Source organism: Schistocerca americana, chromosome 2 (assembly GCF_021461395.2).
Source record: "Schistocerca americana isolate TAMUIC-IGC-003095 chromosome 2, iqSchAmer2.1, whole genome shotgun sequence".
Lineage (NCBI taxonomy): Eukaryota > Metazoa > Arthropoda > Insecta > Orthoptera > Acrididae > Schistocerca > Schistocerca americana.
Genome location: NC_060120.1, coordinates 451,150,723 through 451,294,901, shown reverse-complemented (window position 1 = coordinate 451,294,901; position 144,179 = coordinate 451,150,723). Strand labels below are relative to the sequence as shown.

Genomic DNA, 144,179 nt, shown 5'->3' with positions numbered 1-144,179 from the left:
CTGCTTGCACTATGGGAACCTCATCCGATCGTCACAGGTGAGGTTCGCACACTGATGACGAATCATTTCTGTCTAAGCCGTTGCTGCACAGCTAATTGAACTCGGAGACATGGAATGCGCAATGCAAACGATACAACAGTGTTAGAAAGTCACTGTGTTCTTTGGAAACACGCGCATCTATTCTACAAAATCTTCGAAACAATTACATCAAACATGGTGTATGTTCTGCTGTACTCTACTATATCATAACACTAGATGGGTGGCAAATTAAAATTTGATCAGCATATCGAAAGACTGTTAAAAAAAATTAACGCAGCTATCTTACCAATTATAAGTATCTTCAGTTGTCTTGATCTTAAAACAAAAATTGTAGCATATGACACATAATTCATCTACAACTACATTTACATCTACATGACTACTTTGCAGTTCACGCTTAAGTGCCACCTTCAGACCATTTTCCTACCGTTCCACTCTCTAACAGCGCATGGGCAAAATGAACAATTACATCTATCCGTACGATATCTGATTTCTCTATTTTATTACATGATCATTTCTCCCTATCTAGGTTGACCACAGAAATACACTACTGGCCATTAAAATTGCTATACCACGAAGATGACGTGCTACAGGTTCGAAATTTAACCGACAGGAAGAAGATGCTGTGATATGCAAATGATTAGCTTTTCAGAGCACTCACACAAGGTTGACGCCGGTGGTGACACCTACAACGTGCTGACATGAGGAAAGTTTCCAACCGATTTCTCATACACAAACAACAGTTGACCGGCGTTGCCTGGTGAAACGTTGTTGTGATGCCTCGTGTAAGGAGGAAAAATGCGTACTATCACGTTTCCGTCTTTGATAAAGGTCGGATTGTAGCCTACTGCGATTACGGTTTATCGTATCGCAACATTGCTGCTCGCTTTGGTCAAGATTCAATGACTGTTAGCAGAATATGGAATCGGTGGGTTCAGGAGGGTAATACGGAACGCCGTGCTGGATCCCAACGGCCTCGTATCACTAGCAGTCGAGATGAGAGGTCTCTTATCCGCATGGCTGTAACGGGTCGTGCAGCCACGTCTCGATCCCTGAGTCAACAGATGGGGACGTTTGCAAGACAACAACCATCTGCACGAACAGTTGGAAGCGTGTATTCGTCATCGCCATACTGGCGTATCACCCGGTGTGATGGTATGGGGTGCCATTGGTTACACGTCTCGGTCACCTCTTGTTCGCATTGACGGCACTTCGAACAGTGGACATTACATTTCAGATGTGTTACGACCCTTGGTATACCCTTCATTCGGTCCCTGCGAAATCCTACATTTCAGCAGGATAATGCACGACCGCATGTTGCAGGTCCTGTACGGACCTTTCTGGATACAGAAAATGTTCGACTGCTGTCCTGGCCAGCACATTCTCCAGATGTCTCATCAACTGAAAACGTGTGGCCAATGGTGGCCGAGCAACTGGATCGTCGCAATACGCCAGTCACTACTCTTGATGAACTGTGGTATCGTGTTGAAGCTGCATGGGCAGCTGTACCTGTACACTCCATCCAAGCTCTGTTTGACTTAATGCCCAGGCGTATCAAGGCGGTTATTACGGCCAGAGGTAGTTGTTCTGGGTACTGATTTCTCAGGACCTATGCACCCAAATTGAGTGAAAATGTAATCACATGTCAAGTCTAGTATAATATATTGTCCAATGAATACCCGTTTATCATCTGCATTTCTTCTTGGTGTAGCAATTTTAATGGCCAGTAGTGTACTTAAAAGCGTTAGAGCCTATAACTTTACCGCTCTGTAGCGGCGTTGAATGACGTTCCGGGTGTGGTTTCCTATTCAAAATATTGATGTACTCACATCCCTCTACAAGACCTAGAAGTTCGTAACAGGAATTCCCGAACACATGTATAAATTCTGATAGACACAAACTAAAAATCATTCTGATCTGAATAGACTATGACGAAGTCAAAGTTCGACGTTACGACCACCACTTGGCACAAGTTCTCAATCTAAGTTCCTCAGAAGAATACCAGTGCAAGGACAGCGAGTCCGGGGAAAGCCAGTGTCGGAGGAGGCGAAGGTTCCAAATCTGACAGCTGGCTGCTCGGTGTGGTTGCTGTGGAGTGATCTTCCCTCGTCGCTGCTGGAGCGGCGTCATGGCTTGGTGTAGATCCACAGGCTGGACTCAGTGGGACGGAGTATATGGGCGTGGCCAGCGTAAGATCGGCGAGAGCTCCATTGGATGTGGCCCTGGGCAGCCAGTGTAAGTCTGGAGCATGAGCCTAGGCTGCCTGCCGACGGTCTGACGGTGCCTTAAATATCTGTCTAGCAGAAGGATATCCACAGAGCGCTCGGTGAGCACGTAACCCACGGATGTCACACGTTACACAGACCAAATGTGTCATATTGTTAAAAGAAAGGAAGTGTTAGCTGTCCATAGGGCATTAAAAAACTGAAAAATTATTTTTTGGGTCACAAAATTATAGTTCATTCGCATCACAATGATTAGAGTTATCTGCAAAATGTAAACTATATGACAGCAAAGTAACTGGCGGGCATTACTTCTCCAACAATTTGATTGCACCATTACACGCATAAAAAGAAAGGAAAATTTAATTGCCAGTGCTCTGCCAAGACAACGATTGGGAAGGGAGGGGGAAGGAGAAGTGGCGGTGGTTGATTCGGGGGAAGAGACCAAACAGCGATGTCATCGATCCCATCGAATTAGGGAAGGATGGGGAAGGAAGTCGTCGTCCCCTTTCAAAGGAACCATCCCGGCATTTGCCTGAAGCGATTTAGGGAAATCACGGAAAACCTAAATCAGGAAGGCCGGACGTGGGTCTGGACTGTCGTCCTCCCGAATGCGAGTTCAGTGTGCCACCTCGCATGGTAAGGAGGGGGGTGAATTTGAAAACAGCGTAGGAGAATGTGGGAAAAGTTTAGAATAATGTATCTAGAAGGCATTAAAGAGGAGAAGGACATAAGCAGTATTTGCAATGACATAAGGAGAAACCAAAATCATGATCAAAACTTTAAATTTTTTCGATTGTTTTTATAGATGTATTTGTACTATGTGGTACTACACGCCATTCCTGACTCGTATTCCGAAATGTAAAATCCAAAACAAGGCGTCGATGTGACTAAGAATAAAATGCTGTAATATGACATTTATGACAGTTTCCAGAACACAGTCAAATATCCTATCATTATTATTCGTACATGGAAACATGGCCGGCCGGGGTGGCCGAGCGGTTCTAGGCGCTACTGTCTGGAACCGCGCGACCGCTACGGTCGCAGGTTCGAATCCTGCCTCGGGCGTGGATGTGTGTGATGTCCTTATTTTAGTTAGGTTTAAGTAGTTCTAAGTTATAGGGGACTGATGACCTTAGAAGTTAAGTAAAAAAAAATGGTTCAAATGGCTCTGAGCACTATGGGACTCAACATCTGAGGTCATCAGTCCCCTAGAACTTAGAACTACGTAAACCTAACTAACCTAAGGACATCACACACATCCATGCCCGAGGCAGGATTCGAACCTGCGACCGTACCAGTCACGCGGTTCCGGACTGAAGTGCCTAGAACTGCACGGCCACCGCGGCCGGCAGAAGTTAAGTCCCACAGCGCTCAGAGCCATTTGAACCATTTGAAACATGTGCTTGGTGAAATTTGAACAATATTACATACTCTAAACACACTTTTCGGTACTGTGAAGAACAGCGTGATTGTGTTTGGGTTCGTGCCACTGTGCTCGATGCAGTGCCCAAGCGCGGATCGGGGCAGATTGCTTTTGATTGGTTGGCACGAGGAGAACTGACAACAAAGTCTTGGTTCGCTAGAATGGTATGGCATCGCTTCCGAAATGCTTACAGAATAAGGAGGGGGTTCTCCTTCGAAAACAACGCCGCTCAGTGCGCTCGCCTACCGATGTGATCGGCAGAGCTGCCGAAAGATACAGAACAGGCCCCTGGCAACGAACCTCCGGGTCCAGAGAATGGGCACATGTGACTTCAACACAGACCAACCCGACCGTTACTTTACATCATCGTTAAGCTGTCCTCGTTGTGCCAACCTCACTCCAAGCATCTTCACATCCAAGTCCCTCCCCACCATCATCAGGGATCAGCCCTCATGCGAGCTCCATCTGGTCAAAGATAACCACTCCTGGAATGTTACATGAGGTACTGAAACGTCCCCTTAGACAAATTATGAATGACTGTGCTGGTAAACTTCTACGTTATTTGATTTTCAAACAGTTGAGCAAAACTCAAAGTGCTCAAACAGTTTTCTCTTTACTTATTCTGATCATCACTAAACTGAAACACAATATTTTTAAAGCAACGCAATCTGACTTTCAAAATCCCTACAAAAGAATGGCCCTGACTAACAGTAACCTATACCTTTCACGAATCACTTACCTCGCAAAAATCTTCGTTACTCGAACTACTGCAATACAGCGAGCGCCAATACTGCCAGCTAAATAAAAAGATTCTAACTACTGAAGGCCCTAACTAATGATAGGCATAGTTAGCAAACGAAAGATTTTGATATATATATATATATATATATATATATATATATATATATATATATATATCAATTCATGAGTCCCATCTTTACAAATTTCCAGATCGTCCGCTTATAGTAACCTCTCAAAACTCTTGCCTCTCTCTCTCCACATCCATCACTGCTGGCGGCTCACCTCCAACTGCCCAACGCTGCGCGCTGTTCACATCCAACTGCCCAACAAGCAAATATTCCAACAATGCCAACCAGCCACAGACTGGACACAGCACAGTCAGTGATTTTCATACAGAGCGCTACTTACCAACATAAAAACCTAAACAGCCTACTTACAGTATCTAAATGCGGCGCAGCTCAGTGAGTTTGATGGACTTGAACAAAGATGCCACTTGAAAGTGTTTCAGGGTCTCACAACATCAAAAGAGTTCTGTTTAGTGGAAAACACGCTGACACAAGAAATCGCAACACCAATAAACATTTAATGTAGAGTAATGAAATTTCGGGAATTCATTTGTTACCTAACAGGTAAGCGCGAGATAAGTCATTGCAAATATGAAATGCTGGTACTTCAACAACTGGTATAACTGCCGGAATGGTAAATGCAAGCGTGTGAGCGTGCATGTGTTGTGGTATGTAAGTGCTGGATGTTAGTTTTTGGGATGGAGCTCCACGCCTGTTGCACTAGGTTCGTCAATACAGGGATGGTTAATGCTGGCTGCGGATGATGCTGTAGTAGTCGTCCGATGATGTCCTATATGTGCTCAGTTGGAGACAGACCTTGTGATTGAGCAGGCGGAGTCAACATGTGGACATTCTGTAGAGCATGTTGGGTGACAACAGCGGTATATGTGGACGACAGTTATATTGTTGGAATCCACCCCCTGGAAAGTTGTTCATGAATGGCAGCACAACAAGTCGAAGCACCAGACTAACGTACAAATTCGCAATCAGGGTGCTTGGGATAACCATTTCTGCTGTCATACGAAATCGCACCCCCTGACCATAACTAGAGGTGTAGGTCCAGAGTGCCCAGCACTGCGTGTGTGTGTGTGTGTGTGTGTGTGTGTGTGTGTGTGACAGGTTGATTGCAGGCCCACAACTGACCTCCTTCTCACAAACATGCGGCCTATGCTGGCACCGAGGCAGAATCAGCTGTCGCCAGAAATCATAACAGACTTTCACCCTGCCCTCCAATGAGCTCTCGCTTCACAGCAGTGAAATCGTAAACCGCGGTGGTTTTGGATCAGTGGAATGCACATTACAAGGCCTGTGGCTCGGAGCTGTCCTTCAAGTAACCCATTTGCAACAGTTGGTTGTGCACTGTGGTGCCATCTGCTGCTCAGATTGCTGCTGCCGATGCAGTACGATGCGCCGGAGCCACGCATCGTACAATGCGCCAGAGCCATACGCCAAACACGATGGTCTTCCTTCTCAGTAGTGCCACACGGCCGTCTGAAGCCCAGTATTCCTGCGACCATACATTCTCGTGACCACCTCTGCAGCAATCATGCAGTGGCTACATTCCTGCCTAGTTTTTCTGCAGTATAACAGGAGGAACGTTAGCTTCTCGTAGCCCTGTCACACGACCTCCTCGTTCAGACTCAGTGGGATTTTGACAAAGGCGTCTCTGTCGCCTTAAAAGGCATTCTTGACTAACATCAGCTCACCGTGTTCAATCTCAGAGGTAACTAACCCTCACAGCCGTTACAGTGTGTACTTAAACCATACCTGATGGGACACACGCACCTCCCTCCAATATTTAAATAATTAAATATTATGAGTTTGGATTAACCAATGCGGAGATAGGACATCACGGGAACAACTGAAATAGCGCATCGCTTCACTGCAATTTGCATTTATTGTAACACTTGACAACAGACCAAGAAAATGTCGCGTGTTACACTTGACAGATAATAGCACTAGAACAATAATAAACATCTGATTCAGTTTTCTGCACTTACTTAAGGTTCCACAGGGGAACACACTTTAAGTTCTCCCATAAATATAAATATGCGCGTAGGCGCCTTAAAAAACTGGTTATCAAACAGTCCCTTATAACATCAAGGCAGGCACACTCCCTGTAAAGAGAACATAATTAGCAAGTTTACACGTTGACTAGAACATTAACATGAATAACAGGAAAGTACACCATCCACAACACTTTACGGTGACAGTTAACCTCCACTACGTTCCTTTCTTTACAATACGGCATTAAGTACAGCTCAATAGTAATAAAAAAATTTGGATTCCACACACACACACACACACACACACACACACACACACACACACACACATAAATAAATAAACAAATAAATAAATAAATATATATATATATATATGTACACCTTAACTGAACCGCGCGGCTGCTACGGTCGCAGGTTCGAATCCTGCCTCGGGCATGGATGTGTGTGATGTTGGTTGTTTTTGGGGGGAAGGAGACCAGACAGCGAGGTCATCGGTCTCATCGGATTAGGGAAGGACGGGGAAGGAAGTCGGCCGTGCCCTTTGAAAGGAACCATCCCGGCATTTGCCTGGAGCGATTTAGGGAAATCACGGAAAACCTAAATCAGGATGGCCGGACGCGGGATTGAACCGTCGTCCTTCCGAATGCGAGTCCAGTGTGCTAACCACTGCGCCACCTCGCTCGGTGTGTGTGATGTCCCTAGGTTAGTTAGGTTTAAGTAGTTCTAAGTTCTAGGGGAATGATGACCACAGATGTTAAGTCCCATAGTGCTCAGAGCCATTTGAACACCTTAACTTGCTACCTCATTTGCGTGGCTTCAATAACAGAGCCTAATCTGTTAACTAATATATATATATATATATATATATATATATATATATATATATATATATATATATACGCGCATATGCACAATTAAAAACTGGTGGAAAACAATAAATCGGAAATTGGCAAATCTATATTCAAAGGAGCCGCACTCCATCTAGCACCCCACAAATGGCAACTTAATGGCTACCTGGAGTAACAAATTGAGAATAGCATGCTTATAGATTGACTAGAATAACGGAATAAATAACACATACACGGGTTCTGACGGCCGACAAACTGCGCTGGGCTATTGAGCAGTGACTAATTTAAAATAGCCACAACATACGCTAACGAGGTTAGCGGCGTATTTAAAGACAAGCGTCGAGGAAGGACCCTGCTCAGAAGGTAATCAAAACTAGCAGGATTTCCTTACACGGCAGACGTGCCAACACATCCGTTCATACCCCAGAATCAACTAGCGCAACGTAAATCATTGACGCATTTCAGATAATACTTGTTAACAGGTTAGGCTCTGTTAATGAAGCCACGCAAATGACGTAGCAAGTTAAGGCCTACAATTCTACTTTTCCATTTAACACGCATCGTGACGAGGAAAAGGAAGGATCCAGCTAATTATTTGAAAGTCACTACTTGGATCCAGTACTTGACGATACGCTCAAAATCAACAGACAAAGGTGGAGAGTCAAGTTTACACTCGCTGAAAGCACACGCAGAACACGAACATAAGGTGAACCGCTCCTTGTTCAGTTATTCACACACCGACGAAACAAATAATCTTCGCCGAATTACTGTAGACTCTGGAATGCCCAGTTGCTTGCAAATAACGCAAAATAATGGTCGAAACGTCTAGCTTTAAGTCCGTCCGACGACATCCGTAGGATAGGAGTTTCAATGGACAACCAGGCCTCATCCCCTTTGATCCATCTGCGACCAAGAGAGTAACATCGGCTGCTGTCACGGCCTTAACGATGCATCCCACGTGACACGAGTCACGCCAAACATCAACAAAACGGCGTGGCCTCCTCTATGCTTCCAGACGTCCGCAATTACAGCTCCTCCTCCAGACCGACGCTCTCTCGCAAACACGGCAGGCAGCCAACCGCAGCAACGCCACAGCGCCCTCTGTAAACAACAGAGAGCGAAGTGGGAAGTTCAAAAGGAACGCGCTACAGACAAGGAGGAAACGCAGAGAACCAACCGCGACATTTCGTCACGGTTCACCTGATTTGTAACCTCTTATGCGACTGCCACGAAATATGAATAGCCATCATCTTTCAGGTGTATAAGCACACTTAACAACTTTCATTTATGTCGCACAACTCCTTCTTGGTGCTGCGATTTTTTCCGGCAATATAGTTGTCAGAAGTACACACGTATGAAAAATGATATTAAACAAACTGGAAAAGAAAGAAACGAGTCGCTGAGAACGTACGTCTCGCAAATGCATTTATAGGAGGCGCACTGTGGCACTGTGTGGCGTCCCCTTGAGGTGCGTGACAGAGGGAGGGAAGTGGGCTTGAGCGATAATGTTGTGGCGACTCAAGCGGAAAATAGTTTACCTTTTTTCACAAAGAAAAGAAGTTATGGATACACTCGATCATTAGTTAACTGAGTGTATTTGATACCAGAGGCAGCCATCATTTTACACGGTTATTCGCTCTCTGATTAACGGACAATATAAGGAACAAGGTAAGTACACGTTTTGTATCATGTCAGAACTAGTTCAATAATTTGTAGGAAGGAGAGTTAGAGTGTAACTAGCGAGAGTAGATCATTAATATTTGTGACACTTATTTACTTGATTATAAATTTATTCTTTGTTATATGTTTCACACGGAGGATGCAATAATTTTAGGTTTTGAGTGTCCATGCACTAATGGTAGGAGGCTAAATTTCAGCAACAAGATTATACAGGTTCTCGTGTAATAATCTCACACAAAACCATTTCTCACTTGCTCTTTTCTTCCCCCCTAGTAGTTGAGGAAGTTTAGCATTATGGAGGAATCCATGTTGATTCCTTCCACTAACACACAAGACTGATCCGTTGCAGCTATCAAGCCTCTTTTTGTACTCTAAAGAATCAAGATGGCGGCACTCTGGTGAGTTAGCATCACGCAGCAGCTGTTGCTTGAGTTATTCGTTAACTGAAACTACATGGCAGTGACTGGCACGCAGTACAGCGAAGCATACTCTTTATTTGGATTGCAAATGCTGTGACACTCTCTCCCATTATATAAGGGATGAAGTTAACATATGCTACTGGTGGCATTTAACTGATGCTAGGAGCGCGAGGCAGCACTAGAAGCCTGCCATGTACGTGCGAGTAGAGTGGGCGACTGATTCGTGAAATAACACATAGTGATTCAACACTGCTGCTTCCACGTAATAATGCACGCACAAGTTAAATATAAAGCTGGTTGTTACTAAAACCATATTAAGCTGAAATAAAGAGTTGTTTTCTGTGTGTAGGTGAAGATTTAGAATTTTTTTAAACGTTTCGCACAAGAGTATTTGTTTTCGTAAACTCTCCCACTGCAAAGTATCCAAAAAGGACACATACAGGGTGTGTCAAAAATGTATACACACTTTGAACTGTCATAGACAATTTATTTCCCGTTCTACAAGGTTAAATATCTGTGAGAAAGTAATATTATCAGTGGCAAGGAAGTAACTGCAACATGGCGGACGTGCGTTTGAACTTTGAAGCGCGGAAGCAGATAATTAAGTGGTACTGGAAGTTTGAGAATGTAGCTGCGGTTCGAAGACAGTGGAGAAGTGAGTACGGTACAGAACCACCTTCAAGGTTAACAATTACACATCTACGAGACAAATTCGAAATTCATGGAAAAGTGTGTGATGTGCATAAAGGTCGATCAGGGCGACCTCGTACAGCTACAAGTGATAATTCCACAACTGCAGTCTGGAACTGTTTCAGCGTTCGCCTCAAAAATCTTCAAGGCAAGCGGCACGTGAGAGTAATGTAAGTGCTAGTAGTGTGCTACGCATTCTGAAGAGAGGAAGTTTCGTTGTGTACATTCCAAGGCTGGTGCAACAGCAAAGTGACGACGATCCAGAACGAAGGTTAGAATTTTGTGAATGGGTTCAGGAGATGGTGAGACGTGAATCGGGATTTATGGGTAGAATAATTTGGTCGGATGAAGCCCAATTCAAACTCAATGGCACTGTCAATGGGCACAATTGTGTGTATTGGCCTGAAGATAATCCTCACATTACAGTTGAAATGGCTGTGAATTTGCCTGGTGTAAATGTGTGGCGTTCTTTGTCTGCAAGGGGACTCATTGGGCCTTTCCGCTTTGAAGGTACTGTTACTGGAGAAACGTACCTAACAATGCTTGCTGACTCCATATTCCCAGCCATTCGTGCATTATATGGTAATGATGAGTTTTATTTCCAACAAGATGGCGCCCCGCCGCACTATCACAGGGATGTACGAGCATACCTGGATCACAATGTGCCAGGCCAGTGGATAGGACGCAGGGAACCAATCGAGTTTCCTGCACGCTCTCCAGACCTCACACCACTGGATTTCTTCTTATGGGGCACAGTAAAAGATGAGGTGTACAAATGTAAACCACGTAACCTGGACACACTTTGGAATGAGATTCAGGCGGTGTGCGCAGAAATCTCATTGGACGCTTCGTACGATGTATGGAATCAGTGGTGACTCGTACTCAGAAATGTATTGATGCTGAAGGCCACCAGTTTGAACATTCATCACATTTGCAAAGTACATTTATTTTTCCAATTGGACTTTAAGCTTTCCATTTCCAGAAATTTAACATTGTACAACGGGAAATAAATTTTCTATGACGCTTCAAAGTGTGTATATATTTTTTGACGCACCCTGTATTTACGATGATCAACCTGCATGGGAAGTGGGTAGCTGGGTGCCCTTCAAAGGTAGTCTGCAGTATCACGGGCTTACGCCTTACCCACATAACTTCCAAGTTATACAGACAGCCCCCTTCCTTACTGACGTCACTTGTGGGCTGCCATGTTACTTATGGCTACCAGATGGCGACCGAAGCGCCTGCAGAGGTCGCTGGCCCCAGGAACCTCTTTCCTACGCCAACGCATGTACTTAGACCGGCTCATGGGCCCTCAGCAAGCAGTTCATAGCTTCCTGGGCTAGGTACCCAATGCTTACGCATTTCTGCAATAAAAATCTCACTTTAAGCCGCCGCGACGACGACGCCAATCTTCGTGTTAGTCTTTGTGCGAGTAGTATGAATTCTGGACTTTGATTTCGTTTGCGATACATTGAATTTGACTGTCTTTTAGTCATACTGGAACCTTAATATCAGACTGTCCTTGGGGACTTCAAATGAGTTGAAATTAACAGCAACTCAGCTTGGGACTGTCCTGTAGGTACTTACGTATTCCTCCAGCATGGTGCTTTGTGTAACTACTAGTTAGTAACATTTTCGAAGTGGGTTTGATTTCATTCTAATGCTGCTTTATCACCGTCCTTCGGCCGCCGTAACTATTTAGTGATTAGTTTCAGTTCAGAACTCTTTGTCTATTTACTAGTCCACTCTAGAAAAGAAAAGCGACACACGGAGAAGGAATTATCCGAATTGAAATCGATAGATGTGATGTACATGTACAGACAAACAATTTGGCTACAATTTCAGAAAAGTTGGAACATTTATTCAAAAGAAAGACTTTCAGAAACTGCGAAAGTCAAAATCGTGTTTGTCCACCTCTGGCCCTTCTGCAAGCAGTTATTCGGCTTGGCATTAATTGACAGAGCTGTTGAATGTCCCCCTGACAGATGTCGTGCCAAATTCACTCCAATTGGCGTGCCAGAAGCTCGTTGGAGGGCCCTGCCGAATGATGCTCCAAACGTTCTTAACTGTGGAGAGGTCTGGTGACCTTGCAGGCCAAGGTAGGATTTCGCAAGCACAAAGACAAGCAGTAGAGAATTTCGCCATGTACGGGCGGACATTACCTTTATGAAATGCGCGCTCAGGAAGGCTTGCCATGAAGGAACGGTGCGTAGAACATCGTCGACGAACCGCTGTGCTGTAGAAGTGCCGCGGATGACAACCAGAGGGTTCCTGCCATGGAAATAAATGGCACGCCGGAACATCCTCGAGGTTGTCAGGCCATAGGGCGGGCGGCAGGTTGGTATCTCACCACTGTCTGGGGCGTTTCCAGACAAGTCTCCGCTGGTCATGGGGCTCAGTTCGAAGCAGGATTCGTCAATGAAGACAATGCTACTCCAGCCACTGTGATTCCAGGCCGAAGACGTGTCTGGAGGCGCCTCAGACAGCGGTGTGATACCAAACTTATTGTCGCCTGCAATAAGGCCTGACAACCAGGAGACTTGGTTTGAGTTGTAGTTTCTTTTCATAGCAGGACCCCTTTGGTTCTCATCCATGCCACCCTTACAACTCAGCGGTACGTTGACGATATTCTATGCCCCGTTTTGTTGCCCTTCGTGGCAAGCCATCCTGAGCTTATATTTCAGCAAGATAACGCCTGCCCGAATACGGCGAGAGTTTCTACTGCTTGCATTCGTGCTTACCAAAGCCTACCTTGGACAGCAGGGTCGCCAGCACAGGATTTTGACCATCTAATGCGCCATTTGAATGGAATTTGGCACGATACCTCTCAGGAGGATATCCAAGAACTCTATCAGTCAAAGGAAGCCGAATAATTGCTTGACTTGTTTCCGAGAAGCGAGATTGTATTCTCTTATTTCAAATGAATTTAGTGTACGTTGTATAATTGGGCCTTTACTTTTTTTAACCACCTACGGTGGATACTTTATAGTAGAAACTAGGTAGTTGAATGTATGGCAACCCTCGTTTCTTACCCACATGAGTAGCAGTATACTGCTAACACTTAGCTCAGACTCAAGTTCCAGTAGCTGCTGTGGCAGTGCTATGGAAAAGTTGAACGACAGCAGGTCCGAAAAGTCGGGAAGACATCCTGTGGACAGTGACTGCTGTATTAGGCAACAGCGCGTCGCGAAACACGTGAGACTCCTTGTCAGCATTGGATCACAGTTATTCGCCAGAAACGATAAACAGTTTTGATGCAATGTTAAACTTTAGATCCCTGTTCCCCAGTAGTACTTCTGCGGTATGTTAAGGATCCGCAAGTAGCCGCAGTGGTGTCCAATTGAAAGACTTGCATCAGGTCATTGTTGTTGTAACCTCCCAACAAAATAAAATAATATGAATAATATTCACATTTAATGTAAACTCCCAACAGAAAAGTTCCTAAACCTCTCAACAGTAAAATATAATTATTTATATCATTCACATTCAGCGTAACCTCCCAATAAACAAATTCTGTAACCTACCAATAATACAATGTGACTAACTTCCAGATAAAAGAATGTGACTCATAGATAACCTTTCAATAATTGACTGTCAATTTAACTTGGTAAATTTTGGACGTCAGCAGTGCTGCGTCATGGCCCTGAAAGATCATACTGAATAAATTGAAAATTCTTACCTCAGTCTAGTCGCCGGATAACGCATATATATCTGCTCCTATATGAAACTAAGCTTTTCTGGCACAGCCCAGTGCAATGCTGGCCGATAGATTTGTCATGTATAAAAAGAAACAACTGATTTTTCTTTACAATAATCGGGATGACCATGGATTGGAGAAATTAGTGAATTCTTTAAATTGGGATGAATGATTGTCAAAAGTTACTTTTTGTGAGAAAGATTATTATTAACAGATTTTTTTTTTTACACATTTAGATGGGACTTGATATAAGAATACTACATATGCGCGACGCTGCTTTTACCTTATACTACAACGCTCAGGCTCCGCCATCGCTCCACACGACCGGCGCAGCCAACTTCACTCTCCAGACTGCTAGCTACTGCTACTAACACACAGTTCCTACTGCAGTCAACACTGCTCTTTGGTCTGAGATTCTCTTATAGCTTACATATCGCAGCCAGCGCGTGAGCAATCCATCGAAAATACATCTGCTCGAGTGTGCTAGCAACAAATTCTTTAGTCATGGACCTCTTACATTGTTGTTGTTGTTGTGGTCTTCAGTCCTGAGACTGGTTTGATGCAGCTCTCCATGCTACTCTATCCTGTGCAAGCTTCTTCATCTCCCAGTACTTACTGCAACCTACATCCTTCTGAATCTGCTTAGTGTATTCATCACATGACCAAAGGTCTTGTTCCTCCTGCCACCGAACGTCACTAATTCCCACTATATCTAACTTTAACCTGTCCATTTCCCTTTTCAGATTTTCTAACCTACCTGCCCGATTAAGGGATCTGACATTCCACGCTCCGATCCGTAGAACGCCAGTTTTCTTTCTCCTGATAACGACGTCCTCTTGAGTAGTCCCCGCTCGGAGATCCGAATGGGGGACTATTTTACCGCCAGAATATTTTACCCAAGAGGACGCCATCATCATTTAACCATACATTAAAGCTGCATGCCCTCGGGAAAAATTTCGGCCGTAGTTTCCCATTGAGCAACACTAAATTGTTATTAGGCAGTGAATTCTTCCTCTTTCCTAGGATGAAGAAACCATTGCGCGACAGGCATTTGCATAAAGACGACGAGCTTATTTCCGTGGTTTAACATTTGCTGAATAGCTAAAATACAGAGTTCTAATACCAAGGTCTCCATCACGTCATCCATCATTGGGAAAAATGCGTCTCATTGAATGGTGAAAGTGTAGAGGAAGGCCAACATCGCCATTGACATTGATGGTCGCCGCTTGAAATTTTTTTCGAGGTGATAATTAAAACATTATGTCGAACCATCACGTAGCATGTCTCCGAAGTAACAACGCTGCACAGCGAACTGTCACCACCGCTTCGTCGCCGTTGTATAAAATGTATTTACTCATTTACTTCTAGAAGATCTACGCTTTTCCAAGTCAGATGAACAGGGTATAAGAGCATCACATTATCCAGGTAACATTCTGTTTGTAAAGAAGTTGGCATGAGGAGACTATTGCGTAAGTAACCCAGATAACGAGTGTGACATAGTCCACCGTCTTAAAGCGGGACAGAAAGAGGAAGCAGCCGGGACATGATGTGTACGTGTATGTATGTGTGTCTATGTGTACTCGTGCTTACGTGTCTAGACAGCCACAGCCAACATAACTGATGCCGACTGCTCCGTATTTACTGCATTCCCCAACTGCCCTTTCAGTAACGTCAGTTTCTCCTACGTACCCTGAGACAGACACTCAGGTGTAAGGCGTAACGTCGAAATTTCTTCCTGTCTGCTATAACAAATTATGGCTGTTTGCCTGCTGTTGGTACTATTGGTAAAAAATGGAGTCGCGTGCTAAATCACACTAGAGATAAGAGACGTTACACAATGAAAAACTGTAGCTACGAGTACATGGCTTATTCCGAGCCTTACGAATCCAATATAATATAGCACAATACTGGCGATTCGTGGCAGGAATTCCCACAGAAGAAACGCTGAAACAGAATGGTGATAAGAGACCATCATCATCATCATCATCATCGTCATTATCAAAAACAGCAGGAGTGTCATCATCATCGTCATCATGAGCCACTTGACACCCACTGGTGGATCAAGACATCCTCCAGATTTCTCCATTTATTAACGTCTTGGGCGATGTATATCAGTCCTGTTCCGCCATGTCTCTAACGCCATCTTTCAAGCTTCCGTTACGTCACCGTCCCAGTCTTTTCCTATGTTTCTGGCCTCCAGCAAGAAACTTCTGCGCTTCATGTTCCATCTGTTCGCCTTGCTCATGTCCTGTACACCTCCATTTAATTTTCTTAACAGTTTTAGCTATGTCTTTTAGTCGAGTCCGTCCCCAGATTCACTTGTTTGTTTTCCCGCCTTTTCTGGAAATGCTCAACTCGCATCTCTCTCTGCTAATCGCTATTTTTGTATGTGTTTTGGTTTAAAAATCCATACCTCAGACAAATTTGAAGCTTCGTTTTGCAAATTTTATTTAGTTTACGAACAGCTCTCCAGATAATTTTTACTCTTCTTTTTATTTATATCCCACATTCAATCATTGTCTTCGGTTGTCCCAAACACAAAAACTTATCAACTGGTTCTGCGATCGGATTTTTTTTTAAATTTGTGGTAAGGTAATGGGACCAAACTGCTGAGGTCATCGCTCCCTAAGCTTACGCACTGCTTAATCTAACTTTAACTTACGCTACAGACAACACACACACACCCATGCCCGAGGGAGGACTCGAACCTCCGATGGAAGGAGCCGCGCGGACCGTGACAAGACGCCCCAGACCACGCGGCTACCCCGCGTCTGCGATTCGAATTTGTACCACTTTTCTGTTTATCTTTCAGTTGGACATTATTTTAATAGTATTATTGTTGATCAGTCGTACTTTCAAGCTTACATTATAAAGTTATTACATTAATTGTCGAAGTTTATCTGTACAAGAGGCAAAGTGAACAATGTCATCAGCAAAACGAAGGGGTTCCCTTGTCACTATCGTCGATTGTGTTATCATTCTCCCCGCTGAAAAAGGGAAATGCAACGGTTGTTTTGAATGTGACCGACCATCATAGTAAGATTAACGACTTATTAGATCCACGAACATATAGGAAACTAAGTAAAGACCACACTGATAAAGTTCTTAGAACTGTTACGCGATTGATAAAGGAGTACTCTGTCGAACAGAGCATTCAGAAAAGTCTGTTCAATTCAGCTGCGTTCGCACAAAGACTTTATGGATTGCTGAAGGTGCACAAAGAACTAGTTCCTCTAAGGCGATAGTGAATTCAATTGGTTCGTCCACCTATTCGACTGCTAAGTTCTTGACAACATTATTATGACCGTATGTGGGCCGATCGGATTCGTATATCAAGTATTCGGCATATTTTATCAGTAAATTAAATGACGTAGTTGTACAGCCGGAGGACATATTAGTCAGTTTTAATGTGGTGTCGCTATTCACTATGCTTTCACTCAATGAAGTATTGCAACAGCTGAATCATGTTTTTCCTCCCGATGTTGCAGAACTGTTTAAATATTACCTCAAAACCATTTATTTCAAAGCGAACGAAGGGTTTAATGAACAGACGGATGGTGTCGCTATGGGGAGCCCCTTAAGCCCGATTATAGGGAACTTCTTTACGGAAAAATTCGAGCAGGAGGCATTGGATACTGCGAACAAGAAACCTAATATTTGCTTCCGTTACGTGGATGATAAGTTTGTTTTGTGGCGGCATGGCAGGGAGGAACTGGATCGCTTTGACAAACCTCAGAACGGAATCTATCCGAAGATTCAGTTTACCATGGAGGAAGAGGCAGGCGGAAGATTAAATTTTCTTTTGACGTGCTAGTTTTCAAGAAAGAAGATGGTAGCTTGGCCTACACGGTTTACCGAAAACCCGCGCACACAGACCGGTACGTACACCGGGATTCGAACCACTACCCACAACGAAAGCGAGCTGTCATGAAAACGTTGGCGGATAGAGCAAGAAAAATTTGAGGACCAGAGGGAATTAAAACATCTTACCACCGCATTACTAAAGAATGTTTCTTGGTTCGCTGAAGTGAAAAGAGCGTTAAGACCAGCGCGTAGAAATCATAGTCATGCTCAAGCGCCGGTGAAATCGAACGTTTTCCTGCCATACGTGAAGGACGTGACCGACCGCATAGGAAAAATCTTGAGGAAGCGGAATATCACGGTAATGTACACACCCACACTAAAATCGGCCAAGTGCGTTAGCCAACCGCTGGAAAATGCTGACATTTATAGGATTCCGTGTAGTTGTGGGGAGGTGTACGTAGGTACTTCAAAAAGAAAAAAGAAAAAAAAGCAACGACTCGAAGAGCACAGGGGAAGTTGCAGAAGAGGGGAGTCTGACACATCAGCTGTAACGGAACCTGCTTTACAGCCAGGAGGCCACAACGTTCATTTTGACCGGACCCAAGTATAGGCAGCCACAAACGGATACCTCGAAAGGCTATACAGAGGCCATTGAGATTGTGAAGCACCCCAGGAATTTTAATAGGAAGGAGGAGGGCGTGAAACTGAATGAAATTTGGATTCCGGTGCTGAAGAAGATGTGTAACAGTCTTCCACCATGGAATAAGAGTAAAAGCGGACGACGGCAGTCGACAATGGCCATTTGCGCTCGCGTATTCAAAGTATGTGACGTCACGCCATTTCGCGGAAGCGGAATATTGCTGTAGTCAGTAGCGAGCCAAGGTGTGTGAATCGGACATTGAACAAAGGTACGATTCCCCTTGAAAATGTTCTCCGCAGATGGGGGCGAAACGCCGGGTTTTGAAGTGAAATTCCTTAGACCACGGCATAATAGCCCGGAATATTTTATTAATTATGTTGTATTTTGGAACTAGTTGGAATGGCTATAAATGCAGATAAAGCGTTTCTAACATTGACTCTGGCACTGTGTTTAAAGTAGAACGAAACAAGACGCTTGGCCAGGGTACTGTTTAAAATGAGAGAGAAATATACATACGAAAATATGTTAATGGAGTTGCTAGACTCAGATCTTGATGATTACATCAACTTTTTGCGGATGGACAGTGAAATGTTTGATAACTTCTTTAGAGTTACTTGGCCACCACATTGAAAAAGAAAACGCAGGTATATGAAAAATTCTTCTTGATCCTCTAACAAAGTTCACAGAATTACCAAAGAATTTTGCCAAGAGCAAAAAAATTACATTTAAATATGCCTCACAAGAAGGAAAGAGAAGCATGGCTGTATAACGTCTTTTAACGAGCTTCTTTATACTGCCTGTGAGTGTTGCAGGAAATTAATCATTGGACTCACAATGATGCGTCGACTGGGGCCAATGGATTAATTGATTCCTTTAGGACTGCTAAATTTATGATTGCTCTTTTTGTGAGCGGATTTTTATCGAGTAACTTCTTATTGTTAAGCAGATATCTGCGAACAGACGGTCTGGAATTGTCAGTTGCAGCAAAGCATTCTCAGATGCTTGAAGAGTAACTGCTGGAAGTAAAAAAAAAAATGCAAATGGTCCTTTTAAGAAACTTTTTCTAAAGTAAAAATAATATGTGAGAAACATAAGCTTCCAGTAATTAGTTCCAGGGAAAATAAACGACAAGTTTATATTATCAAATTTGTACCTGCTGCCAATTTCGTGGGTTGTATTAGTGATGAAATTACTAGTAGGTTTTTAATCCACGAAGCTATTCTATCTTCCTTTTCCTGTTTTGTATGTCTCGGGAAACCTCAATGGTTTCGATAAGTTTTATGAGGATGACCTTCTTGAGATCGGTGCTTTCATTTGCACTGAACAATTACATGGTGAATGTTTGTTATGGAAAAGAAGAATGAGTGAATTTACAAATATTGAATTATCTGTTATGGAAACATTAAACAGAAATAAGAAAGAGACGTTTCCGAACATGCATGAGCTTTTAAGAATACCTCAAGTAACACCTGTCACACCGGGGAGGAACTGCTGCACTTTAAGGAGATTAAAGACGTATTTGAGAAAAGCAACGAGGCAAGATAGACTTACTACTCCGGCACTCGTAAATGTGTATTTTAATTTTGAAATAAATGTTGATCAAGGTTTTGATATATTAGCCTAAAAGAGTAGCCTTACTAATATTATTTTGCACTTTTTATATCTTGTTCAGTTCAGTTTTTAACGTCACCGTATTTTGCTGTATTGACACTGAATTTGCTGTAACATTTAATAATGAACGTCTTGTACAGACATTTACTTTTCAGTCTTCAAAATATCATTTACATGTTTTAAGCTACCTTTAGCCGATAATAGGTGGACCTTTTGATTGACAGGGTAACTATCATGACGCCTTGTTGATGTTAGTATTACCACTGTGCCCATTTGTTGGTGTGCTGTTTAGTCTCATTTACCTTTTAAAATTTTCCTCTAGATGGTGCTAGCTCGCTGAGTGTTAATACTCAACATTCCAATCTGTGTATACATCTGTAGTTATCGAATTTTGAAAGTAATTTTAGTACAAAATTGACGGTCGATAATTTTGCTACTGTATTTATGTGTGCTGACACCGTGCTCCACAATATTTGTTTACATTCTGTTATTTCGTAATTTTGTTAACTATTTTTGTTTAACATCGTTTTGTGTTATTTTTTCTTCGAGTTAGTGAGTCCTGTGTGTTCATTTTGTTTGCTTTCGTATGTTTTTTTTTTTAAAGAATGAGTCCAATCCAAGTTAAGTAGAGAACTTAGACGATAAAATTCACGAACTACTTGAAAATATTAGGAATAAAGTATTTTAATGAATGTAGCAGCAGTTCGGGAAGTTACTGTGATGTTCTTGCTGACATTTTAAATGAGTAAAGGTTTCCTTATGCACAAATGTTATATAACACGTAAGTACTTACTTGAGGCAGTCTGCAGTGCACTCTCCAAATATTATGTTTATTGTCTCTCTAAAAAGTAATAATAATTACATTTTTCTTATGTCATGTTACGCAGAAAATTATCTAAATTTTATGGAGATCCTTCTTAATTAATAAGAAATTGCGACAAAATTTTATGAATCAATAGCTGCTCCTGCAGTAAAATGTAGCAGGAATTACAAGTTGCAAACGATAAGAGAGCAACGTTCAGAAATCTTACTGCTTGAGACAGTGAAAGATGTACAGAATGTAAACACTCAGAAAGAGTGATGTTGGAGAAAAACATCAAGAAAAAAAAGGAATTGTATCAGCCATTACAAGAATTACTATACACTAAAGTGACAGAGAAGTGTAGGCAGGTCATAAAAGTGGTTAGTACCGTAACACATGTGTTTGTGTGTAATTAGAACTTACAATTATTATTATTTCGTGCGCTACATGCAGCCTACACACTCTATAGAAAGTATTTTATTTCTAATGCATTTAGTCTTGCCTAGACCACGAACCTACTATGCTGTCATAGTAGGAGGAGAGGTGATACTCCTACGTGGCGCGTCCCAGGTGGCGGATAGGGAAGTCCTCACCGGTTTACTGGCGGACTTGAGTGAAATAAAATAGCTCTCGCGGACCAAACACACCCTCTGCGGTTAACAACCGGAGTTGTAAATCGGAGCTTGCTCCAACTAAGGTTGACAACCTTCGACAGTCAAAAATGGAAAGGTCTTTTAGGAAAAAAATTCCACCGTCCTGCTCAAAAAGGCAGGAAAAGGCTACATCGGATTCGGTGGGTAGTCAACTAGAAGAAAGCAACGAATCGGAGCGTTTGCAACCATCCAAATGCACACTAAAACACAAAAAGAAGATTAAACATGAGCAAATAAATTATATAGCAACACACAACATAAACTCACTACTTCAGACCGGAAAACTCAAGGAGCTCACAGATGAACTAAATAAACAAAAAATTTTAATAACAGGGATCCAAGAAATGAGAAACACCACAGAGGACCCATTCGAATCACAAGGATACAGAATTTATAATGGGAAACCAGGACCGAAAGCAATGAACAATGTCCCCAGTTTGGAACAGGGTTTTGGCTCTGAGCACTATGGGACTCAACTGCTGAGGTCATTAGTCCCCTAGAACTTAGAACTAGTTAAACCTAACTAACCTAAGGACAACACAAACATCCATGCCCGAGGCAGGATTCGAACCTGCGACCGTAGCGGTCTTGCGGTTCCAGACTGCAGCGCCTTTAACCGCACGGCCACTTCGCCCGGCTAGGAACAGGGTTTTAATAAACATAAAAATAATAGATTCAGTAACGGATTTCCAAGCAGTATCACCAAGAATTGCGACTCTAAGCTTTAAAACAATGAATAAAACCTATACAATAACAAATGCTCATGCCCCAACAAATGAAAAAAAATTGTCTAACAAAAACAAAGGAAGAGGTAGATAAATTTTGGGACCTTCTAGAACAAACTGTGAACAGAGTAAATAAAAAGAATGTAAAAATCTTATTGGGAGATTTCAATGCTCAGTTGGGAAAAGAAAGGAAATATAAAGATATAATTGGAAAATGGAGTCCACATAAATTTACAAACAAAAACGGTCAAAGACTTGTAGAACTCTGCAGAGAACACAACCTTATATCTAAATCAACATACTTTAAGAGGAAGCCAAGTAAACTTAAAACATGGAAACATCCAGACTGGAGGAAGGGCGAGTGGCAGCCGACCGTGTCTGTATGGACAAAAATTTTCATAAGGAGATCCACAATGTTAAAGTACTGAGAGGAGTAGACACAGGCTCAGACCATTATGTGGTTAAAATTAAAATCAAATTCACACCGTTAAAGAAGAGGACCGGAAAAACAAATAAAATAAAAAGGAGGTTTGACCCACATCAGCTAATTAAAAATAATAAGTACCAACAAATAACACAAACCATCAAATTAACAGATGATCTAGAACAACTAGTGCCTAATCTTAAAAAAGAAGCAGAGAATCTAGCTCCCTTGAACCCACGAAGGAAACATGCATGGTGGACATCAGAATGTGACAAATTCCATGAAGATAGACACCAAGCATGGTTAAAGTTTCAAACACATAAAACTGAAGAAAATGCCATCAACCTAAAAAATGAAAGAAAAAAATTCACTCAAAATATTAGAAGAATCAAGGGAGGATTTCATAAAGATATTATAAAGTCTATAGAAGGTAATTATCATAAAACCAACTCCAGGAACTACTACAAAATCTTTGGGAAACAACTACAACAATATGAGGCCCCTACACTAATACTGAAAGATGAAGATGGAAGAATGACACACAGTAACAAGGAAAATGCAGAAATCATGGCAAAAGCATTTTACAAACTTCTGAATTGCGAGGAACCCGAAGAACCCTTACAAATCAACATAAATACCCCAATAAAAACCAAACCTAACAAACTAGACCCTCCAACTTTCCAAGAAGTAGAAGAAATTCTTAAAGAACAAAAAAATTATAAGGCATGTGGAGAAGATCAGGTTTTTGTTGAAATGTGGAAATATGCAAGTGACACAGTCAAGACCTCCTTAAACATGGCTCTAACAAAAATTTGGGTAACAGAACAATTTCCTGAACATTGGACCACAGCTATCATCCACCCACTACACAAAAAGGGAGATAAGAGCAAACCCAGACAACTACAGAGGAATCTCTCTCCTAGATTGCACATATAAAATCCTATCCAAGATCCTATATGAAAGAATCAAGGAGCAATTAGAACAGGAGTTAGGGGAATATCAGGGAGGCTTCAGACCATGGAGAAGCTGTGCAGAGCAGATAATTAGTTTAAAATTGATTATGGCATACTACAAGAAACGGAACAAACCTCTGGCAATAACATTTGTAGATTTTAAGAAGGCATATGACTGTCTCCACAGACCTTCAGGATTAAAAATTTTAAGAAATCTAGGACTCCATCCAAAACTAATTAAAATAATACAACTCACTCTAACCAACACCAAATCAAAAGTGAAGTTTAGAGGAGAAATTTCGGAACCATTCCTCATAAAAACAGGCTTAAGACAAGGTGGCTGCCTATCACCATTACTTTTCAACTGTGCACTGGAATACATAATGAGAGAATGGTACAAGGACAATCCAAAGAGGATAAGAATTGGAAGTGCAAAAGATGATATTAGCTTAAACTGCTTGGGATTCGCTGATGATCTTGCTCTCCTAGCCAACACCGTTCAAGAAGCCAGGCAACAAGTGAAATCACTACAAGAAATAGCAGAGAAAGTAGGCCTTAGAATATCATTTGAAAAAACGGGGATTATGCTAACTGATCCACCACATGCAAACCAAATTACAATAGGAGAACAGGAAATCAAAATTGTTGATAAATTTAAATATTTGGGCGAAATAATAACATACAATCTAAATGAGAAGCCATCATGGCAAAATAGAATAAAAAAACTGAACTATGCAAATTACATTACCAAAACTACATACAACAAAAAAAGCCTATCTATAGATGCAAAATTAAAACACTATAAAACAGTTACACAACCAGAAATAACGTATGCAGCTGAAACTATCTTCAAAACAACTAATACAGCAGAAATTGACAGAATACTAAAAATAGAAAGAAGAATAATAAGGACATGTATAAATAAACAGTATAAAATAAATGGACATTGGAGAATAGCATCAAATGAAACAGTATATAAGAAAATAGAACCAGTCATGAGCACAATCAGGAAGAAACGCATCTCATTCTTTGGACATCTGATGAGAACTCCAGAAAACAGAATTAGTAAAAACATAATACAAAAATTGTGGAATAGCAAGAGCGACATTAAATGGATCACAGAAATTAAGGAAGATATAAAAGAACTTCAAATTACAGTAGATGACCTAAAAAACAAGACAGAGAAAACCAGAATACTGCAAGACCTGCAAACCAGACTACAAATGAAAATCAATAAAAGGAGTGCAGGAAGAGTTGTCTCAGATGAAGAAAGAAAGAAGATATCTGAAAGAATGAAGAAATATTGGGCAGACAGAAGAGCAAAACACCTTTCATATAAGAATAGCCTCTAATAATTATATTATCTAAATATATTAAGTTATTGTCGAACCAAATTGTATCCATGTGTAACAACTTGTTTAGAACTTTGTATTTTTGACTACAGTAGTCCAATGAAGGCCATAAAATAAATAATAATAAAAAAATAATAAAAGTCTTGCCTAGAAAAGGCATATCAACCAGTCAATGGAAAAGCTGAGAAATTAAATCAATGACGGTAAGCGTTTAAGAAACAACTTCTCTGTCAGCAGAGCATTGTTCCAACGATGTGGGTTCCTAACTCTGCCGCGCGAGTTTACGTAAGTCAGACACAAGTGGACATTTCTAGTATTAACGTAACCGAAAAGTAAAAATGTCCTCAACATGAAAAACTCTTGAGATTTCTTTAACATTTCACTTTCTCTACTCCGCAGTCAGAAGTAGATATGATCAAATACACAGCCAGCTGGTTTGGATGCTGATAATGGAAAAACAAGGTCATCACCATGATGTGGTTACTAGAGAAGAAGCTGCTGATTACTAGACTTTGTGCCAAAATCCTCTGTTAAATTCCAGACCTCCTTAAAGTGCTTGCTGCGTTCTTTTCACCTCAGAACATAATTAAAGATCAGTTTGGTGTTAATGTGTGCGGCTTGTATTTATACCATTGTTTAATCAACATTCCTGACTAGCATCTAAAGGTTTAGTCTCAGAGCTTGCCTTTACTTGCATACTCTCATGAATATAGTAGCTGGATATTCAGCCAAAATATCGTAAAAAGATATCATCCGGCTGCAAAGCCGAAACCTCACGGAAAATATTTCAACATTTTATTTGATAATTGTTCTCACTGTCCACTGGAAATGCCAAAGATTCGGGTAATTTTAATGAAACGTCATTGTTTACAATGTAATTATAAGTCTTTAGAGTCACCTGTGGAGATCAGAACGCATAGAAGTAGTTACTTACTGTCAGATGACATGGAAACGCTAGCGCATCCTTAGTACCTAAATGTTAACATCACCAACGAAAAATTATTAGAAATTGTTGTCTAATTTAAATTAATTTTAGCACTGTTTCGGTGCCCATAACGAACTGTCACTCTGACGTCTTGCTGTGGATCGTCCACTGGTGTGGAACTCCCCGGGACATTAAAACAGTGTATTGAACCGGAACTCGAATGTACTACTGGTCAGTAGCAATTACGTATTCCGGTTTTGTTCGAACAAGCTGATACCTCAGCGTGTGTGGTGGGGCGGGATGTGAAGTGAGTTAGAGAAGATTTTCTGTTGGTAGGAGAGGAGTGGATGGGGGGAACTACGTCTGTTACATTTCCCGTAAACATGTAGCTCTAATGTACGGTTTTATGATGATGGCATCCTCGTAGGTAAAATATAACATAGTTCCCCATTCGTATGTCCGGTCGGGAACTATCCATGAAAATGCTGTTATCAGGGAAAATAAATCTGGCGTTTCAAGGGTCGAGGTGTGGGGTGTTAGACCCCTTTTTAAGGTAGATGTGTTAGAGAAGGCAAAAAGAGGAAAAGATAGGTTGAAGTGAGTATAATGGAGAATAGTGAAGAGCAGTGGCACGAAAAACGGGCTTTTTGTTCAGGTGTGTACAAGGTTATCAACACAAAATCAAGTAAAAGAAATACAGGAGAAGATCTAATAACGAATAAGAAAACAGTAGTTCGGGAGAGCAGTGTAATGAGCGCATTAACGTTGCCAAGATAGACAAAAAGCCATTTCCCACCACAATAGTGCAAGTTTATATGCCTTTTAAATCCGCTGACAATAAGGAGATTGAAAGGATGTATGATGAGATAAAAGAAATGACTGAGACAGCGAACGGAGGCGAAAATTTGATTACGATGGATGACTGGAATTCAGTAGCAGGAAAACGTCGGGGGGAAGAAATAGTAAGAGAACTTGGACTGGGGAAAAGGATGGAAGAGGAAAACGCCTAGTAGAATTTTGCACAAAGAATAATTTAATCATTGCAATGAATTGGTTTAAGAGTCATGAAAGAAAGTTGTACACCTGCAAGACACTTGGAGATATCGGAAGGTTCATATAATGCAATGGAAACTAAAGCCTTTGCTGCTGTTTATGCTTCTGCTAATATTCGTTCTATTTATGATGTTTTTACACGAGTACATTCGAAGACTGGAACCAGCAAGGGCGAGAGAAAATTTGACAGACAATTTGAGGAAACTACATTTGTTTATTTTTATTTTATATGTCCGTGTGTCTTAATTTTTCACGTGTGCTTTCACACTAATTATGTTGAATAGCAACACCAGGAGTAATTTTACTTATATCGCCTGTCTCACTCACTCATGTATCGAAATAATCAATTCCACTCCCAAATAGTGATTCGAGGAATGAAAAAATCAATAAATTTTTTTGTAGGTGTTACATACCTTCAGTTTCTTCTTGACTTTCTTGGTGTACATCGTGTCATCCAGGAAGCTTTGCAGAGGTACTCGAATTTTAGTCCTGTTGCTGATTGTTTTTTGAGCATACCAGTTACTTTGTACGGAATGTTTTCATCATGCTTCTTTTGATCAGATATCTTACGTTTTGTTGGTACTGGAAACGGAAATTTTCTGTTCGTTTTGGTGTTTACCGAATAGACAGTAAATCTGGCCGTATAGTCCATCGTGTTGTTGCGAATAATTTACGTAGTCTACATTCAGCAGATGCTACAAATTAACCCTAAGGCCATTGGAAGAAGGGAGATTGAACTTTTAGCTTCCCTGCGACATCGGGAAAGGGGTGCAATCCGATTTTCATGCAGGTGGGGAAAAGTGACTGAACCAGCCGGCCATTCACCCAAAGCCATTTAGCGAAACCATAGAAAAGGTAAATGAGGATTACTTGACTGGGTTTGAACCCTGCTACTCCCAAAGAGAGCCCAATGTCTTAGGCAGTGCTCCACTTTTGGCAAGGCGTTTCATCACTAGAGAAGGGTGCGAAGTCGCCAGCGCTTGTGCATATCTGTCTAGGCCGTGGCTGACGGGCTGTGATCCCGGTTATTTATGGCGACGACTTAAGGAATAATGTTCAACGGAAGAGAACAGACCCTTGCAAATCATTTCTAGAGATTAGACACGAGCGCGCCACTTTGCTCTGCCACTGGATGTTGGTCTTCAGTTCTGGCTCCCCACTGTTCAGTTCATCTTGCAAGCTCAGAGGCTCATCGCATCATGGCGTCCGAAGGTATGCTCGTCAGTCGGATTTTAAACATTATCAGGTTGTAACTCACCTAAATTGCTAAATTTGCAAGGTTAATCGACTGTGCAACCTAAAATAAGATTCTTTCCTCTGGAATATGCAAGAAGGAACTGTCCGTCCAGTTGCAGCAAAACAAGAGTAGTAAGGCTGTAATCTAATGGAGCTGGTCGCAATGAAGACTTCGTCAAACGGGTAGAGCAGTAAAAGGGAAAATAAAGATTTCAGTTGGCTACATCATAACCTGTTTTGCAGATTGATCATAAGGTGACGATATTTACATAACAAATCATTTTCATTGGTCCCTAATGTGTACATAGGATTTTGTCTCATGGTACAGTATATTTTGTGTATAGTGGTTCAAATGGCTCTGAGCACTATGGGATTTAATATCTGAGGTCGTCAGTCCCCTAGAACTTATAACTACTTAAATCTAACTAACCTAAGGACATCACACACATCCATGCCCGAGACAGGATTCGAACCTGCGACCGTAGCAGTCACGCGATTCCAGACTGAAGCGCCTAGAACCGCTCGGCCAGCGCGGCCGGCCTGGTATATAATGTTTAACGTTTTATCACGAGTCATCAATGTGTTTGTTTCAACCTGTTCTTCACCGTTCGTCTCTGCATATCTGTTACAGTAACAAACACTGAGATGACAAAAGTCAAGCGATACCTGCTAACATCGTGGCGGACCTCCTTTCACCCAACTTTGTGCAGCAGCTTGAAGTTGCGTGGACTCAACAAGTCGTTGGGAGTTTCCTGCAGAAATACTGAGCCATACTGCCTTTATAGCTGTTCATAATTCCAAAAGTGTTGCCGGTGCAGGATTTGGTGCACAAACTAGCCTCTCGATTACGTCCCAAAAATATTCGATGGGATTCATGATGGGCTATATGGGTGACAAATCATTCGCTCGGGGGGTCTGTCCAGAATGTTCTTCAAACCAATCGCGAGCAATTGTGGCGCATTGTCATCTATAAAAATTCCTTCGTTGTGTGGGAACATGAAGGCCATGAACGGCTGTAAATGGTCCCCAAGTAGGCGAAAATAGCCATTTCCAGTCAATGATCGGTTCAGTTGGACCATAGGTCCCAGTCCATTCCATGTAAAAACAGCCCACATCATTATGGAGCGGCGACCAGCTTGCACAGTGCCTTGTCGACAACTTGGAGTCTGCGCCACACTCGAACCATACCATTAGCCCTTACCATCGGAATCGGGACTCATCTGACGAGGCCACGGTTTTCCATTCGTGTAGCGTCCAACCGATGTGGTCACGATTAGCTGGCAGTTCTGACGTTAATCTGCTGTTGCCTTGTTTAGCTGTGTACAGACGAAATTTTGCTGGGTGTTTGATTATAACTCTCCTACCTTCTAGATTTTGACATCAGCCCTCTGGCTTTCAGTCTTCCCTTTGATTTTAGTATCTTTTAAGATGTTTCATAATTACTGCTGTTTCTTTCATTGTTGTTGTTGTTGTTGTGGTCTTCAGTCCTGAGACTGGTTTGATGCAGCTCTCTATGCTACTCTATCCTGTGCAAGCTTCTTCATCTCCCAGTACCTACTGCAACCTACATCCTTCTGAATCTGCTTAGTGTATTCATCTCTTGGTCTCCCTCTACGATTTTTACCCTCCACGCTGCCCTCCAATGCTAAATTTGTGATCCCTTGATGCCTCAAAACATGTCCTACCAACCGATCCCTTCTTCTAGTCAAGTTGTGCCACAAACTTCTCTTCTCCCCAATCCTATTCAATACCTCCTCATTTCTTTCATAGGGAAATGATTCCTTGTTCCATCACACTCTGACCCCATCGCTGGAGCATACATCCCTTCCAGTTCAGCCGTTTAGTCCTATTCTGTGAAAATGCACAATATCTTTTGTACAGAACACATATTTTTAAGTGTCTATTATCCATCTACTCTTTCTTCTGACAAATAGCATCAGTTTTTTCTACGACTTTCTCTTGTACAACCTGTTTAGATGTCAGTCTCATTCACTGTGACTTTGTTTCTTGTCTCTCTTGTTGAATTTACTAAAATAACTGCACTGCTAGCTTTTCATCTGATCTCTACATTCCAGAATTTTCTTCTTTCATTGATAAGTTCGTGTATTTCGAAGGGTACCCGTGACGTTTAATTACAGATGTATGTGTCTATTCATACTTGAGTAGGAGGTTCAGTGCTGTTCCCAAAGAAAAACGCACTGTTTCAATCCTGAATGTCTTATTTCTGAAAGGTATTCGTGAAAGAAATGTGCAGTAAAATGACCAATTTAAGAAAAATACTTTCTCATACTTCATGCATAGTTACATTTGTCAGTGGTCTGAAATTAAACTCGTGATTACATTTCACACAATTATTGTGACTCAGCACAATTTTAAGCAAAATCGGTTTTCTGCTGGGGCGATACTGCCATTAGAATTCCATCAGTGACGATACTCTCGGGCGTCGGTAGTAACAACATACGTTTGCGCTGTTTACTGCCGTTAACATGTCAATAAGGTCGTAGTGAAATGAACACGAAATATGTTCAATTGTTGGTATACTCATTTTTTCATTTGCCCATAGAAGTGATACTGTTTTCAAGCAAAACCTCATTTTGAGCCACTGAAAAATTTTAAAAAAGGGTAGTTTTGTATAATGAGTCATGGAAACCATTGTGTGGATGAGAAGTAAACGTTTCTTGTTGAATTTTCACCTTATGATTAAATCATACCTTGCTCTTACTTCCTAATTCGAACAACTGGGAGTAATTCCATTGGCATTTGTCTGTAAATATTGTTGAGGGAAAAGCTTTTTTATTCATTACGGTGCATGTCCAGTTCACTGTGAAAAAATACTGACGACGTCCAAGCTGCAAATAGCACATCCATAGCATAAATAGTTTTCGCTTGTTATTGCATATGAGTAAGAATGGTTTTTCTAGATGAAATGGAAGTAATCTGAAATGCAAAATATCAATACGATATAAAAGAGAGACGCCTATAGTGTACCAACTTACCAAGTACCGGCACACTAAAGTAAACAGAAATGTGAATTATGCTGTAAGAGAACAGTAACCAAACAAAATATTTGTGGTAGTTTTTATCGTTGTTTTCTTAACTTGTTTTATAGGAGCAATTCAATTATTCCGGCGAACACGAGTTATCTTTTTACGGTATTTCCTTGCACCACAATAAACATCTGTGACAATGGAGTGCGCATACGTAGTTTAGTTAATACGTCTCCTCTGGAGCGCAGAGTAGTAACATCTTGTATAATTATGTAATAGGGATTGTAGAACGTATGTTAGATAAGCGGTAACTGTGGCGTACTCACAGTAAATGAACACTCAGTGTTGGCATCCCTGATGGTCGTGTATTTTCAAAGAAATGCAATTATAAGAGTGAACAATGACAGAAGACGCAATGTTGCACATTTTTAAAAGAAGCTCATGACCCCTTGAGCAGGTGTACGGTTTACCTGACAGTGTGACTCACTAATCAATTTGTATTTGCTGTGTACAACGGAGTCATATTGACAGTGAAAAACGTGTGCTGATGTATTCGATTTGCTGCTGTCCCTAGCAGTAAAGTCGTATTATGCTCATTTTGCGACTGAAAATTTACATAGGAAGAGTGAAGATACCAGAATTTCATCCTGCTGAAACGTACTGTTTTATTACATGTACTTGGCACAACACATTGATTTATTTGTTTGTCCTTTGACAATTTGTTGTATGAATTTTGTGCAGCAGAAAGTCGTGAACTTCGAATAGTATTCATCGTTGTACAAATATTGGTACCAGAAGTACTGTGTTAAAGCAGCGCTGCTTCAGTAAAGAACGGGAACAATAATAATGGCCTGAGTGTTATTCCCCATCGGTCTTAAAAACTACTTATGCGACAAACGCATGAATACAGCACTCCCATCCGGATACTTCTCTGATTTGTCTTTATCTGACATCATTAACAACTAAGACAGTAAATATTTGTTATATCGTTGACAATTTTGAGACAAAACAGTTTCCTGTAAATATGTATCCAATTTCCAGCCGCGTATACAGTTATATCTTTTTATACACGATTGTCAAAGGCATCCAAATAACTTACAGAGGTGATTATTAATTGAGAAACAAACGTATAAAATGTATCATTTGAAATTAAAGCTTTCGTAAATTCCACTATTGAGTTCAGTTCATATTTTGGTTCTCTCAGTACAGACAAATATTTATCATTTTGACATTTTAGCACGGGGGAGAGTGCTATCATTAATGCTAACGGCAATTTAGTGTGTTTTGATTGTTTCAACTTTGGATTTTATTCATCTCTCTAATACAAAAATCTAATCGTGTATGGTCCAGCGTCTTTCATAGCCAAGGTTAGTCATCGCTTTGGCCTTCTTTTAGGAAATGTTACACCTGGATAACATTTCACTCCAGGAGTAGAAAGCGCCTACGATTCATAATGTTGAAGGTGTCTAGGCACTCCCATAGAAATGTCTTTCTGTCACAGAGGAAGCTTATTGTACAGAAGCCTGCATATATGACCTCCTTAAAATGAATCAGTAAAATTACTGCAGTCATATTTCTGCAGTCTCGTATTTGCATAGTCTAAAAATGATATGTGGGCTATAGAGAGTCTTTCGACAAAGTATAATATGAAAAGAGTTAATTGTCGACTATTAATTAGCCGTCAACATAATTTCGTAATAATGTGTGTTAAAATGAACTCAATTTTTTATTTATTTGTTGTATTTATTTATCTTCTAGCTGTCTAACTATTTAACAAATCACATTGTTATTTAATACCTTTACAAATTAAGTATTCATTTGTTATGGTTACATTCAAGTCTCGGTTCATCTTACTCTTAGTTAATTACCTATTATCACTCCAAATGAAAGAAATACATAAACATTGTTATTATTAGCTTTTCTTTTTTGTATGTTATAACACTTTAATGCTGATGATTTTAATAATTGACAGTCGTATTTCGCTAGTAGTAAGTTTTATGGTGTCCATCATTGGAAGTAAATAAATAATAGGTCTAGGGATTAACACTGTGGACAAATAACCAATTATAAAAGTGAGTGAAGGCGATTTCTTCCTTCGGCATCAGCTGCTGGTGCACAGGTGCTGAGGCAATCACGTAATGCATTTTCTGTTGCTCGAAGCCTTCACATCTTGAAATTTAGTTATTACTGTCTGTCTCTTGAAAAATATTTTGCCATATAGACATATATTTCTGGCTGTCAGACAGGGTTCGTGATACTGCGTATTGGGCACTGTCCTTTAAGCCATCGTCATTTGCTCAGTCGCGCTACCGCACCACTTCGTACGCATTGCCCCCAAATTTTAACTGTTCGCCACTTCCTGCTGGAATACCCTTTTTTTAACAATTTACGCTCCAGCTTGGGTTTGCCGTCTGATTTATCAGCCGTTTTAGTGAATGACGCGGGGGTTGTCGACAGCCTTTTACTTTTTATCAGCCGAAGCAATGTGGCGAAGGCCATTTAATTTTTAGTTTTGGACCTCCATTTTTATATCTTTTTTTAGCCCTTTCTCTACGTGCCTGTTTTTAGCTGTCTCCTGTTCTGTCCATTGGGACTGACGTATAGTTGTTTCCCTCCTCTCTGTGTTCGTATTCTATAGTTTTGACTTGGGCGCGTATGAACCCAGTTGTTTTTGCGCCCTAAAACAAAACAAAACAAAAAAGTGAGCGAGTTTGACTCTCAGTTGCGAAAGATAGGCTTCGAAAATTAATAAGGTTTAAACTTGCTATTGTATGAAGCTGTGAAATTTTTAACCTTGAATTCCATGTTATCTTAGGAATGAGTGGTTGAATCTTTGCAAAGTTTTGTGCTCTCGTCGTCTGAGAGGTTTTCCAGGATCGGTATCGTTTATCACGTATCTCTTAGGATAGAGTAGTTACAAAATATGTGGCCGAGACAGACATACAAGAGAGGTATTCCTTCCGTGATTCTACTCTTCGGTAACTTGGCAAAAGTTTCGTTCTCTATGGTTCGGGAATATTCTTTGATCCAGAAAGACTTATATGGGGAACTTTTATTGCTGCTTCTGTTAAATCCGCGTTCTTAGAAAGCGTCATTATCAGACACAGCCGAGAAAAAGTTAACGGGTGAAATTATTGAGCTGAACTAAGTAACAGGCCAGGAGTTCTATTTGCTGAGCGTGCTCTTGAAGCAGGCCACAGTAGTACACAATCGCAACTTTAATTCCTAGCAGCCTAAGTGAAATCTATGGTCAAGTAACGAAGGATCAGCAGGTGCCTTACAAGCTTCCGAGAGCGGTTCTTAAATTCACCAAAATTTCGAAAGATTTCCTGTCCAATGGTCAGAGCGGCTTTTAACTATGTAGACCAGTACATTTAACCCGTCTTTCAATTACCAAGCCGTGCTCCAAGAGGTATAAAACAGATGTCTACTTTGGCCGCTGCTAACCCAACGTCAACGTTACCAGAACATTTCGGTACCATCCCGTACAATTCGGTGGTCCGCTTGTCGTGCAGTACGATGCCGTGCAATACGGAAGTGCAGCAGATTCACATAACTGGCTAACATAAAGAGCCCATTGCGACTGGCACGCCACCCGCCATAGGCGTTCTGTTAACGCCACTTCTTTCTGGCGACGTCAGTACTTTTTGATTTAACTGGCACAATTTTAAACTGTAATAAGTAATTCTGCCCTATACTGCAACGCTCTTCTTCTTCCCGGTAGCGTTTTTCAACGACAGGGGATCCTTATCCGCATCTGGCTTTAATGCGCTACTTTACTCAACCAAACCTGCCCTCTCTGCTTATAACCTTTTCTGTCTATAACGAATGAATTGTTTCATTCGGACTTATAAATTTAGCTCCTAGGCTGGTTCGGGATCTTGCTGAAACCATAAAAACAATGCTCATGTTGTCAGTTTTCCTCAGTTTTCTTTCTCAGCTAATTTAAAGAGTTTAGCTGTTTTAGAGTATTTTAAATTATTTAAATTCCAAAGCATGTGCCATCTCCCTCAGCTAAACAGCAGTCAGCCCGTTCCAGCTTCTCCAAAATGTTTATAGAAGAGAGCTGATTCGTTCCCTTCAACGTCAAGCAAGGGAGATTAAATTAACACACAGGCTACAGAGAAAGATAGACAGTGAAACGTTATGCAACATCTGCACAAGGACATCAAGGCCTACCAGCGCACACCTTCTTTACAGCCTGGCAACCATAACATCCAGATGTTTGTCAGGCTGTCGTCTGTCAGTGAGTTAACTGTGAGACCTTGAAGTGAAATAGCAGCTGAGACAACGTACAGTAATAGAACTCCTTCGTATCTATTTTCTTCTAGAGTCGGTTTCCCTCAGACTGTGATAATAGCATTATACTAATCAGTTTTTAATAGTGTCCTGAACTTCGGTAGCCATTTGTTCTTGAGACTGATGATTATGTCGAAGTGTATATCATATAATCGGCGCTAATATAGGAATTAACTGGCTGTGTAACTGCATAAGCTCTAGCACACAATAGTCAAACTATAGTGATATAGGTTTTACAGCGGCAAGACAAGCCATCGTGTACGACATTGCAGACATATGTTGCGACCGAGGGAGTTGGGGTCACTTTATGTGCAGGAGGCCGAGCATGGAGTGTGGAAGGGTGGTCCAAACTACGCACAGATGCATTAGTGACACAGGGGTACATGTAATAACGTGTGTTTGCCTACATAAGTAACAGAATTATAAGGTTGTCTCTGTCAGTCTGAGCATGGAGTGTGGAAGAGTGGTCACACTACGCACAGATGCTTTAGTGACATCGGGGTATCTGTAATAACGTGTGTTTGTCTAGAAGAGTAACAGAGTTATAAGGTTGTCTCAGTGTGTCAGACTGCGATCGGGCATCAGCGCGAGCTGCAAGGAATTGCTTCTGAGCCCCGCCAGTGAGCTGTGACATCGGAGCTGCAGGTCAATGAGCGGCAGCCGTGTTGTGGAGGCGGCAGTGTGGGGACAGCTGAACGCCTCCCGCCCCTGTTTCTGCGGTACAGTGCGGCCCTTACACCTCAGCTCTCTCACAGACACCACGTCATGCGCTCAGCCGAGGATAGCCGACTGTGTGGTACAGGACGTCGGTTGTTGTGAGTACGTCGGTTGTTGTGAGGACGTCGGTTGTTGTGAGGACTAGGCCCTGGTCGTCCATCATGGTTTGACCGAGACTGCAGTAGATGTTCACGAGTTGGCCAGGTGGCTGCGCAACACCTGGACAGTGTGCAGATGACATTTTGCAGATCATCCGCGGTTGACCGTCAATGGGAGGGGTGCTGGCAGCATGCCAGCCAAACTCAATAGATCATCAATCTATCTCTTCTGGCAACACGTACAGAATGGTGGCACGACCGAATGTTTCTCTGGCCTCCTTCATTTGAAGAGTCGAGCCCACGCCCATGACGCGGTGGCTCCGGGTGCATGATCGAACTGGCCCTCGATAAAATAAATAAATGTCGGGTGACTAGGGCCTGTCGTCGGGTAGACAGTTCGCCGGATGCAAGTCTTTCGATTTGACGCCACTTCGGCGATTTGCGCGTCGATGGGGATGAAATGATAATGATTAGGACAACACAACACCCAGTCCCTGAGCGGAGAAAATCTCCGCCCAGCTGGGAATCGAACCCGAACCCTTAGGATTGACATTCTGTTGCTCTGACCACACAGCTACCGGGGGGGGGGGGGGGGGGGCGACGGCCCTCGATTATTCGTCTCGTCAGTGTTACTTGCCTCTGCGGGTGGTGGTTCAATAATTATTCAGGCTCGCCGAACTCGGGACTTTCAGCAACGTTTGACTATTGCAGTTGCGCTCAGGCGCTTGAAGTTAGAGAGTGCTACGTCATACTGCCCTGCTACGTCGTATTGTGGCGTTTACCCTTTTGCTACCCTCGTTGGGGGATTGTGTGCAATGCTCGCCTGGTACCCTGTCTTCCGCTACATGGGCCGTGTGGACATTCCAATTGGCACGCTGACCCCGAGCTGGCTTCCTCCGCTTTGAGCTTGTGTGGTAGAACTTTAAAAAAATTAGGCTTATACACAGATTTTTTTCTGCGGCGCAACACTCCTCAAACGGTTCAAATGGCTCTTTGTACCCTCCACGCTGCCCTCCAATACTAAATTGGTGATCCCTTGATGCTTCAAAACATGTCCTACCAACCGATCCCTTCTTCTGGTCAAGTTGTGCTACAAACTCCTCTTCTCCCCAATTCTATTCAATACCTCTCATTAGTTATGTGATCTACCCATCTAATGGTGGCTGGTTCAAATGGCTCTGAGAACTATGGGACTTAACATCTGAGGTCATCAGTCCCCTAGAACTTAGAACTACTTAAACCTAACTAACCTAAGGACATCACATATATCCATGCCCGAGGCAGGATTCGAACCTGCGACCGTAGCGGTTCCAGACTGTAGCGCCTAGAACCGCTCGGCCACACCGGCCGGCCAACACTCCTCCCTTCTTCCAATAATTTCGTCCCAAATTTTGCCTTTGATCGTTCTCTGCAGACATTTACATATACACGGTGAACATTAATAAAACCGACAAACTGCAGGGGCGGTTTACTGACTGGGAATAGAGGAAGAAAGGTCCTACGAAGATGTATTCCGAAATGCATCAGCCACGGTAGATGACGCTGACGAATGACACTTCCTCGACTATGTGACGTGTGTTCTTTGTGTGTTTCAGGCTATGTAAATGACGCAGCTAACTGCAAGCAGCAGAATGGTCCGGTATTCATATAGAGAGCAAACTGAGATGGTGTTGTATACAGGCAATCAGATGGAAACGGTCGAGAGGCAGCACCTAAAAAGTACCCTCATGGACACCAGCCCCATCCCGCAACATTTAAAGCCCATTTCTAGCGTTTGTGTCATCATGGGTCCTTACAGACAAACGAACGAAGGTGCAGGGAGGCTGCGGACTGTGCGTCCGTCAGATTTGGAGGACCAGGTTCTAGAAGACACTGAGACGAACAAGCTCCAGGCAGGTAACCCGCCAACATGGTGTAAGCCAAAGTACGATTATGTGTACCCCACTTGACATTGCATCCCTTGGAGGCCACTTTGAACGTATGTTTTGAGGTGGATGCGACAGAGTTCTGAACTGTATTCTGGGACGATTTGTTGTCGTCGCACACACACTGTCCATTTTCGGACACATGTTCATAGGGCTTATTTTCCTCCATTTCCAGTCACGAATACGTCCCTGTATTTCGTCGGTTTTATTAATGTTCACCCTGTATAACTGCACACTGTGATTACTCACTAATATTTTTGCTCATATGATCTGAGCAATATGGATATTTTTCGTTTCCTAATTCTATAGCATATAGTTTTGGTTGACTGAACCCATTTCAAAGTTACACTATATTATTCTTATTTCCGATACTACGTCCCGTCAGAAATTTACAATTTTCCTTATTCTATGGATCAAATGGCTCTGAGCACTATGGGACTTAACATCTGAGGTCATCAGTCCCCTAGACCTTAGAACTACTTAAACCTAACTAACCTAAGGACATCACACAGGCCGGCCGGAGTGGCCGTGCGGTTCTAGGCGCTACAGTCTGGAGCCGAGCGACCGCTGCGGTCGCAGGTTCGAATCCTCCCTCGGGCATGGATGTGTGTGATGTCCTTAGGTTAGTTAGGTTTAATTAGTTCTAAGTTCTAGGCGACTGATGACCTCAGAAGTTAAGTCGCATAGTGCTCAGAGCCATTTGAACCATTTTTTGACATCACACACATCCAAGCCCGAGGCAGGATTCGAACCTGCGACCGTAGCGGTCGCGCGGATCCAGACTGAAGCGCCTAGACAGTCTGGAGCCGAGCGACCGCTACGGTCGCAGGTTCGAATCCTGCCTCGGGCATGGATGTGTGTGATGTCCTTAGGCTAGTTAGGTTTAATTAGTTCTAAATTCTAGGCGACTGATGACCTCAGAAGTTAAGTCGCATAGTGCTCAGAGCCATTTGAACCATTTTTTTGAAGCGCCTAGAACCGCTCGGCCACCAGCGGCCGGCCTGATTCTATGCTTTCCGGGTTATGTCAGTTAACCATTCAACAGATACCTGATATGTCAGCAGGTCCAGAGAATAGATACTTCTACACCTGAGACAAATGTAAAGTACGCAAGCCCGATGGTTAGCCGTGCAGTCTAACGTACTGCTTTCCGGGCAGGAAGGTGTGCCGGCCCCCGGCACAAATCCACCTGGTGGATTAGTGTCGAGGTTCGGTGTGCTGGCCCCTCTGTGGATGGTTTTTAAGGCGGCTTTCCATCTGCCTCGGCGAATGCGGGCTGGTTCCTATTATTCCACCTCAGTTACACTATTGGTGATTGCTGTGCAAACACTGTCTCCACGTACGCCTACACCAAAATTACTCTACCACGCAAACACTTGGGGCTACACTTGTCTGGTGTGAGACGTTCCCGGCGGGGGTGGGGGTGGGGGGAATGGGGGGGGGAGGGAGTTGCTGGAGGGGGGGGAGGGAGGTGCTCCACTGGGGGCCGAACCGCACAATAACCCTGGGTTCCGTATGGGGAGGCGGTGGGGTGAGTGGACTGCTGTGACTTGTTGTGGGGTTGTGAACCGCTATCCATGTAGATGTATACGTAGATTCAGAACTATAATCTAGACAGTCTGAGAAGATCCCTGCCAGCTTGCAGCGCTGTTGCCCACTTTCAACTGCGAAGCACCAATGGCTGCAGGCGGAAACAGTCTATAGAGCCCAGGCAACATTGTGGCGATGTCATAAGATGTTTACAAAGTCGCGTAACGTTATTGGTTAACCTTCTGTGGGCGCGGTGTTATTCGCAACGAGATCGGGTACGGTGTATCAAATTTATCATGTCGCTTATTCACCTGATTATTTACTGAATTTCATTAACAAAACACACAATAAATTAAAAATATCTTTAAAGAAAGACAGAGAAGACAAAAGAGCACAACAGCAATAGAAATAGTTTTCATTCAGATTTCTTTTCGTCAGTGTTGGACTGAGGTAACAAATGATAACATCGCCTTTTTTCACTTGCTTCTTTATTACATTTTACTAATTAAGCTCATTATAAATGACAAATATCTTTACAGAAAGGCAAAGATGACATTGTAACACAATAACAATGGTGCCATTACTTACTCAGTTGTGTTATCGTCACTTTTGGACTGTGGTAACATATGAGGATTTTTACCACAGTCAGAACAAAAAAGTTCAATGTGCATCAAACAGATTGGTATTTGACAAATTTTGCAACAATATTTTGTCACTCTTTTTCTTACTGTGCACGTATTACACCCTTTCCTCTTGCTTGCATTTGTTTTTTCTCCTTTTCTGATTTCGTCTTATGCTTCGTATTCACACGTTGGCCTATAATGTTGTAGACTCAGTTGAAGATCCCTGTGAACTTCTGTGGTGTCCAAACTTCTTCGAACCAAGTGAGGTAGAACTAATGCGTGAGATAGTTGTTTCAGGAACCCTTTTCTTCTGATACAATTCTCATGGTTGCCACAATAGATTACTTGTGCATTGATTCCACTCATATTGATCACTGCAAAAAATATAACCGTGGGCCAATGGCGCACGCTTGTTGTAACATTGTACGAAGAGGTCAACTTATCCATAGTGTCGACTCCACCTTTGGTGCTATTATAAATTGTTACAATCGATGGCTTTAATTGATCTCCAGTGTCAGCATCTACTGAATTATCGTCATGCAAACTTGATGCTAGGATCACGCTCTTCCCCTTTCTAGGGACTTAGGAAACTACAGTACATCCTTTCTTGAAGCCAAAAAGTGAACTGTTGGCAGCCCTTCCTTTATTGGTAGCAAAAACTCCGGAGGAATCTCATGCCTGTTTTTCTTCATAGTTCCATCAAAAGAAAGATTTCTCCTTCGTAACTCTTCTATCAAGCCAGTACCAGTAAACCAGTTGTCTGCAGTCACACTTCGACCTGACTGATAAATAGATTCACATAGTCACAGAACAACATTGGAAGGTTTATTGCTTACGTGATATAATCGTTCTGGTTGCAACCCAGCGTATATTTCCAAATTATACAGGTAAAATACTTGGGAATCCACTAGAGCATATATCTTAATCCCATTTTTGTTTGGTTTGCTAGGTATATATTGGCGAAAACTACACCTTCCAGTTTCTCATCTACTGTAACATTGTCTCCGAGGGTATAGTATTACTGCCAGTTCTGTACAGATACAGAAAACATTTCCCGAATCTCTGTTATCTGGTCTAATCGTCTCCTTTCTTCGCGAGTTGCCCGATTGTCAAATCTAAGACACTGAATTTGAAACGTTTTATATTGATTACGAGACGAAATTTCTCAATGTCATCCCCATGAGTTCCCCACACATCCTCTAAGCTCTGTCTCTTACTTTTGTTACTCCAGCTAAAAATAAGAGACCGATGAAGGCCTTCAATTCAGTAATGTCTATTTGTTTTATGTCTCTCTCACGCTGTAATGAAGCTTTGACGCTCTCCATGTACTGATTTGTACACAAAACTATAACAGACAAAATTTCATCATCTATGAGGCAATTCCAGCATTCCAAAGGCGTTCTCGCTGCTTTTGCACACCTATAGGTCCGGGTAACTTCCGAATAATATTGAGAGCCCTGAATCGTACTCTGTGCGATGGTGGAACTTTATTCCATTTTGTCTCTTTGTCCATTCCCATATAGTTATGGCTGTTTTCATCAAGTACTTCCTCGTCATCTTCACTGTCGTCTTCCTCTGTTTCTGAATCTTAAGGCCGGACTTCAACTATGTCATCACCATCTGTGTCCACTTCATCTTCAAAATCCTCTTGAAATTTATTGTCATCCTCTTCGAATAGCATCTTTTGGATTTCTGCAACATGATTTGGGTCGAGGAGGTTATATGTCTTACTGTAGCTTGCCATCATGAAGTATATCCCACCAAAAATCATAAAATTCCTATAGAAAACGCAATCGGGCGCGGTGTATCAATTTGATACTTGATATTCAGACGACTGTAAAAGACGACTAAACGCTACTAAAAGAATATAAGTGCATTTTGCATTCTACTTTCTACTACTTACTAAGTTGTTGATAATCAAAGAAATTACCTGTTGAAATGTAATGGGAACAGGCGCAGTTTATCAAACTGAGCAATCAGCAAATATCTCGACAACAGAACAGTCGCATTAATACTGGAGCACACAACAATATATAGTGGTCGGAGAAGTGAAGCTACCAGTGGGAAGGCGCCAGTGCTGCCAATTGCTGACAAATAATTTGCAGCAAATATCTACATGAACCATGGACCTTGCCGTTGATGGGGAGGTTCAAATGGTTCAAATGGTTCCCCTAGAACTTAGAACTAGTTAAACCTAACTAACCTAAGGACATCACAAACATCCATGCCCGAGGCAGGATTCGAACCTGCGACCGTAGCGGTCTTGCGGTGATGGGGAGGCTTGCGTGCCTCAACGATACAGATAGCCGTACCATAGGTGCAACCACAATGGAGGGGTATCTGTTGAGAGGCCAGACAAAAGTGTGGTTCCTGAAGAGGGTCCGCAGCCTTTTCAGTAGTTGCAGGGGCAACAGTCTGAATGATTGACTGATCTGGCCTTGTAACACTAACCAAAACGGCCTTGCTGTTGTGGTACTGCGAACGACTGAAAGCAAGGGGAAACTACAGCTGTCATTTTTCCCGAGGGCATGCAGCTTTACTGTATGATTAAATGATGATGGCGTCCTCTTGGGTAAAATATTCCGTGGGTAAAATAGTCCCCCATTCGGATTTTCAGGCGGGGGCTACTCAAGAGGACGTCGTTATCAGGAGAAAGAAAACTGGCATTCTACAGATCGGAGTGTGGAATGTCAGATCCCATAATCGGGCAGGTGGGTTAGAAAATTTAAAAAGGGAAATGGATAGGTTAAAGTTAGATATAATGGGAATTAGTGAAGTTAGGTGGCAGGAAGAACGAGACTTTTGGTCAGGTGAATACAGGGTTATAAATACAAAATCAAATAGGGGTAATGCAGGAATAGCTTTAATAATGAATAGGAAAATAGGGATGCGGGTAAGCTACTACAAACAGAATAGTGAATGCATTATTGTGGCCAAGATAGACATGAAGCCCACGCCTACTACAGTAGTACAAGTTTATATGCCAACTAGCTCTGCAGATGATGAAGAAATTGATGAAATGTATGATGAGATAAAATAAATTATTCAGATAGTGAATTGAGACGAAAATTTAATAGTCATGGGTGACTGGAATTCGACAGTAGGAAAAGGAAGAGAAGGAAATGTAGTAGGTGAATATGAATTGGAGCTAAAAAATGAAAGAGGAAGCCGCCTGGTAGAATTTTGCACAGAGCATAAATTATTCATAGCTAACACTTGGTTCAAGAATCATGAAAGAAGGTTGTATTCATGGAAGAAGCCTGGAGATACTGAGAGGTTTCAGATAGATTATATAATGGTAAGACAGAGATTTAGGAACCAGGTTTTAAATTGTAAGACATTTCCAAGGGCAGATGTGGACTCTGACCACAATCTATTGGCTATGAACTGTAGATTAAAAGAGAAGAAACTGCAAAAAGGTGGGAATTTAAGGAGATGGGACATGGATAAACTGAAAGAACTAGAGGTTGTACAGAGTTTCAGGGAGAGCCTAAGGAAACAATTAACAGGAATGGGGGAAATAAATACAGTAGAAAAAGAATGGGTAGCTTTGAGGGATGAAATAGTGAAGGCAACAGAGGATCAAGTAGGTAAAAAGAAGAGGTCTAGTAGAAATGCATGGGTAACAGAAGAGATACTGAATTTAATTGATGAAAGGAGAAAATACAAAAATGCAGTAAATGAAGCAGGCAAAAAGGAATACAAACGTCTCAAAAATGAGATCGACGGGAGTGCAAAACGGCTAAGCAGGGATGGCTAGAGGACAAATGTAAGGAAGTAGAGGCTTATCTCACGAGGGGTAAGATAGATACTGCCTACAGGAAAATTAAAGAGACCTTTGAGGAAAAGAGAACCACTTGTATGAATATCAAGAGCTCAGATGGAAACCCAATTCTAAGAAAAGAAGGGAAAGCAGAAAGGTGGAAGGAGTATACATAGGGTCTATACAAGGGCGATGTACTTGAGGACAATATTATGGAAATGGAAGAGGATGTAGATGAAGATGAAATGGGAAATACGATACTGCGTGAAGAGTTCGACAGAGCACTGAAAGACCTAAGTCAAAACAAATCCACGGGAGTAGACAATATTCCATAAGAATTACTGACAGCCTTGGGAGAGCCAGTCCTGACAAAACTCTACCGTCTGGTGAGCAAGATGTACGACACAGGCGAAATACTCTCAGACTTCAAGAGGAATATAATAATTACAATCCCAAAGAAAGCAGATGTTGACAGATGTGAAAATTACTGAACTACCAGTTTAATAAGTCACAGCTACAAAATACTAACGCGAATTCTTTACAGACGAATGGAAAAACTGGCAGAAGCTGACCTTGGGGAAGATAAGTTTGGATTCCGTAGAAATGTTGGAACACGTGAGGCAATTACTGACCCTACGACTTATCTTAGATGCTAGATTAAGAAAAGGCAAACCTACGTTTCTAGCATTTGTAGACTTAGAGAAAGCTTTTCACAATGCTGACTGGAATACTCTCTTTCAAATTCTGAAGGTGGCAGGGGTAAAATACAGGGAGCGAAAGGCTATTTACAATTTGTACAGAAAGCAGATGGCAGGTATAAGAGTTGAGGGACATGAAAGGAAAGCAGTAGTTGGGAAAGTAGTGAGACAGGGTTGTAGCCTCTCCCTGATGCTATTCAATCTGTATATTGATCAAGCAGTAAAGGAAACAAAAAAAAAGTTTGGAGTAGGTATTAAATCCGTGGAGAAGAAATAAAAACTTTGAGGTTTGCCGATGACATTGTAATTCTGTCAGAGACAGCAAAGGACTTGGAAAAGCAGTTGAACAGAATGGACAGTGTCTTGAAAGTAGGGTATAAGATGAACATCAACAAAAGCAAAACGAGGATAATGGAATGTAGTCGAATTAAGTCAGGTGATACTGAGGGAATTAGATTAGGAAATGAGACACTTAAAGTAGTAAAGGAGTTTTGCTATTTGGGGAGCAAAATAACTGATGATGGTCGAAGTAGAGAGGATATAAAATGTAGACTGGCAATGGCAAGGAAAGCGTTTCTGAAGAAGAGAAAGTTGTTAACATCGAGTATGGATTTACGTGTCAGGAAGTCGTTTCTGAAAGTATTTGTGTGGAGTGTAGCCATGTATGGAAATGGAACATGGACGATAAATAGTTTAGACAAGAAGAGAATAGAAGCTTTCGAAATGTGGTGCTACAGAAGAATGCTGAACATTAGATGGCCGGCCGCGGTGGTCTCGCGGTTCTAGGCGCTCAGTCCGGAACCGTGTGACTACTACGGTCGCAGGTTCGAATCCTGCCTCGGGCATGGATGTGTGTGATGTCCTTAGGTTAGTTAGGTTTAAGTAGTTCTAAGTTCTAGGGGACTGATGACCACAGATGTTAAGTCCCATAGTGCTCAGAGCCATTTGAACCAGCCACCATTAGATGGGTAGATCACATAACTAATGAGAGGTATTGAATAGAACTGGGGAGAAGAGGAGTTTGTAGCACAACTTGACCAGAAGAAGGGATCGGTTGGTAGGACATGTTTTGAAGCATCAAGGGATCACCAATTTAGTATTGGAGGGCAGCGTGGAGGGTACAAATCGTAGAGGGAGACCAAGAGATGAATGCACTAAGCAGATTCAGAAGGATGTAGGTTGCAGTAGGTACTGGGAGATGAAGAAGCTTGCACAGGATAGAGTAGCATGGAGAGCTGCATCAAACCTGTCTCAGGACTGAAGACCACAACAACAACAACAAATTACGTGTATCAATTTGAACAGTCGCGCCCGATGGAAGGATAAGGAAATTCAGCAAAGCTACTGCAACTGTCAGAAATCAACTTATGCCGACTCTACTATAATGAGACCTCGTTCTTCTCAGTGTTGACAGACTATAGAGTGAAGTACAACACTGTTACGCTGCAGCCAACAGTAGCTACCTGACAGCACTATCTGTTGGGTAATGTCGGCTGCAGTAAAAAGCAGATGACTACCAGCTGCAGTCTTCTGACATCCACTGGTTCGGAACTATGGAGCTTATCAGCCAACTTAAGAGTTAATACACTTCACATATTTCGGTACTTTTCTGACACATTCACCACTTTTTTTTCTGGAGGGTTAGGTTAGTGGAGGTAGCCCAATTGCCCTATCTTACTGCCAAAATTCAAACTTCCCGCTAAAATCCTCCATCTTGGATGACGTCATGCACTGTTGCCAAGTCTACAGGTCAACATGTTGTATGACATCATCGCTGCCATCTTGAATAAATTAGGCAACAGTGGAATGTGGGGCAGGTAACAGGTAGCCCCACTATTAATGTCATCTCTCATAAGTTGCACTTAGACTTCTAAATACGGCAAGCAATTATGGTTTATGTTTTTATGTTTGGAGTTCACATGTTGAAGGAACTCTCAGAGACTGTCCATACGCTGAGGTCAAACCATAAAAGTGTCATCAACGTATCGCCAATATGCCGTTGGTTTTACAATTTCCATAAAAGGATTCACCAGCTGGGAAGACAAAGAACTCCCCACGGCAACACCATCAGATTGTTAAAAAACGATGAGCATTCTAAAAATCTTGATTAACCTAGCCCATTCCATGTCAGATGCTGATAATCTGCAAAAGGAAGTGCACCAACTGCAAAATGTCTTCCTGAACAATGAACGTTCATCTCAGCAAGTACAGACGTACGAACAGCAGGACAAGCAAGAGGATGAGGCCTTCAAAATGACTGCTTATCTACCTATTTTGGAAATGTTTCAGCAACAATAGGCATCATAATACTGAGAATACACGAAGTTAAAGCACTCTTTAGTCCTCCTTCCAATATCTCGGCACTAATGGAATCTATTAAAACGACTTAAAGAGTCGCGCAAAGCAGGTATTTACGAGATTCCGTGGGCATGCTGCATATGTTACATACGGCAAACGACGCGCTCAGTGCAGGATCGCATTGTACAACGTCAGCGGCATACTCGTCTCCTCCGAGCCAATACGAGGGCAACCATTAATTACGTGAGCTCAAAGTGGGGCGAGGGGTGTGTCTGGCAAAATCTCACCAAATCTCATTAGTAGGGGGGGGGGGGGGGGAGGGGGGAATGAGTGGACGAAAATCTCACGTCAATCTTTTAATCAGAGAATATAAATTATTATTATAACAGATAACATTTTGTTTTATATAGTTAATCCTGAGCACAGACAATCTTTATGGCCTCTCTGAACTGAACTGAATGCTTTTCATGTGTACTTGCCTGGGATTCCCCGATTTGAAACAAGTGCTAGATTTCATTCCGGAAGTACTCTGCTGGCCTGGTCGAAATCATTGGGAGTCAGTCGTGATATTCTGCAACGAATATAAAGCTGATGTCATTGTGTTCAAAATGAATTTCATGTACATCTACATCTAAATGTGTACTCTGCAAATCACACTTAAGTGCCTGGCAGAGGGTTCTCTATTATTCCAATCTTGAATAATGCGCGGAAAAACGAGCACCTACACTATGGGATCAAAAGTATCCGGACACCCCCAGAAACATACGTTTATCATATGTGCATGCTGCTACCATGTTCTGCCAGGTACTCCATATCAGCGACCTCAGTAGCCATTAGACATCATGAGAGAGCCGAATGGGATGCTCCGCGGAACTCGCGGACATCGAACGTGGTCGGGTGACTGGATATCACTTGTGTCATACGTCTGTACGCAAGATTTCCACACTCCTAAACATCCCTAGGCCCACTGTTTACGATGTGGTAGTGAAGTGGAAACGTGAAGAGACACGTACAGCACAAAAGCGTACAGACCGACCTCGTCTGTTGACTGACAGAGACCGCTGACAGTTGAATATGGTTGTAATGTGTAATAGGCAGACATCTATCCAGACCATCACACAGGAATTCCAAACTGCATCAGGATACACTGCAAGTACTATGGCAGTTATGCAGGAGGTGAGAAAACTTGGATATCATGGTCGAGTGGCTGCTCATAAGCCGTCATCACGCCAGTTAATGCAAGCCTTGCTTGGTGTAGGAGCGTAAACATTGGACGATTGAACAGTGGAAAAACGTTGTATTGAGTGACGAATCACGGTACCCAATGTGGCGATCCGATTCCTGGTGCGGGTACATCATCTGCCAGTGTGTATAGTGCCAACAGTATAATTCGGGGGCGCTGGTGTTAAGGTGCGGTCGTGTTTTTCATGGAGGGGCTTGCACCCCTTTGTTGTTTTGGGTGGCACTGTCACAGCACAGGCCTACAATGATGTTTTAAGCACGTTTTTGCTTCCCACTGTTGAAGAGGAATTTGGGGATGGCGATTGCATCTTTCAACACAATAGACCATCTGCTCATAATGCATGGCCTGTGGCGGAGTGGTTATACGATAATAACATCCCTGTAATGGAATGGCCTGCACAGAGCCCTGACCTGAATCCTACAGAACACCTTTGGGATGTTTTGGAATGCTGACTTCATGCCCGGTCTCACCGACCGACATCGATACCTCTCCTTAGAGCAGCACTCGGTGAAGAATAGGCTACCACTCTCCACGAAACCTTCCAGCACCTGATTAAACGTATGCCTGCGAGAGTGGAAGCTGTAGCCGGCCGAAGTGGCCGTGCGGTTAAAGGCGCTGCAGTCTGGAACCGCAAGACCGCTACGGTCGCAGGTTCGAATCCTGCCTCGGGCATGGATGTTTGTGCAGTCCTTAGGTTAGGTAGGTTTAACTAGTTCTAAGTTCTAGGGGACTAATGACCTCAGCAGTCGAGTCCCATAGTGCTCAGAGCCATTTGAACCATTTTTTTGGAAGCTGTCCTGAAGGCTAAGGGAGGGCCAACACCATACTGAATTCCAGCATTAGCGATGGAGGGGGCCATTTTCTGCCAGGTGTCCGGATACTTTTGACCACATAGTGTATCTCTTTCCGTTCCAGGTCTGATTTCCTTTATTTCATTATGATGAACGTTTTTCCCTAAGTACGTCGGCGTCAACAAAATATTTTCGCATTCCGAGGAGAAAATTGGTGACTGAAATTTTTTGAGAAGGTTCCGCCGCAAAGAAAAACGCCTTTGTTTAAGTGATGCTCATCCCAAATCCGGTATCATTTCAGTGACATGAAAAGCGTGCTGCCCTTCTTTGAACTTTTTCGATGTACTCCGTCAATCTTGTCTGGTAAGGATTCCACACCGCCCACATTACGCAGAGGATGGACAAGCGCAGTGTAGGCAGTCTCTTTGGTAGATCTGCTACGTTTTCATCAAAGATTTTGCCCCAGTTCGGAAATATCGTAGATCCGGGGCTGATGAGTGCCACACTTAACTCACTATCTTCTCTCCCATTTCGCTATAATATAAAATGAACTGCATATCTTTTAACTTTTACGGTGTCCTCCATCAGTCCTGTCTGGTAAGGATCCCATACTCTGAAGCAGTACTCCAGAAGAAGATGGACAAGCGTGGGTGTTGGTAGTCTTTTTATTAGTGTATTGCATCTTCTAAGTATCTGCTAATGAAATGCAGTGGTTGGTTCTCCTTCCCCGCAACATTTTCTGCCAGTTTCCAGTTTAAGTTGTTCATAATTGTAATCTCTACGCATTTAGCTGCACTGACAACTCTTAAATGTTTGTGATTTATTATGTAAAAGGAATTTAACGAATTTTTTTAACACTCATGCGAAGGACCTCGTACGTTTTATTGTTTAGAGTCGGATGCCATTTTTTGCACAATGCAGATATCATGTGTACATAATTTAGCAATTTGTTCTGCTTTTCTTATGTCTTTCGTAAACGGTAAACGACATCATCTGCAGAAAACCTAAGAGCATCGCTCAACTTGTTTCCCAAATCGTTTAAAATAAATTAATAATATTAGAGGGCCTCTACCTCCTTCATGGGGAAACCCAGAATCACCTCTGTTTCAGCAGATAGCTTCCCGTCAGGTACTACACTACTGGCCATTAAAATCGCTACACCACGAAGATGACGTGCTACAGATGCGAAATTTAACCGACAGGAAGAAGATGCTGTGATATGCAAATGATTAGCTTCTCAAAGCATTCACACAAGGTTGGCGCCGGTGGCGACACCTACAACGTGCTGACATGGTAAAGATTCCAACCGATTTCTCATACACAAACAGTAGTTGACCGGCGTTGCCTGGTGAAACGTTGTTGTGATGCCTCGTGTAAGGAGGAGAAATGCATACCATCACGTTTCCGACTTTGATAAAGGCCGGATTGTAGCCTATCACGATTGCGGTTTATCGTATCGCGACATTGCTGCTCGCGTGGTCGAGATCCAATGACTGTTAGCAGAATAAGGAATCAGCGGGTTCAGGAGGTAATACGGAATGCCGTGCTCGATCCCAACGGCCTCTTATCACTAGCAGTCGAGATGACAGGCATCTTATCCGCATGGCTGTAACGGATCGTGCAGCCACGTCTCAATCCCTGAGTCAACAGATGGGGGCGTTTGCAAGAAAACAACCATCTGCATGAACGGTTCGACGAGGTTTGCAGCAACATGGACTATCAGCTCGGAGACCATGGCTTCGGTTACCCTTGATTCTGCATCACAGAAAGGAGCGCTGCGATGGTGTACTCAACGAAGAGCCTGGGTGCACGAATAGCAAAACATCATTTTTTCGGATGAATCCAGGTTATGTTTACAGCATCATGATGGTCGCATCCGTGTTTGGCGACATTGCGGTGAACGCACATTGGAACCGTGCATTCGTCATCGCCATACTGGCGTATCACCCGCTGTGATGGTATGTGGTGCCATTGGTTACACGTCACGGTCACCTCTTGTTCGCATTGACGGCACTTTGAACAGTGGACGTTACATTTCAGATGTGTTATGACCCGTGGCTCTACCCTTCATTCGATCCCTGCGAAACCCTACATTTCAGCAGGATAATGCACGACTATATGTTGCCAGTCCTGTACGGGCCTTTCTGGATACATAAAATGTTCGACTGCTGCCCTGGCCAGCACATTCTCCAGATCTCCAGATCTCTCACCAATTGAAAACATCTGGTCAATGGTGGCCGAGCAACTGGCTCGTCACAATATGCCAGTCACTACTCTTGATGAACCATGGTATCGTGTTGAAGCTGCATGGGCAGCTGTACCTGTACATGCCATCCAAGCTCTGTTTGACTCAATGCCCAGGCGTATCAAGGCTGTTATTATGGGCAGAGGTGGTTATTCGGGGTACTGATTTCTCAGGATCTATGCACCCAAATTGTGTGAAAATGTAATCACATGTCAGTTGTAGTATAATATATTTGTCCAATGAATACCTGTTTATCATCTGCATTTCTTCTTGATGTAGCAATTTTAATGGCCAGTAGTGTATGAACTGTGACCTTCCTGACAGGAAGTCACAAATCGAGGTACACATCTGAGACGATACTCGAAACATGCAGTTTGATTATAAGATGCCTGTGAGAAACAGTGTCCAAAACCTACTGGAAATCTAGATGTATGGAATAAACTTGAGATCCTCATTCTATAGCAACCATTACTTTTATTGCTTTAAAAGCCAGTTATATTCCAAAAGTAACATTTTCTGAATCCGTGTTGATTATGTGTCATAGTACGATGCTGAAGGGCTTGTATTGTTCACAGACTTGATGCAATGACTGCAACCATTACGAAATACATAAAATGTGTTCACAGTTGTGAATATGGACAGCCATCAGTTGTATAACAGAATGATGACAACAAAAATTTGTAGCGGAACAGAACTGAAACTATATATAACTGAATGTCGCTTTCCTGCTGTTGGCAGATAACTACAATATTGCGGTGCCTGTGTTGTTCAGAAGTATGATGCAATGTTCCTTTGGACATGGATGCACTGCAGCAACTACAGCCGTTTGAGTCATGGGAGCTGCGCACACACGCAACTTTTGCTTTCTTAATTACAACCCAGTATTTTGAGCCACTATCTTTGTTCTCGTACTTCAGTGCCTGCTCTACTAGTCTGGTCTCTTTACCCGAGAGCTTCCATCTTGTTCTCATAGTTCAATCTCTGTGCCACAAACCTGCCATCTTGCTCTGCTGGTTCGATCTCTAGACCTCCTGCTCCTCCAGCTTTGTACCTGTAATTCTCTCTCTGTCCTCCTTTCCACCATTTTTGTTCTTGTTGTCCAATCTACATACCCAATGACTTGGGTATATGTAATATTGACACTGTCGATTGATCGTGTTCTTCAAGACATTTCATAATGTTCAAGAACGGGATACAGTATGTTCGAAAATCCTACTGGGAAACTGTACATAGTATGGATCAAATTATATGATTTATCATCATTAAATACATGTTCTAAGTGCTAAATGTTTCTGTGATGTTTTCAGACTAGTTCTCAAGCTCACAAGCTCGCCCCTAACTCATCTTAGTTGAACTAAAACTAATACACCATCTGCCAGATTCCGATGATCAAGCTGCAGTGTATATCATGAGCAAAGCCTGCCTCCCCAGTAAACTGCTGGACACTGTACTTGCATCATACATGAAACACCCTATACAACACTCAGCTGCCAGAGTCCAATGATGAGGGCACTGTGTATGTGGCAGTCTGTATCCTGCCTATTTGCTAGATTTTCTGTTTTTGATATAGCTGTTGTGACCTGTTTCTTCCTAAACATATGAGTTTTGTGACAAAAAGGTTTGAATTAGAGCCATTTCCACACATAAATCAATAATTTGTATTTGTTTTGCAGTGTGCAAATGTATTTGCGAGTGAACTTTATATAATATAGTTTTGCACTACTCCAAGTAAATTTTGATAATGGGGGGGGGAATGCAAATAATGTTCAAGGAATGGTGGGTGTAATTTTCATCACCTGATGTTTTTTTAGAAGTTTTCCCTAATGCTTCACCTAGCCAAGAATCATTTTAAGGGGGAAGAAGATAATGTATTATGTTCCACACCAGAAAATATAATCGAAGTTATTGGCTAGCTTTATATTAGCTGTACTTTGTGAAAGCTCCAAAATAGCTTTATGTTTGAACAGGCATGGTTGTGGTTGACATATTGAGGAAATCTGTGACATTTACTGATTTGCAACTATGGTGCCAGGGCTTTCTAAAATATATACAGATTATATCTCCTTTTCCTTTCATAATCAGCTATTAAACAATACCAAGAGCTAACTCCAAGATAAATCTACTTCCTGTTTAGCTGCTGATGTCGCATTTCCCAACCCTTTTGCATAAGGAAACACACAAAAAATGACATGTTCTCAAGACAGCTTTAATGTACTGTATCACTTAAATTACATATTTTCATAAGGCACAAGTATAACTACGAAAAAGACCAAATACAACATGTTACCTTCATAAACACATAGATCAACAAGGTGGCTGCATAATTTGCTTCTGTCAACCACTACATTACAGGGCCTGAGATGGCACAAAACCATCACTGTTTCATCATGCAAATGATAAATGCTGCAGATTCTTCCTCATATTCTAGTAGGAACTGTGTATAGAATTATTTTGCCACTTTAGCAAACGAATGATCACTGAATGTAGTTATTCCATCAGGTTTAAACACTACAAATCGCTTTTCTGTTGAAAGATGCAAAAGGTCGAGATCACCACACTTAGATATTGTTGAGAATATTGTAACTGAATGTTACTATTAATTCAACCCGAATATCCACAGCAACAGAAAAGATGTTTACTGACATTTTTCAATAAACTGGGTGGCCACTGGATGCTTGAACTATCAACTGATACACTTACTTGACAGGGCGGCACTATAACAGATACGTGGCAACAAAATAAGGAATAATCAATAACATTCATTCAAAGTGTACCAAATGGCACTTAAGTTTGGTGTGGTTTGATGTGTGGCACTTCCATGACCTATACCTAATGCAATGAAGTCCAAATAACTTTGCGGTCTCTTGGCAGTCTACGATATTGTTTCTGTGACTAAAGGTGATGTAGTGGACACTCTTGCATAGTACTAGTTCTCCAGAAATAGTAATTGCCAAGTCAGAATGTTGTCTTCAGAGAACTGTACAGAGCTGGCTGCATGCGCTGAACTGAACTGTATGACTGCTAGATCAAAACTGTGAATTTCTACAGCATGTCCTGTTTTGAACCTGTCAGTGGAAGGATTTCCATCTCTGCCAGTACAAGGTGGAAGCAATGTAGTGTATGGCAGACAGCAATCCCATTGGCAGCTGGCAACACTATCATGAGCAAGTACACTGCATAGATGGACATGCTGTGGAAGCAGAAAGTGGTCAGAATTTGTGAGTGCAGTCTGGAGGCCTCTGCTTGGTACTGAGAGGCTGTGTGGTGGCCTGTCATGGTATCTGCTGTGTAACCTGAAGCCTGGTACACAACATATACTACGTAAACATTCTTTTTAAGTTTGGCTTCTTCTCAAGAAACAGTTCATATGTTATTACCTTTTTCCATTTGTCCCAGTTTAATTGAGTGTAAACAGTATATTTCATTACTTCTGCCCACACTTCAAATGGCAACCTTTGTATGCAGGGAAGTCCTGACAAACTGAAAAGCGCTTGTTTCACATTTCAATGAAGTGATTTTCTCTTGGGCTATATGGAACTTTTTATGGTGCAAGATGCCATACTGGAAAGTCGAACTATCAACCCCTTGATTGATTTGTGACACATTCTACATCTTAGCGACACACTCGTAATGTGGTTCCATGGATTGCAAAATGAATAACTTAAAAAACAAAATTGCTACTCTAATTGCTTACCAATCATTGAATCTATATCCTGCATGAATGTAACACAGCCACTTTAAAAAACTTCTCAAACACTAAGCTGCATTTTATTTGCGCTTAATGAACATTTTATTTGCGCTTAATGAAGTGCTTTGTTCTCCATAATTGTATTGTCTTTAAACATCAACAGGAACATCATTTCCCACATAAATCTGTGTGTATCAGCACATCAATTGATTGTAATTTTGTATGACTGGGTGGAATTATTTGGTAGCACTGGATATATGGAAATGACGTAAGGCTGGGGCATCCGTCGGGTAGACCGTTCACCTAATGCAAGTCTTTTGAGTTGATGCAACTTCAGTGACTTGCATGTCGATGGGGATAAGATGATGATGATAATGACAACACAACACCCAATCCCCGAGCGGACAAAATCTCCGACCCAGCCGGTTATCGAACCCGGGCATGATAGTCCGTCGTGCTGACCACTCAGCTATCGGGGCAGACTGGTAGCACTGCATGAAAATGATAGTATGTGCACTTTACCAATAATGCAGCCTTTACACGGAAATATGTGATCTTTGAAATCCATCTTGGCGTTTGGAAACTAGTTTAATTTCTTTGGTATTCTGGTGTAAGTACCCTTATTTCACGTGAAACAAGGAGAGATTCAATAGAATCAGTGTTTCAGCAGCGCTTATTTTTTGAGATAATGTTAAATTTCGAGTCTGATATGTCTCTCTCTCTCCTTATACTCTTTAAAAATGTACATATATAATTATCAGACAGATGTTTCATACCTTTATGAAGGGCTGCACCAAAGGGGATCAGGTTATATGGCACATATAAAACCTTGTTAATGTATTTCTCCTTCCACTTCTTTTCAGTGTAATTCTAAATACTAGTCTCTCCAAATTCAATAGCAGTAATACAGTTCCTATCACCAGTATGAACAGATCAAGTCTCTGGAAATTCTTCATACAATAGTGAACTATGAATACGGACTGGTTTTGCATATCAGTATATATTTACATTGATTATTGTCAAAAGAAAACAATAATTTATATGCTATATGAACAGAAGCTACTTACATATCATGTTACTAACAAGAACTTTAATTCTTAAATCTAAATAATAAAATGATTTGTAGCAAGAGTGATTAATAAGAATTGATTTTAATTTACATTTTATAACAGTAATGGACACCTGATGGAACAATACATAAAATAAGGGAAATGCAACCACATCCCTATAACAAATTGATGCTTGGAGCACAGTAACATGTAACCGAAAACAGCATTTACTGTATCTGTGTGTGTGTGTGTGTGTGTGTGTGTGTGTGTGTGTGTGTGTGTGTGTAAGTCACATGTATTTGAAACTTCCTGGCAGATTAAAACTGTGTGCCAGACCGAGACTCAAACTCGGGACCAAAGGCAACGGTCCCGAGTTTGAGTCTCGGTCCGGCATACAGTTTTAATCTGCCAGGAAGTTTCATATCAACGCACACTATGGTGCAGAGTGAAAATCACATTCTGGACACATGTATTTGTTTATAATTACATAATTAATTTTGCAACATATAATTCTTTATGGAAGACAGACAGAGCATGAATGAACAACATTTTCTCAGGAAAGTGCATCAATGTTCTGTTGGAGGGTAGCTTCTGAAAGAAATTGAAAATAATACATGAAGTGAAAAATGTACATGATTAGAACTTGTTTTATTTGTTTAGTAATGTAAGAATGTTGTCCATTGTTTGTGGATTCTCAATAAACAGGTATGTCATGCAATACAGGCTGATATTGAATTAATTTTTTCAGGATGCAGTATCAATGCTAGGACAGTTCTTTGGTATTTGATATTTATTGGTACAGCAGTTAATTACATGATCCGCACCAACATCAACATTGCTATAGTAGACATGGTAATCAGGCGGCCATCAAATCCTCTGAGTAATGCTACTAATATTGTTAGTGAATGTTTCAACCATGATGACATATCTGGTTCAGAATCTGCATCAAACAGCAGCAGCTCTTCACCAAACAAAATTGATGATGGACATGTGAGTACACCACTCATATTTCATATTCTATTTACATCAAATGCTATTAGCTCTACAGAAAAAACACAGAATGAGTCACTTAAGTTATTTGTCTGAAGGCTTTTCTGATGGGCTGAAGATATCATTATTCAGCATTAAATATCTCATAGTACACAAGTCAGCATTGATGCCTGATGATGCAGTGTGATGAGCTTTATTCCAAGAGACCACATAAGATGCAGTGATATGGAATATGATTACCACTGTCTTTTAGTAAAACCTGCAAAGTTGGGACGAAAAGAAGCAGTGATGGTGGGATGTGAACTGTAAATGTGATAGCCTGTCAAAAAGCATCCACAACTCTACATTTATTTGCATTTTTCCATTTGTTTTGCTTCACGTCACATTAACTAGTAAGCAAGTGCTCAGTAAATAATGTGCCATTTGATAACAACAGCATTGCTTATTGATTACTTTGATATCAAATTTGTTGTGTTAAGCTGTGCTGTAGTAATTGATTGTGTGTCACACAATGAGAATTTTTTGCTATTCCTTTCTGCAAAGATTGATTAATAATGTCTTTAATCAGCTGAAAACTATTTGAACTGAATAGCTGCAGAGTATGTAAATTGTAATCTCTTGACAAATGGATCTGTTTTTGGACCATGGTTTTATTGGCTGTTAGCTTCCAGCAGTAGTGTGTGGGTTTTGCTACTATGTGAGAAATGTAAAGAGACTGATTTTTTATGTACCAAAGTTTTTACTTTTTTTAAACAATAATATTGTCCCTTTCAAAGTAGTTCCCTTTGGCATCTCTATGCCAGTGGAGTCATTGTTCCTAGTGTTGGCAACAGACTGAAAGGCTTCAGCTGGTAGGTCCTTTAACCTGTTGATCACATTCTATTTAACATTCTCTGGATTCCGAAAATGATGTCCTTTTATCCAATTTCTCAATTTTGGGAAAAGAAAATAGTCACAAGGATTCAATGAGATGAATAGGGGGACTGTGGAACAACAGGAAATCCTTTTGAGGGCAAAAATACTGTGATGGAAGTGGCCAGCTGAACTGGGGCATTGTCATGATACAGCATCCAGTTGAAAGTTTCTTTGGGTTTTCTGCCAGATCCTAAAATCAACTTTATTAAAATTTCAATGATCCAGCTGTTCACCATCTTCAGGAAAATGCTGCTGCTACTGAGACCTGCTGAGAACAGATACCAAAGCTGCAGATCATCATCCTATATAATTCTCCATACCATACACAGTGCATGTGCCACTCATCACAGTTGTTGCCCTCTAAGACTGAGCAGGTGACGCCACCCTTAGTAGAACACTGGCAGCAATGGTATACCACAATCAATGACTGTTTTCAAACGCCCAGGCTGGCTGCACCATAAAACATTCTGTTTTGATGCAAGCTAGTAGAGAGGTGCATGTCCTGGTAAGAAGAAAGCCATTGTCTGTATTACTCAAGTTGTCTGGCAATCTAATTTGAATTGCCTCTTTATAAACACTGTTCCAAGAACTGGAACTGTACAACAATCCAGAAGTATTGGAAACTATCACAGTCTTGTCAAATTTCATTCTGTGTCCCTCATTAAAGCAATGTTCTGCTACAACCAGTTTTATGGCTGTTGTAGCCTTGTATTATGATGATGTTCCATGCACTAGTCCTGAACCATGTGAACTGAATGGCCGATGTAGCCTTCCCACATTGACATAAAATTTTATGTATGCTAGGCTTCCTAACCCCAAATCATCTTTCACAGAGTGAAGTAGTGCCCTAATTTTGGAAGGTGGATGGAACACACTCTTAATGTTAAAACTCCTTAAATTCTTCCAGTCTTAAACAATATGCCCCCAGCATAAGGAATAAAGGCCACAGATCTGTGGTCCTCTTAGCATGCCACTTGGGATGGTCCAAACTCCAAAGTATGTATCATCTGGCCTCGTGGACATGATGCTCTCAACATATTTTCTTCAGCTATTTTCATCCCAGCATTAACTTTACCATGGAGATTGAAAGCAATGGAATGCTTCCATTTTTGAACATCATGGCTAACAAAGAACAATATGGTACTTTTGGACACAGGGTTTACTGAAAGCTGACGTACATCAAATGGTATCTGCATGCCATCCACCATACCAATGCAATGGCATCCTTAGGACTCTGGTACACAGAGCAAATGCCATTTGTGATGCAGACAGTTTCACTCAAGAAGTTGCACATTTGATGACTGTGTTTGAGGAAAATGGATACTCTGAGAAACAGATTTGTCGGGCTACAAAGTTTGGACCATCCCCAGAGGTGCACGAAGAGGAGCATAGATCTGTCACTGTTATTCCTTATGCTAGGGTCATATCATTTAAGACTGGGAAAATTTTAAGGAGTTTTAACATTAAGATTATGTTCCATCCACCTTCCAAGATCAGGGCACTACTTTGCTCTGTGAAAGACGAACTGGGGCTGCGGAAGCCTGGCATATATAAAATTTTGTGTCAAGGTAGGAAGGCTTACATCAGCCATTCATTTGCACAGTTCAGGAAAAGTGAATGGAACATCATCATCATACGAGACTACAACAACTGGAAAAATCTGTTGTAGCACAAATTGCTTAAATGAGGGACATGGGATGAAATTTGACAAGACTGTGATAGTTGCCTATACTTCCAGTTTTTGGACAGTGTTTATAAAGAGGCAACTGAAATTAGGTTGGCAGACAACTTGATTAATAAAAGCAATGGCTTTCCTCTTAGCAGGTCATGGGACTCTGTACTAGCCTGTATCAAAACAGGAAGTTTTTCGCTGGAGCCAGCCCAGTGTTTGAAAGTAGCCTTTGAGTGCAATATACCATTGCCACTGGTGATCTACTAGGGGCAGTGCCACCTGCCCAGTCTTGAAGGGTAGCAGCTGTGATGAGTGGCGCGTGCGCTGTGTACTTTAGGGAGGCCTATATAGGATGATGATCTGCAGCCTGGCATCAGTTTTCAGTGGGACTCAGTAGCAGCAGCATTCTCCTGAAGATGGTGAATAGTCAGATCACTGAAATATTGAATCAAGTTGATTCTAGGACCTGGCAGCCAAACCAAAGAGAATTTCAAGACTTATGCCAGGAAAGCCTACAAAGTCACAGCATCCCACTCATTTGCAATGTCCAGCCTCACTCGATTCACCATTTTTCCAAGCCTTTCAAGGACATCTTTATAAAACAGTTGATTGACAGTTTGATCTGGAGGAACAATCTCACAAAAGCATGCACATGTTCGATATTTTTGTCAGTTTTAAAACTGAAGACTCCATGATTGAGTTTCATCTTTGACATGTTCTTGGCCTTCCAAAACTGGTTTGTGCCATTGAAAAAAATTGTGCTCTTGATAAGGAATGTTCCCCATAGGTCTACTTCAACTTTTCAAAGTTCACACTCTTGGATTACCCAAGTTTAACAGAAAACTTGTTGGTATAACATTCCTCTAAATTCCACTGTTACATTTTTGTAACACACATCAAAAACACAACTTCACTGATAGTGGTCTCAAAAATCACACAATGGCTGTACAGTGCTGAAAGACTGGTCTACACAGGCAGAACAACGTAGCGTTGCCAGATCACTCACAGTATTGGCAGTCCCATTACTTTTGTCACACAATTCATAATTATACTTGATGTTAATATTTGAGTGAGCATGTTCTTCAATTATTATTCATGTAAAGCTTCCTCATTATGCTATATATCAAACTGCAGAATTTATTTATTTGTTTGTTTGAGGTCACATATACCTGTACTGACTAGCTGGGATTTAACTTCAAAGTTGTACTCACTGATGCAGTGAAGCAGAATAATAGTTCTAGCTGGAATTCAGTGACTGAAGGATACACCATCTGATCAAAAGCATCTGGGCTCTCCTATGTAATGTGGAACTGACCACTAGGTTTCACAAGAGGCAGAGTTGCCAGTATAAAAGCAGGTTTTGCCAGTAGAGAAGTAGTAACAACAGAATGGGCTAGTCAGCAGAGCTCAGTGATTTCTAACGTGAAGTATTCATTGGACGTTAACTGAGTAATTAGTCCGTAAGGGACATTTAAACCTTTCTGCAGCTTTCCAAGTTGACTGATGGTAATGTGCCAGTGAAGTGGAAATGCAGAGTAAAAACCACAGCTGAAACGAAACCAGACTGTCCTCATGGACTGACGGACAGGGATGGTTGTAAATTATTGCATAAAATCAGAAGAAGGAATTATTCATGAATTCAAAAGGGCTCCCAGCAGACCAGCTGGCATAATGACCATGTGCTAGGAGTTAAAAAGAATGGGGTACAATGGTTGAGCAATTCCTCATAAGTCCTGACACATCTATATTCAGGTGGTGTAAAGAGTAGATCCACTGGATAGTGGATACTGGAGTGATGAATCATGCTATACCTTGCGGCAGTCCAATGGAAGGGCTTGGGTTTGTGAAAACCTGGAGAACGTTACCTGCCATCATGTGTAGGGTCAACAGTGAAGTAAAAAGGAGGTGGTGCTATGGCATGGGGGTGCTTTTCATAATTAGGGTGTGGTCCCATTATTGCACTTACGAAAACACTAAATGTAGAGAGCATTTCTGTGTACAGTAGAGGAACAGTTCAGAGAATAAAATTGTTTGTATCAGTATGACAATCCACCCTTCAAAGCCGGATTTGTGAGGCAATGGCTTGTGGACAATAACTGGCTTTCCCAGAGTCCCAGCCTGAACCCAATGGAACACCTCTGGGAGACTTAAAAGCCAACTTAAATCCAGACACCAGTATCCAATATGACTACCTTCTCTGGTTTTGGCTCTTGAGGTAGAATAGGTGGCAGTTCCTCCGCAGACATTTAGACACTTCACTGAAATCCGAGTTCAAGCAATCATAAAAGTGAAGGGTAGGCATACCCTAATTTAATGTCTATTGATAAGTATCCAAGTACTTTTGATTGGGTAGTCTATTATCAGCTTAACAAATGTATGGTCATGATTTTCTTAGTCTCTGTCACATTTGTTAGTTAACTGAGAATAATTTCCTTCTCTTGTCAGATCACTATTTTCATTAGATGACACACTCACCAAGGATTGTAAAATTAGGATGCATTTAATGTCTCGACCAATTATATTCCATGATGTTGAAACTGAATTGACCTAAATGCTGCCATATGGCATCAGTTTTATTTATTATTTCTAGTTCTTGTTTCATTCATTTCACCTTGTAGTTAGTTTTATTTTTGTTCCTAGCTTTTATCAGTTTGTCTGTTTAAGTCACCTTAATGAAAAGACTATAGTTATTTTTAAAATTTGCAGGAGAGAATACTTTGATCTGTTTGGTTTAGATGTAATTGCATTTACTGTGCGTACCACCAAATCCTCCCATATCCAGGTCATTCTTCCTCAAAAATTTTTGAACTCTCATTTTTTATTCATTTCAACAAACACTGAATATAACTTACAGTATGTAAATGAGCTTTCAAAAACTTATGTATTTGTTACTGTTCCATCTGTATGCTACTTCTGTTTAAAATCACCAATTATGTCTAATTTTGTGGTTGCTTCCTCATGGAATCTGTCTTGATATTACTCATTTTCATTGTATATATTCATTTTTGTATTTTTTTCTTACATGAAAATGACTGATTAGTTGTGTAGAAGTCTTATTTTCTTTCCTTCTGAGGCTCCATATTACTTTACATATAGTGGTATTTAGATCTATATGATTCTTTCATTCTCTATGGTCAAAATTCCTCTAGATCTTATCAGTAAATATATTATTTAAGTTTGAAAAACAAACAAACTGCATTTTTATTCTACTAATCAAAATTAACACAAATTAGTAGAATAAAAAAGCAGTTTATTTGTTTTTCAGCCTTAGATATGAAAATGTTCTACCAGGAAGCTATGGAAAAATCCATCTATGTATATTAAATATTTCCTCTGAAAGAGCTCTATGGTCAGTCACCTTCAGGCTGCTACTGTATGGCGTAACAGCGCCAGAGAATCTGGCATGTCGCATGGGGGCACCTCAGGTGTCACTTGTTTTGCCCACGGGCTCTGCTTCCGAGGGACCTTCTTGTGCACATGACCATGTGGATCTGCCCTCACAGCAGATGATTGGCAGGAAGTAACTTGTTCACATCACCTGAGATGGAGCTTCAATGGGGAGACTGGCCACCTGGCCTCGCCCATTCAACTTTTAAGTTAACTGGTGGTCGCTCCTTCAGCATTGTCTGAGCAAGCACAAGGGGGGAGGGGTTTACTAGTTATCAGGAGCTCCAGCATTAGGCTTGTTTGGAGCCCCTATGGCAGGCAGCAACGTGCACTTGGTATGTCTGCCAGGGGGGCATCATCTGATACGTGGAGGCGGGCTTGTCTGTGGCTTTTGAGCATGCGGGGTGCAGTCATCTGCAATAGCAGAGCTCACAATTTGCAGTGTTGTTCCGAGAGTTGATCAGGGTCCTTTGGTTTAGAGTTGAGTGGAGGGTCTCAACCAAAGGCTTCATTAACTCTGTGATGGTCTTGGCTGCAGACTTCTAGACCTGCATTATTGTGTGGGGATTTGTAGGACTTCCTTTGATAGGGCAGGTGTCCGCTATAAAAAAAGCAGCAGCTACTTGGGAAGCAGAATGCTTGAGGAATGCACATGAGGGTTTTTTAGGCTAGACAGTAGTTTGACGCACTCTGATGAACACATGCCAATTGATACACAGCAAGTGAAATCAGACAGCATTCAGAATAAAGACACTTTGACTGTCAAAATTTTAATAGTAAACTGTTGGGAAAGGTCTCAAACTCAAATTATTCTTGGGACCAAGGACTGGGTGAAACCTGAGGTGGAAAGCTCTGAGATATTTAGAAAGTCATGGAATGTGTATCAGAGAGACAGATTAGAGGCCATAGGAGGGGCAGTGTTCATTGCAGTTGACAAAAATATAGTCTCTATTGAGGTCAATGTTGAGTGTGACAGTGATGTTATTTGGTTGTGTGTAACAGGTGCAAGTTAAACCAAGTTAATTGTCGGATTTTTTACCAGCTACCCGACTATACTGTGACAGTTTTAGAGTCATTCAAAGAAAGTCTATGGTCAGTAGTGCATAAATACTCAGATCAGCAATACTAGCTGCAGGCAACTTTAACTGTTGAGTATAGACTGGGATGTGTAAGGATTCATTGCAGAGGTTACAGAAAGACAGTCATGCAAAATACTTTTAACACATTTGTGGAAAACTGTCTAATGAGCATGTGAGAACTGTGATTTACATCTACATCTGCACTCTGTAAGCCACCCTACATTGTATTTTGGAGGGTGCTTCACATGAAAAGGTCACTTCCCTCTTTTCCTGTTCCAGTTGTGAAAGATTTGCAGGAAAAAGATTGTTGGTAAGCCTCCATGTGAGCCCAAATCTCTCAAATTTTACCTTCACACTTTTTTAGCAAGATACACGTCTGAGCCCAAGCAATATGTTAACTGACTCTTCTAGGAACATACAATTTGGAACTTTAACAATGAACCACACCACGATACTGAACACCTCTCTTTCAGTGTCTGACACTGTATTTGACTGAGAATCTCTGTGATGCTTCTACACTTTCTAATTGAATCTGTAATGAAATGCACTGCTCTTCTTTGGCTTTTCTCTGTTTCATCTATCAGTTATATGTGGTAAGGATTGTAGACTGCTGAGCAATATACAGATAATGGTTGAATGAGCATTTTGCGAGCTGCCTCCTTTGTGGGTTGACTACATTTTGCAAGGATTCTTCCAGTGAATCTCAGTCTGGCATGTGTCTTACCTGTGATTAGTTTTATATGGTTGTTCCTCTTTAAATCACTTCATATGTGCACACTTAGAGATTTTATGGATGTGACTGGTTTGAGTGATTGTTTTGCAACCATGTAATCATGCAATAATAGGTCTTTCTGTCTGATGTACACAATATGTTACATTCATTTATGTTGAGAGTCAACTGTCAATCCCTTTACTTAGCAATGATCTTCTGCAGCTCTTCATGCATTTTGCTACAATTTTCTAGGGTTATGACTTTTCTGCATACAACAGCATTAACTGTGAAAAGTCTCATGGGACTTGCATCTTTATTCACTATGTCATTTATGTACAGGATGAATCACCTAGCACTTGCACCACAAATATTGAGCAAATGGAAAGTACTATTGATGTGTGGTTTTCACAGAATGGATTGGTAGTCAGGGGCTCATATTTTTAGCCAATCAATGGATTGTAACATTACTTAGAAAGAGTATTTTTGTGCACCATACACTTTTTAAAAGGAACAATGTGTGTTGACATTAACGAATTAAGAGTAGGGTAAATCATATGTCAGTGGTGTTTGTTGCAGTAGTCTAGTGCAAGTTGTTTATGAGATATCATATTTTGAAAAGTTTCTGTATGGACACTTGTTTGTGCCATTCAACCTTTTTAGTTGATAGGTACGATGTTGTTATGTTTGCTTGCAGTGTGCTTGTGTGCTCTTTGAGTGCATTGTGTGTCGCTAGTCAGTTAGTGTGTGACAGTCCAAACACTAGGTCATGAGTGGACAATGGGATTTAGCAATGCAGAAAAAACCAACATGCTCATGGTGTATGCAGAATGTAGGAAGAATAAAGTTTATTCTTATTTGGTATATGTGGCAAGACATGCCAATAGGTGTCAACCATCTCAGCATTTACTTATCAGCCTCTTCAACCAGGTACATGAAAGTAGTAGTGTGTCACCTAGACAACATAGCAGAAGGAAACAAGTGATGACAGAAGAAGTGGAAATTGCTGTTGCAGTTGATTCGCATGTTAGCTCTCCCACAATCACGTAAGGAAGTGATCTGAATCAGGCAAGTTTCCTGCATATTCTCCATCAGCATAGGTTCAATCCATATCATGTCTCTCTCCATCAAGAGCTGCATGGAAACAATTGTGAGAATCGTGTCAACTTCTGTACATGGGCATTAAGGATACTCCAGATGTATCGTGTATCTTGTTTAGCAATAAAGCCACATTTACCAATCATTTTCAAGTAAACCACCAAAACGTATACTGTTGGTCTATTAACAATACCCACTGGCTGTGTCAAGTGGAATGTCAGCATCCATGCAGTATAGACGTAAGGTTCTGGATAGTGAACCATCAGCTCACAGGCCCATTTTTCATAGACAGAACAGTGAATGTGAACAAGCATTGTAGCCTCCTGACAGACCATATTCTATGGATGTCAGAAGACATTACTCTGCAGACTAGGAGGAACCTGTGGAGCCAGCACAATGCCTGTGCAGTTCGTAGTGCACAAAGTACTACAGTAAGTCTTCACAAATCGCTTGATTGGGTGCAGAGGATTTTACACCTGTAGACTTCTTTCTGTGGAGAAATCTGAAAGACAAGGACATACCAACTAAACTCAATGATATACAATGATGTATGCAGCCTGTGTTGACATCACTGCTGGAATGTTAGCATGTGTGAAGCAGTCGTTCCATATCAGACTTATAGTGTATATCACGATTGCCGGTGGTCATTTCAAACACAACCTGTGGTGATCAGTTGTCATATTATTGGTCAGACTCCACATAGCTAGTACATGCACTTTTGTAGTTCTTTAGTGTGCACTATGATAGGTATTGTAAAAGTGTTGGTGTGGGAACTTTATAAAACATGATATCTCATAAACGACTCACAGTAGAATCCTGCAACAAACGCCACTGACATTCCTATTTATCCTAGTTTTAGTTTATTAATGTCAATAGGCATTGTTCAACTTAAAAAGTGTATGTTTGCAAAAAATACTCTTTCTAATTATTATAACAACATATTGACTGGCTAATAATATGAGCCCCTGGCTATCAATCCATTCTGTGGAAATTGCACTTCAATAGCAGTTTCCATTTTGGCAATGTGTCTGATCCAAATTTTAGGTGATTCACTCTATCTATTGTGAATAGTAATGGTTCATTGGGATACACCCAAAGTTGCTTTTACATCTGAAGATTTCTCTCCATTGAGAATGACGTGGTGTGCTCTGTTTGCTAGAAACTCTTCAGTCAAATGACACAGATGATCTAACATTCAATATGCTCATTTTGTTCATTAGGCAGATGTAAGAAATTACACTCTAAAACAAAACAAAAACTGATGCATTATGAATAAATTACCTGAATGAGATCAGTAGATGATGGAAAAATGATTATTATTTCAGAAAAACTGAAAAACTTTTCAAGACAATGAGCTTCACAAATTGAACAAGTCAGTAATGTGTTGGTCCACCTCTGGCTCTTATGCAAGCAGTTGTTTGGCTTGACATTGATTGATAGCGTTGTTGGCTGGTCAGTTGAGGGTTATCGTGCCAACTTCTGTCCAATTGCCACATTAGATCATCAAATTTCTGACCAGGTTGGAGGGCCCTGCCCATAATTGGTGAGATATCTGGTGACCTTTCTGGCCAAAGTAGGGTTTGGCAAGCATGAAGACAAGCAGTAGAAACCGCGTGACCGCTACGGCCACAGGTTCGAATCCTGCCTCAGGCATGGATGTGTGTGATGTCCTTAGGTTAGTTAGGTTTAAGTAGTTTTAAGTTCTAGGAGACTGATGACCACAGATGTTAAGTCCCATAGTGCTCAGAGCCATTTGAAACCAACAAGCAGTAGAAACTCTCACCATCTGTTGGCAGGCATTATCTTGCTGAACTGTAAGCACAGGGCAGCTTGCCATGAAGGCAACAAAATGGGGTGTAGAATCTCACTGATGTACCACTGTGCTGTAAGCATGCTGTGAATGACAAGCAAAGGGGACCTGCTATGAAAAGTAATGGCAACCCAGATGATCACTCATGGCTTTTGGGCTGTATGGCAGGTGACAGTCAGGATGGTAATCCACCACTGTCTAGGGCATTTCCAGACACGTCTTTGCTGATCATCAGGGCTCATCCAAAGTGGGACTCATCATTGAAGACAATTCTACTCCATTCAGTGAGATATCAGGTAGAAGACATCTCTGGAGACACTCCGAATGGTGATGGGATACCAACCTGACTGTTGCATGCCACACAGACCAAAAACCAGGACTGATGGTCTGGGGTACCACCTCTTTTAGTGGCAGGACCCCTTTCATAGTCATCTGCAGCACCCTTACAGCACAGCAGTATATCAACAATATTCTACACACCATTTTGTTGCCATTTATTGAAAGCCATCCTGGGCTTACATTTCAGCCAGCACACGGTGAGAGTGTCTACTGGTTGTCTTCATGCTTGACAGATCCTACCTCAGTCATCAATGTCACTGTGTATCTCCCAAACTGTGAATGTTTGGAGCATTGTAGGCAGGGACTTACAACTATATCAGTATTCTGATGATCTAACACCCCAATTGGACAGAAATTGGCTCAGTATCCCTCAGGATAACTTCCAACAAGTCTGTCAATCGATGCCAAGCCAAATAACTGCTTGGGTGAAGGCTAGAGCTGGACCAATGTGTTATTGACTTGCTCAATTTGTGTAGATCTTTCTCTTGAATAAGTCGTCCAATTTTTCTGAAATTGTAATCATTTGTTTGTGTATACATGTACATCACATGTCCTGATTTCCATCTGATTTGGATAATTCCTTCATGGTGTCTCTTTGTTTTTGTATTAGAATGTATATCAAATGTGTTACAGTTGTCGGTGAATGTAGCATCAACCTGGGTTGATTTTTAGGAAGCACATTTAGTATTTTGGCCTCCCCATCATCCTATTTCAGTGCCATTGCGGCCACAGTGTGCCTGGACAGATGACTTTCCTCTGTTTGACTGATTTAACCTAAGACCAAAACTTTTCAGGATTTTTCTATCAAATTGGTGGGTAGAATTTTACTTTCTAATTCATTAAACACTTCACACATATTCTCCTTACAGTAATTTTGGTTTCATTCAGTTTTTGTTCATCTGTGAAGCTTGGTCTATGTTTAAATTTGCAGTGAAACTCTCTTTGCTTCCTTAGCAGCTTTGTAATGGAGCTGTCAAACAATGGTGGGTCTTTCTCATCCCTCACAACTTTGCTCAGCACATATATTTCTAAGGAATACTGACAATACTCTTGAATTTTGTCCATTGATGTTCAATGTTGTCAGTGGTGGAGATGAAATTTTCATGTTGACCACTCAGGCAATCTGTAATCTGTTTCTTGTTGCTCTTACTAAGTCTAAAAGTTTAGGTCTGTTGACAACCAGGGGATCTGATATGTTTATTTTCATCAGTTGGTTCTCTGTTTAGCTGCTGAAGGCATTTAGAACAATTTCACATGAATCCCTGTCCCTACTACCTATCTTAATCACTTGTGTCTGCAAGTCTATAGCCAGTAATTTGAAACCTGCCTAATACTATAACCATGACCAGCAAATTTTACATGAAATATTGTCGAAGTTTCTTCTTAAATATTCCATCATTACTGATAATTCAGCAAGGGGGGGGGGGGGGGGGGATGTCTGTAGAAGCATCTGATGGCCATGTTTCATCCACCTTTAATATTTATCTTCACCCAGATTATTTCCTTACTAGATACTGTCAGTATTTTTATGGCTACAAACACATATTCAACACTGGCATTCTACCTGTCTTTGCGATATATACTCCATTTAGAACTGAGAATTTCTTTGCTGTTTCTGGTTTCAGCCATCTTTCTGCTCCTAATAGTATATGGGGATTGCTATTGTTTATAGGCAAGACTAGTGTCAAGACCTTTCCTTAGACACTTCAACAGTTAGCTAATGCCATGATGAATGCTATGTCTTATTGGGAACCCATACGTGCAAGTCACATGTACTCTGCTACACTAGAATCCGCTTTCTGCATATAGCAAACACCTGACCTAGTAAGAGGAGTCCTACAATTATACACTCGATAGTGGAGGTCAAGATATCTGCATCCAAAATCACACACAATCACCTGAGCTTCTGTGTTGTGTTAAGCACTCTAGTGATAGCTTATTGTTAATACAGTATTCAGATTAAGCTTGTTTTCCTAATGCCAGGATATACCTTGTCCATTTTATATCTATGAACGTTCTCCTTCTCAATGGTTTCTATGGAATATGTATGAGTGAGTGAATGAATGAAGTGAAAGAAAAGAGACAAGAAACAAAACAAAAGGAAGAACTTACACTAGAACAAATATTAACATTGGTGACATTTTCACTTGCTTGAAAACAAACATTTTTCCAGCAAGTTCAAGATTCAGCATTTTCTTGCACATCACACAACTATTTTGGTGCTACTTTTATATAATAATGTGGAATGATAAATAGATATTATATTGTCCACATCATTGTTGGATTCTTCATTTATGAGTATTATTTGATATAAAGCTCTCATGATAGAAAATCAGTTCTTACTTTTCAGACTCGGTATGACTGGGATGAGTATCAGCAAGGCATGATCCTTGGAGGCTTTTTTTCTTGTTACTGGTCATCTCAAGTTCTTGGTGGAGTCCTAGCCCAAAAATTTGGAACAAAGAAAGTGTTTGGGCTGTGCACATTAGCTATTTGCCTACTTTCTATATTGATTCCTGTGGCTGCAACCATTGATTATAGAGCTGTTGTTGTAATCAGATGCATGCAGGGATATTTTGGGGTAAGTAACATAACCATTATATGATATTGCCTAACTTTTTATCAGGGTATCAGATCTGCTAAATGATTATCAAAGATAACTTTTTACTGCATTCATGAAGATAAACTTGACACTGATGTTTAAAATTAATATATTTAATTACAATTAATATTAACTGATTAATGCTATAATCTCCCATAAAGTTAATTTTTTAAGTCCTGTTGCACTTCTTTTCACGTCTGTGAGAGCCATTGCATACAATTCATCCTAGGTAATGTAAAGTGTAAAAAGAAGCTAAAAGCTAAAATACAGATAAATGCACAAATATTGTATGACTTTTGATATTAACAACCATTTTATTATTTGGCATGGGAAAAAACATTCATTCACCATCCAGGGGAAATGTTGAACTGTAGATAGACACATAAAAAAGATATTGAGCGTTGTGAAACCTTGCTACAATTCCCATCATCATTTTTTTTTTCGTTTTTCTATAATACAAGTAATACATATACCCTAAGTAAATTCAGTTGTTAAATTAAACTTTGTAATTCAATGTGCAGTTTTCAGACCACTGACAACATCAGTAAAATTTGCGATTCACTGATACCATATGCTTTTCAAAATTTGACCTCATCAATAATTAATTGTTTTAGGATGACATACATAAATTGAATGCCCTCATTCTCCATTTTGCAATGAACATCTTGCTTTGACCAGAAGCTATGTGTTCGAAAAGCTATTATTATTCAAAAGTATCAACTTCTGGAATGTCCAGAGCTTTGATGTAATTCTGTTAAAATTTCACTGTTATAGTTTTGTAATACTGATCTTTCTGATTACAAAACTATGTAGATTTCCTGGAATAACATGTTTTTAAGGTATTCCAACTAGAAATATCCATTTCCAATAAAATTTTTGGCAGGCTTTGGAAACCCCAGTGACCATTAAAGTTCAGAAAATAGAATGAAATCTATTATTTTGTCTTTTTTAATTATACAGCTTGAAGTTTATCAAGATAATGTCACTGTCTAATGTTTTTCTATTTTTCACTTTTGTCCCATTTTATATTATTATTGAAGATGTAATTACTGAGCAGATTACCATTTTGTAATTCCTCTACTACATGTGTCTATAATTATACGCTTTGTGCACAAAGCTACAGGCAGTCAATGGTGAACATTGAATCTGTACAGTCATTATGTTATTAGTCAATCAGTAGCAAGTTTTTTATTACTCTCAACTGTATATTAATCCATGGACTCATTTACTTATTTAATTATTGCTTATCATTCAAAGAGTGAAGTTATTATGTTAGTTATGTGAGATGACTGGCATAGGTACTAACTAAAAGCTGATCATGATAAGTTTAAAGCAATAAATACAAAGGAACTAAACAATTAAAATTGATTGTGTGTTGCTGTTAAGTCATTATTTACTTTTGAAAGAACCTATTAATTAGTTGAGTAATGCTGGATAAATGAACATCCATGAGAATTAAAAAAAAAAAAAAAAAATTACTGGTCAGTAACTTTTCAATTGTACCTGAGCTTTCATACTTTTGTACTTCATCACAATGTATAAGGATTAGATGTGTGCATGTGTAATTGATAAATCAGACTGAAACATTTTCCACTGAGATTCCAAGAGATGCTCTTACAGTTCTTTCAAATTAATTTTACAGTGAACTTCCATATTTTGTGAAGTTATTTTGCCACAGTGACGAACTTCCATATTTTGTGAAGTTATTTTGCCACAGTGACCCTATTCCAGAAATCCAGCAAGATCTTCAGTCCCTCATCAAATTCCTCTGTCCATCCTAGAATCTCTCCCCTGAGTCTATCTTTCTCCTCACTCCCACTACTCCCTACACTCCTACATTATACATGCTTCCTGAAGTACATAAACCCAACCACTCATGACACCTCACTGTGCCTTGCCTCTGCCCTGGGGTCCAGTCCTTCCACAGTCAACACTTTCAGTCTGTTCCTGTAAGCTAAACTCTTAAGTAAAAGACACTAACCATTTCCTCTACTGACTCTCCACACTACCTGTTCCTTTAGTATGCTGCTCATCATGGTCAATGCCATTTCCCTCTACACTAACATTCCCAATGCCCACAGCCTTGCCGCTATTGAACACTACCATTTCCAATGTTTGATATAGTCCTAACCTATAACTTCCTTCCTGGGGACTATGACCACCTATATCCTCACCCAAAATCAGTTAGACTTTGAAAGCACCACCTAGAAACAAAGCCATGGTACAGTAATGGGCTGGGAACCCACATTACATCATGCTATACCAAGCTATTGGTAGACCATTTAAAGCAGTGGTTCCCAACGTTTCTTAGATCATTACCCCCCCCCCCCCCTCCCAGCCCCACATTATCACGAACTTTAGCACCTAAATAAACTGTGGAATGAAAGACATTCCTTGGAACAGTTTTATTTTTAAAATGATAAAAGATGAAGGATATTTTGTGTGTGTGTGTGTGTGTGTGTGTGTGTGTGTGTGTATGTATTAGAATGAATGACTAAGGAATTCATAGGGCATTACAAGTGCTGCCCACAACTCCTTCTCAAATAAGAAAGCTAATTACCCACAGAGAGGATAGACATTTGTAGCAAAATATACTTCCCCTGCATTCTCCTCTCCATTGTGGCACTTGCTTGACCTGCACACTGCAACCCCATTTAAAATCAACCAAGTTCAAATGTGTGCATTATACTTACTGTTCGTAAATAACTTGATTGCTGCACTCCTTACTGCTGAACTGGCAGAAATTGGAAGACTTCAGGCTGCTAACGCTTTGTGCCTGACCACAGCCAGTAATAGTAACAGTAATAATAATAATAATAATAATAATAATGTATTGTAGTAGCCCTTATGTAGTTACTGCTGTGTCATGCTGTCAATTAATTCAGTTGTCTGTTTCAAACTGAGAAATAAAGAAATTTCTGGACTGCTGCAGGTACTACCTACAATTTGGAGAAGACATTTTCTTGAAATATTTAGCATTTGTTACGTATGTTGTTGTTGTGGTCTTCAGTCCTGAGACTGGTTTGATGCATCTCTCCATGCTACTCTATCCTGTGCAAGCTGCTTCAGCTCCCAGTACGTACTGCAGCCTACATCCTTCTGAATCTGCTTAGTGTATTCATCTCTAGGTCTCCCTCTATGATTTTTACCATACACGCTGCCCTCCAATACTAAATTGGTGATCCCTTGATGCCTCAGACCATGTCCTACCATCCGATCCCTTCTTCTTGTCAAGTTATGCTACAAACTCCTCTTCTCCCCAATTATATTCAATACCTCCTCATTAGTTATGTGATTTACCCATCTAATTTTCAGCATTCTCCTGTAGCACTACATTTTGAAAGCTTCTATTCTCTTCTTGTCCAAACTATTTATTGTCCATGTTTCACTCCATACAAATACTTTCAGAAACGACTTCCTGACACTTAAATCTATACTCGATGTTAACAAATTTCTCTTCTTCAGAAACGCTTTCCTTGCTATTGCCAGTCTACATTTTATGTCCTCTCTACTTCGACCATCATCAGTTATTTTGCTCCCCAAATAGCAAAACTCCTTTACTACTTTAAGTGTCTCATTTCCTAATCTAATTCCCTCAGCATCACCCAATTTAATTCAACTACATTCCATTATCCTCGTTTTACTTTTGTTGATGTTCATCTTATACTGTCCTTTCAAGACACTGTAGATTCCGTTCAACTGCTCTTCCAAGTCCCTTGCTGTCTCTGACAGAATTACAATTTCATTGGCGAACCTCAAAGTCTTTATTTCTTCTCCATGGATTTTAATACCTACTCCAAAATTTTCTTTTGTTTCCATTACTGCTTGCTCAATACACAGATTGAATAACATTGGGGAGAGGCTACAACCCTGTCTCACTCCCTTCCCAACCACTGCTTCCCTTTCGTGCCTCTCGACTCTTATAACTGCCATCTGGTTTCTGTATAAATTGTAAATAGCCTTTTGCTCCCTGTGGTTTACCCCTGCCACCTGCAGAATTTGAAAGAGAGTATTCCAGTCAACATTTTCAAAAGCTTTCTCTAAGTCTACAAATGCTAGAAACGTAGGTTTGCCTTTTCTTAATCTAGCATCTAAGATAAGTCGTAGGGCCGGTATTGCCTCACGTGTTCCAATATTTCTACGGAATCCAAACTGATCTTCCCCAAGGTCAGCTTCTACCAGTTTTTCCATTCGTCTGTAAAGAATTTGTGTTAGTATTTTACAGCCGTGACTTATTAAACTGAATGTTCGATAATTTTCACATCTGTCAACACCTGCTTTCTTTGGGATTGGAATTATTATATTCTTCTTGAAGTCTGAGGGTATTTCGCGTGTCTCATACATTTTGCTCACCAGGTGGTAGAGTTCTGTCAGGACTGGCTCTCCCTAGACTGTCAGTAGTTCTAATGGAATGTTGTCTACTCCCGGGGCCTTGTTTCGACTTAGGTCTTTCACTGCTCTGTCAAACTCTTCACACAGTATCATATCTCCCATTTCTTCCATTTCCATAATATTGCCCTGAAGTACATTGCCCTTGTATAGACACTCTATATACTCCTCCCACCTTTCTGCTTTCCATTCTTTGCTTAGAATTGGGTTTCCATCAAAGCTCTTGATATTCATGCAAGTGGTTCTCTTTTCTCCAAAGGTCTCTTTAATTTTCCTGTAGGCAGTATCTATCTTACCCCTAGTGAGATAAGCCTCTACATTCTTACATTTATCCTCTAGCCATGCCTGCTTAGCCATTTTGCACTTCCTGTCAATCTCATTTTTGAGACGTTTGTATTCCTTTTTGCCTGCTTCATTTACTGCATTTTTATATTTTCTTCTTTCATCAATTAAATTCAGTATTTCTTCTGTCACCAAAGGATTTCTAATAGCCCTCGTCTTTTTACCTACTTGATCCTCTGCTGCCTTCACTACTTCATCCCTCAAAACTACCCATTCTTCTTCTACTGTATTTCTTTCCCCCATTCTTGTCAATTGTTCATTGTTATGTATATGTCTCATTTTTACCATCAGCGATGTACAGGACAACATATGCGCGTAGTGCGTGGACTATATGAGGAACTTGTAACCTCCACTGCTTTAATGCCACTAATTGAGAAAATGGAATTGTTGATAACCTATATAATCAGTATTAGAGTGTTACAAAACTGTGATAATAGTAATGATCTATTAAAAATAATTTAGTTTTGTGAATGGAGCAAAATCAAATCATTTAGTTTTTTACCCTTCAGGAAATATCATTTTACCCTCATGGGGTGATTACCCGCAGGCTGGGAACCACTGACCTAGAGGAATTTTTCTTAACCACTCAGAGTGCTAAACCTCTCACTTGATTCAGATTCACTAATGATATCTTCATAATCTGGACCAGGGGTGTGGATACCCTATCCACTTTTCTACAGAAGCTCAAAACCTCCTGCCCCATCCACTTCCCCTGGTCCTTCTCAGCCACCTTCCTTGATGTTGAGCTCCCTCTCAAGGATGGCTACATCAGTACCTCTATCCACATCAGATCTACCAACTGTAATGGGGAAACCTTGGCACCCAAAAATTGCCAATAATGATTTTAATGGAAGGACTGGATCCCAGGGTTTTATTTTGTCAGTAACATTTATTGCACACAAAATGATTAATTCATAAAAAGTTCAAAAATTAAAACAAACAATGAACATTACATGAAAATATAAAGGTTCTCCAAACTTAAACAAAGTTTACAATTCTAAAACAATTTGACAATATAAGCATTCAGATAGAAAAATAATAATTTGATTTAAAGGAACTTCAAAATTTGTTTAAATGACTTCAACAATAACCCCTTAGTGGGAAAGAGATGAGTAAGTGGCACTCCATTTCACAGGAACCAATTAATAACAATTTTAGAAGTTAACAAATGTTCAAATGAATAATGACAATTCCCAACATTGATTTACAACAGATAACAAGTCCCTAGAAAGAACAGGAGGATGGCAGTAAAGACAAGAACTCAGCCCAGGAAAATAAGGGGATTACAACCCCTGTAATTAAAATAATTTTGAACAATATGTGATAATTGCCTTTAACAGGGCAAGAGACCCCCATACTCTTAGTGAATACCATGGGTGAAATTCCTCATGCTCACCAACATTTTTAAGAAAGCATTAATTTATGAATCTTTTCTCTTTTAGAATTATATATATATAATAAAAAAAAAAAAAAAAACAAAAAAAAACAAAAAACAGACCACCAGTCTTATTATACAGGGAGAGAGCACAAGCTACTAGAGGAAACATTCCAAAATAGTGTCAAAGACTTTGAGGGGTAGTGAAAAACGAATAAAACTTATCTTGTATATGAATTCTGTGCACAGAGTGTCCTCCGATAACACCATCACACACAACAGTAGACACAGCTAATGCCTCACTAGCGCAACTGCTCAACAGACACGGGAGGAAAAAAATAAGTGTACCAGTAGACTAAGGGCATGTGAAACAAGGATCACAAGCCTCAACCCGATCTGAGCACTCACACTTGCGCACAACAGTACAAGGCCCACAAGCAATCAAGTTTAGCACAGATACCTGCTTTAGTTCCAGACACTAGGACAAAATTTGAAATAAAAAATCTTACGAGCATAATCGGATACAAGCTTTGTGCACTGTATGAAATCACAACCCAACAATAGGTTACCCAAAAATTCCTTAACAACCAGTGAACTAATCAGCCACAAAAACCAACAATAATCAACTTCTTGTGCACTTTACCTGTCAGAGGCAACATCTGTCTATTAACAGCCTAACATCTCTGGAGTGAGGCATTTAACAGAAGCATTCTACAGATCACTATAAATTCAAGATACCACTGATAATTCAACAAGAAATGTTGCTGTCTGAATCAAGCAAGTTGCACACAAACATAGGGTGGCATCTGACCTACAATTGATCTAATATGTGCGCAATGCTTGGGTGACCTAGGACTGCTACCTACTTCCCAAGTTTCATGGCAATTGCTGTTTGGACAGGGCTCATGTTTCACTGGACAATCACACACTAAATGGCCACCATCACTACATCGGTAACAAAATCTGGCTTTAGACTGATTGAGCAAGGTGCTTTGAAACTCCCTCGCATTGCTGTAAGGACAAGAAACAAACTCATCAAGTTTCTCATGGCTTTCATCAGCAAATTGAAACCCTTCAATGGTAGGCACCAGGCCATGCAGTTCCACTAGAGTGGTTAGCTGTGCGACAAAAAATTACTCATGAGTGGAACCCCAGTTTCATATCCTCCAAGATATTCTGAATGATCTTGACTTTGGTAACCTGAAGTTCTAAGGCAGAAATGGTGCCATGAATCCCTTAAACAACATCAGCCAAATTATCATGCAGTGATTGCATACACCAGAATCCTTATGTTCAAGCTCTCTTTTAATATGAGGAGGCAATTTAAGCTGGACAACCCATTTACTCAAATTGTGCAGTGATCCCTGGCTTTGTAATATGTCAGAGAAACCATACTCCACAAACCCTGAGTTAAGAGTTACACCAGTTGGATGATAAGCTACTGTAAAATACATTAGGCACTAGCATGATATTTGAAATGAATGGTTAACCCCAAGAAAAACACGACATGCACAAGATGCTCAATAGAAGGTTCAGTAATTCCTTGCAATAAATGAGCAAAGAAGTTAGGTAACCTAGTAAATTCTTCAACAATTGGCCTACATGCCATCCTCTCTCCTACTTGATCAATGGTATGTGACAAGTGATTAACAATCCCAGCCTGATCTTTGCTCATTGCTGTCCCTGATCTAAGCTGAGGATACCCACGGCTACCTGTAATGCTTTAATCTGATGATTATCCCAATACGTAAGTTGGGCCTGCACTCAGTACAGTGTTTTTGAGTGGGTTGACTACCTTCAAAAAATGCCACAATCTGACCCAGCTTGACAAGGACTGAGCGACAAACATCAGTTGCTGAATCTACTTCACCAATGCTGTCAGACATGTGGCTCAAGGCTTCATTGAGAACAAGACGTATATGAGTTGCCAGATTAGCACGCCTCTTTCACTAGGTTGCCAGCGTATCTTCAGCTCCAACTGCAATTGGTCACACTCAAGAAAAGATATACCTAGACATGTTTTGGCCTCTGTAATTCAAGGTATGTTTCTGAAACAGTAAAATAATAAATAGAAACTTCTACAATGTAATGAGTGCAATTCAGGATGCAATAAACAGTGACTCAAGATATCTACAGGGAAAAGGAAGCCTCCCTCCTCACTGAGCAAACACACTCACAGACAACCATCTGTAATGGGGGAATATGAGCACCCCAAAATCACCAACAAGGATTTTAGTGGAAGGACTGGACACCACCGTTTTGGATCATCATTTATATTTATTGCATACAAAATGATTTATTCACAAAAAGTTTCAGAATTAGAATGAACAATCAACTTGACATGAAAATATAAAGATTCTCTAAACTCAAACAAATTTTACAATTTTGAAACAACAATTTGATAATATAAGCTTTCAGATAAAAAACAATAATTAATTTAAAGGAACTTCAAAATTTGTTTGAATGATTTTAACAACTACCACATAGTGGGCAAAGGACCTATAAGCAACACTCCATTTTACATGAAATATTTAATAACAATTTAAGAAAGTAAGAAATTGTCAAATGAATAATGACAACTACCATAATTTATTTACAACAGCTAACAAGCCCCATAAACCAAAAAGCTTGTGGTGGGGTGTCCTACATGCCTCAGCAATACAGACAGGCGTACCACAGGTATAACCACAACAGAAGAGTATGTGTTGAGAAGCTAGACAAGTGTGTGGTTCCTAGGGACAACACCTTTTTCAATAGTTGCAGGGCAACAGTTTGGATTATTGACTGAACTGGCCTTGCTGTGCTGGTACTGCAAATGGCTGAAAGCATGGAGAAACTACAGCCCTAATTTTTCCTGTGGGCATGCAGCTTTACCACATGGTTAAATGATGATGGTGTCCTCTTGGGTAAAATATTCCAGAGGTGAAATAGTCCCCCACTTTGATCTCTGGGTGGGGACTGCTCAGGTGGATGTTATCATCTGAAGAAATGACTGGCTTTCTAAGAATTAGAGCAGGTGGGTTAGAAAAGATAAAAAGGAAAATGAATAGGTTGATATTAGATGTTGTGGGAATTAGTGAAGTTTTGTGGCAGGAGGAACAGAACTTTTGGTCAGGTGAATATAATTTTATAAATACAAGATCAAATAGGGGTAATGCATGAATGAGTTTAGCAATGAATAAGAAAATAGGAATACAGGTAAGCTACTATGAACAACATTATTGGAGCCAGGATAGACAAGAAACCCATGCCTACCACAGTGGTACAAGTTTATCTGCCAACTAGCTTGGCAGATGATGAAGGGATTGAAGAAATGTAAGATGAGGTAAAAGAATTTATTTAGATAGTTAAAGGAGACAAAAATTTAATTGTGATGGGGGACTGGTGTTCGATAGTAAAAAATGAAGAGAAGGAAAAATAGCAAGTGAATATGGACTAGGGCCAAGGAATGAAAGAGGAAGCCACCTGGTAGAATTTTGCACAGAGCATAATTTAATCAACACTAACACTTTGTTTAAGAATCATAAAAGTAGGTTGTACATGTGGAAGAGACCTGGAGACGCTAAAGATTTCACATTGATTATATTTTGATTAGACAGAGATTTAGGAACCATATTTCAAATTGAAAGACATTTCAGGGGCAGATGTGGACTCTGCCCAGAATTTTTTGATTATGAACTGTAGATTAAAACTGAAGAAATTGGAAAAAGTTAGGAAATTAAAGAGGTTGGACCTGGACAGTTTGAAAGAATCAAGATTGTTAAGAGTTTCAAACAGAACATTAGGCAATAGTTGACTAAAGCAGGGGAAAGGAATACAGTAGAAGATGAATGGGACCTTTAGGAGATAAAATGATGAAAGCAGCAAAGATAAATAGGTAAAGAGACAAGGCATAGTGGAAATCCTTGGATAACACAAGACATATTGAATTTAATTGATGACAGGAGAAAATTTAAAAATGCAGCAAATAAACGGGCATAAAGGAATACAAAAGTTTAAAAAAATGAGACTGACAGTAATTGCAGGAAAGCTGAGTAGGAATGGCTAGAGGATTTATTAGCGTATTTCACTAGGGGAAAGATAAATACCACCTACAGGAAAATTGAAAAGGCCTTTGATGAAAGGAGAAGCAGCTGTATGAATATCAAGAGCACAGATAGTAAAACAGTCCTAAGCAAAGAAGGAAAATCTGAAAGGTGGATGGAGCATATGGAGTGCCTGCACAATGGAGATGAACTTGAAAGCAATATTATAGAAAGGGGAGAGGACTAGATGAAGATATGACACTTACAAGAATTTGACAAAGTTCAGAAAAATCTAAGTTGGCACAAGACTCTGGGGGTAGATGATATTCTGTCAAAACTACTAATAGCCCTGGAGAGGCAGCCATGACAAAACTCTTACACATGGTGTGCAAGGTATATGAGACAGGCGAAATACCCTCAGACTTCAAGAAGAATGCAATAATTCCAATGTCAAAGAAAGCAGTTTCTGACAGGTGTGAAAATTACTGAACTATAAGTTTAATAACTCATTGTTGCAAAATACTAACATGAATTCTTTACAGAAGAATGGAAAAACAGGTAGAAGCTGACCTTGGGGAAGATCAGTTTGGATTGTGGTGAAATGTAGGAACACATGAGGTGGAGGTGACACTGACCTTACAACTTATCTTAGAAGATAGGTTGAGGAGGAACCAACCTACATTTATAGGATTTGTAGACTTAGAGAAAGCTTTTGACAATGTTGACTGGAATACTCTCTTTGAAATTCTGAAGGTATCAGGGGTGAAATACAGGGAGCAAAGGGTTATTTATAACTTGTACAGAATCCAGACTGCAGTTATAAGAGGCGATGGGCATGAAAGGAAGGCAGTGGTTGAAAAGGGAGTGATGCAGGGTTGCAGCCCATTCCCGATGTTATTCAAAATGTACATTGAGCAAGCAATAAAAGAAACCAAAGCTCCAAGGGGTGGCAACAATACTTATAATAATTTGCCTCTAGAAAGAACAGGATGATGGCACTAAAGGGCAAGAACTCAATCCAGGAAAATGAGGGGATCACAACCCCTGCTTATTTAAATAATTGTGAACAATACATGATAATCGCTATTAGCTGGGGCAAGAGGTCCGCATGCTTGCAGTAAATATCATGGGTGAAGTTCTTCAAGCACATCAACATTTTTAGGAAAGTGTTAACATATGAACCTATTTTATTTTAGAAATTTAAAAAGTACAACCACAGTCTCAATATACAACCTGAAGGTATGGTAATATACAAAATTAAAGCCCTCTTCTTTAACACAGAATTTAGTGACCATGTGGAGAGTACAAGCTGTTAAAGCAAACATTCCAAAATTGTGTCAAAGACTTTGAGGGGTAGTACAAAATGAATACAACTTATCATGTATATGAATTCCATGCACGGAGTTGCACATAGTCAGTACACACAGTTAATGCCTCACTTGCATGACTGCTCGACAGCCACCAGAGGGACAAATAGAATACTAATAGACTATGGGCATACAAAGTGAGGATCACAAGCCACAACCAAGCTCAAACGTTTATGTTCTTGTATAGCAGTACAAGGCCCCCAAGCAATCAAGTTTAGCGTAGATACCTGGTGTACAGAGTTTGCATTAGTAAATATTTAGCTATGGACACCCCCTGTCCATCCACATCAGACCAAATTAACACAACTAAGCCCATAACACACCAAGGAATCACTGTGTGATGATACAATTTCGAATGAGTGTAGAGAGTACAAATTATAGACAGCCAAAACCAAGTGAATAAGAAATTTAAATCTTAAAACACCTTGGTCAAAACCACATCAAAATTGCCATAAAACTAGTTAGCTAAAATTGAATTATAGATCTACCTTACAGTCGTTGCCCTCCAGAAAATATCTGGTGGAATACAACTCTGTCAGCAATACACAGACTAAGAGATGTTAAGACACCAGATATCCACAATGATCACCGATTTTCAAGTTTCGAGGTAACAATGTCAGTGAAACAACTCAAACCCTAGTGCAGATAACTTGATTTACTATTCAGCACCACTCTGAAATTAATGGAATATAACACTGACCCGCACAGTAAATCATAAGTATAAATTCAGAGTTCTGGAGAAAACAGAAAACTGCACTTACAACAACTTCAGGATGAACACACCTGTACATATACAGGCCAGGAAACATGTTCAAATAAAATGTAAGCACAGGAAAATCACCTTCAAACATTTCCAAGAGTCCATATCTGTCAACATAAATCCTCCAGTTGACTGACAAGTGAACCAGGTACATGCTAAAATAACCATCAATGCCCCCCCCCCCCCAAGCACCTTGGCTCCCCACTTAGTCCATAACACACCACAAGTACAGCCAATAGCAGCCAAATCAACGACCACCTCACAAGACACTTGCTAGGCTCATACTTCTCTCACCTATCTCCAGTGACCCCTTTCCTCTCCACCAGAGCACACCACCTCTCACTCAAGCTGTAAATGATGATCAAAGATCAAAACAGAGGCCAACATACTTCTCATGACTCAGTATCACCCAGGACTGGAGCAACTGAATCATGTTTTTTGTCACGATTCTGGCTACCTTTCACCACGCTCTGAAACAAGAAATAGCATCCTCACTATCCTCCTCACCCCTCCTACAATGGTATTCTGCCACCCACTTCATGTAGGTTAGGCATTTTAAGTGCACTGCCACAATATATACATTCCCAATGAAGTTCATCATAAATAATCCATCATAATTTGAGAAGAACAGTGATACTGATACCTATAACACTAGAGGAAAAAATGACCTTTATTGCCCATTAGTAATATCTGTTACCCCCCCCCCCCCCCCCCCCCCCCCCCCCCCCCCCGTCTGACAAGGTTGAAAGCCCACCAGAATGCATGGACCTAGACAACAACCAATGGGCAATGCTCCTAAAATTTGTGAGTACTGCTGCAGCCACCTCAGCACTATGTGTGAGCCACACCCCCCACAGAAGCCTATCAGACCTCACGGCTTTGCTATAAATCTAGCAGCACAGGGTCCCAGACCTCAGTCATGTTCCAAATGCACTCTCGTATTGTTTGTTGAATTCATCATTGTTTGGTGCCTGAATTGCTATGAGTAGGCCCTCAATTTGGTTCACTCTCTAGACTTGTCATTCTGCCATGTTGTCCATCCACTGCTGTTGATATCTTTCTGAGTTTTTCAGTGGCTCATGTTCAATGCCCTCAGGCATTTGGCCAGTGTCTCATGGGGCTGCCCAATTCTGGTTACTATAATTGGTGACTAAGAAGAAGGTTAACAGTCTCTTCTGGATGCGAAACTCATGCAACTCATGGAACAGCAAAAGCTGCTCCTGCAGCAGAAAATGCAAAACTGTTCCAACAGCAGTTGCAGCAGCAAACCAACATGCAACATCAGGAAAGTGAGATTTTGTCAGAATGTCTGCAGGTTCAGGGTTCACAACCCATCCAGTCTGTGGTTGCTTCCCAGGTGGAATCTACCCACCTGCATTTCCACCACTTAATGACACCAAAGAAAATTTGGGCACATATTTGCAGGCACTACTCTTTGGGTTTATGATGACACTCTCCAGTGGCTGCTCTTCCTTTCTTGGGCTTCCCCAGAGACATTTTTCTTGCTAAAGAAGTTGGATCCCTCTCAGATCCAGCTGCACTGGATGCAAACCTCATATACAGATTCCTTGATTCAAGACATGGTAGTTCGATTGGCCCTCGATCTGGACATATTCACTACAGCCCTCTAGCTGGACAGTCCTTCCTTGGATGATATTTTGCAAATCACACACTCTTTTGAGATTGTGCAGGCAGCAAATGAATGCCTTATGGATCATCCCCAGGTAGCAGTTGTTCAATCACCACCATGGGGACAGAATTCTCTTTAGTCCTTAACCTGCTGTCGATGTCATGATTCGTCACTTTCTTTCAAACATGTCAATGGCCTCTGAGCACCCAACCACACTGCATCGGCATAAGCAGTGTGGTCTCCCATATTGTTCCAACTGTTTCACGACTCTCTATCTTGCAAACTGTCCAGATCACTGAGCACACTGCACCAATCATGGAAGCCAGCTCCAGGCCTGGGTTTGCCTCTCTCATCATTTGTCTGTTGTCTCCAATGTTCTCCTGCTGGATGCAGAGGTGGATATCCACGGAGTTGTCATCCTGACTACTTTATGCCCTCATATCCTGGAAGTCCCTAATTGGGGACATTAGGGTACATCACCTATTAAACCCCTTGCCAGGCAACATGCCTACTAGCCGGTACTGAACACAGATGTGGAGGTTATGGTGTGTAAACTGTTCTCCATGTGCCCAACATCAGGCTACTCCACCTCAGTCTTTCAGCCCCTGGCCCACAGCCCCGTCACCTCTGGGACTGCATTCATCTGGACTTTGCTGGTCCGTTTCTGGGCTCTCTGTGCATCATTGTCATGGCTGCTTTTTCCAACTACCCATAAGTGGTTACCATAACATCCACTGCCACCACACTCAATGTGTTTATCCAGATTCTCACCATTGACAATGGTTCACACTTCCCAGTGAAGGCCTCTGTACAGTTCTGCAATGCCAATGGCATCAGTCCCCCATTTAGCCCAGTTTTCACCTATCCTCTAGTGGTGAAGTGGTGCAGATGGTGTGAACATTTAAACAACTAATGTTGAAAGCACTGGGTGCATCCACCACCACAGCAGCACTGATGGTGTCCCTGAGCACCTATAGGACCACCCAACCTTGTCCATGATCACAGCCTGTAGAGTTCATCTGTGGATAACAGCCACATACTCTCCTCCACCATCTCCTGGCACCACAGCCTTCAGATGCTGGACCCAATATGGTGGGTGATACCCCTCCACCCTCAGAGGTTCAGCAGTCTGGGCACATTCATATGGAACAATATCTTCACGGATGCCAATTACAGTGGTTGCCACCCCTGGGTGCCATCCTTCGGTAATTGATACTCCAAGAGGTTTGGAGCATCGACACATCAACTAGCTCCATACCCCCTACTGGCTGCACCACCGTCGGTGGATCACTCGGAGTTGGAGTGGCCACCCTTGCAAATCTCTCTCCCACATGGGTACACTTTGTACTCCAGGGCACTGTCAGCAGTTCCAGTGGATGCATGTGGGGAGGTAGGGCCCTCTGCAGCTTTCCTCCACTCAACAGTCATTTCCCTTACTGCCATTTCACAGCACATTGCCTGATGACCTCCATTTCTTCTCCTAGCTGACATGCTACTCTGCTAGGACATGGACTGTGCCAGTAGTTCACCTTCCAAAACATCACCTAGGGTGCTTGTTGTCTTTCCATGTTTTTGGCAATTTATTGTCAGTACCCTCAGACAGTTGGTCAGTGTCTCCTGATAATGTCCAATTGTGGCATGCTGTCAGTGGCTCAGAAGGGAGTTCAACATGCAGCAATGAAAATTTGTGATCATTTGCCCAATAATATAAAATATCTGAGAAGTATCAAAGCAAGTTTTAAATATAACCTAAAATAATTTCTCCTGAACAACTCCTTTTATCCCATGGATGAATTTCTATTTAAAATTAGCAGCTGATAAAAAGAAAAAAGAAAAAATCTTTAAGTGTAGTTGCAAGAATAGGATTATAAAATAATGTGTTCATTAATGTTAACACTAAGCATGTATACATATTCAGTAACCTGACTTGTCCCATGTCATTTTGATAAAATAATCATTCAAATGACCTGTGGATCATGTAAATAACTAACTAACTGACTAACTAACCCACTCAATCTATGCAATATCCTTGTCCATCCTATTTCACCAATGCATCCATCCCTCGCCCCATGTCTCACATCCTTGTGATACACGTACATGCAGTACCTGTCCCATATGTCCTCCCTCTACCACCTAGCCCCATCCTGTCACAGGTATCTCTATCACATCAAAGGGAGGGCCATCTGTGAGAGAAGTCATGTGATCTATCAACTTAATTGCAACCAATGTGCCATATTCTATGTGGGCACAACCATTAACGAACTGTCTGTCCACATGAACGGCCACTAACAAATGGTGGCCAAGACGCAGCTTGACCACTCTACTTCAAAGACAGCTTCATAGCTTGTGCCATCTGGATTCTTCCAGTCATTACCAACTTTTCTGAATTGCAGCATATCCTTTGGTCTCATAGCGTACCTAAATATTAGTTTCCCTTCTCTGCTTCTCTCCTCTCCCCCCCCCCCCTCCCCCCACCACACATGCATGCACATCCACCAGCATACTAAACTTAACTGCCCACTATCCTGTCCCCACCACACAATATGCTCCTTCCCACTCCCACAGGCAGCACTAGTATCTTCCCCCATCCTTCTCCAGCTATCCCTCCCTTTCTGTTTTCCATATGTACCCTGTACCCCCACAACCAACCCAAACCAAGATGGTTTTCTCACCTCAGATGCAGTTGCTACTAGGCATTAGTGACCAGAGATGAAAGTGGCTTTGTGTGTGCACAAATTTTGAATGTGTGTGTGTGTTTTGTTTTGTCCACATCTGATGAATAAGTTATTCCAGTAGCTGTATCATAGCTAGCAGTCTTTTCTCAATGTGCCTGCCTGCCAATCAGTGCCTCCTCTAGTGGTGAGCAGCAGTCTATCATTTTCATATTGCTGTAATGTTTCCAAACAGAAATCTTAACCAGAGTCTTACCTTTATAAAAATAGCCGTAAAAATTCTGATCAAACTGCTTGTTTAATGACCACTTCTGTTCTTGGATTTTAGGGCCATGCACTACCTTCATTGCATTGCATGACTGCTAACTGGATACCTCCTAATGAAAGAAGCAAGTTTGTCACTGCATATGTTGGTATGTTAAAATTTCTACATATTTTTTTATAGTTATACTAGCTGATTACCAGAGATCTGCTATTTATCCCAGTCTTGTAGGGAAAGATAGGGATAGGAATTATATATGACTGAAGTGGGAAAACAAACTTAGTTTATTTAAATACGGTGCCATATCCTCACAGTAATTTTTCCCAGGTAGTAAACCACATGTGTATAAAGTTCTGTACAACTATTTTTGCATCTGTCTCCTCTTCCCTCCCCTATTGCCACACCCACCCATAGGCACATATGAAGTCGTACACATACCAAGTTTGGCTATAACTGCCACAAGCATTCCAGAGTTTTGCTTCACATGTTACCCCTTCTTACTGCCACCATTACCGTTAGGGGTTAAATGACATCAGGACTGTCACCTGTCAGCCCAGTAACCCCAAACATTATGGGTTTGCTGCTAATTTTATTTGTTTATAAGTATTTTATATCTCGCTACCTTCACTACCGTACCCATGTATCTGGATGCTAAGTGTGTCTTATTATATCACTATTTTTTTCCATGTGGTATGTGTTATACATTTCAAGTTTGGGTGAATTATCTCCAGGTGTTCCAGAGCTAAACATACATTGTCAGTACTTTGATAGCCTCTTCCTCACTCTCACAAATAGATGTATCCTGTCCCTACACTATTTTCTTCTGTGAAGTATGCCTAGTAAGCTGTATGTTTGCCAAGTTTGGGCAATACAGTATTGCTCCAGACATTCAAACACACACATATCCACACAGACACACACACACACACACACACACACACACACACACACACACACACACACACATCCTTGGGAAATTCTCTCATGTTCCATATCAGTTTCTTTCATTGTTACATTTAACTGTTAAAAGCATTGCATATGTTAAATGCTGTGCAAATTTTACTTGCAATACACTAATTTTAGAGGAGGCTCTAAGGAGCACTATTCCTAAATTTCAGAATTGTTTGTTCTTTCATCAGGGAGAAAGGAGGGACATGTTTAGGGAAGTTGGCAAGGAAGGACAGGTCTGCAAACTCAAGATTGAGAGGGACCCAGCTGTTGTGTGCACAAGATGAAAGTTAGGAATAGTATTTTCATTTTTAAATGTGTCTCTCGGCGGTGCTGGATTTTGCCCCCTGAGGATAACGTAAGGTCAGCAATTCTGTCTCCTCCTAATTTTCCAGTTTTCTCAAGTGAATGATGAATTTATCAGTTGATACAACTTTTAGAGGTACAAATTTATGCTCCATTATATTTGGTGTGATGTCTTGGAAGTGGTGTGATGCTTTTAAGCTCTGTTGAAAATTATTTGAATTTTATGCATTAACTACTGGTAGCACATAACCTTAAGTGAAGTTTGGTTGTTAATAATTACCACTATTCATCAAGAATCACAGATCATCTTGTTTCATGAGTGTAATTAGCTTTGAAGTACCAAGAGCATTGGTATCCATAATGGTAATGCCAGAGAAGAGAAAGTAGTGCCAGGCAGTAATTAATTTCCTAAATGTGTGTAGAGACTAACTGTGGTGGAGTGGTGGCAGATCTGGCTGGGATCATGAAGTAAATGACTCCACAGAGCATTTAGTATGGAAGTTTGGCATTGGGAATATTTTAAGATGAAGTGTCAAAATGTAATTTTCACTCTATATTAGAATTATATTATTGTAAGCTCTTAATAAGAGCACTGTGAGTGATTTAAGGTTTTAGAATAAAAATGAGCCCTCTGAAGAGTGATGATTTGCAGAGTATAAATGCAGATGTGGATTAACTACAGTTAAACAAATATGTCATTCAACTGGGACACCAATATCACCAAACAAGTTGTTCAGCTGATCGATCCACATGATAAATGGGTGGCACAGTGGACATCTGCTTGAATAAATGTGATAATGGGATGCATATTTATTACAGATACTGAGAGAACGCCATGTTTGATGTGGAATATCTGAATATGGAGCTTTCACACGTGGCGTGCATAGTAGAGACTGCTGGTTGTAGCTGTATTACAATGTTATACCTATTCATATGGAAAGTGTCCACTGAGGGATCTCATTGCAGACTGGGTTCATCTGATAATGTTGCATGTCTCCTCAGTTGCTGGTGGTATCTATCAAGATTACAACATATATACTCATTAACATCCTGTGAAGTAATACTTGAAGAAAACTTTGCAGACTTTGTTAATTATGATTAGCATTCAAGCACATCTAATCTTGATGCTGTTGGATATTCTGGGGGTTTCATGGAACAGTATATGTTTTTCGACATTCTATGCACAGTCAATTTACAAAAAAAGCAAATTGGGACTTTGTGTATAAGTGTCCAAGACTGAGCACAAGGACACTATTTATAAATCAAAGGAAAAAATATCCTAAGCTTATACACAGAAAAAGTTGATTACCAATTATACATAGAAGGTATACCAAATAAATGCAAGGCTATGTGTGAAGTTGAAGCCCAAGAGATCAAATTGGAAAAAACAAAAACGGTGAGAAATCTCTACCACAATGATATTTCCCAGTTGTAAATGTACTAATATGTTCTAAAATAATAATATTGTTTACATATACTCAGACAAGTCCTACTTTGAGATGCATAATCTTCTTTGTTGACAGTCAGTTTGGATACCAATGGAGCAACAATGCCAATGTGCCCTTTTGCAGTTTACTCATCAAACATAACAGCCTCTGGAAACAAGAATATGGTGGCACTTACATTACTGCACTTATGCAAACAAGCATAATTGACTAAATTCGCTTTGATATCTTAAAAAGCTCCCGGGACAGTATATTAGTCTCCCATACTGGTCCCTGTAGAGTGCTATAGATCTTGTACCAGGTGATTATGTGAATCTCCATTACTTTGTATACCATGACAATGAAATGGTATCTATGTGCCATTTGATTATAAGAAATCAGGACCATAAGATGGCTGGATGAGGGTCAGTAGAATGGCAGAAAGGAGCTACTGTGTTTGGATGTGCCCATGGCCACATCGTAAGTCAAGTTGGCTAATGTGTTGGTATATCATTGTAGACCCTCCAGTGATATCTACAAGGTACTTTTTACCACTCATAGTAATGTAAAAACAGTTGCCGTTAAGAAGATCCTACCTGACAGTGACCAGAAATAGCTGTCACACTTTGTCAATAACAGTCGGTTTTGAACCAGAAAGAAATTGCTGCTGCCAGTGATTAAAGGTTCATCTCAACCAGTTTCCAAGGGAATATTACAAAGGGAACTACATACAATGGTCTTTTGGCATCAGGTACTTTGCAAAAGGCCGTTATTCTCAGTGGCACCACATAAAGTCAAGTTGTCCATTGACCAAATAACATAAATACTGACAGTAGTTGGCTGGAGGTATGTGTAGTTTGATGAGTCACAATTTTGCCTCTTTATGCAAGGTGTACAGTGTACTGACAGCCGAATGAGGCAGTTAATCCATAATATGTGAAGGATTTAGTTAAAGCTGGAAGTAGTCACAGGGGAGAAGGGGTTTCAAAACACAGTTTGGATTCACTCATTCTAAGTACCATGAAGGTGAACTAGAATGTTCGTTTCAACATTTTCAGCAACTGAGTATTACCCTTTCTTCTACAGCATCATGATGAGTATGGACACTCTGACATTACGAGATGACAACAGCAGTGTTCACATGGCCGCACATAAAAGTTTCTGATTTCGCAAACACTGAGACACCCCATTGCAGCTCAACTGCCTTTCTAAATCATCCAATCTTAATGCCATAGATAATGTGTGGGACTATCTGGAACAGCAGGTGAGATGCAGCAGTCAATGTCCTTGCAATTTGGCAGCTCTGTGTGATTTAATCATCAATGAGTGGCCTCAGCTGGATAAGGCATACCTGATGAAATGTGTGGACTCTTTTCCTCACCAAACTGAGGCTATTGTCATGGACATTTGTGGCGATACACAATATTAAAATGACGTCTTGTGGTGATGACTAGTTTTTTGTGTGATGTTCTCAGCAAATCTGAATTTTTATGGTGTGCATACTTCTGCATTAGTAGTAACTACAATGACAGGAGGCAGTTTGTGTCAATCAAAAATAAACGCTCTTCCTTCACAGAGACTGGTACTCATGTTCCCCATGGCTGTATCACTGGATCCTTCTTTTTCAATATTGCTGCCTCATTTCATAGATCAGATCATCAATGTTCTGCTGATAACACACAGGAATTACTCAGACTTCCACTCCACCAATTCTTATAAAATAGATTACTCCATACTCTAGAGAAAACACAACAACTTGTTTTAGGGTTATCCAAGGGGATGGAAATATATCATTTGAACTTTTACAATGCATATTGGTTTCAAATTGGGGTGAAGATTACAATGTGCCTGCAAGAAGACACACTACAACCCTATAAACTGCAAAAATTTAGACATGGAGTTTGTAAGAACTGCCTTAGAGCCAAAACACTGATGAGCCAAAATTTTATGACCATCTGCTTAATAGTCTGTTGGTCCATCTTTGGAAACCAATACAGCAGTGATTCTGCATGGCGTAGATTTGAATAGTAGGTCCCAGAAGTAAGTGGCACCAGGTATTTATACAAAAGTTATACAGTTCCTGTAAATTATGGGACAGCAGCTCTTGGTCACAGAGCTGGCATCTGAACCTTGCTAGGCATGTTCCATCAAGCTAAGATAAGGGAAATTTGGTGGCCAAGGCATCAGTGTGAGTTCACTATCATGCTTGACAAACCACCGTAGCATGAGTCTGGCTTTGTGATGAGGGCAGATATTCTTCTTGAAGATGCCATCACTGTCAAGGAAGTAATGTAGGTAGTCTGCAATAATATTCAAGCAGTCCGCAGCAGTCAAAGTGCTTTCAGTGGGACATGGAAGCCCAGATGAATGACCCTTAAAAACAATACTTTCCCCACCAGCCGGGGTCCACACTGTGGTCTATGTTTTGAGCAACTGTTCACCTCAGTGATGGCGTATCCAAACATGACCATCAATCTAGTGAAACAAGAAACGTTATTAATCCAACAAGGTAACACATTTCCATTGACCCACAGCCCAATCTCTATGATCTGGTGCCCACTGCAATTGTAACTGATGATGTCCCTCGATTAACATGGGAACACATATGGGATGTCTGCTGTGGAGCACCACGTTCAGCAGTGTCTACTGAGTGCAGTAGATTTCCCCATTTGCAGCCCATATTGTTGCTCGAGTGACTCCCCATTTGTTTCTGCTCTGCTTATATAGTGTCCTTACTGCATCATGTGCCTGCAAAGTCACAAGACAGCATTCAGATTGATAGTGGGTAAATTCATTGTGTTTTTTTTTTTTTTTTCTCATCAGATTATTTTGGACTCTTCCAGTCACATATTTCATGTGGTCTTCTCGTTTGGGAATACACTTCTCACATTACCAGCATTTTAGAAAATACAAAAATGTAATGTTTAAGTCTTGACCCAGGCAGTACTGTTTCCATCTATTTTTAGTAGACTCAGACTACTGATTGTTGTAAATCTGTACACTGACACCTGTCTCTTTGTCAAAATAAAGGTGTGAAATCTGATATCATGGAACAGATTTGTGACTACAGTATCAGAACAAGGCAGGCCACAGTATTCAAAGGGACACTTGCAAAAAAGTGGGAATTCATGGAAAGTGAATTATCCCAAAACCCACATCAAAATTGCAATGCCGTTAAAATGCCTCTAAGATTAAATAATTTCATTTTATAATGTAAAAGAATTCTATGAACATAACAATGCTGATGTCAGTTTTCAGGCTACCACAATAACTGAAGCCGTGGTCTCACTCATTCTTCCAATATAAAGCAGAGTACAGTAATTCAGTTTCAGAGGAGCAAAAAGAGACATAGGAAATATTTTATGAAATTATTCCTGTTGCTTGAGCTACACTTTAATATTTTGACTCTTCAAGTAACTGATTTACAGGACTGAGACAATTTTTGTTGTGGTGTTTGCATAAAGGTTACAATTTATGGCACTGTTCCAGGAACCAAGTGTGTGTCAATGATTCTGAACTCAGTGCAAGGACTGAATCAGTGACTTTTGTAATTTTGTGACAACACAGGTATTGACTTCTTAGATTTGTTCCAAATGGCATTAAACTGCAGGAAATACCTGAATGTGTAAAGGGTACAATACACATCAGAGGTTGTTGCCAGTGTAGCTATGGAATAATTAACTCTCACTGCTATCAGGATGATCACAGTTGCAGAAGACTCTAAATTAAATGTATCAAATGCAGCTCCCTCTAATTGCATCATGGTAAGCTTGTTAGTGCCAAACTGCTCCTTCCTTTCGCTGTTACTCTCTACCCAAACACTTACTATTACAATTTTTCCAGAACATAACTTCTACGTCATCAGCAATTTATCTGTTCATTTTACCTATTTAACCTTTTACCCAATTCTTTTAATTTCTGATTACTTTACTATAGTGATTTGTATCTTGTAGATAACTGCATAAATAATTGTTTGTTGCAGGTAGCTCTGTGGGGGCTGCTCTTACCTACCCCGTGTGTGGTCTGCTCATTGCATGGTTTGGTTGGCCTGCTGCATTCTACAGCACAGGGGGACTAGGGATAGTATGGTTTGTAGCCTGGATGTTCCTTACGTATGACACACCTGCCAAACATCCACGTATTAGTGAAGAAGAGAGAGAATATATAGCAACAAGTTTAGGGAAGACTATAGTCAAGAGAAAAGTGAGTGTATTTTGTTCATGAAAGTAAGAGACAAACAATATTAGATTTCAAGTAAGAAAATGTCTTTTATTTCTGTTTTATTTGACACTAGCTGATTATTTGGTGGTTTGCAATTAATTATTTATTACATTGTCAGATTAGACAGTGAAAGGAATGAAATCCATTCATAGTACAAATACAAGTTTAGTTTGCCTGTGTATTTTTACAGATAAATACTGCAACACATTATAAAGTAAAATATTTTACAAATCCATTTAGGTTTACCTCCAGGGTTTCCCAGATAGTGAGTGATACATGTACAAAGTTTCTTTAAACTGCTCAACCTACTATGCTTTATATGTCATTACACACCCACCTTTGTGGGTAAGTTGTAGTCAGGATTGTCAATAATCAGCCTTGTAACCACAGTAACTATGGATCCGACACTAATACTGACTTCCTTTAGTGTTTTGATAGACTACCTCCTTTCCACCCCTTCTAGAATTGCTAGGGGTGTGCTACTCTCACAGTATTTTTTCCTACATAGTAACTCATATATGTACTAAATTTGATTAAATTGCTCCATATTTGCAAACTTATGTTTGTGTGTCACTCCCTTTCTATCAACTCCCATTCCCACCTCTAGGAATGTTAGGTGTGTACTAATCCCATTTTTTTCAGTCAGCTAAACAGCAATAAAACTGTGGATTTGGTATTAATATAGTTCATTTTTGGTTATTTTTAAATTTCATCTCATTTGCATCCTCACCCCACCCGAAGGGTGCTAGGATGTCTTGCCTCACTAATATATTTTTCTAAATAGTAATTCTAGTAGGTACAAAGTTAGGTTGAAATTGCTCAACTTTACAAATTGGGTGGCTTGGGCTGTCTGACCTATCCTGTTATTGTCTGTTACTGCTAAGTCATATTAAGTTTTGTAGAAGTGAGTTCAAGCATTCTACAGTTATGCTTTACAATTCTCCCCTTCCTTTACCCATCCTCACTCACACAGCTAGAGGGGCTAAAAGTCCTCAGGATTGTCATCAGCCACTCAAGGATCTCCAAGAACTATTGATTTGACACTGATATTTTTCATTTTTTATTATTTTTATGTCACCCCCTTTTCTCCTTACCTGTAATGGTGCTAAGTATCTCCCTCCCCCACCCTCTCCTGCCACCTCCAGTCACTAATTCATACACATACTGCATTTTTTTGAAATTGCTCCAAGTCTTAAAGAGACAGGGGGAGGGGGGCGGGAGAATATATGTAGGAGTAAAGGTAACAACTTACAGAGTAACATAAGCATTGAGTTGACAACAGGTGCTCAAAAAGAATGAAAACTTCACTACCTTGTGGGTAAATCCTTCTTTGAGCTAGAGCACACATGTATGTATCTTAGCTCAAAAAAGTTTTCACTTTTTTGTGTGCCTGTCAATTACTTAACACTTATGCTATTTGAAGAGTTGGTAACTTCACTGCTACATTATTAACATTCTGCCAGAACCTCCCATTCCATGTGCAAGGTATTTGAAAAGGTGGTACACATTCCTAAAGGAGATAGTAATTTTAAAAAACAGAAGGAAAGTTCCTGTGTTTATATGCCAGGAAACTAATATCTGCTGAGATATGCTTAATTTTAGTTGTGACAAATAATGTGTAGTTTGGTGGTGTAGGCCATCACAACAGATTGCGTAGTAAGTTACCACAATAAACATGTGTGGGCAGATGCAAATCCCCAAGCAATCATGGAGATGAGGCATCAGGGTCATTTCAGGATCTGTATATGGGCAAGAAATGATGGTGAAAAACTCATAGAGCCTTGCACTTTGCCAAACAGATTAACAAATTTTTGCACAGTGAATTACCAGTACAACTGTAAAAAGTTACCCTTGTAGAAAGACAATGACTATAGTTTATGCACAGTGAGGCACAATCTCATTTTCTGTGTATCATATGACAGTATCTCACCTCAGTGGTTCAACAGTGGTGGATAGGTTGAGGAGGCCCCTAGCATGACCTTCCCATCCAGTAGACCTGAATTCGCTGGTTTTCTGGCTGTCGAGACATTTAAAGGTATATGTGTATGCCCAACCCATTGACAATGTGCAGAAATTACAGAAGTATGTGACCAATTCATGTGATGCAATTTCAACTGAAGACAGGTGTAATTGAAAGAGTGCATGATTCACTGTGAAGAAGGGCTGAAGGATGTGTCAGGGAGCATGGCAACTACTTGCACCCTTGCACCACTGCCTGTGGTGTGTATTTCTGTGTAACAGACAGATAAGATTAAAAGGACAGATGGGCTCATATCTCAACAGGATAAGAACTGTGTGGACAGATGGTAATTAGACTGTATTAAGTGTATAGGATGTGATATGTATATGACGTCTGGCTGAAAAAAAAAGAAAAAAAAAATAAATAAATAAAATAAAATAAAATAAAAAATAATAAAAATGAAAAAAATCCAGATTAGGAATATAACATTCTTTATTTTTACTTGTTCATAACTTTTACATTGTCTCCTTCAAACTACCCCCACCCCCAGTCAATACACAGTTCCATGTGAATTTTCTGCTGTTCAAAGCAGTGTTTGTAGTTATCTTCTGAAAGCACATACATGGTCTCCATTGCTTTTTCTGTAATGGCTTTAACTGCAACAAATGTTGTTTCAATACAGATTTTGCTTTTATAAACAGAAAAATGTTACTTAGAGCAAGATCTGCTGAGTAGTGCAGATGTTGCAGCACAAGGATCCCATGCTTATCCAAAAACAAATTGACAGGCATTAGGTCCTTGGACACCATTTTTGAAGAAACTTTCCTCCTGTGAAAGTGTTCATATAAACTCTGTCAAACAATTTTTTGTCAGTTCTTGCAATACCAGAAACTGCACAAATACTCAAATGATGGTCTTTTCAGATTAAATCTTCTGTTTTTTCCTATGTTTTAATCCTTTGTTGACATTGAAGGTCACCATAAACATGACTCATCTTCAGTCTTTTCTCATCCCTCTCTGAACCATATAATTCACTTAAAAATTTAAAATTAAAAATATTTATTGCTGAACCCTTGTTTCAGTAAAGAATGAGCTTCAATGGCAGGATTCCCAGATTTTTCTCAAAATTTCACATTAATCTGTTGCTCTTTCGAAATTTTTCTGATGGGCTGTGAATAGATAGCCTGACTCAAATGAAGGCCATGGCTTGACTGAGGGGTCAGCAGGTGAATGGGTGGTGGAAATGGCAAGAGGAGATGTCACATGACTTGTCAGTGAAGCGTCTAACCTTGAGGTTTGCGCAGCTTGACTACTTAAAAATTAGTCCAGCTATTTTTTAGACAGTTCATCTGTTTATAGAGATCATAATATGGAAAAAAATGTAGGATGGTGTCAAAATAGTTAAAACGCTAAGTGAAATAAAAGAGAAAACAGATTTGAAAATACATATGAAGAAATATTATGATTTTATTTTATTACCATTTTTAAAACATTTGTATAATCTGTTTGGATCTTTTAGTTATATATAGCATTATTTCCCTTGCAGCCACCAATTCCATGGGGTAAAATTCTAACATCAAAAGCCTTCATGACGTGTGTTATTGCTCACTGGTCCATTAATTGTGGGCAGTTCACTTTGTTGACTCATGCACCCATATTCTTCAAATACGTCTATGGGTGGGATGTAAAGAAGGTAAGTACAGCATTACCCATACAAGTTTCACAAAATGAACAGAACTACAGGAAATCAGATGTAAATACAATATGGTGCCTGTAAAGACTGTTCGTTGACTATTATTACACAGTTCTATCACTACATTTCTCATAAAACCTGAGTGAGAGTGAATCAATATATTTAGCCATTTATTAGGGAATGAGCCACTCTGGTGCTCATTATTTTTTATGAAACTTGAAATTAACAGCAATAATTCTACATTTTGTCATCAATCTTTGTTGTCTATTGAGGAAATTTGTCTTATTTCCAGTGTTTAGCTATTGTAAATTAGAGACACAATGAAATTAATTAACAAATAAATAATTTGTTGAAGTTCTCTGCTCAGTTATACTCCCACTTCCAAGAAGGTATATGTCACATATTCCCTGGGTAATGTACACAATTCTGAGTGTGTTGAATGTGCAAGGTAAGAGGCAACTGCCTCATGTCTCAAATCCAGGACATTCCAGCAGAGGAAGAAAACTGATAGAAAATGAGACAGTTCAGGTGACACTGAGATGGTAGCCATACCTTCCAAATATAATGGCAAGGAGTTAATTGCTTCTCACAGGAGAAAAACAACACTGCTCATAGAGGCCAGCACTTTCTGAAAACAGTTGATATCAAAACAGTTATTCTTTCCTAAACTGTGCATAGAAGATGTTGATAACAATTTGGTCAGAGATGTACACTGCTCTCTCATTTCATCCACGACTAAAATTGGAAGAATCATAAATATGTGCTATAATAAGAAGACCAGTGTACCACTCCCACATTAGGATTTAATGAGTAGAGATACAAGTGTAATGAAAGGCTTTATCTTTATGACAATCTTCTATTTCTGTCACACTTGCTGTCAGTTGATGATAGTTGCCAGCAAACAGGAGCCCATACAGTGGAAAGCTCCAATAATGTCAGATATAAATATGGGGCTTGGAAGTCAGCTACAAAATTAGAATCATGGAACACTGCAAAAATATTTAGTCAGTTTAATATTAGGATGCATAGTCATTAGTAGTTTGTTCTTAAAGAATCTGTGACATATTTGTTCATACGAGGATGAGTCAAATGTAAATCTTAAATTTGTTATAACAACTAGAAATTTGGCACCGTTATCCTGTAAGTTGGTATGTGTGCTACAAACAGCATGCAGAATGGCCTGTAGGTGCCAGCATAGTGCAGATGCACACATACTGTCGCAGTATCAGTATAAAGATGGCTGCCTCACTTGCTACTTGCACCAGGGAAGAACAGCGTTCTGTTATTCAGTTTTTGTGTAGTGAAAGTATGAAACCTATTGACATTCATCGATGAAAGAAGGTGATGCATGTTTGTCACAGCAGCGAGTCTATGAATGGAGTAGGAGGTTCGCAAATTGTGTGACTTCAGTGGAAGATGCTCCTTGTCCCGGTCAGGCACAACGAGTTGTGCCTCCACAGAACACTGCAGCATTGAAGCCATAGTGAAGGAAAACTGTCAAGTGACACTGAATGACATTGCAGCATGTAAGAACTTCTTCGGCACTTTGAACAAGAGAGTGATGGCTTCCTTGCAAGAATCATTACAGGGGACAAAACCTGGGTTCACTTCCACCAACTGGAAATGAAGAGAGCAAGCAAGGAATGGTGCCATTCCTCATCACCAAAACCAAAGAAGTTTCAAACAGAATCGTCAGCAGGGAAGGTTATGCTGACTCTCTTTTGGGATGAAAAAGGCATCATTTTTGAGCATTACACGTCTCGACGGACCACTGTCACCAGTGCATCATACACAGATCTCCTAAAAAATTATCTGTGGCCTGCAATCAAATCAAAGCGACGTGGATTGCTGTCAGCAGGTGTCCTTTTGCAACACGACAATGCAAGGCCCCACACTGCCCGTACAACAGTTGCAACAATCACAGACTTGCATTTTGAGTGTCTTCCTCGTCCACCATACTCACCAGGCCTTGCTCCAAGTGATTTCCGAATGTTTGGACCACTCAAAGATGCAATGGTAGGAAAGAAGTTCTGTTCTGATGAAGAGGTACACCACATGGTTCATGAGTGGTTGTGTGGACTACCAAAAGAATTTTTTTCTAAAGGAATTTATTCGCTTTGTAAGCGCTGGAGTACTTGCATTGAGCATGGGGCAGATTATGTTGAAAAGTGATACAGCTTTGTACCACTTCTGCACAATAAATAATATTTAAAAATATATTTAAGGTTTTCATTTGACTCACTCTCATATACTACTCATCTGTTTAGTCTTTGATAACAGTGGCAAGTGAGGTGTAATAATACCATGATATTGTTACCTAAAATGATAAGAACTGAGAAAATTGACATCTCTGCTGACAATGAAAATGAAGACAATCACAGTGAAAGTGCTCTATATTTAAAACCCATTAGGCATTACTCTATCCAGTAGATATAATTCACCAAGAAGTCTACAAATCTATATACTGTTATTTGAATGGTCTGTGATAAATCATGATCTATTAATAATGTAATAAATTGCAGTGTGGAAAGAACTGGTAAGTAAGGATGAGGTGATATAGAGAACCAAATTGGATAAGTTATTAAACTGACCAATAACTGAAAGAACTTGACTGCTACATAACAAACCACCATGCCTCTGATCATATGCTCCAGCAACACTGCTTCTTGAAAGTCTTAACTTGTACTTTTTCATGTACTATTAAATAAATATCTTCATGCACGATGCAAGGGAGGGAACAGCAATTTTGAGTGCTATTGAAGCTACCAACCTCCAAATATCACTTGGCACAAATATCTGCTCCAGATATAAAACAAAAAACATATTAATTATCTATGCTCTGAGGATGAAAGAAGGAAAACAATCCACAGCTGAAGATGAAAGTAATAATACTCTAAATATAATGAGGAAATACATTGCCTGATGAAAAAAGTGGAACACTCAGAGTGGGGATGTAAACAATATGAAACTCCATTGGCTGAGAAAAAAAATATGATTAAGTGATTATAAATTTGAGACAAGTTTATAAAAAAACTTGACAGTATGAATCCATTTTTCTGTATGATGTTGCGTCCCCTCTGGGCTGGATGCATGAAGTCATTCAGTTGGGAAGTTTGTCATAAAGCCATTATATCGTCTCATCAGGCAAGCTGGCCTACAACTGTTGTAACTGGTACTTCATGTCCTGGATACTGGCTCTGAGATGGGGTTGACATCCAAACTCATCCTGCACATATTCTTTTGGGGATAGATCTGGGAATCTTGTTGGCCATGGAAATACCTGAATATGTTGCATACAGTTCGTAGAGACATGTACAGTGTGTGGTTGAGCATTGTTCTGTTGAAAAACGTCATTATACTGCCACATGAGAGGTAGCATATGAGGATGCAGGATGTCTGTCAGAAAAACCTTAATCACTACCAGCGTTGACCTGAGGTCTTATCAAATGGCTGTTCACACTATGCTGCCAAAAGTACTGCCACTGTGCCTCTCCAAAACATTGGAAGAATGGGCTTCTCTCCAGGTTGCTGCAGTACTCAGTGATTATGGTAACTCTAGGTATTGCAGAACCAGGATTCATCTTTGAACACAATGTAATGCCATTCATCAGCAGTCCATATTTCCAGGTCACCACACCACTTCAAATACAAGCATTTGTGTTGTGGTGTTAATGACAGCATATGCATAGCATGGTAATTCCATGGTCCTGCTACCGCCAGATCCTCACCAATGGTGCAGGATGACATAGCAGAGAGTCCATAAGTTGTTCTTGTATAACATTGAAATCAATCAATTTTTGACTAAACATTTTAATTGGATAGATAAAAAATTTACTCACCAAGTGGTGGCAGAAGACACACATAAAAGAATGTTATAATTAGGCAAGCTTTCAGAGCCTGTGCCTTCTTCTTCAGGCAGAGGGTTGAAGGGGAAGGAAGGGGGTGAAGGAAAAGGAGTGGAGATGTCTAGGAAAAGGGGTAGATTTCAGAAAAGGCACTCAGAACTGTGCACCAGGGGAAACTTACCAAGTCTAGCTGACTTTCCTGAAATCTACCTGTTTTCCTAGACCTCTCCAGTCCTTTCCTTTCACACCTCTTCCTTCCCCTTCAACTCTTCTGCCTGAAGAAGGAACCACAGGCTCTGAAAGCTTGCCTAATTATAACTTACTTTTATGTGTGTATCTGTCACCACTTGGTGAGTAGATGTTTTATCCATCCCATTAAAAAAAATTGTTCTTGATGGGAGGCACAGATGTGAAGGGGTTATTATGTGCCTGGTGCACAGTACAGCAAGCTTTCCTTGCGGTGGTTAGACATAATTGATTGGAAACTCTGTCAGGTGACGATAATGCTATCTCACACTAGTATGCAGTGTCTCCAGTCCTTCACAGCCTTCAGTTAAGATGTAATGTTATATCATGCCTCTTAGGTACCCTATGAAGCTTACTGAGAATTCTAAATACAAACTTTGGTGGCTGTGCTGTGTCACAGAGCATTACAACTCTATAATCATTCACTTACCCACCAATGGTGTATACATGTTCTAAGTTACAATGGCATCTGACCATGTCTTCTGGGTGCTTCACTTTTTGTCAGGCAGTGCATTTTATTTTTATGCTTCTCGCAATTTTGAATATATAGTTTTATGTAAGAATAAGTGTGCTCTTGATTTTTTATATCTATGTATTAAGGAAATAATTGTTGCTTTCAGTTTGTAGTTGTGGATGGCACTACCATTTGTTGCAGGCTGGTGTTCTCTCTGGAGTGCCTCATGCTTGCAGGATGATGTTTGCATTCCTTATTTCTGCCATCTGTGATTACATGTTAGTAAAAGAAGTTACTTCAAGGACAAATGTACGAAAATTTGCAAATTTTGTCTGTAAGTGTCATTTCTCTGCTAATAACATAAATGATAACTGTGTATAACAGTGAAAATCCACCCAAAATAAATGTAGCTTTTCTTACGTAATCTCTTCCACTTGAAATTTACTTGGAGATTAAAAAATTTTCTACACCAATTATTTGAGAACCTGTAAATTTGGTGTATAAGCACAAAGTTTTGCTTTGATACATCAGCGGCTTTTTATAACAGTGAAAAGTCTATACAGATTACACTACACTGAATGGATTTAATAGCTTCTGAGCTTTGAATTCAACCAATTTCTACTTAAAACCACTGGGTGTGAGAAGAGGCATATGTACTCCCTTTCATTGCTTGAATCTGAAAGCATTAAAAATGATTGATAAGTTTGGAAGATGGAACAGTAATAGATTTTGATCACAGTACTCTATGATTCACTCTAACTGTGTTACCTCTGTCATTACATTATATAGCTTAGGCTGATTTAGAATATGTATTGCTAATTAACTCATTATTAAAATGCAACATTTTTCATTAATTTATTTGATTTATATATTTTAGTACCATGAGATCCTGCACTATTTTCTTAAGGACCAAATAAGGAAGATACTTTTCTTTCATCTGGAAGTAAAATATTAGTTATACAGAACTGAAATATGAAACTTGTATATGCCATGTAGTTCCATACATAACAAACATATACAATCACTTGCTTGATGAAAGATCCACACCAAAAGACTGGACAGTTGCACAGGCCACACCAGTATTCAAGAAAGGTGGTTGGGGTAATCCACTAAATTACAGGTCCATATCATTAACATTGATATAGAGCAGAATTGTGGAACATACATTGTGTCAAACATTATGAATTACCCCAAAGAAAATGATCTATTTGCACATAGTCAACACAGATGCTGAAAACATCATTCTTGGAAAACACAACTAACTCTTTACTCACGCAGTGTTGAATGCTATTGAGTCCATATTTCTAGATTTCCACAAGGTTTTTGACACTGTACCTCACAAGCGGCTTGTAATCAGATTGCATGCTTATGGAATATCATCTCAGTTATGTGACTGAATTCATGATTTCCTGTCAGGGAAGTCACAGTCCTTAGTAATTTATGGAAAGTCATCAAGTAAAACAGAAATGATTTCTGGAATTCTCCAAGGTAGTGTTGTAAGCCCTCTGCTGTTCCTTATCAATATAAATGATTTGAGAGATAATCTGAGCAGCTGTCTTACATTGTTTGCAGATGATGCTGTCATTTGTCATCAAGTAAAGTCATCAGAAGATCAAAAGAAATTGCAAAATGATTTAGAAAAGATATCTGTATTGTGCAAAAATTGGCAATTGACCCTAAATAATGAAAAGTGTGTGGTCATCCATATGAGTGCTGAAAGGAATTCATTAAACTTCAGTTACACGATAAATCAGTCAAATTTAAAGGCCATAAATTCAACTAAATACCTAGGAATTACAATTACAGTCAACTTAAACTGGAAAGAACACAGAAAATGTAGTGGGGAAGGTGAGCCAAAGACTGTTATTTATTGGCAGAACACTTAGAAAACGCAACAGATCTACTAAAGAGGCTGCCTACACTATACTTGTCCATCCTCTTTTGAGTACTGCTGTGTGGTGTAGGATCCAGATAGGATTATCAGAGTGTATCAAGAAAGTTCAAAGAAGAATACCATGTTTTGTATTATTGTGAAAGAGTGGAGAGAGTATCATTGACATGATACAGGAATTGGGGTGGACATTTTTAAAACAAAGTTGTTTTTCGCTGCAGCAGAATCTTCTCATGAAGTTTCAATTACAGATTTTCTCCTCCGAATGCAAAAACATTTTGTTGATACCAACCTACATAGGGAGAAGCAATCGTCATAATAAAATACAATAACTCAGAGCTAAATATAAAGGTGTTAGTTTTTTCCTCATGCTCTTCAAAATTGGAATAATAGAGAATCTATTGTGAAAGTGGTTTGATGAACCCTCTGCCAGATACTTAAGTGTGATTTGCAGAGTATCCCTGTAGATGTAGATAGACATATTGCTCCAACCAATCAGAGTGTCTTTGCTTATTCTGCTCACCTTAGCTGTCTTTGTTGCTCCTATTGCCCTCATGACAATCTACATTTCCATGTATCTTGATGTGAACTCATTGATCAATGAGTTAACATCAAGGTGCTTAGAAATATACTGTCATAAGGGATTAGATTTTTTTTTAAATTTTTTTTTACAGATGTCCAAATATACTGTAGAAACTACAAGAGTGCTCTATCTACCATAATGTTTGACACTGATTGCTTTCTACTAGACCAACTACTGACCAGACAGGCCACAAGTAATCTAACCACAAGTAAAACTCTTCTCAAGTGACCAAATGTGAGATTATAAATACCCACTGATTCAAGTTAATTTTAACTGTCTGCATCATGCTGTACATCAATGGCTTTACTGTGCCATATTCCATGGAACAATTATCATTATTTATTACCTGTCTAACATCATGTTCCTACATTATCTCCTCTGTACTTTAGTTGCAGTTACCTCCTGACAACAACCAGTATTTCCTTACCAAATGTTGTAATTAGATTCAGAGTAGTAGAACACCAAACTACTTCTACATCCACAAGCGCAGTCTTATCACTTACTTTGTTCATGACTATTTTCCTCTGACTTCTCTCTAATTCACAGCTCAGGATTTATTTTTATCTTTGGGTCATCATGCTGATAGATTCTGCAGCATAATTTGGTAAATAATTTTCTCCATATCTTCTTGAACTGAAATCCATTGCCTCCAGTCAACCACATCAGTTTTATTTCTGTATTAGGTCATTATACTAAATGTTGGTCTGACTTTGTTTTGCACAAAGTTTGTTTTCGTAACTTCTCACATTTACTCCTATATATTTCTTTCATTGCTACATATTTTCATATTCCATTATCTGAGTCACTATCTTAGGTGCTAGTTGATCCATCTTTTCCTTAATCCCTTGACTTTTCAATTTCTTATTTCCTCTAAATATTAATTTATGAATAAAACTGCCACAGATCATATGTTAGTAGTAATTTATCCTGTAGTGAAGTAGAAGTGGATAGTTCCTGTGAATTATTATGGGTGGAGGTTACACTCAACAACCGAGCTAGGTTAATAACGGCTCCTTTTACCGACCTCCCAACTCAGCAGCATTAGTGGCAGAACAACTGAGAGAAAATCTGGAATACATTTCACATTAATTTCCTCAGCATGTTATAGTCTTAGATGGAGATTTCAATTTACCAGATATAGACTGGGACACTCAGATGTTTAGGACGGGTGGTAGGGACAGAGCAATCGAGTGACATTATACTGAGTGCACTAACCGAAAATTACCTCTAACAATTAAACAGAAAACCGACTCGAGATAACATCTTGGACCTACTGATAACAAACAGACCCGAACTTTTCGACTCTGTAAGTGCAGAACAGGGAATCAGTGATCATAAGGCCGTTGCAGCATCCCTGAATATGGAAGTAAACAGGAATATAGAAAAAGGGAGGAAGATTTATCTGTTTAGCAAGAGTAATGAGGCAGATTTCATACTACCTAATAGATCAAAATGAAAATTTCTGTTCCGACACTGACAATGTTGAGTGTTTATGGAAAAAGTTCAAGGCGATCATAAAATGTGTTTTAGACAGGTACATGTCGAGTAAAACTGTGAGGGATGGGAAAACCCCATCGTGGTTCAACAACAAAGTTAGGAAACTACTGCGAAAGCAAAGAGAGCTTCATTGCAAATTTAAACACAGCCAAAACCTCTCAGACAAACAGAAGCTAAATGATGTCAAAGTTAGCGTAAGGAGGGCTATGCGTGAAGTGTTCAGTGAATTCAAAAGTAAAATTCTATGTACCGACTTGACAGAAAATCCTAGGAAGTTCTGGTCTTACATTAAATCAGTAAGTGGATCGAAACAGCATATCCAGACACTCCAGAATGATAATGGCATTGAAACAGAGGATGACACGCATAAAGCTGAAATACGAAACACCTTTTTCCAAAGCTGCTTCACACAGGAAGATGCACCGCAGTTCCTTCTCTAAATCCTCGCACGAACGAAAAAATGGCTGACATCGAAATAAGTGTCCAAGGAATAGAAAAGCAACTGAAATCACTCAACAGAGGAAAGTCCACTGGACCTGATGGGATACCAATTCGATTCTACACAGAGTGCGCAAAAGAACTTGCCCCCCTTCTAACAGCCGTGTACCACAAGTATCTAGGGGAGCGGAAGGTTCCAAATGATTGGAAAAGAGCACAGGTAGCCCCAGTCTTCAAGAAGGGTTGTCGAGCAGATGCTGAAAACTATAGGCCTATATCTCTGATATCGATCTGTTGTAGAATTTTAGAACATGTTTTTTGCTCGCGTATCATGTCATTTCTGGAAACCCAGAATCCACTCTGTAGGAATCAACATGGATTCTGGAAACAGCGATCGTGTGAGACCCAACTCGCTTCATTTGTTCATGAGACCCAGAAAATATTAGATACAGGCCCCCAGGTAGATGCCATTTTCCTTGACTTCTGGAAGGTGTTCAATACAGTTCTGCACTGTCACCTGATAAACAAAGTAAGAGCCTATGGAATATCAGACCAGCTGAGTGGCTGGATTGAAGAGTTTTTAGCAAACAGAACACAGCATGTTGTTCTCAATGGAGAGACGTCTACAGACATTAAAGTAACCTCTGGCATGCCACAGGGGAGTGTTATGGGACCATTGCTTTTCACAATATATATAAATGACCTAGTAGGTAGTGTCGGAAGTTCCATGCGGCTTTTCGCAGATGATGCTGTAGTATACAGAGAAGTTGCAGTATTAGAAAATTGCAGCAAAATGCAGGAACATCTGCAGTGGATAGGCACTTGGTGCAGGGAGTGGCAACTGACCCTTAACATAGACAAATGTAATGTACTGCGAATACATAGAAAGAAGGATCCTTTATTGTTTGATTATATGATAGCGGAACAAACACTGGTAGCAGTTCCTTCTGTAAAATATCTGGGAGTATGCGTACAGAATGATTTGAAGTGGAATGATCATATAAAATTAATTGTTGGTAAGGCAGGTGCCAGGTTGAAATTCATTGGGAGAGTCCTTAGAAAATGTAGTCCATCAACAAAGGAGGTGGCTTACAAAACACTCGTTCGACCTATACTTGAGTATTGCTCATCAGTGTGAGATCCGTACCAGGTCGGGTTGAGAGAGGAGATAGAGAAGATCCAAAGAAGGGCGGCGTGTTTCGTGACAGGGTTATTTGGTAAGCGTGATAGTGTTACTCAAACTCAAGATAGTGTTAGCAAACTCAAGTGGCAGACTCTGCAAGAGAGGCGCTCTGCATCGCTGTGTAGCTTGCTGACCAGGTTTCGAGAGGGTGCGTTTCTGGATGAGGTATCGAATATATTGCTTCCCCCTACTTATACCTCCTGAGGAGATCACGAATGTAAAATTAGAGAGATTTGAGCATGCATGGAGGCTTTCCAGGAGTCGTTCTTCCCACGAACCATACGCGACTGGAACAGGAAAGGGAGGTAATGACAGTGGCACGTAAAATGACTGTTGGGTGGCTTGCGGAGTGTAAATGTAGCTGTAGATGTAATTTGATTTACTGATTTGATCTCATCAGATGTGAACATCCTCTGATATTTTGTGCTGTTGTGGCTACATATTAGATAAGCACACACAAAGTGTGTTGATTATCATACCAAGTAGTGCTTTCAACCTTTAATGTATTGCCATGACAATAAATATCTTAAGATGCCCACGTCTGATTAACAAAACTAGTCACTAAATCAAGTAATATGAAACTTGTGGTGGTTTTATTTGTACATTAATTACAATGGTCCCTAAGTCCCATGCCAATGATGTTAGAATTTGCTAAGTCTTCTAAGTATTTTGTGTGTTTTTTTCAAAGCTAACTGATTTTGAAGGAAAATGATCTCTACTGACAACCATCTGTAAATTTCAAAAATGGTACTGTTTACCCATTTTGTCACTGCAATTTATTTTTCTGATGTCCATAAATTTACAATTTTGTAATTTAGTTGTTAATACCTTTTTCACTATAATTTGCCACTTTAATTCCAACATACTTCCTTCAGCCAAGAGCCAACTGAAAGAGAGCCAACTTGGACCACTTGTACCATTGTTTGCATGTTGTGGTGGAACTGTTTGCTGTGCAGTAAGCAGATATTGCATTGATTTGTTAACTGCTTAATGAAAGGTGAATGAATGCCAAAAAATTTACAAAAAACACTTCCAAAATTACCCAGGAGTGTAACTAAAATGATATTTATATGTGAGCTATGCCCTTGCATAGTTGGTAACTGAAGTCAACCACACAACAAGCATATTTATTATTTCAACACATATAGAGCTGCAGGCCCTCAGACATTTCCTCAATGGAGAAATCACTGCATGAGACTAGATTGAACCCTACTTCTCATCAGTAGCCACTCAGCTATATTCATAATTCTTGTTTATGTGTGAGACATAAACATATTTGTAAGAGACTCCTTCCACCTCAACAGTAATAGATTCTTGCCCAAAACAGTCACTGTTGCCATTAGGATATTATTGTTGTTATGGTCTTCAGTCTGAAGACTGGTTTGATGCAGTTCACCATGCTTCCATTATGGCATTACTGACACAAAATAAAACTCTTCTTTTTGTTCAAGGAAGTCTGCAGTATCTCAGATGCGTTCTCTCCTCATTTGTTCTCATGTGCACTAGAATAACAAAAGTGTTTTGTCTCATTCTATCCATTTATAATCTTATTTTTGATACACAGTCACATCTTACAAAATTTTTCTCTGTCAGTATATTTCTTCTGCCTAATCCTTGTTGTTAGCACACAGCAGTCAGTAGATTAAATTACTTTAACAAGATTCAAATAAACAAGCAAACTTAATTTGGACAATATCTGCATTTACCCAACATTACCCCTCATCAGATGCTATCATAAAATTAAGGTGTAATTGTGTGACATTCATCAATCAAATTTACATCCATGAGTTTTTCTGCATTCTTTTATTACCTCTATTCTTCACCCTATTTCAGTTTATTATGCTATAAACACTGACTGTATAAAAATGGAAGTAGATATGTTCAGCTTTGTTATAAATCATATATCTCCTTTGCTGTGATGCTGAAGCAAAAGTGATATGAGAAACAAAGTGAAATGTAAACTGGGTTTCTGTAAACTCCAGAATGTGTTGATCAGCTTTCTGTTAGACAGATGAGAAAGTGAAGAAAAGCATAAGACATTTCCAAATAGCAAAATGATATGCCAGTTTATAATATTTCAAATATTATGTTATTTGACAGATATTTATGTAAAACCATTTTATGTCATAGATATCAATCTAAAGTTAAATGCTAAACAGACTTAAATAATATAATACTTTTAATGATGGCATTCAAATTACATATTAAAGAATGAAATGGGAATAGTTTTTGTTTTGTCAGAGTATAATATTTAACTTTGTAATTTGAGTTTTTCACATTTTCCTTTCCTGATAATTCTGCTAATGAAAAGTTTATGATACAATTATGAAGGATGTAAGTAATTCCAATATTGTGTTGGTATCAGGATCAACAACTCAATATGTTTGTAATTTATTAAGTAAGGTTTCCTTCGGGATTTTTTCTATCCCCCTCTGAGAAAATAAAAAACTTAGCATCACCAAACAATTTAAAGACAGCATCATCAAACAAGTTAAAGATACACCATAAAACTTGCAAAGGACTCCATCAGCAAATTGTAGTAAATAAGGTAAAGTCTGAACCTCCTCACCAATGTGTAAAAAAATTAAACAAAAAAATTCTTGATCTAAAAGTATTCATCCATAATGTACAAGGGCTCAAAACCAAACTTAATGAATTAGAAATTTTGTTATCAAGTGCAAGTGAACTGTCAGATACACAGATATTATGTATTAATGAACATTTCATGAAGTCTTTTGAAATAGAAAGTGTTGTGATACCAAATTTTAAACTCATAGGTCACTTCTCAAGAACATCTTACAAAGGTGGAGGTAGTTGCATATTTGTAAAAGACAACATTACTGCTACACCTCTTGATATTTGCAATTCGTATAGTATTGAAAAAGATATAGAAATGTCAGGTGTAGAGCTTACAGATCTAAATGTTTATATAATAGCACTTTACAGGTCACCCTCTGGTAACATAGGGACTTTCTACAAAAATTTAGCACCAGTAATAGCAAATCTAAGTAAAAGAAAATCATATAGTGTTCTAATATGTGGTGACTATAATATAGATTTTCTCTCAGAAAACTCTAGCCATCTAAGCATTAAAAATTTTATGAACAGCTACAACCTAGACCTAATGGTTAACACTCCAACCAGGATAACAAATCACAGTACCACTTGTCTGGATCAAGTAGCAAACAATATAAATTGTACTGTATCCTCCATCAAACTAGGATTTTCAGACCACAATGCATTAATTATGCAGATCTGGTTGCAAAATAACAGTCACGAACACAATAAAATCACTGTACAGAGGAGAAACTTCAATAAAACCCACATGCATACTTTCCTCTTTGATATACAAAATGAAAACTGGCAAAATGTATATGAGGCTCAAACAGTAGACAGCAAATATGAAGCATTCTTGGATATTTTCTGTTATTATTTTAATTGACACTTTCCCTTACAAACAAAATGTATCAACAAAGATAGAAAACTCTCCAGCTGGATCACCCCAGGAATCATTAGATCATCACAAAGAAAAAGAGAACTTTTTGACATCAGCAAATCCAAACTAGGCAGTAGTGAAGCATTTAAGCCATACTTTGCTCTATATAAAAAGATATTCAGAAACGTAGTAAATGCAGCCAAAAAGCTACAGAATGATAACTACCTCAAATTGTCATCAAATAAGAGCAAAAGCATGTGGCAACTTATTAACATGAATACTAATAGAGGAAAACAACTACAAAGTGATATTAGCTTAAAAATAAATGGAAAATTAGTCTCCAGTGGGAAAGAAACAGCAGAGGAATTCAATAACTACTTTACAGAAACAGTAGAAAACCTGGCTAACCATCTTAAAAATAGCTGTCCCTTACAACTAGAACCAAACTTATGCTCTGAGACTATATTTTTAAGGCCTACATCTGAAATTGAAATAGAAAAGACACTTCATAGCAAAATTAAAAAAAAAAATCATCTGCTGGACAAGATCAAATTCTATGATTCCTCCTTCATAATTGCAGTAACTTTATCAGTAAACCCCTAGCCCACATAATAAACTTCTCATTCCTGAATGGTGCATTTCCTGGTATGCTCAAAATTGCAAAAATTATACCTGTCCACAAAAAAGGAAGCAAAGAGGATCCCAGTAATTATCGACCCAATGCACTGCTTTCAACTTTCAGTAAAGTATTTGAATATATAATGGCCACCAGAATCATGTCCTTTCTAGACAAAGAAAGTATCCTGTCACCTGCTCAGTTCAGCTTCCAAAGTAAAAAAGCTACAACTGATGCAATACAAGAATTTCTGGATCATGCACTGGAGCTTGTGGACAAAAAACTCCCAGCCATAGGTATCTTCCTAGATCTAACAAAGGCATTCGACATGGTTAATCATAGTATACTTTTGAAAAAGATGCATTCCTATGGAATAAGAGGAAATGACTATGACTGGTTTAAAAGCTATCTAGAAGATTGACAGCAGTATGTAGAATTAAATGAAACTAAGCTCTCAGGTACAGCTAGCACTGTACATTCCTCCATACATACCATAAAGCAAGGCATTCCCCAAGGCTCCATCCTGGGCCCCTTGCTGTTCTTACTTTACATAAATGACCCTCCTCACAGCCTACCAGACACAAAAACCCTTTTGTTTGCTGATGACACCTCTATACTCATATCTGCGCCTGAACAAATTCTCCAGTCTAATATAGATAGGACCACAGATCAAATAAGTCGATGGCTTCAAAGTAACAGGCTGCTGCTTAATGCAAAAAAGACAATTGTAATAACCTTCCACACTGCCCAAAACAGAAATCCATTACTACCAACTATATCACTGGAAAAAAATAATGTTAAACTTGAAAATGAAATAAAATTTTTGGGGGTCACTATTAATGATACACTCACATGGAAAAGGCACATTGACGTTACCAGCACAAAACTGAGTAAAGTATGCTTCATGATTAGATCAATAAGGAACGTCACTAACACAAGTACCCTAACCACAATGTACCATGCACTCTTTCACTCTGTACTTAACTACGGAATCATCTTCTGGGGCCAAAATTCTGAATCAATTAAGATATTCAAACTGCAAAAGAAGATAGACAGAACAATTATGTTCAAAAAACAAAGAGACACTTGTAAACCATTATTTAAGAAACTAAATATTTTGCCTCTCCCATGCCAATACATACTAGAATTATTATTCTTTACCAAAAAAAGTATCAACAAAATTAGCAAAAATATGGATTACCACGATTATGACACAAGATCAAAAACCTCTCTAAGAATACTTCCCCACTCAACAAAACTGTATAGTGATGGTGTCAAGTGCATGGGAATAAAATTATATAATCATCTTCCAACTTTTATACAAGAAATCCAAGAAATAAATAAATTCAAACAGACAGTGAAATCTCTTTTAATAAAAGACTGCTTTTATACCATCCAGGAATATTTGGAATCAAAATTGTCTTAGTGCATGATAATGTATCAGAGCTGAGTGTTGTTAAGTCAATTTTGTCACATCATGTAACAATTCTCTGTAAAGCTGTAACTTTAAGTAACATACTTTTGTAGGTAATGTAAAATAATCATTCTTCTGTGTTCTTGTTTACTGTTTTAGACTCCTGTAAACTGTATATTTGTATTGACTTATCCCATATCAGTTGTACAAGCCATTGTACTGATTTGATCTATGGGACAAATAATAAATAAATAAATAAATAAAAATAACATTTTTATTAGTGGCTAGTTTTGAACTCTTGTTATTTCCAAACTGTTACGAATATTAGAAGATACAATTTTATTAACAAAACATGAAGTACAACATTTTCAAACATTTTGTGTTTTTTTAAGCCTCAGTTGCTACTAAATGTTGCCAAAATTATGTGTCCTTGTTTCAGCCTGTGCTTGCCAGGGAGTTATGATGCTGGCCCTAGCATTTTGTGGATGTAATGCAATTGCTGCAGTTATTTGCATTGCAGCTGCCACAGGCTTTAGTGGTGGACAAAGTTCTGGACCACTTGCTACCTATGTTGACCTATCCCCCAACTATGCAAGTAAGTAATATAACAATTCATACAGTAAATGTCGCACCTCCTTAATACTTATCAATAGACACTACATAGCGAACATATATCTGCCATGCTAGTGTGTTCTCAATGACTAATCTACACCAGTTTTAGCAACAGTGCTTAACTTAAGTGTCATAAACCAATATACTTGTTTGTCACTCAGTGCTTTAGAATTTTACAATAGATGATTCATTCTAAGTTGCCTGCTTTTTCATGACTTTGATGTCTTGAAGTCACACAGGTACAATTCACACTATCACATCATTACTCTGTTCCAGCAAGCCATGTGTGGTTCTCTATGAGCCTCCTCCATGCTGCTTCTATGATTAATACTTATAGTTCTTATACAAATGGAAGAAAAAATGGGATTCTACATTCCACGGATTATTTGTTCATTAGGGACAGAGTACAAGTTCAGACTAAATAAGGATATGGAAGGAAATCATCTGTGGCCTTTTCATAGGAACCATTTAGCTTGTGTACTTACAGAAGCCATGGAAAATTTTTTTCCGGGTGACTGGATGATAATTAAAACCACTATTTCGCCTTATGTGAGTTCAGTGTCTTAGCACTGTTCCCGCTCGTGTTGTCTAGTTCATGTATTTGACACCAGGTCATGCCTCTATTTTTTATGCCCTTAAAGATTTGCATCTCCAACACATTATGAGGTGTTCATCATTGTATCTTCCCAGAATCAAAGTTTGGGACAGACTATTTTCTTTACATGGTGATACTACTGTAATTGTTTTACTTCATAGGCCATCAGCATGCTTCTTCCTGAACTACATGTTGCCAGAGATCTTCATTTTTTTTATTTTAACTAGTGTTGACTTTTCTAGGTATCAACATTTAGTTGGCTATGGACAACTCTTTTCTGTTTTAGTTATTACAACTGCCTCCAAACCATACCTCAGTATAATTATAAATTAACATTTTTTACATGCAAAAATCTATTATCTCAATATATATATTATCTCAATATAATATACTACATGTTAGAATTTGGAAACTTTTTGTATTCTGTTGTGAGTCATGGCATATTTTATTATCTGGAGAGACAATACTACTTACATAGAGAAAAGTATATGCAATTTCTGGCTCTTCAACTGAATTTCTTAGATGACTTTCCATATAGAAGGCAAGCAATTAGAGTCTTCTCAAGCCTGTCCACGATCCAGTGAAATAACAGTATTTCATTCTTGAGGTGCTCAGGAATTGTTATTATGACTGGGAGTTACACTTTAGGCACTCCATACAAAATCTGGAAGCCAGTCTGAAAACCAGTAACATTTATTTAACTGTATTTCTCAAAACAAAGTTGCTCATTTCATAGGCAAGAAAACAACAGTCTGAGGAAAGATATTATATACACAGAGATATGCTCATAACTGATAACAGGTATTACACATTTATTAAATTGTTTACATTTCTAAGGCAAATAGTAGATGTAGGGTGTTATAGGCTGCAGATATTACAGACCGCAGTTTCTCTAAGTAAGAACATTCAGATTTGGCAATTTTACTGAATTGAAAAGGAGTTTCAGTGTTAAAATGACTCATTAGCAACCAACAACACAGAACTGCATTGGTTATCCAAATCAGTTTGCTATATGAAAAGGGAGAAAACACAACACAAGAAACACACACAGCAATAGAGAGGCTGGAATGGGTTGTACCGAAAGTTTTTTCCCCAGGAGATTATCAAGTGTTGTGGGTTTGCTGATATTTATTACACATATTAAAATATTATTTCACTGATTGCATTCTACTTTATATATTAAAGAGTTATCTGCAAGTGACAGGAAAATAGTTTTTTTGAGTGGGAAATTATACGTTATTGTGTTAACATTTGTTTTAATGTATTGAGTGTGTCCATGATTGTTGATCAAGCTATCTACATCTGCATACATACTCTGCAATGGACCATATGGCACGTGGTGGAGGGTACCCCGTGCCGCTATTACTCATTTCCTTTCCTATTCCTCTTGTGGAGGAAAAAACAACTATCTATGTGCCTCCGTATCAGACCTAATTCCTTGTCTTGTATCTTAATCTCCCTTACACAAAATGTATGTTGGTGGCAGTAGAATTGTTGTGCAATCAGCTTCGAATGCCAGCTCCCTAAACTTTTACAATAGTGTTGCTTAAAAAGAATGCGCCTTCCCTCCAGTGATTTCTGTATAAGTTCCCAAAGCAATATTTGTATGTTGTTCGAATCTACTGATAACAAATCTAGCAGCCCATATCTGAATTGCTTGTATGTCTTCCTTTAATACAATCTAGTACAGATCACCAGCAGACGAAGCAAACCTTCCCAAAATTACCCCAATGAATCAAAGTCAACCATTTGCCTTACCTACCACAATCTTCACATGCTCATTCCATTTCACATCACTTTGCAGTGTTACATCCATATATTTAAACAATATGGTGTGTCAAGCAGGACACTAGTAATATGTATCTGAAAATTATGCATTTGTTTTTCTACTCACTCATATTATCTTACATTTTTCTACATTGAGAGCTAGTTGTCATTCAGCACATTAATCAGTAAATTCGTGTAAGTCATCTTGTATCCTCCTACAATTACTCAACTTCAACACCTTTCCATACACAACAACATCATTAGTAAACAACAATAGGTTGCTGACCACACTGTCCACCAGATCATTTATGTATATAGAAAATAATAGCAGCCCTGTCCCACTTCCTTGGAGGACTCTTGACAATACCCTTGTCTCTGATGAGCACTGATCATTGAGGGTGATGAACTGGGTTCTATTACTCAAGAAGTCTTTGAACCACTCACATATCTTGGAACCTATTCCATATACTTCTGCCTTCGTTAACAGCCTGCAGTGCGGGACCATGTCAAATGCTTTTTGGAAATCTAGGAGTGTCAAATCTGCCTGTAGCTGTTCATCTGTAGTTCACAGGATAAAAGGGTAAGCTGAAATTCACACAAGCAACGCTTTCTGAAGAAGTGCTTGTTTATGGACACAAGCATATCTGTCCCGGAGGAAATTTAACACATCTGAACTGAGACTATTTTCAAATATTCTGCAGCAAGCCAATGTTAAAAATATTGGTCTGTAATTTTTCTGGGCTGTTCTTTTATGCTTCTTATATACAGGAGTCACCTGCACTTTTTCCTAGTTGCTTGGGACTTTGTGCTGGTTGAGATATTCATGATAAATGCAAGCTAAGTAAGTGGCCAGTGCTGTAGAATACTCTTTGGAAAACCGAACTGGGATTCCATCCATACCTTGTGACTTACTTGTTTTCAACACTCTCAGTTGTTTCTCTACACCAGGAATGCTTATTACTATGTTGTCCATATGGTACTGTATGCAACGGTCAAACACTGGTATTTTTCTATGATTCTCCTGTGTGAGCAATTTCGTAAACATGAAATTTAAAACTTCAGCTTTCATTCTGATATCTTCAACTGCCACACCAGACTGGTCAATGAGTGACTGGTTGGAAACCTTGGACAAGCTTAGCAATTTGTCATAGGACAAAATTTTCTTGGGTTCTCAGACAGAACTTTTGTGAACGTATGACAGTTGTAATTGTTGTACGCTTTGTGCAGGGGTCTTTTTACAGATGCAAGAATCACTTCTAACATTAGCCTGTCTTTATTTGCATGTTCTCTTTTGGACCAAGGGTGCACTGCCTTTGCTTCCTACTCATTTTCCAAATTTTGTTGTTAAACCACAGTAGGTCTTTTTCATCCTTTGTCTACTTACTGGGCGCATACTTCTCCAGAGCATGATTTTCAATCTGTTTAAACTTTGGCCATAATTCCTCTATGTACATTATACTGGAAATAAATGCTCTTTCTAGCAGAACCACTCTCCTAACCTTTGTGTCTGATTTATTAACTTTTGTAACCATAGTTGCTATGATGACATCATGATCACTAATCCCTGTCTATATAATGACACCATTGGTAAGGTCTGGGGTGTTTGTAGCTACAAGGTCTAAGATATGTCCATTACAGTTGGTCTGTCGAACTAGCTGCTAGAATTGTCACAGTAGAATTAGGTGGCCAGTGAAAACACCCAACAATTAACTTACTTACCAAACGAAAGCATTGTTATGTTGACAGAGACAATAACAAACACAAACAAACACAAATTTCAAAAGTAGGGGCCTATTGCTTCTGCATATACCAGCCTAAACTCTGACTCCTCTTCAATTACAAATCACAGAGTTTTGGAAGTCCAGTGTACATCATTTGCTTTGTTAACTCATTCATTTAACTTAAGACTTGCCACATCATACAACAGGATAGTATTGTAGAAATTATTCACTGCGGAACACATACCACTCACAGAATTGATATCTTCAATCAGCATCATCATTGATTAGGGGATGTAATAATGCATGCTTATATGGCTTCAGATGTAATGTCTTAAACTTCTACTGGAAAATTGTAGTTCCTTAGAAACAGTTCTTGCAGATTTCTTGGGCTATTGAAGGAATGTCTATGTAACATGCTGCAGATTTTCGTCAGTGGTTACTAATTTTCAGCAGCCACTGTGTGGTAAGTCAGCTATAGAACCTCACATTGAACCTCCAGTTTAATTTGCAGATAGCTTGCTGGTATGGTGGCTGTGTATGCATGCATTTTCAATGAAAGAGTGTCTTAAATCTTCATAATCTCAATATCATTTTGATACCTGTGAAAGAGACATACACTGTTCTGTAGACAATTTTCTGTTTATAACATGCACTTTATGCATTGATAGTGAATGCACAAATGATGTCAAGGCCCAGTGTGTCACTTGTAAATAACAAACTAGTTCTGCCATAACTCTTTAAACAAATTTCACTGCAGGCAGGTTTGGTGATTTTCCATTGTAGGTGATTTTACTTAATTACTGAACTAAAATTTAATCATGGACAGAAATGCACAATTGTTAACTGTTGGCATGGTGACTTAGGGCTTTAAAATGTCTACAAACTTGTGCAAATGAATTTACATGTGGCAACATAGTCAACACTTTATACAGACATATTTTACATAAACAGTTTTGTAAAATGCAGAGTTTTTCTCTGCTAAACTTTGTAAGATGAACATTTTTAATTACAAATATTTCAATTTGCAAGTTTTCATTAAAAGTAAACTGCCAATGTAATTGTCTACAATAATGGTATCTCTAATGCTACAGCTTTATCATTTTACACAAAACATACTGTTCCACTATGTCATGAAGACTAGTAAATTGAAGAATGTTTACATTATAAACAAGCTAGTTTGCTGCATTTAGTAAAACTGCATTTAATTACATTTATTTGTGCTGTGATTGTTACTCTTCATGTTGTTATACAATGATAGGTGCAAGTTGAAAATTAGAACATGATCATACATATCTACTTCCATAGTGAAATTGTGGTCTTTGTGATGTGTATTGATCATGTGTATCATATTGTTTAATAGGTGAATATCAGTCTGTTACATTACATAGGTAAAGACTGTCATAATAAAACACAGTAAAATTTGCAAGTGACAAAAGTTCACTGCATAATATCAAGGAGTCTTGTTATTTGGAATTTGGTGTATCAATATTTAACAATTTGTAATATGGTGCATAGAGGTATATTTCACATGAAGAATGACAATTTTATGAATGATGAGTGTTGGAAAATTACACAATAATGACTCTTTGCTTCTCTATCATTTGAAAGTTATCTTAAGTATTGGAATATCTAGCATAATGGCAAGAGAAATGACGAAAGCACTGGATAGAAGTTCATAAATTACGTGGTTCATGTCATAAACAGAGAGGTGTTCTTAGGAATATTCTAATAAATTGTGACTGGTCGGACTGATGGTTGCTTATTTAGTGCTATTGTAAATTTTTAGTATTTGTTTCGCTTCCTGAACATTTCTGAAGTATTAAAATTTGGTGAACTACCAGACTGCATACTTTACAGATAGGTAACAATTCAGTGCAAAGTAAACAAAGAAAATGTTGAAAATTTTTACTGGCAAACTATACATGAGAGTGGCAATTTGTGTAACAGTAATGTCATACAGAAAGGGACACAGTCTTTACAAGTTGAACTACTTCGTCAGAGCTTAAAAACATGTACATGCAATTTTTTGTATATTTTCCCACATACATCCATAGTTATCTATAGATCTATCTCTCTTTCAGACGAAGTACTTATATATTGGTAATTACATTCAACTATAATAACTTGGTTTATGTTTTATTATTTCAGGTTTATGTTTTATTATTTCAATCAGATTAATTTTTGCATTTATGATGGAGTCACATTTGGCACTATAATTTCTCTGTACTCTGCTTTTTAGGTGTAACGTATGGCATGAGCAACATGGTTAGTGCTACTCCAGGATTTTTAGCACCAATAATTGTCAGTACACTTACGTACCAAAATGTAAGTACTTTATAACAAATAATATCTTCTACATATCTGTAGTTTCCTTGTAGAAAAACAGAGGAAGATTAGAAATTAACACTTTAGTAGTGCTGAAGGAGTAGGAGCTTAGCATTAATACAAGGTATGTCCAGAAAGTAAGTATCATTTTGGGGAAAAATGCGTAAAGACTTTTTTATTTCAAACCAAAATTTACTTTTACAAGAAAGAGTATTTCTTAAATTACTTTTCTGCATAGTTGCCACCACTGTTCAGACATAGGTCACAGCGGGGAACCAACTCCTCTATGTCCTCTTCATAGGAAGGTGCCGCCAGTGAAGACAGCCACTGCTGAACAACGTTTTTTACATTGCCATTGCTGTCAAAGCACCTTCCTCCAAAATCATGCTTCAAGTTCAAGAACAAGTTGTTTTCAGACTATGGGAGAGCGTGGCAAGTGATTAAAATGTTCCCAACCTAATTGTTGAATAAGGTTCCAAGTGGCACCAGTAGAATGGGGACAGGCATTGTCATGAAATAACACAATGTCTTGACTGAGTATTCCACACCTTTTGTTCTGAACTGCATGCCAAAGTTTTCTTAATATTTTTTATTATCATACCACATTAACGGTTTCATGCGTGGGAAGGAACTGAACAAGCAGAATGCCCTGTATGTCCAAGAACACAGTGCACATGATTTTTTTGCTGATAATGTTGTTTTGAATTTTGTGTTTTGGAGGATCATGATTCTGGAGGGACATGTCAAATCCAAGTTTCATCATCAATCACTATTCTGTTTAAGAATTCATCTCCTTCATGTCTGTATTGGTTAAGAAATGTCAAAGCACTGCCAACCCTTGCTTTGTAGACACCTATAAGCATTTTTGGAACCCAACGGGAACATAATTTGCAAAAACTTGAATGATTTGTGACAATCTCATGCAAAACAGTTTTTGAAATTTGTGGAAACTCATCACAAGGCATTCTTATTGTGAACCATCTGCTTTCATGAAATTTCTCATTCGCTTTCTGAATCAAAACATCACTGATATTGTAATTCCATGATTCGTCATGAACATTGGTTCACCCATCATTGAACTGCCTCAGCCACTTTCTCACCATTCCAGCAGTCATTACATTTCTGTCATAATTCTGTAAAAGTTTACAATGAATTTCAGTGGAATATTTCCTGGATGGTTGAAATATGCTGAAGTTAAGCCACTGTTTAAGAAGGGAGGCAAAGAATGATCATCAAAATTCCATCCAATTTTACTTTTGCCAGCATTCTCAAAAATTTTAGAAAAGGTACTGTACAATCAGCTTGATATCCATCTTATCATAAATAACATACTGTCAAAGTCACAGTTCAGGTTTCTAAAGGGTTCTGATATTGAGAAGGCTATCTACACTTACAGTGAAAATGTACTTAATTCTTTAGACAAAACATTGCAGGCAACTGGTATATTTTGTGATCTGGCAAAGGCATTTGACTGTGTAAATCACAATATTCTTTTAAGTAAATTAGAATATTATGGTGTAACAAGAAGTGCTGCAAATGATTCAAATCTTATATCTCTGGCACGAAACAAAGGGTGTTATAAGGAAAGAAACATGTATTAAGATATCAGGCATCATCCAACTGGGAACTAATTATATGTGGGGTCCCACAAGGTTCCATCTTATGGCCCTTACTTTTTCTTGTTTGTATCAATGACCTTTCATCAGTTACATTACCAGATGCCAGTTTGTTTTGTTTGCCAATGATAAGAACATTGCAATAAGTAGCAAATTAAGCGTAGTCTTAGAAAGATTGGCTAGTAAAATAATTGTGGACATTAACCACTGGTTCCTAGCCAATTATTTGTCACTAAACTTTGAAAAAACACACTACATGCAGTTCAGAACTTGTAAGGGGTGTCCCGCAAGTATGTGCCTAACATACGATGACAAACAGATAGAAGAAGTGGACTGTGTTAAATTCTTGGGATTACAGCTTGATAATAAATTCAGCACAAAAAGTATTGGTAGAACATCTGGAAAGGGAAAAGTAAGACAGACAAGTTGGTGGGATTATACCACAATCTAAACAGTTTGAAGAAAAAATGGAGCATGGAGAAAGTGGTGGAAAACTAAAAATGACGAAGACCATAAGAGATATATAGAGGAAAAGAAGAAGTACAAAGAAATAGTGGAAACAGCAAAGAAAAAGGCATGGGAAGAGTTTACAAAAAAAAACTTGAAGAAGATGTGAAGAGCAATAAGAAAATGTTCTATAAAATGATGAAAAATAAAAGGAAGGCTTCTGAAGTACCAGTAAAGATGGAAACAGAGGACGGTACCATTATTGAAGATCCAGGGAATATAAAAGATCTCTGGAAAGAACATTTTAAGAAACTGTTAAATGCTGAGGAGCAGGTACATGAGGAAACAACAAAGAATGGAGAAATTGAGAGAAGTTGGGAAGCAGAATTAGGGCACATTACATGGGAAGAAATGGAAAAAGCTGTGAAGAAGATGAATGGGGGGAAAGCCCCAGGACATGATGAAGTATCAGTGGACATGATAAGAGCAGCAGGTCCAGTGGGAATGCAGTGGCTGTATAGAGTACTATCAAGCATGTGGAGAAATAGTACAATATCTGACGATTGGAGAACAGGAGACATTGCTCCCATCTTCAAGAAAGGCAATAAAAGACTTTGTAAAAACTACAGAGGAATAACCCTTATGAGTCATACAGCCAAGATTTTTGAAAGAATTTTACTAAATTGAATAAGTGAAAAGATAGAAAAGGAGCTGAGTAAGAACAGCATGGGTTTAGGAAAGGAAGAAGCACGAACGACCTGGTATTTTCTATCCGTCAATTGATGGAAAAAGTTGGGAGTATAACAAAAGGATGATAATGGTTTTTATAGATGTAGAAAAGGCATATGACTCAGTTAACAGGGAAGACTCTGGGAAGAAATGAAGAAGATAGATGTAGAAGATGGTTACATTAATGTAATAAAGACAATGTACAGAGGACACAATTGTAGAATTAGAACGCCACTGGGGCACTGTGAATGCTTCGAAATAAGACAAGGACTTAAGCAAGGAAGTATTCTATCTCCTGCACTTTTTAATGTTATGATGGAGGGAATGAACAGGGCAGTTAAAGATATAGTAAAAGAAAAAGACAAAAAGATGATTTTTGCAGATGATATGGTAATGTGGGGTGATAAAGAGGTAGATGTACAGTTACAGCGTGGGAGGAAATAATGAAAAGATATGGATTAAAAATAAATAAAGATAAGAGTGAAGTAATGGTATTTGGAAGAGAGAAAGGAATCAATGAAAATATTACCTTGAATGGAGAGCTCCTCAAAGTTGTAGGAAGTTTCACTTATTTAGGGAGTGAAATATCTAGGGATGGAAGAATAACTAACGAAATTAATAGGAGGTTACAGAAGGGAGGCAATTTCTACCGAACAATAAAACACCTGATTTGGAATAAGGAAGTTTCATAAAAAGCAAAACTCCTGATGTATAAGAATTATTACTTCCCTATTGTCACCTATGATGGAGAAACATGGACAATGACAGAAAGGGACTGGAGCAGACTGCAAGCAGGGGGAATGAAATTTCTCAGAGCAGTTAAGGGAAAAACAAGAATGGACAGAGTAAGGAATGTACAGAGTAGAAAGGACCTTAAACAAGAAAGTATGAGAGAAGAAATTGAAAAAAAGAGATTAAGATGGTATGGCCACGTTAAAAGGATGCATGGGCAGAGACTCCCCAAAATTATGGAAGAAGTAAAGATGGATGGGAAAAGACCAGGAGGGCACCCAAGAACACGGTGGAAAATGGGAGTGAGAATATCTGTAGAAAGGAGAGGTGTGACCTGGCAGCAAGTGGAGGAAGAAAAGTGGTCGGAGGACCGAGCCAAATGGAGAGGACTCATCAGCACTCAGACCCGGCAGTAGCTGGAGTGGGATTCGGATATAGATAGATAGAATAAATTCAACTGGCAGGAGCACACCACAGAACTGCTGAAGCATCTTAACAAATTTCTAATTGAAATGTGAATTGTGTTAGACATAGGGGATATAAAAATGAAAAAGTTGGCATACTATGCTTAATTTCATTCCACAATGTCAAATGGGATTTTTTAAATTATTATTATTATTTTTTTTTTTTTTTTTGGGTAATTCATGAAGCCAAGCTACAGTTTTCCAGGCACAAAAATGAGCAATAAGAGTTATATGTAGAGTGAACTCAAGAACATCCTGCAGAAGCCTGTTTAGGGAACTAGGGATACTAACTGCTGCTTCCCAATATATTTATTCTTTACTGAAATTTGTCATTAAAAATATATCACTTTTTCAAACCAACAGTTCAATTCATGGAATCAATACCAGAAATAAAATCACTTACTCTTGTACTAAAAGGTGTGCATTGCATTATTCAGGAACACACATTTTCAATAACTAGCCAGCAGCCTTAAAAAGCTTAACAACCAATGAAATTCAGTCTAAGAGAAGTCTAAAGCAGTTGTTGGTGGCCAGCAGTTATTGGTGGCCAACTCCTACTACTCCATTGAAGAATAGTGCACATGTGTTCATTAAAAAAAATGATGATAATTCCACTTGGGACCTGTAGAAGATACATTAGCTTATTTGTTTCAGTTGTAAATATTTGTCATGTATTATTGTTTTTCTGACATGTTCTACATCCTGGAGGAGCTCCTCACTATGGGTCAAATGGAATGAAAGTAAATCTAATCTAATCTAATCACCTGTTTCGCATTCAAAGACTGTATTACAGAATGCACTTCACAGTAAGCTGGCTCGGAGATTGTCTTAAGCATTTGGAACGATCACTAACAAATGTAAACGCAACACAGTCTGGCTGTAGTGGCATCAGTGGAAAGACAGTGAACCAGAGAGACAAGTGTGAATGTGTGCAACTGTAACACTAGTGTTGAAGTGATGGAGGAATGAAATGGTACTTATTTTCCTGACATGCCCCATACCTGCTTTTTTTCATGTTCTGATCAAGAGCCAGTTCACATCTATAGGATGATAGTAGTGATAAAAAACACAACTCCACTGCTATTGTGCTTTATTTGTCTTGATTGGTTTTTGGATTTGGGCAGCTGCATTATCAAGTTGTTATAATTCTTACCAGCAGAGTACACAACTCCATTCTGAACCCTGGACAAGGAAGCAGGTTAATACGAAAATTATTTTTGTGACATGTATTGTGACTGTGTACATTACAGTTCAGTTGAAACTGATTTCTTATTATCAGCAACAAAAACTATTAAGGAGTAAATGTATTGTGGAGTGAGTGTAAGAATTACAGGATCATAAAAAAGGCTTCTACAAGATGAATGCTTTACACAATATTCTCACTGCTCACTTCTTCTAAACAAACACTTCATTCATGTACTTTGTTTACTTACGATTTACTTTATTTACTTACAATGCCACCTCAAAAATTCTGCACCCTGCTCACTTTCTGCTCCCACTTTGGAGTACCACTGTTCACCATTTCTACAACAACCTCCAAACTTCCCACACGTCCCCTCATAGCCGACAAACATTGTCTCACAGCCTTGCTACATTTACCCCACCCTCCAAAACTCCCTCCCACCACCACACAGAATCCAGAGCCTAAACAGACCCGAAACACAGTCATGAGACTTTCCTCCAGAAGCCTTAGCCCCAACAGAAATATCAATCCTTTCCAAAGGTCTCATTTTTCGCTCCATTCCCAAATTCAATCATGCAAGATTTGGTAGAGACCTTATCTCCTTCTTCTGGTCCCTACAGTGGAAACACTTTTTCGCCACCAACTGTACCAATCAGACTCAACCAAAGACCAATGTTGAACCCTGTCTGACTCAGTTCACACCTCCATCCAACTGTGATCCACCCCACTGCCTCCAAATCACCCCCCGGTTAACTTTCCAGAATTTCTTAACCTCAAACTTTGCCTCACCATCATTCCCCAAATCCCTCAGCATGCAAACTAACCTGACATCTGCAGAAGAACTGCAGTCCACCATCTAAAAAATGATCTGAACCTTATACCTACGGACAGAGGCTCCACCACTGCTATTTTGAGCTGCAAGGATTACCTGGCAGAAGGACTCTGCCAGTTGTCAGATACATCCACCTACAAACTTTACCATGGTGACCCCATTCCAGAAATCTAGCAGGATCTCCAGTAACTCCTCAAATCCTTAGGCCCATGCCAGAACCTCTCTGTGGAGTCCATCTCTCTGCTCACCCCTATCATTCTCTGCACTTCTACCTTCTACATGCTTCCTAAAGTCCATAAATCCAACCACCCAGGATGCCCCATTGTGGCCAGTTACTGTGCCTCCACTAAGAGAATCTCTGCTCTCACATACCAACACCTTCAACCGATTGCCCAGAACTTACTCTCCCATATAAAAGATACCTACCATGACCTCCACCAACTCTCCACAGTTACTGTCCCTTTACCACATGGTACCTCATCACTATTGATGCCACCTCCCTTTCCACTAACATCCCTAATGCCCATAGCCTTACCGCTATTGAACACTACCTTTCCCAGTGCCCAACTGATTCTATACCAACAACCTCCTTCCTAGTCATCATGACCAACTATATCCTCACCCACAATTACATCTCCTTTGAAGGTGTTACCTACAAACAAATCTGGGGTACGGCTATGGGCACCTGCATGGCACCATCCTATGCCAACCTATTCATGGGCCATCTGGAGGAATCCTTCCTAAACACCAAAAATCCTAAACCCATTACCTGGTTCAGATTCACTAATGACATCTTTGTGATCTGGATCGAGGGTTAGGGCACCCTATCCACATTCCTCCAGATCCTCAACAGCTTCTCCCCCATTTGCTTCACCTGGCCCTATTCAACCCAGTGTTGACCTCCACCTCAGAGACGGTTACATCAGCACCTCTGTCGATATCAAACCTACTAACCACTAGCAATACCTCCACTTTGACAGCTACCACCCATTCCATACCAAGAAGCCCCTACCATGCAGCCTAGCCAGCATGGTCAACAAATTTGCAGCTACAAACAGCCCCTCTCAAAATATACCGAGGGTCTCACTGAAGCCTTCACAGACCGTAATTATCCTTCCAACCTCACACAAAAACAAATCACCCATGCCTTATCTTTCCAGTCTGCTGCCACCTCCTAAAGTCTCACTGTTTGGCCACAAAGGAGCATTCCTCTTGTAATTCAGTACCATTCAGGAGTGGAGAAACTGAATTACATTCTCCATCAGGGTTTCGACTACCTCTCATCATGTCCTGAAATGAGAAATGTCCTGCCCACTATCATTCCCACCCTTCCCACAGTGGTATCCCACCATCCACCAAATTTACACAATATTCGTATCCAAACCTACACAACCCCCTCTCCCAACCCCTTATTTCATGGCTCACATCTCTGTAATACACCTAGATGCAAGACCAGTCCCATACATCCTCCCACCACCACCTACTCCAGTCCAGTCACACACATCACCTATCCCATCGACGGCAGGGCTACCTGTGAAACCAGTCATTTAATCTACAAGCTAAGCTGCAACCCCTGTGCTGCATTCTATGTGGGCACAATGACCAACAAGCTGTCTGTCTGCGTGAATGCCCACTGACAAACTGTGGCCAAGAAACAAGGGGACCACCCTGTTGCTGAGCACGCCACCCAACACAACATCTTTCATTTCAGTGACTGCTTCACAGCCTTTTTGCCATATGGATCCTTCTCACCAACACCAGCTTTCCTTAATCGCGCAGGTGGAAACTCTCCCTGCAGTATATCCTATGTTCCCGTAACCCTCCTAGCCTCAGCTTTCTTTAGTCACTGTTCTCACCCATCCAGCCCCTTCCCTGTTCCCATTGCAACACTACACAGCCCTCATTCCACCATCCCACCCAGTCTTTTTACTTCTCTCCTTTTTCACCCTCCCACTTCTCCCCTGCCCTCTGTCTAACCTCCTGACTGCACCTAGTGCCCTACCCTCTCTCCACCTCAATCCTGTGCACTCCCCTGCAGCACTTCACTGTCCTCCCCCTCCCAGCCCCAGTCTTTTCCTTACCCCAGGTGTATGCACATCTGTCGTCTATTTTTGACAAAGGCCTTGTTGGCTGAAAGCTTATTTGTGACAGTCTTTTTGTTGTGACTATCTGCGACTCAGCATCTCTGCTATATGGCATCTAGCAACCTTCCTTTTCATAATATCGTTACTTTATTTACTTCAGGTGTATAGTCCCAGAAGACAAATTCATAAGGCAACATAGAGTGAACATATGCAACGTAAGCCAATACTCATGTCTTTCAACAAGCACCATGGGAGATGCTCCTAAGGCCATAACATGCTGAACTGTGCTTCTTGATTAGTTTGTCCACACTTTTGACTAGATTTTAACTTATTACCAAATGGACTATAATGAATTCAAAACACTGTGTTTCATACAGTGTATGTCTATTAATTTCCACTTATGATGTTAAAAAGTGATTATTGTTTGGTTGAAACTGAATGATATGAGTCTTAGAGAGGTTAATACTTAAACTGTTTGCTAGCTGCAACCACTTGCAGTCCTGTCCGGCAATCATCTGAACTGTTTCAGCCAGGGTTGAACTTGGACCCTTGATTAGTATATTTGTGTTGTCAGCAAACATTACAGTGTTTAAAGTGCCATTTAAAGTTGTTAGAAGATAATTTAGTAGTTTAGAAATAAGAACGGCCCCAGTACTAACCCCTGTGGCACCTCACATGTTATGTTCCTTCAGTTTGAAGTTATTTTCATGCCTGAGATTGATTCTGGTAACAAAGATAAAGTTCTGTCTATACAGGAGATATGACATTTTAATTTTCTAAATCAAATTATGTGACCCACACAATCAAACACTTTGCCAAGGTCACAGAATATACCATCAAGTCAATGTTTCTTGTCTAGCTGTGTCAACACTTCATTCATGAGGCCTTGTACTGTTTTTTGTGTCAAGAACTCCTTATGAAAGCCAAACTGAGTTCTGCTTAGTAAAATGAGTCAGTATTCTATAATAGGCCACTTTTCCAAATGCTTTTGAAAAAACAGAGAGGAGTCATATAGGCCTGTAATTAAAGGTGATTTACTTATCTCCAGTTTTGTAAATAGGTGTTACTAGAGCTTATATGAGTCTGTAATGTAATATGCCATGAGTCATTGATTGATTACAAAAATAGCTTAAGGGTAATCCTATAAAGTTGGCACAAAATTTTAATATTCTGTTAGAAATACCATCATAGCCAGCAGAATTACTACTTTTAGTGACCTAATGCATTTGTAATCTCCTTAGTGATTTTATTTTTGAAATTACACACATCAAAAAAGGTTTTACATCAACCCAGTTCCTGTATTGTATCACAGACAGTCCCTTTGACTGTTCAGAGATGTCACTAAACCTGCCCAAAGACGTAAACAACCATGCATGAACAACGTCTATTAGACGGAGGCGGTCCGACAGCCAATCAGTTCCAGTCATTCCATAGGAAGGAGGTACACAGCTCATGTTGTCTGTAGTTCAACCATGCCTGGATTGTCAATACAGCAGTTTGATCCTGCCCACATTGTTACTTTGTGCCAGGAAGGGATTTCAACAAGGGAAGTGTCCAGGCATCTCAGAGTGAACCAAAGCGATGTTATTTGGATATGGAGGAGATACAGAGAGACAGTAACTGTTGATGACATGCCTCGTTCAGTCCACCCAAGCGCTACTACTGCAGTGGACGGCCGCTACCAATGGATTATGGCTCAGAGGAACCCTGACAGCAATGCCACCCTGTTGAATAATGCTTTTTGTGCAGCCACAGAACATTGTGTTACAACTCAAACTGTGCACAATAGGCCGCATGATGCGCAACTTCACTCCCAACATCCATGGCGAGGTCCATCTTCACAATCATGATACCATGCAGTGCAGTACAGATGGGCCCAACAACATGGGGAATGGATGGCTCAGGATTGGCATCACGTTCTCTTCACCGATGAGTGTCACATATATCTTCAACCAGACAATCTTCGGAGACCTGTTTGGAGGCAACCCGGTCAGGCTGAACACCTTAGACACACTATCCTGTGAGTGCAGGAAGGTGGAGGTTCCCTGCTGTTTTGGGGTGGCATTATGTGGGGCCGACATACGCCACTGGTAGTTATGGAAGGCGCCATAACGGCTGTACGTTACGTGAGTACCATTATCCAACCGATAGTGCAACCATGTCGGCAGCATATTGGTGATGCATTCATCTTCATGGACAACAATTCTCCCCCCATTGTGCACACCTTGTGAATGACTTCCTTCAAGATAATGACATCGCTCGACTAGAGTGGCCAGCATGTTCTACAGAAACGAACCCCGATGTGACCCACCAACCACTCTGAGGGATCTATGCTGAATTTCCATTGAGGAGTGGGACAATCTGGACCAACAGTGCCTTGATGAACTTGCGGATAGTATGCCACGACGAATACAGGCATGCATCAATGCAAGAGGACGTGCTACCGGGTATTAGAGGTACTGGTGTGTACAGCAGTCTGGACCACGACCTCTGAAGGTCTCACTGTATGGTGGTACAACAGGCAATATGTGGTTTTCATGAGCGATAAAAAGGGCGGAAAACGATGTTTACGTTGAACTCTATTCCAGTTTTCTGTACAGGTTCCGGAACTCTCAGAACCAAGGTGATGCAAAATTTTTTGGTGTGTGTAACATGTGGTGGTGATACATTCAGTGTCTGCACCAGTAAAACTAAGGCATTCTTATTCCATAGTTTATTACTGGGGATAGTGTTTGCAGCACTTGTGAGGAAATAGTCATTAAATTTGGTGGTCAGTGACTTGAAACTGTCACAATTCCTGTCACTGCTTTTGTTAAATTGTGTCTTTGTTTTATGGAGGGAAAAAAAAGACTTGGTGTAAGGTCTGATAATTACAGACTTATGGCCTTCAACTATTCTTTCACGATAATGACCCTAATCAAGATTCTAACCAATTATGTTCAAGAAATTGCTTATCACAGTAGTGCTGTGTTTTTTATTGCAACTTTGCATAACATCATTTGGACAATGGTACGGAAAGATATTAGCCATGGTCTTATTGATGTGATTAAGGAAGCTATGGAAAACCTTAATTAAAATAGCTACTCAGAAATTTCCACCACGCTAGTCTTCAACATGATGCTTGTGACTTAATCATTATACTACCCTACTCTGTTGTGGACATGAATTGAAAACCTGATAAGTTTCCTTTGGCACCCAGTATCTGGCCAACTGAGTTGTCTTATCTGCCTAAATGCTTCAGCTAGCCAGTATCTATCTGAAATATTTTACTTTCTTTAAACAGAACAGATGTGAAACTCGTGAGATATACTCGAGTATCTCAGTTGCCCAAAAATCTAGGTTTGTACCCCAGGATAGCTGATATCTGTATGATAAACATGTAATCCTGAGCAGACATGCCTATAATGCTCTATGGCAGTTTGAAGTCATGGGATGTTATACAAAGATCTTTAAAAATTTCCTGGAGAGTGTTTAATCTACTTTACATCAGCAATAAATTACAAAAAACTTTCACAGGAGCAGTCCCTGGGAAGGCGTAAAATACTGAATGACACAGTACATGTACAAAAAACTCAGATCTATCTAATATTAGTGACACACGTCTATTCCTTCACAAAATATTGCACAATTGCAAGACTGAAGAAAATTTTATGAAAAAAGGAGATAAAATAATTATATTAGAAGAGGTGAATGTATGAGGACTGTTCGAAAAGGAAGGTGACTTTTCAAATTGTGCGGCCAATGTACAGGCGATTATCAATCTTTTTTTTGTTATGTTGGCACCCATGTCCCGAACATATGTTCACAGTTTCAAGTGTACAGCATACTTCATTTGTTTTTGAGAGATAGAAAGGTTAAACATGTTTTAGTGTGCTTGGCGATTTTCTGTTATTATGAAAAATGGAGCAAAGAATTTGCATCAAATTTTGTGTGAAAAATGGAATCAAGTGCTCTAAAGCACTTGAGATGTTGACAGTGGTATATGGTGAGTCTGCTCTAAGTAAAAAAAAAGTTTACAAGTGGTACACACTGTTTCAAGATGGCTGAGAGGACACAAGTGATGGGCCTCGCTCTGGGCATCCTAGCACATCAACAACAGATGATGATGTCAAAGCTGTGAAGAAAATTGTTTTGGAAAACTGTCGAATTACTATAAGAGAAATAGCTAAGGATGTTGGCATATGGGTCAGCTCATGTCATGCAATTTTTTTGGGTGTTTTGCGCACAAGACATGTGTCACCGTAATTTGTTCCAAAATTTCTCAATTTTGATCAGAAGAACCACTGCATAAGCATCGCTCAGAAGCTCTTGAATGACATCAATGATGATCCTGATTTGCTCAAAAGGGCCATAACTGGTGACAAAACGTGGGTTTACAGTTATGATGTCAAAACCAAACCCCAATCATTCCAATGGAAGCATCCTGGAGAGCCAAGATGCCATGTTCGATCAAACATCAAAGTTTTGTTCAGTGTTTTTTTTTTTCAATTACCGTGGTGCAGTGCATCATTAATTTTTGCCTCAAGGATGTACAGTCAATAAGAAACAACATGCAAAAAATGTCTGGAATTGTGGAAAAACAATTCATGGCTTTTGCATCACGACAATGCACCTGCTCATTCATCATTGCTTGTGAGAGATTTTTTGGTGAAAAACAACATGACAATCCTGCCTCAGCCACCATATTCACCGGATTTGGCCCCCTGTGACTTTTTCCTGTTCCCAAAACTGAAGAGACCTATGAAAAGATGAAGATTTTCAATGATTGAGAAAATAAAAACTGCATCGCTGGAAGTACACAAGGGTGTACCAAAAACTGCTTATGAGAAGTGCTTCAAGAATTAGAAGAAGCGTTGGAACAAGTCTATTGTATCTGAGGGGGATTACTTTGATGGGAACAACATGAATATTAATGAATAAATAAATATTTTTTCATAAAAATATAAAGTCACCATACCTTTTGAACACACCTCATATAGAGAATGAACACACCTCATATAGGGAACTGATAAAGAGAGAGTGAAATCTCGAATGAGAGAAACCTACAGTTGCAGGAAAGTTTCCAGACAGATATCTTGTCTTGCTGAAAGAAGGAATTTACTCTCCACCAGTGCAGTGTTTCTTTCGAGAGCTTTTGAGTCTTTCGTCAAGATTATGTTCTGACAACTGTAGTTGCATAGATCATAAGTGAATGGAGTCTGACCATACTCACTGTTGCCTTATCACCAGAGAAAAATTAATAAGTCAGTCGTTTCAATAAACCATGCATAATGATTTAAAAACAATTTCATGGATAATTTGGATGATAATTGGAGGAATTTTATTTTTGGAAACAGGCTGGATTTTAATTCACTGCCAAGTTCAAACTGCTCAGTTCCTTGATTGCCTTTATCAGGAAGCTATTCATCCTCACCAAGGATGGAAAGTGAGTGACACCACAAGAGGAAACTAAAGCATGATAATTTACCCAGGAGACAAAGGAACGGCACAAAGACCTTATCATACAGTATGTGTATGGGCTCTTAGGAAAAGTATTAGTTCTTGTGAGACACTCCTCAGGAAGAACATAATCATCAGACTCAGAATATAAAATACCGTTGTAGTAATTTTGTATGATTTCTCTATATAATGTAGAAACTGATTTTCACTTCATATAATTATGAAAAATGCTGGTGCTCAAATGAGCAAATATTGGAAATGAACATAAAAGATACTAAAAACCACAAATAAACATTATTTCAGACTAGCTCATCAGTTACATTGAGAAATTTTTAGTGTAGTGAATGAAATAATTTTGTAAGTTCATTTTCTTTTCCTCATGCATGCCACTGAGTGGGTCCACTGGAAGCAGTTCAGCATAGAGATGATTACAGTTTACATCCATGTTGTTTCTTCAATTATTTTCAGAATGGTTTGAAGAACCTCACAGAATTTTTATAGGTTGGAGATCCTTTGTTTTAAGAATATGTTGGGACACATGAAGTTTGATGGATTTTTACAGTGCTGAGTACAGCTTAAACCAGTCACACACTTGGTAATGAATATGCCTAAAATATTGATGACCCCTAGAAAACTAGCTGAGTACATGAGTGGACATAGAAGAACTGTACATCTTGGTGGCATCCAGTATACAGTTTCTGAGTGTGCTCTGTAGCATGACTCAAAGGACCTGAATGTCTGCTACACACATGGACTATTTGGATCCTCCCACAGCCCCCCCCCCCCCCCCCTCCGAACTTATAAACTCCATTAACATTCTCCAAATTTTTTATTATTTTTCAACATATTTATTTATTTACTCAATCAATTTCTTTCCTATTACCTTCTCCTCTTCTTACCTTCTCACGTCCTCTCTCTCTGCAACTCTTTCCTTGGTTTTTTCCCACCTTCTTTTCCAGTTTTAAGTAATTATTCATTTTATTTCTCTTTATCTGTCCTTTTTGCTTCTCACTTTGTCTTTACATATCTGATCTGAAGCTGGTATTGTGCTTACCAGTATGTTATATCTAACCTCCTACCCTTTCTGACATTTCCCTCCTCATCTTTGTTGTTCCCTCTCAATAGATGGTTGTCTCATGTTCTGGCATCTGAGCGATTTGCCACTGCTTTCTAATCTTTCCTATCCTATCTTTCCTTCCTCCCTGAAGAAGGAACTAATAGTTCCATGAGTTAGGATGTTTTGAAATTTTTCTTTTGGTTCTATCAAAATTTCACCTCTAGAATGTAAGTACTGGGTAGCCATTCTGCCCCTTTGTAATTTTAAGAAATTTTTAGTATCAAATCCAGATATGATTCAAACTGTCTTGCTTGCCTTCATGGATAATATTGACAAAGTGCACTTCACAAATTTGTTACTTAACAGATTTAGTTTTCAAAAAATTAAGACCTGTGAACTCAATATCCCTTCTCCAATCATTTTCAAAAATTCTAGAGAAATTAATGAAAACCAGACTCATAAATTACTTAGATGCTCACAAACTTCTAAAATGCAATCAACATGGCTTTCGCTCAGGCCACAGCACAGAATCAGCTATCCATGCCTATACCAAAGAGATTGTCAGGAGTCTCGACACTAAAAAATGTGTAGTGGGAATTAACTTAGATTTATCTAAAGCTTTTGATACAGTAAATCACAAAATTCTGTTAAACAAGATGGAGGCAATAGGTGTAAGGGGAGTTGTGAAGCAGTGGTTTGAATCTTACCTTCAAGATAGAACTCAGGTGGTAGAAATCATCGCAGAGCATAAAAATCAGAAAATCAAGTGGGTCTCAGATGCAAAGAAATTGGAAATAGGTGCCCCACAGGGCAGTGTTCTCGGTCCCTTATTATTCTTGCTTTATATAAATGACATAAAAAATCCTAATATTTCTACCAAAATAATGTTGTTCGCAGATGACACTAGCATAATTATAAGTGATGATAAAAATTCATTGACCACCACAACTGATATAGTCCTGAAATATATTCAACATTGGTTTAATGCTAATGAGTTAACACTTAATCTAAGTAAAACAAATTATATACAGTATGGCAAAGCAACTCAAGATATGGACCTCCAGTTAAAACTAATGGATCAGAAGATAGAGAGTGTACAATCCACAAAGTTTTTGGGCATGCACATTGATTAAAACTTAAGCTGGAAAGACCATCTCAAGTACTTATCCCACAGGCTCAATTCGGCATGTTTTGCATTGAGGATATTATCTAGAGTATGCAGTACAGACTGTACTAGACTAGTGTATTTTGCTTACTTTCAGTCCATCGTGTCTTATGGCATAGTGTTCTGGGGTAAAACTAAATCAAGCTTAACAGATATCTTCAAATTTCAAGAGCTGTACGAATCATAACACATAACTCTCCAAGAACTCATTGTAGGCCCCTTTTCAACGAACTGCATATTTTTAAAAGCATTCTGTGTACAAGAGCACGTATGAAAAATCTACGTACAAATGAGGACTGCCATAATTATAATACTAGAACTAGTAAGAATTTGTATGTAGAAAGGGTAAGGACAACACAAACCCAAAAGCATGTAAGTTATTTTGGAATAAAACTCTACAAGGCTCTGCCAGTGTACATGAAGGCAATAATAGATGAAGTAAAATTTAAGACTCTACTTAAAAATTACCTTTTAAGCAAAACTTTCTATGATGTAGATGAGTACTTTCATTGTGTGTAAATTTATTGCCAAAAATTTTAATTTCTATGTCTAAACTTGTACTTTTAAAAAATGCCTTGAAAGTGATATTCTATTATTATGTCTGTAGTACTTGTACTAGTATGATAACTTTGTTGTGACAATTTCTACATCATGTAATGATATACAGGAAGATAATAAAATGAAATGAAATGAAATGAAATGAAAATATGTATTGATGATAGCCTTGTTTTGTCTGTAACAGATGGCACTTACATCCATTAGCTTAAGTAATGTGGCACAGAGCAAAAATACATTTCAAGAGATCAGTGGTTTCCACAAAATATCAAAACAATTTTGTTATAAACTGTTATTATCCTGCTCAAGAATACAAAATGAAGCATTATACATTAGGATCAAAATATGACAAGATAAGTTAGTTAGAAGCAGTACTAGCAATTTTTGCATACATATACAGGAGTTAATTAAAGACAGATATCTTTAACATTATACGCTACTTCTATTGATTATTTAGTGCCACTTGGATTTTTGTACATTTTATTCATTAAGTAATTGGAAAATCTTACGAGTAAACAACACACTCATTGGTCTAGGGAGATTGTCAGCTCATTTTTAAAAACATAATTTTCACTCTGGTATAACTATTTTGTTATGTCATGTTAGATATGATATCACCAAAGTATTTTATGGCAGGTAAGAAGAAGTGGGGCCAATAAATATAGGAACTCTGATAAAACTCACAGGTGGCTACTCACTATGAAGAGCACAAAACATATTTATTTTCCAGAAATTAAATAGCAAAAAGGATATTTTGCATATATGTGATATACTAAGTCATAGAGAGAAACTATTAACTTCAAAATTTTGAATATTGCTATTTCCTACACATTTCTTTGACATCCTGTCAAGCCTGTAACAGACTTTACATTCATTTCTGTCTTGTCTTTTCTATTGTGACTTCAGCCTGAATATCTGAAATTTGATTCTGAATTTCCTTTTATTTTTTTCTCAATACTTTTCACACCTGTGAAATTACTACTAATACTGAATCAAGACTACCCATGTGATACCTATTTCTAAAATACCTGCAACCACAATTTGTCTTGTCCTAAGGTAATTAATACCATTGCTTTTTCTATTTCTATCATACCAGTGTAAGTGCTCCTTTCTGTGCATTCACTACATCTCTTTAACTTCCTATTTGAGTGTCTCATATATCAATTTCCAATTCGTCCTTCCTTTCCTTACATTTTCTCACTGTCAGAAAAAGAAGAAATTTTTGTTTTCAGTTCTTGTAATTGTCTTAATCTTCATGTGAAGATGATGTAGAAAGCCTGATTGGTATACAGGTATATATTTTAAGCATTATTCTTTAATATTCAGTGTTGTAATGAGAAAATGTATTTTTATGTATTGTAGCAAACATTTGGTCAGTGGCAGAAGGTGTGGCTGCTGATTGCAATAATCTTGATGATAGCTGGAGTCCTTGCCCTTTTCCTTACTGATGCTACACTTCAGCCATGGAACACACCTGAGACAGAAGGAGCTGAGCTGAAAAACCTTGACAATCAGTATGATGAGAAAGGGAATCCAATAAATGATGTAAATGTTATTGTGAAAGAAAGGAAAGCTAGTTTAATTGTTGACTGAACATTTGATCTATAACAATTCCGTGAAAAACTGAGGACTGTTTTTCAGTATTGAAACTGTAACCTGTGGTAATTATATTGTAGCATGCCAGTTTTCTGCACTGTGCATTAATGTACTATATCCATGAGCACAAGACAGCAAATATTTCCTTTTTTGAGGACAATGTTTTGTTTTGTATCCTCTGTAATGTTTAGGTGCTTACAATAATCATGTGTAAAATGCATCAGTATTGTTTGTTTGTTAGTGTTCAATGTGTCATACTCATTCAGTTTTAATGGTGTAAGATACCCATGTTCCTACAGTGCTTAGTTCTTTGTTATATGGATAAATACATGTCCTTATTAATGGCTCTCAATACAGATAATTATCAGTTTATTGTTAGTAACATAAATTTTCTGTACTGTGATTGTGTGCATGTATTTTATCCTAACCCTTTCATGCCTAGCATAATGAAAGGTACAATAAATAGGGCAGCATACCCATGAAGCATGTGTAGCACACAATGCTGAATGTTTTGTTTATTGCAGAGTGTCAAAATCAAACACTTCCAACAGCTTCTTCATAACTTTCTATTTGTTTGAGGGGCTAATGCTTGTTTGTAAACAGATTTCTGCCTATTATAAACCCTTAAAGGCTTTTCTACCATAAATTTGTGAAATGAGGAGTGCAGCATCAGAGTAATTCCACATACAGCTTGATTCTTAGCATTTTTACTTTTAATACAGGCGCACATTTTCTTATAGGAAATACTTTTGCTGATAATGATGGAGCAACATTTGAGAAATGTCTCTGCCATAACCTGAATAGATGGTCTTCTTTACTTGTCTAGTCGTCTCTATCCTCACATACATAATACTTTGACATGTCCTATATTACACGTACATTTACTGTACACAATGTAATCTTACAGGATCAAATAAAATTCAATTCAATTCAATTCAACTATTTGGTGTGCATTTGATGTATTTTACCAGTTTTAAGTGAAAATTGGCAGTCAAATTTTTTTTGCTGATGACTGACTTGCAGAACAGTTGACTTTCAGTGGAGTAAGAAGTTACTTGTGTTGCTGATGTTAGTGAATCAAAATTATATCAGATTTGTCAATTGACTGCACCTACATCTCTCGCATTCCCATTTCCCTAACTGAAGAGACTTCACTTAACCTTGCGAGCATTCAAAGTCATTGAAGTTTTCATCCTTACTACAATTTTTTATCTTTACTATTGTAGATGTAGAATAGTTATTTAACAGAGTGCAGGATTCTGTTTGATGTGCTAGAAGCCAAAGTGGCACTTTCACATACCGTAATGGTACCATAATGTGCTAGCAAACAGGTGTGTGTGTGTGTTTTTATACATGTGGGGATGTGCAAGTGGGTGCGTGGATAGATGGGTGGGTCGCAGGGAGGGTGGGTGCGTGCACGCATGCATGTGCTGACTCTACATCAAACACTACCTAAGGATCTTAGAAAAATGTACTACTATACATACTTGTACATAATAACACACAGATTCAGTAAAATCACAGAATTCTGATTAGTGCTATCTTGTATCAAAATGTGAAACTCCAATTAGATAAAAATAAAGAACAGAGAGTTACAGCTATAATCAGAACAGTATGTCACTATGTTATTTCATCCAAAACACTCACAGCTTCATTTATTTTAAAAGCCTAAAACAATTCTTGGCACAGTTCTACACCAATTGCTTCATTATGCTGTACATTAAAGACTAACTGCTAAAAATAAATGCTCTTTCATGTCATGGTGAAAAAGACAAACTGTCTGCATTCTTCTTAGACAGCAAGTATATATGTAATTAAACAGATTAGCATTTGATAATACAATGACCTACATAAGGGAATGAACATAAACAATGAACACTTTATTTTATGAAGTACCAGAAGTAAGAATACCTTCGCTTCCACGTATGTAAGATGCAACAACATACAGATTTATTCATCAGAGTTAGTTGTCTTTATGAGGGATGAATACTCCATTGATGGTCAAGCATTAGAGAATGTTAACACTTCAGTTTTGACAAATAAGGTGGAGAAAGTAACAAGACCTTGTGAGAGGAATCATGCTTCAGTTTATCTGCAGTTGTTTGGGAAAACTGCGGAGAACATATAAGCAGCTCTTCAGATCATGGCTTACAGATCTGCTACAAGTGTCCTAGCACCTCTACATCTCAGTTCATTTAAAATAAGATACAATGACAGAATGCTGATACTAAGAATAAGCCTTTTTAAGTATACTTGCTGTAAAGTATTAGAAGTATGGTTCATTTAGGAAATGAAAGATTTAATTTCATACATGAGAGCACATGATCTTGATGTATCACTTTTGTGGAACTGTTTTTCACAAATAGATTTGGTGCATAGCTCATAGCTCTAATGTGGTACTCTGATGCTTAGCTCAGTTTTGGGAAATAATGTATAATGCAATAGCCACAGCCTTGCTGAAGGACCTCCACATCATTCATGTGGGGTGATTAAGTGAAATTACAAATAGGATGGCAGAGCTAGACCTTCCATCTTCTGATCTAGAAATGACACCGATAATGTACTCTCACTTCATTTATTTGTCATGTTCTTTAGATGTGAATATGAAAGAGTCATCAAAATCTAAGTCTGTATACTGCACACAATTAATTATCTCCAAATTGCTAACTTATTTTGTGCTTGTATAAACTAAACAGAATACAATAAACTTGGTTATGTAATCAGAATGAGATTTTCACTCTGCAGCGGAGTGTGCGCTGATATGAAACTTCCTGGCAGATTAAAACTGTGTGCCCGACCGAGACTCGAACTCGGGACCTTTGCCTTTCGCGGGCAAGTGCTCTACCAACTGAGCTACCGAAGCACGACGCACGTCCGGTACTCACAGCTTTACTTGGTTATGTAATACTGCTAAACTAGCTTCTTCTTCCATCTGAATAATTAATTTATAAATTTTCAAAAAAAGAAATTATGCACTGTATAACTGTGCTAAATTTGATTTGATTGAAGAGTTCCTAGATAACAGAATGCAACATGTCATTCTCAATGGAGAGAAGTCTTCTGAAGTAAGAGTGATTTCAGGTGTGCCACAGGGGAGTGTCGTAGGACCGTTGCTATTCACAGTATACATAAATGACCTTGTGGATGACATCAGAAGTTCACTGAGGCTTTTTGCGGATGATGCTGTGGTATATCGAGAGGTTGTAACAATGGAAAATTGTGCTGAAATGCAGGAGGATCTGCAGCGAATTGACGCTTGGTGCAGGGAATGGCAATTGAATCTCAGTGTAGACAAGTGTAATGTGCTGCGAATACATAGAAAGAAAGATCCCTTATCATTTAGCTACAATATAGCAGGTCAGCTACTGGAAGTGGTTAATGCCATAAATTATCTGGGACTACGCATTAGGAGTGATTTAAAATGGAATGATCATATAAAGTTGATTGTCGGTAAAGCAGATGCCAGACTGAGATTCATTGGAAGAATCCTAAGGAAATGCAATCCGAAAACAAAGGAAGTAGGTTACAGTACGCTTGTTCGCCTGCTGCTTGAATACTGCTCAGCAGTGTGGGATCCGTACCAGATAGGGTTGATAGAAGAGATAGAGAAGATCCAATGAGGAGCAGCGCGCTTCGTTACAGGATCATTTGGTAATTGCGAAAGCATAACGGAGATGATAGATAAACTCCAGTGGAAGACTCTGCAGGAGAGATGCTCAGTAGCTCGGTACAGGCTTTTGTTGAAGTTTCGAGAACATACCTTCACCGTAGAGTCAAGCAGTATATTGCTCCCTCCTACGTATATCTCGCGAAAAGACCATGAGGATAAAATCAGAGAGATAAGAGCCCACACAGAGGCATACCGACAATCCTTCTTTCCGCGAACAATAGGAGACTGGAATAGAAGGGAGAACCGATAGAGGTACTCAAGGTACCCTCCGCCACACACCGTCAGGTGGCTTGTGGAGTATGGATGTAGATAGATAGATAGATGGAAATGTGTGTGTCTTGTGCATTTCAAGGTACACTGCAATTACACGTAGGATAACATTCAAGTGTTTAATGAAATGTAATGATTTGACATGGAAAGTTCTGGCAGAATGTAAATAATTCAGCAGTAAGGTAACAACTCACTAAATAGTAGTGGCTTGAAATCATTGACAGGCACATAAATAAGACTGAAAACTGTGCTAGCTTTTGGAGGAAGCCTTTTTCCAGCTAAACAAGGCACCCCCCCCTCGCACCCCTCCCTCCCTTCCATAACACACTAACATATGGCTTTACATTGTGCCATTGTGCCAGCTGCATACACAGTTCTGCAACTGCAGTTCTACGGGGAGACAAGTGATAAGTTGTATCGGATGGAGATGCAGGGGTGGGGGTGGGTGGGGGAGGGGGGTGGGGGGGGGGAGGGAAGCAGCAGGTTGAGAGGACAGGAATGTAGAACACCAGTACCAGCGAATTTGTGCAGCACATGATGATGACAAGGAGAACTGGATTTGGAGAGAGTGACAGAATGTAGGAAGGAGAGACTGTGGGGAAGATGTCGCAGGACGAATGAAGTTAGTGAGCTTGAGCTTTAATACAATTGAACTAAATTGGCAACTATGCTCAGTTCGGATGTGAAAGGATCATGATCACAAACCCAGAGGAAATACAAATACAAAAATATTGCAGATATTTATTTAACAATAAATTACAAATAAATCTGTTACAACAAACAAATGTACCATATCGTAGTTTACAAAATTTATAGCAAATTCAAGTGGAAATTGCATTGCAGAAGCAATGGACAGCATAGCCTTCACAATCAAATTATGCCTATGGCCTTGCTGATAGCTGCGTTCACAAATACATTGGCAAATACGAGGCTCAGGAGAAATATAAAACACACACATAAAATCTTTACAGAACATGGCACTAACAGAGGAAGTGGTCAATAATGCCACAGTTCAAAAACTGAGAAAGTGTTTTAAAAGGAACAAAACTTACTCAGCCAATCTTCCCTTAATTTTTTAAAAAAAATCTACATTTTGTAAAACTTAGCAATGAGTAAATGAACCACATAATACCAACTAAAAGAACTCCAGGCAAAACTGCTGTCACTTTTAAAGAAAAATTAAAATTATTTAAACAGGAAAATCCTATGAAAACAGATCCTAAAATACTAAGCTTAAACTGCTTTGAAACCTATTAGCTCTTATTCTTGGCTCACAATAATCAGCCAATCCAAACCAACCAGAATTTACAGTCTACTTAGAATATTTTGGCAAGACTTACTTCAAAAGCGCAGTCATGAAGAAACCATTTAATTCTCATTGTTACAGGAAAACTAATGATACTAGAATGGGGAAGCCAGCAAATGAACAGTTTAAAACATTACACTAAGCAAACCACATAATGGAACACAAAGTAGTTTTTTTCCATTCTTAAAACATAGAACAAATTCCTAGACATATGTGTCTGTCTTGTGCTCATTCAGTATGCAGAACTTGAAGGAAAAGTCATGGACCACAACATCAAGAAAATAAATGAACCACTTGTCCCAACACAAGCCAATACTCTTTACTTGCAAACATTATCCTCAACATTTCATGCACTGAATTATTGCTTGTTCTCCACCGTAAACTCCATCAGTTACATATCAGGAAACATCCACAGTCTGCAAGTAGCAGAGGCAGTGCCTGGCAGCTCTTTCTGATCTGCCCAGCCATGCA

At 39.6% G+C, this 144,179-nt stretch overlaps 1 protein-coding gene across 1 annotated transcript; it reads left to right on the top strand.

Moving 5' to 3' along the window:
* Nucleotides 1-27,937: 27,937 nt before the first annotated feature.
* On the top strand, nt 27,938-139,834 carry LOC124595764 (sialin-like). The gene is made up of 10 exons (XM_047134645.1): nt 27,938-27,987; nt 56,714-56,955; nt 70,315-70,545; nt 87,455-87,539; nt 94,049-94,269; nt 97,794-97,940; nt 102,687-102,819; nt 113,983-114,138; nt 120,478-120,563; nt 138,229-139,834. The coding sequence occupies exons 1-10, from the start codon at nt 27,975-27,977 to the stop codon at nt 138,457-138,459; spliced, it is 1,545 nt and encodes a 514-aa protein (XP_046990601.1). The 5' UTR covers nt 27,938-27,974; the 3' UTR covers nt 138,460-139,834.
* The last annotated feature ends 4,345 nt before the right edge of the window (nt 139,835-144,179 follow it).

What these genes read in the sequence shown, in the direction of transcription:
- LOC124595764 (XM_047134645.1), top strand. An exon ending in GCATGCAGGGATATTTTGGG is followed by an intron (nt 70,546 to 87,454) that starts GTAAGTAACATA and finishes CTTGGATTTTAG; the next exon opens with GGCCATGCACTACCTTCATT. An exon ending in GTTTGTCACTGCATATGTTG is followed by an intron (nt 87,540 to 94,048) that starts GTATGTTAAAAT and finishes TGTTTGTTGCAG; the next exon opens with GTAGCTCTGTGGGGGCTGCT.